Below are 128,199 nucleotides of genomic sequence, written 5' to 3'. Positions count from 1 at the left end.
CTCTCTTGTGGTCAATGGCAGCACGGAAACCACATCACAGGCACCAGTGCCACATGACTCCAAGAAACCTGGAAGCTGTAATGTTATCGAGAACCTGTACATGACCAGACCTAGTATTTGCTAATGAGCCATATCACATGCTGACAAAAGACACTTGGGTGTGCTGCTCCCAATGGCTCATGTCCTGCCAACTGGTGGAGGGCCTGGCTGTGTGTCACACCTCTAGGCTTCCTGCTGCCTGTGGTCGATGATGGCTGCCCCATGCTCCAGGTCTACCATGTCCTTATGGATCAAGAGGATGAGCTTTCATCTGCTGCTCTCTGGTGACAGCTCTGTTTGCCTCTGCACCTGTCTCAGGCTGGGCCCCTTCTGTCTCATTTACCATGTGAACTATTTCAAGACCAGACTCTTTTCTGAACATATTTTCTCCTTATAGTCACTTGATTCTCCCCTGGGACAGCCACAAGGAATTAAGAAGACTTGGAAAAATATTCCTGAGTATGCTCTTCAGGGCTGCTCCTCCCCAGGACCATCCTTCCCCTTGCCTGCAGCTCCATGCTGTGTCCTCTTGTACTACCCGAGTCTTGTGGGCTCACCATGAGGAGATCTTTCTTGGCAGTGCTGCACCTTCTGTGTGCAAAATGTCAGATGTTTTTGTAGGTGTAATAAATCTCACTAGTTACTGTTCTTTTCCATTATTTTTATAGCTGTTCATAGACTTTTCTCTGATGCATAGCTGGCTGCACTACCAACATCCTTTTTCTGTTCCCTTCTTGCTTTGCACAAGCTCAGATATGAAAGCTGTAGACTGGAGACCATCTGTGTAGGGAGCAATACTCTCATGCCAGGGCATTGCCTCTTCTTGTCTTCTTATCTAGACAGCTTACGTAAGAAAGAAATGAACAGCCACCTGGTCGGGAGTCTTCCCTGCCCAGCTGTGACTCTGCCAACTCTTGCACTGGACTCCTAATCCTTGCTGCTATGCCTAATATACTGCAGGCAGGCTGAGCTGTTGCATTAAAATGCCCTGTCCACACACAATGAGATTCACAGAGCTTTTCACAGAATCACAGAATAGTCTGAGATGGAAGAGACCCAGAAGGATCAACAAGTCCAACTCTTAAGTGAATGGCCCATAGGGGGATCAAACCTGCAGCCTGGGTGTTACTAGCACCATGCTCTGACCAACTGAGATTGCTAGTACTCCATTCAGCATTTCACATGTGGTCTCAAATTAACTTTGGAGATGGAAGATTAATTTATCCACTGCAAAGCCAGTATGAACAAATCCTTATCCTGCAGCAAAAGCTCCCACCAGCATCTCATGATGCTCTGCTGTCTCCCTGCGATGTGCTTTCCCACCCTTCCCTTTTCTGGAGGTCATTCTCTTAAGTCCCAACTTCAGTCCCTGACTAGGGTCAACTGCAGCTCTATCATGTATGGAGGTCACAAACCAGCACTTTGCTCCTTTTGACTCATTTACAGCTGACATCCCAATCCAGCTACTGCCTTCCATGATATTCCAACAGCTGCCTCCCAATCCAGCTATTTCCTTCCATGACATTCCTTCTCCTCCTCAGTGGTATGATGGCACACAGAGAAATCTTAAAATAACCTTTCACAAAAATTCTGCCATTCCTTGCAAGTTGTGCCTGCATTTGGACGTCCCTTATACTCTGTTCGGTCCCTCAAGAAGCTGCTCTGCCTGCCACCCAAACCGTGCCCGATTCCTGTCCCCACTCCAGCAGCTGTGATGCAAGACACAAAAACCAGCTGTCACAAAGCAAAGCTTCTCCTAATCACCTCACAGCATTTATGTTTTGTTCTTAACAGCCACGCACCTTTAACACCCTGCATATCAGCAGGTGGTTGTTACAAGGCTCCTTCTATTCTCCTAGCACCTGTTAAGATGTTTCCTGGCCCCAAGTACACATGGCAAAGTGAACCAGCAGAATAATGAAGGATATCATCAACATACATGGAGACCATAAAATGGATCAAAGTCTCCATCTGATGTCACAAAACTTCCTCACAATTCTTAAGATGCTCCTACAGTGGACTTCTCAAACCACCCCATGGAAACACAGCAGGTATTGCAGACTGGTCACTGAGAAAACACCACAGAACACACACTATAACTGCCAAACTTCCTGCTGAAAGCAAAAAGAGCAGACAGCTTGTCCCACCAACTACGCTGTGTGACAGACACCATTACTCCAGGTTCCCTTGACAACCACATCCTATGCCTAGCGTTGTGGGTCAGCCTCAGTGGCAGCAGGAGCCTCCAGCTGGTCCAAAACTCATCAGCTACAGCTCAACACCAGGCTGGGGTGGTGGGCTCCCAGCTGAATGTGCTTCCCTGTGCTGGGCAGAACTTGCACCAACACGCTGCATGCTGTTACTTGTACCCTTGAATCCTTTGGCCTCCAGTCCCCTCATCTTTCTCCTTGTTTCAGGGAAGCACTTGCTCAAGAGACACCCAGTTCCTATCAGTTACTGGCATCCCAAAAGAAAGTTGGGCTTCACCTGTCTGCATACCTGGAAAGTGGTGCCTGCTTGTTCCAACAGCTACAGCCCAGCAGCCTGACCTCAGCTCTGCCATGAACTTGGGAGAGAGGAGAGCATGGCCAACCACTTGTGTGCTCTGATGGCAGTCCTGCCAAGGTGCAGTCTCACACTCCTCTCTGCCTGGTACATTTCGAGACCACGAATCCAGCAGACACCCGTGAACACCGCAGAGCCCTGGGTGCAGGACAGGATGTTTCTCCACAGCAGGGACCATGCAGTGTGCCTAAAACCCCTTCAGCACTATGAAACTGGGCAATACCTTTGCCATCTAGAGGGAAGGCAAACCCCTCAACAAGCAAAGGCTTTGGAGAACCTCAGGGAGGAGCTGGCAGGGACAAGTTCCAGTTGTGGCACTTGACCCACACTGCCTGCTCTTCACCATGCTGTGAGCTCTGGGGGTCCAATGAATTCTGAGATCCCGTGGCTTCTCTTTCAAGGGCTCCCCATTCCTGGCAAGTGCCCCCTTCCCTGCACAGCTGATGCTTAGCACAATTGTCCCGTCCTCTTCCCATGTGTGTTCTTTCATACTCCTCATTCTCAGTGGAAAGTCTGTCAGACGGAAAGCTTCTCCCAGGATTAACTAAAGACAAATTCTTTTCTCCCCCTTGCTATGACAGTGGCTGGATTAAGACCTCAGCTACATGTAAAAAGAGGGCAGAATGGAGGGAAGCCCTCATCATGGCCAGAGCCTGAGCCACATAATCAGCAAAGAAGTAAATCTCTGTGAGGTGGCGGAAGAAAGTACTGTCTTAGAGCAAAATATTTAGATTCTGTGGAATATTGGCCAATTACAGTATTTTTCTTCAAATAGAACATTTATAAGAACACTGAAATAAATATCTGAGAACACTATATACCAAAGCCTTGAGTAATTCCTGATGCAAAAGTGTTCCCTCATTTTTCAGGCAGCTTTCCCATTTAGTGTTTGGAGTTGGGATGACTTCTGGTGGCAGTGAGTTGCACTGACAGCATGTCCCTGCTGCCTGGAAATGGTAAAAGCCCTCCTGGCAAGGGTCACCTCCCAGTTTGAACCGAATGGTTGGGTGTGCTGGAGAGTGAGATGTGCTGTCTTGACTTAAAAGATCCTGCTAGCAGCAGCTTGGGGAAAGGCCTGCAGGCAGCTCTTCCTGGGAAGTGGGAGGGCAGTTTATGACCTTCCTCTGTCTTTCAGTCCTGTGTGGAGGACTGCAGAGGGATGTGGACAAGAATGAGGTTCCTTAAATGGCCTTTTCTGAGATTCTGATGAACTCAGCTGCTAATTTAAGTCACACTCACTGCTGCCACATCAGGGGAGTTGTTCAGTGATGCTGGCAGTCACATCCCACTGCCATGGCTTCAGAAGCAAGGCAAACCCACCCACACAGCCCTAGCAGATTTGGTGTCATGCTCCTGAGCTGATGACCACCCTGGCCCCGAACAGCCCCAACCACATGCTTTGCCTTCTATTTTGCCCCCATTTCCCCCTGCAATATGAACAACCTAACCCAGCTCTTTCTCAGGCTCAATTTTTTCCTGATTTTGCACCCCTCTGCAGTGATTGGAGCCTTGGTGAGTGATCCTAGTCAGGCAGCACTGCTGACACTCTCACCCCTTTGTCTGGCTGTTTCTTGCTTTTTGCCCAGCCCCTGGACAGGGCTGGCCCCTCTTTGGCCTGGCAGTCACCCCTCCATTCAACCTCAGCCCAGAGCTAGACACCTCCTTGCAATTTTGCCATTAATGCTGGTATTTTCCTACATTTCAGCCACTGCCACCTGATGCAACACCAAAACTTACTTTCAACACAAGCTGGAATCTCTCTTCATTGGCTTTCACATACCCATTATCCCATATGCCAGTAGGAAACAAGCCACCACCACACTCCTTGTGAGCCTATGGATACTCTGCTCTTCCTTATGTTAGGTGGGGCAGGGTTAGAGAAAGAGTTTGGGAGAGGCACACAGTCAAAACCATTTTTACAGAACAAAGTCCTTTGTCTTTTAAAAATATTATGCAGATTATGTATTATGCCGATCACCGATGCAGGACAAAGATGCGGGGCTCAGGATGTATTGAACAAGCATGATGACATCTTCACACGTCCTCCAAATGGACGGGATTACAGGATTGATGAGGACTGGTCAAACCATCACGAGATGATCCAACTACGCTGATAAAACATTTCCGGAGTTTGTTTCTCTTAGACTTCTCTACTTCTCTTAAATAAAGTAACTAGATTTGGATGGAAAATCTGAGTGACAAGAAATAACTTCAGGGTGAAGTTGCTGAAAAAATGACACTACCTCACAGATTCTTCTTTTTTGGCCTCCCAAGAACTTCCCAGCTTCCTGATAGTTCCAGCTCAGTCTAGGGACAGTCTCTGAAGCTGTATGCTGACAGAGTGCTGACAGCTTTTTGCTACAGTACTTTTGCTCCTCACACCATCTCTTGACTGCCAGACTGACCAGCTTCCTGCAAACCATGACATTCCAGGGAAGATATTACACATCTGTGAAGTTCCCCTCATTCTCTCCCACCAAGGCAGTCAGGCCTTCATGTTGATATCAGCTTCTTATAAGGCAGAAGGGCAGCCCAGGGTTCTGGTGCACCTTGCACTTGTCTAGGGCTAAAGCTAGGGGAGATGAATGCCTTCAGGAGATGACAAAAGATGTTTGACCCGTGGTGGCATTCCCAGCACATGCTAGGGGAGCAGTTATCTAGTCACCACTGAGAGATGCTTTGATGGGAATGACTGGCACAGCCCCACTCTCTCCGTAGCACTCCCCAAGTGTTTTCTGTGCCAGATGTGGTGATATAGCTGTTCATCTCTTCATTGGTAGCACAGCTCCATCTACTTGGATGCTGCCTCCATGAGGCAGCCAAGAGATTTCCATAAGCTTTTCACTACAAGAGTATGTTTTTGGTTGCTTTCAAGTTGCCAGACTGAAATTACCTGAACCGCCCTTGTCAGGCATACATTCATCAGGCTGGGTTGAACAGACACTTTGAATTGGACCAAACTCACAAGTAACACCGTCCACATATTTCAAATAATGAGACAAGGAAAACTATTTATTCATGAAAAGAATTGTACTAGTTAGTCACCTTGTTAAGAAGCCTGCACACCTTACATTGGTTGAAGCTACTAAAAACATCATAGTTACAGTTCAGAGCAGAAAGCCTCTGGGCATGGGTCCTTTTCAGCATCCATGTGGAAAACCATCCAACCTAGACCAAACTATCAATTTCTGACAATGAGTTCACGCCATCCATAACTCTTTCAAGTTAGTGATGAAAATTCTTGTAAGATACTACCATCGCTCCTTTTCTACCATCTTCTCGTAGGCTCTTCTGCCTGTCTTTCCTGGCAAGGGACTGAGCGTTTTCTGTGGTAGGCCTGAGGTGGTGACATAATGCTGTAACAGCTGTGACATTTTTTTCATGTTGTTAGTTCATTAATCAAACCCGGGCTCAGGACAGTGGGAGCCTGAGTGGCAGTGGAGGATCCTCCCTGTTCACCATTCCGCTTACAATTCACTCAAAGATGTCTCCCTGCTCTCACCTAATCTTACCCTTTCCACTCTTCTGCAAACTCATTTACAAAGTAATTTCTGACAACCAGTGTCTCACTGAGAATGGTACCTAGACTGAAATAAGGAATTTAAATCCATGATGTGACTTTCCCTGAAAACAAAGCATCAAGAGGCTGACACTTGGCACTACAGAAAACGTCTCTGAACCATTATGCTAGTACCTTCCACACGTTTAGGCATCTTTGAACATCTTGCTCTGCATGTCTTGTAAGGACTGACACACAGACTCTTCATAAAACTACTGTTCCAGAAAAGAACCACAGGATTTAGGCCTCCCAACACAAGAGAAAAAGACACTTCCGTGAAGAGAGGTCCAACTTCACGACACTTGCATTTAGTCAGCAAATTGCTCTGCTACTTGATGCAAATGATAGAGAGGCTGGGCAGACATGGCTATGAACACAAGAAACAGGGCTGCCCCAGGTCATACAGGGAATAACTCCTTACTAGGAGAAGCCAGGAGGAAAACACTTCCTTCTAAATTCTTGACTTCAGGGTTGTGTTCTTGCATTGTATTGAATCGACATGGAGATGCAACTCACACCCAAGAAAAGGTGGAATGCTTTGATGCTTTTTGACACAGCCCTTCTCTGTGAGTGAGACTGGCATGCTCTGTCTAAAGGAGAACACCCCACATTGTTTGGAGGCAGCAGCATATTTCATGGCAGAAGTTCTCATTGTGAACAGGGAGACAATGAGAACTCATCACACAGCAGAGGCAGCATATCGCATGACACAAAAGAATGAACCAAAAAGCTGTGAGGCAACATGATTTCAAGCCCATTAAAGGAAGCTGCTTTGAAATTCTTTCTACAAACTCAGGGCAATGGAAAAGAGATCCATGCCAGTTTGGTTACTGGGGCTTGCAACTGCACCCAACCTTCTTAGGAGAAGTACCAAGGTGAACACTCAGTAGAACAGCACTGATCTAGAACTTCAGCAGCTTCTGTCATGACATAGAGGACCTTGCATCCAAAGGCAATGCCATTCTTTCCTTCCATAAAAATGAAGGATAAAGGAAAGACCAGTAAACCCCTGAGGATTACTGGTCATGTCTCAGATTTATTTTTCACTGCCTGCTTATTTCACTCTGACACTGAAAACCTCGTTTCTACAATGCAAAGGTTTACATTTCTTCATGTACATAGACACAGAATAAAACTACAAACAGTTAACTTGGGAGACCTCACAGGCATCTGGAAAAGACACTTTGCTGCACTCATGGCACTTGTCTGGAGCAGAATCTAATACTTACCACTATGATGACTCATGCATTAAGTACTGGCTTGGAAGTCTAGCTTCTTAAAAAATAGCAGAGAAGAAGAAAAATTGTTGACTCAAGACCCACACAGGTGTAGAAGAGGTTATCTTCAACTTGCAGAACAATGGCCACATAAATAAACTCTTCAGTGACCTCAGGCTATGGCCTGGATTCCAGTGGAAAGAGGCTTAACAAAATGCTACACCAGAGTAAGGACCCAGCAAGCACCACACGGGACCACATGAGAACTCACACCACAGCCTAAAAACATAGATTTTGAAGTGTGGAATCAAAAGACTAGTTTTACAAGGGCACGTGGGGATTATTTCAGAGTAAGAAACTCAGCCTTAAAGATGAGCAGTACAGTTTGCCCCAAGCTCCACACATATAGGCTGGACAAACCACCAACCCACAGGTCATTTATCAGGAACGTTATGTGCACCAGAGCAAACTGCTGCCTTCCACTGCTGCACTGGAGACTTCAAAAATGAGGGCGTACTGCCTATGACACCTGAGCAGCCAGACTTGTTTTGCCTGTTACTGTAAGATGCAGAGACCCTGGGACTGAACAGAAACTCAGGGAAATGGTGCTGGTAGCAGCAGAAAAAAAAAGGGAGGTTGCCTGTCATAACCACTATAACTGAAAGATCTAGAACTATTTAAACAAAGTTTGGGGAGAGAGTTTCCAAGAAAAAACAGCTGCCCCAGAAAAGGATAAATGTGAATTTCCAGTGGGAAGACTTTCATCTCTAAAGTACTGAGAAAATCAGCAGTTTGCAGCAGTGGTACACAGGCCAAACAAGCCTACTATGTCTCCATCCATGGACGGAGAGGTCCTCATCAAAGCATAGCTCTGCTGTGGCCAAGGCAGAGCGTGATGTAATCCAAATGCTGCTTTGCAAAAGGTGAATTCATTTCATTACACCTTGGGCCAATGTCTGGCAGCTCAGAGAGCCAGTAAACGAATGTATAAATCTTTCAAGACTTGGGCAAGAGAGACCAAAGAGCAGAAGTCTGGAACACGTCTGAAACCTACTGCAGAACAGCTATGGAAAGTGTGTAAGAATTAAATTCTCACTTCACTTTTGTCAAAGAAAATTAAAAAGATGTGGAATCGACCACCACCAAATGGCAAGATGATAATGAGCAATTTCCTGCCTGGGCTGACCAAATGAAATGGAAGTGCAATGTACTGGTCTTCTACCAAGAGCCAGATAGAAAGGACTGGCATCTAGCCAGCTCATCCTCAGAACAGGTCAGATCCCATAGGAGCAGCAGGAAGGTGTTCAACTGCTCTGTCCAGAGCACTGCAATACTCAGATGATGTTGTCAACCTCTCCAACATCAGGAAAGAAACATTGGTTCCTCCCTGAAAGTAAGATGATGAGGCAAAGTTCCTGGTAGGTACAGAGACACTCAGATTACCTAAGAGGACAAGGCTGATATGATGCCTAAGTTCAGGTTCATGTTCCTCAGGAACACGTATTTGGGTAATTACCTTGCCCTTTCGCTGATAGGATTTATATTGCTTTTTGAACATCTGCTGTTGATATTGACTACAATGTGACAAAACAAAAGCTGAGCACAACAGATGATGCTACAATCTTTAATAGACTCATTGCATGTCATAAACATAATACACCTAAACACAGTTCTCGACAGTAATTTTCCTAATTCTTTCATGCAGTTTGATGTCCTGCTGTGCACAGCTTTTCAGAGATAAAGTCTAAAAGAGCCACTGCAAACACAGGCACAGTCATTTTTTGATGCCTTCACAAGAACACACAGAGAAATCCTTGCCAGGAGGAATGATACAACTTGCTGGCCTGAACAGGCCAAACTGAGGGTAAACAGAGTTAAATGCTGTTCTGGGAAGTGAAGTTCTTAGGCCAAAGCTGCAGACTTGTTAACTCAGGCTCACACACCACTGGGAATGGGGGTCAAACAACTCAAATATGAAACTCAGGTTTTAGCCATTTACCAATCATGAGTAACAGATTTAAGTTTTCACCACATAGCTTGGATATCATAGAATCACAGAATGATGGAATGGTTTGGATTGGAAAGGATCTTAAAACTTGTCTTGTCATACCCTCTGCCACAGGCAGGACATGGACACCTTCCACTATGCCAGTGTGGGAACTGGGGGGCTCAGCCTGGAGAAAAGAAGGCTCCTTCTTGCTTCAAAAGCCCCATCCAACCTAGCTTTCCACACTTTGAGGGATGGAGCAGCCACAGCTTCTCTGAGCACCCTGTGCCAGGGCCTCCCCACTCTCACAGGAAAGCTCAGTATTCCATTAGCCCTGCCCTCTGGCAGTGCGAAGCCATTACCCCTTGTCCAAAGTCCCTCTCCAGCTCCCTTGGAGCCCCTTCAGGTACTGAAAGGCTGCAGTAAGGTCACCCTGGATGCTTCTCCAGGTTGAATAATACCAACTCCCACAGCCTTTTTTTTTTTTTCTGATGAATTAGATTTTATTGTTGGAAAATTATCAGATAAAATTGAAGTACTTCTTTTTTTTTAGCGAAACTTTACCTTTTCCCTGTGGTGCCCTATAAATAAAGTATCAAATAATGTCTACCCTTTTTAAATCTGCAATCTTACACGTTCCATTCTTGCTGGACATTCTTCAAGAACAAATATGCCACATCAGTTTCTGCATAGATTGAATTCCTTCAGATTTTGGATATTTAGTTCAGATTCCTATTAACCGAGACACAGCAGACACAGCCATGCTGTTTCAGTGTCCATTTCAGAAGTACGATTGGGGGTGCTTTTCCAGTGGACAACTCAGGTGCTCAGACAAGTATTCCTGGCCTTCAAGGTTCCCGCATTCATGCCGCATTTAGGGGGCCATGGTGTGTGCAGGACACAGGTAGGACAACCCCTGAGCTCAATCCCTTCACATTTCAAGACGAGCCAAAGGCACAGAATTGAAGCAAGAGTATTTATGATTTTATATGCCCTTTACATTAATGTTTTTTGGTGAGTGCGGGCACGTTCAGGAGCTTCTCCTCGGTGACTTCCCAGAGCCTTCATCAGCGCCGCAGGACCGGCACCCTCCGAAATCCGCGCGGAGCCTCCGTAAGAGTTCAGCGGCGGGATCCTTCCATCCAGCTGCGTCCCGGAGCCGCTCCCGACGTTCAGGACCGGTAGGCCTCACCCGCTCCAACGTGGCACCCGGCAGTTACCGCCAGCTGGTGCCCCCCACGCACGCCGCCGGCACCGCGGCGATCGGGCCCCCCCGCTCCGGCAGGGCCGGACGGGGCTCCCGCTGCCAGGCGGCCTCATCGCGCACCCCGGCCCTACCACACCCGCAAGCCCGCCCTAGGAGGCAGCGGCGGCCGCTCCCGCGGCACTGAGGCGTTCGGTTGCCGCCGGGGCGGAGACTGGGGAAAAAAGGGGGTCCCGCGAGGGGTCCCGGAACAGCCGCGCACACCGCACTCACCCTCCTCCACCGTTCCCTCCCGGCCGCGCGCGCCCGTCACGCGGCGGCGCAGAGCCTACATTGGCCGCGCCGGGGCACTTTCATCACGTGCCTCTTTTTGACCAATGGGCGGCGGCCGCGTGGCCCCGCCCCCACGGGGGCAGTTGCGGCGCTGGGTGCGGTCCTAGCGCGGCGGAGACAAAGCGGGCCTGGGCCGGCCTGGGCCCGGGCGGCGCGGCACGGCACGGCACGGCACGGCACGGCACGGCACGGCACGGCACGGCACGGCACGGCACCGCACCGCACCGCACCGCACCGCACCGCACCGGCGGGGCGGGGCGCGGCGCGGCGCGGCATAACGAAGTGCAGTGCAGCGCCGACTGTTCAACCGGCGGGGGCCGTGACCGGCAGGGGGCGGGGAGGGCTCGAGGCGCGCGCGGCCGCCGGTGCATGCGGCAGGGGCCCGGGCCTGGGCCCGATGGCGGCTACTGCCGCCATGTCCCTGGGCAATTACAGCAGCCTGAACCGGGCCCAGCTTACCTTCGAGTACCTGCACACCAACTCGTGAGTACCGGCTGGGGTGGGGCGGACCCGCGGCACCCGGCCTGCTCAGGGCCCTGGCTCAGTGCGGTGGGCCTGGCTGAAGCCACGCGGGCCGGTGGGGCTGGGCGGACCCCTGCCCCCGGCCCGGTCGCCTCGTGGTCCCTCCAGGCCCGGCTATTGTACCGTGGGCGGATCCGCGGGTCACGGAGAGCTGGTGCATGGGGACAAGAGGCTCCAGGAGGAACGGGGATGCCCCTTGGGCAACTAGACCTCCATGGCCGCACTTCCGCGGAGCAGTGTGTGCACTGCCATGACGGCCACCATCCCTCTGCAGCAACTGGCTTTGTGTGTGACTGAGTATTTTCCAGGTTTATTTTCAACAGGATTATGATACTTTTCTTCCAGTCAGATTTTTGTATGTCGTCAGTGAATCCCTCAAAATAACACCTCTTGAGACGAGGCAAAGCCATTATTTAAAATGAGTTTCTTCTGAGCACTTGTCTAGAAAATGAGAAGCACCATCAGGAAGCAGTGCTTAGCAGGATCAGGCACCTATCAAGACCTGCCTGCTGCTCCTAAGCCTTGTAATGCCATGTGTAGAGGAGATGAAAGAGCTTATTCTACCTGAACTGGAAGAACACTGTGGAAACCACTTGGCATTGCTTCATTTTGATCAGCTGGTCACCGTTGTAAGATTGTCTGCTGATGTTCTGTGGAAGAGTTGACTTACTGTTATCCGTCAATAGAAGAACAAATAAAGTGCAGGTTTATCTTTTTGTTTCCCTTTTCAACGTGTGAAGGATCACAGTGGTCTGTAGCAGTCTAAAGATGGCACAGAATCACGGGCAACTTGGTTTCAAAGTATTTTTGTCTGGCTCTGTTGATAATAAGAGACATCTGCAAGAGCAGCTAAGACTAATCTCACATATTCCAAGAGCATTACGATCCATTTATTTTCGGAATTAGGAAAGTAGTGGGCTTTGAATAGGGGGTAAACCTAGTAATGGCTCCATGTCACATTTGCATCTGCTGTCTAGCTTGGCTGAAGATTGACAATACTGAGTCATGTTGTGGTGGAGGTGTTGATTTCTGAAATTCTCATGTCCAGCTCCAGAAGACAATCTTTTTTATGGATTAGAAGACCGTGCAGATGATGGCAGTGCTCTGTCAGCAGATTGTGTTTGTCTGCAAAGCTCCAGAACTGTCCATCTTCGTAAGAAGATAAAGCCTGTGCTGTAGAAAAGACTTGAGTTGTTGCTGCTGCCCTCAAGTATATTAAAGCTGCTTCATGTTGCCACTGTGCTTATGCTGCTGGTCTGCTTGTGGTGTGCTGCATGTCTACAGTGATGCCTGCATTACCGAATTGTTGGGAAGAGCTGGAAGCTAATGCTTAGATAAGCCAAAGCTAGGGCTTCTTGTCCATCATGAACAAAGAGCCTTTTGAGGTTATGGGAATCAGTGCATAAGTCAAATGCTTCCCTAAGAATGGCAATGGGAGTAATGGAAGTCATTTTAAAAGCAAAGAAAGCCCCAAACTAACCCATGACAAACATCCCCTCCTGTTCCTCCAGTAAAAAAATGAGCGAAAAAGAACCAATCCCCAAATCAACCCAAGGCCAGCACAGGGCTTTTGATAGAGGAGACTGGTCTTTTGGACTGTTCTCTCATGCTGAGGAAGACCATCTCTCCTCAGATAAGTTCTAGTTCAGTGCTAAGGGTCTTCTCATGTTCAAGGAGGTGGAAATTCTTTAAATTGCAGTGAAAGATCAGCCATCTGGCCGTTAGGGTGCAGAAGAAAACCATGCCTTTTTTTTTTCCCTTCCTTTTTAAGACCGTCTTTAGGAAAAGTTTCCATATGTCTACCTCAGAGCACTCAGTCTGAAGTGCTTTACAGGAGATGGTTGATCAGGTCCCTGAGCTTGAGGACCTGCAGCAGATCTTTCCAATAGCTGCTTAATGCTTGCATGTCTGATGGCATGTTGAGGTGACCCTCCAGCATCTATATGAATTGATTCGTTTGCCATATTTTTTAAAAAATAAAAATACCACCGTGCTTTTCCAAGTGCTTTACTTGATGAATAGTTGAGTGGAGACATATGTTTTAGTAAGTTCTGTAGCAATAGGACAGAGGGTAATGGCTTTAACCTAAGAATGTAGATTCAGACTAGATATAAGGAAGACGTTCTTCCCTGTGAGGGTGGGCAGGCCCTGGCAGAGGTTGCCCAGAGACTGTGGCTGCCCCTGGATCCCTGAAAGTGTCCAAGGCCAGGTTGGATGGGGCTTGGAGCTACCTGGTCTAGTGGAAGGTGTCCCTGCCCATGGCTGGAGGTTGGACTAGATGATCTTTAAAGGTCTGTTTTCCACCCTTATGTTTCTATGTTAAAGTTCTTTTAGATCCTGAGAATGAAAATCAGTGTGCATAAGCACATGAAAATTACATATGCATTGTTTTATGACTTTTCAGGGTCACCTGCTTGCCTTCTCATTGATTTTCTTTAACAATTAAATGCTGCTATGGTAAGATACTTCCAAAGTTATTCATTGAGATGATGCCAAAAGCATAACAGCAACCAGCCAATTTGTATTTGCATATTTTGAATATTTATAATTAAAAATTGAAGGAGTTTGTTAGAAGTAGGGGACCTGAAATTGTCTTCTAGCCGTAGGTAGCCTTTAGCTTGTAACTTGAGTGTTGTTGTGTAACTAGAATTGTCCTGGTGAATACAGTTGGAGTGGAAGAAGGTCACTCAAATAGACTTCAAGATGACTAAATGATAGACTTGAGGAAAACTAGTCATAACAGACCAACAGTATCTCCCCATTCCCCCAAATTCCCTCTTCTTCTTGTGCTTTTTTTTTCTGTTTTGGCCTGAAACAGAGTGCATTACTTAGAGAATGGCTGTTGTTCTTGTTGCATGTGCCAAAATAAAACATTTTCCCAGGTGTGCCCTCCTTCTGAACAAAATGAATTCTTAAGTCTCTTATTAGTAATTAGGTACTTGTCTGCAGGGTCTGGAGTCCAACTAGGTTCAAGCAGGAGGTTCCTGTAGGAACGGCTCACAAAACAAGCTTTTCTTCCCTTGGGATGTTACTCCACGATTCTTTGTAGAGGTGTTTGAAGTTGGTCATGTTTTAGAGCCATCTAACTTGACCTTTTGTAACTTATGTTTCAATAAATTGTCGGCATTGGACTCCCTTGTTCTATTCCTTGTCAAGCCTGCAGTTCTGTGTGGAGCTGGCTCAGATGGAAGTTACACACTGCGGGATGGTCCAAGCTAGTCTGTGTCTACCAAGATGAGCTGTTGTTGAGACTATGGATTTTGATAATACTTTCCTCCTTTCTATATGTTGTTTCACCCATTGTATGGCAGTAATAGTTGTATTTTGAATACTCTGATGCAGGTTTTTGCCTCTGATGATGCCTATCTAAAATATACTCATGTGTTTGCAGGTTACTTGCAAACTCTGATAGACTTCATTTTGCCAACATCTTGTCTCTTTTTTTTTTTTTAAGTTATGTTGCGAGTATAATAATCTCAAACTTTTTTGGGGAGGTGTAAGAAATTGTCACTAGTTCATCATGATGGATGTGAAGTATTTCAGGCACTTTTGACTGTAAGGCAAGACCATGGGGTTTATTTAAGATTAGCTGATTGAATCAGGCCAAAGCACTTCATGTGACTTTAGTTAGGTGTTGACAAGTGTGTTCAAATTCATAAACTGAAAATAAGACCTTTTAGTGTATATTCGTTTATGTTAGCGATAAATAGCTGGAGTGAATTTCATTGGCTTGTAGCAAGGTTTCCCTTTGCTTGTGTCAGCACAACTGGTTGCAGTTTTGGGAGATGGTCAAGATCAGTACAGTGCTGGGCTATGTGGAGATGTTTTGTCTTATTATCTGTAGCTGTGTTATCAGTTGTTTTGTTCCAGCATCTTTCTTTGGAAATCCTTCTTTGTATCTTATTTGCACCTTTTCTGACTTTGAAGTATTCCTAAAATTGTGGAGTAAAAGCTGCTCATGAAGTGTAGCTACTAGTGCTAAAGCATCCATTTGCTTACAATAAGGTCATTTCCTAAATAAACTTCTGTGATGTTGACCTGTGGAGCTGAATAGACACTTGTAAACTCAAGAGAACACTTGAAATCTGTAATCATCCTATGTATCTGCTCACTCACCTTCCTAGTGGGATGGGGAGGTGGATCATACAAGGCTAAAATCCATGGGCTGAGATAAGAACAGTTCAAAAACTGGAGTAAAGAAAGATACGGTAATAATAGGAAAAAGAGAGAGAGAGGCATAAACCCCGAATGTCAGGTGATGCTCAATAGAATTGCTCAGCACCCACTGACCCAGGCCCAGCATCTCCCCCAGCAGTGATTGGCCCCTCCTGGCCAGCTTCCCTGGCTTATAGACTGAGCAGGACATTCTGTGATACAGAATATTCCTCTGGCTGATTTGGGTCAGCTGCCCTGCCCATGCTCCCCTCCAGCTTCTTGTATAGCTGACTAGCGTAGGACACTGAAAAGTCCTTGACTTAGGGTATGCATAGCTTGGCACCAGACTTTGGTGTGTTATTAACGTTATTCTCACACTAAATCTAAAATGCAACACTGTAACACCTACTGAGAAGAAAATTAACTCTATTCCTGCTGAAACCAGGACAGCAGGAAATCCTGCTCAAAGGAAGGAACACCAAGATTGTGTTTCTATGGAAGCTTTCTATTAGGTAGGTAGTCTTCCAAACACCGTTCCCATTGGTCTTGTCTGTGGGAGAGTGGAGATATGCAAATCTCTGTTCCCATGGTTTCAGTGATAACTTTGAAGGCCGATGTGTTTTCCTCTGACTGGAGCTTGAGGGGTTCAATATGATCTTCCTGAAGATGGATATGAAAGCTTATTTTGTGGTTATTAGCAGTGTGGACAGCTATATATTGTATGTGTGGGAAGTACCTATGTGTCTGTTCTTGAAAGGCTGAAAATATGACTAAATATCTTCTCTTTGGTCACCTGTTGCCCTTTTTGTGTAGTGGTGAGAACAGGCTGTATGTGAGGGTTTTGTGCAAACTGGAACATGTGCATAAAACCAGTTTCTGAGGTCTTGGTCTGCTCATTGAACAACCTAGAGGAGCAACAAATCCCAGCAACTGTTTCTCCACGTCTTTGCTGTTAACGTTATGGTGGATGTGGCTCATCTGTGTTTGAAGTAATTGTTAGATTTTGAAGTTAGGATGCCAGCTTGGGCATGAAGTGGAGATATGGCATTTATGTTGACAGACAATGTATTGTAATGATTTTTATTAGCTTCTTAAGTTTTTCTCACCATATATCTTCTTTCAATGTTGAAGGGTATAACTAATGGCTTCCAAATGGGAGCTGCTTATAAGAGATGGCAGTTAAGGGGCTGGAAACTAAACATGTCTCCTGAGATTGTGCTGAAGTGGTAGCTGGGTTCATGATTTTAGTGTTAAGTTGGAAAGGTGGTGTGGTACAGTGGTGTCAGAAGACTCTTTCTCTGGATTAGTAGCAGTTGCACCTACTAGACGTTAGCCAGGATCTAAAAGCTTTTTTCTGTCACAAATAACTTCTGCAATGAGACTGTGTGCATGGGGGAGAGAGCCTTGTTCGTAATGTTGTCCATGTCTTGTTGCACAGAGCACCTGTGGCTACCGCATCCACAGAAGTGTTCAAGGCCAGGTTGGACAGGGCTTGGAGCAAGGTGTCCCTACCCATGGCAGGGGAATTGGAATGAGATGGGCTTTAAGGTCCCTTCCAATTCAAACTGTTCTGTGATTCTATGATAATCCTCACATGGCCATATTTACTTATAGGCAGAATTTAGTTGCCATGAAAAGGCCTGTCAGTGTGGTGAATAAGGACTTCCATGAACTGTTGACTGGGTCATAGGCCGGTTCATTGGATCATCATGTTCTCTATCGTTTTTGAGTACTTGCAATATGTTTTAGACAATAGTGAGCTGCAGTTTGGGGCAGATTGGCTGCTACATGGCTACCTCTGGCAGACAGTAAATCACTTGTTCCTAGTCTGCTGTCAGCCAGACCGTAGTGTTGTACCCATTTGACTGGATTTGTTTAAAATATAGTTGAGATTCTCATTTATTTAAAGGTCTCTCTTTTTTAAAGTGTTGGTGTAACCCTGCTGATTTCTGTGTTTCGTTGCAGAACTACCCATGAGTTCTTGTTTGGTGCCCTTGCTGAACTTGTAGATAATGCCAGGTATGTACCTGAGACCGCTTAATTCCCAAGGTAACTTAGGTTAAGATTTTATTCCCCTATGTATTTAGTTGATCTTAAGCAATTTTCACTTCTAGTAGACTTTACAAGAAATACAAAATAGAAGACATTGCTGCAATTTAGTATGAATATTTCACTTGCTCCTCTTACACTGCCACATCAAACCCCTAAAAAAAATAATTATTCCTGGAAAGACAGGTTTGAATGAATCCCGAAACAACTCATATTGGAAAGGAAATTGATAGAAGATACAAGATAGATTTAAAGAAAAAACCAGTCTGCCTTTTTGTGTAAAGAAATTGGTAAAATAAATATTACAGAAGCTGTGACTCTTCTGATATCTAAGTAATCATAGTATCAAACATGACTATGTAAATCAAATCAGAAGTGGGATCCTGAAAAATAGAGCAAGAGCAGCTAAAGGAATTTTGACACTTGAGGAGGCATGGTCTTTGGAAATTGCAGGTGTTGGGCCACCCATCTCACATGTGTGTGGGGAATCCATGCTATAGCAGCCTCCCAAGCCTTGCGTGTTTTTCTCTTGAGCTGCAGGAAGTACTGTCATGAAGCATTATAGAAATATTTTGGGATTGTTTTCTCTAAATATGGTTTGTCACAGTTTGTGATGTAAGGAGCTGAAACTGGGACATTTTTGAACAGGAAAGCTTCTGTTTGGGAAATCAGCTGTGTGTGTGTATGTGTGCGCGCATGAGCTGGTGCTGTGTTCACTGTAGCTACAAGGTAATAAAAAGTAGGGTCTTTGGGGTGGTTTTCCCTTCACCTCTTGGTTCCCCTCTGGCTGTAGAGAGGTTGTCTTCTGGGAAGAAGGTAGCTGGGCTGGGCTGGAGGTACAAAACTGGAGCAAAGTGGCTGTGGCATTTGTCGAGTGGGGTTTTGTTGTAGCACTACAGCTCCACACCTCTAATCAGCAAACCAAGGTTGGTTTGAGAACAGGGCAGTAGTGCCATACATACTGTACTTTCAAATACAGAGAAGGATGCAGTGTGTGAAGGGCTTCGCTTCAGTGATCTTGTAATGACAGTTTCCTGTAACAACTGTGAATGTATTGGGATGGAGCTTTATGTGGAGTTACTAAACCTTTTGCAGGCAGCTTGACAGAAAAACTATAGGCGTTGTTTGTTTAGTACAGGAGGGAGCTCAGAAGCGTGTACTCATTTGATTCTCAGTGCTAGAATGACTTTTGTTAGAATGCCAGTGATACTTCCTGTCACCAGATCTGTTTGTGTGCCAGCAATGTCTTACGCTGGAGTTTAGGTTCAAATAAACAAAAAGTAGACAATGTTTTCTGTCAATGATGACTGTGGAGCCTCTGTGTACTTTGATCTGTGCAGCCAGTTATTTTTGAAATGATTGTATGTGCCTAGATTTTTAGCTTCATTTCTGTTTAACATTTGAATAACAGCTGTGTTTTTATTTCTTTGTAGAGATGCAGATGCCACGAGAATAGACATTTATACTGGTAAGTCACTCCTGCTGCTTCCTTGCATGTCAGCAATTAAGTCAGTAGTTAATTTGGATTTAGGTTGCAAAATGTGTGTTGTCCTTGACAGAATAGGAATGAGGGTGCTTATACCGAATCCTGGGGTCAGTACTGGGCCCCTCCAGACAAGAAAGACATTAAGGGGCTGGACCGTGTCCAGAGAAGGGCAAGGGAGCTGAAGAAGGGGCTGAAGCACAAGTCTGATGAGAAGTGGCTGAGGGAACTGGGGGGCTCAGCCTGGAGAAAAGAAGGCTCCTTCTTGCCTTCTTGCTCCTACAACTCCATGACAGGAGGGTGCAGCCAGGTGGGGGTTGAGCTCTTCTCCCCAGTAACGAGTGACAGGAACAAGAGAAAACAACCTCAAGTTGTGCCAGGAGAAGTTTAGATCGGATATTAGGGAAAATTTCTTCACTGAAAGTGTAGTCAGACACTGAAACAGGCTGCACAGGGCAGTGGGGGAGTCATTATCTACCCATATTTAAAAGATGTGTTGATCTGGTGTTTAGGGACATGGTTTAGTGAACTCAGCTGTGTTAGGTTTGTGGTAGGACTTGATGATCTTAAGGGTCTTTTCCAATATGAATAATTCTATTGTTTTACCATTTCTTCTGTGCCATAGTGCCTGTTGTCTTTCAAAAAGGAGTACTTTTACAAGTACCTTGGGGAAGCAATTAAGTCAGCCTTCACCTGGGGTCAGGTGAAGTGAGTTGCTGTTTGTACTGGATGCTTAAAAACTCCACTGTATTGTAATACAGTTTTGTAGCACATGCTTACATACAGTATGAAGTAAAGAAGTTCTTAGTCATTCTGTAACAAAAATCTGGTGCTCTTTCTTACAGCTCAGCCATATTGCAGATGTAAAAGTCCTGTTTATTGTGTTACATTTGATGTTAACACCAATCCTGTTTTATGGAACTTACAAATTTTGGTTACGGGAGCAGTGAATAACTTCTCTTGCAGAGCGACGGGAGGACCTACGAGGTGGATTCATGCTATGTTTTTTGGACGATGGAACAGGAATGGATTCAAGTAAGTGGCAGAAAGTTATACTTGCATTTGCAAGCTGAGGTTTCATGTTACGGTTTAAGTTGAATTAACAGCTTAGTTCCGTTAAAAAGGGGATGTTCCATGCCTGTATACATGTTCCTGCCTCTCCACTGGCTCTTTTCCACCATATTACATATCAAACCATTTGCCTATTCCATTGCAGAAAACTAATCTGGTCAAAACAAAATTGTTTTGCTGCATTACAGAGTTGAGTCAGCCTGGCCTAAGTTTCTCAGTACACTGAAGTTTGACTGTGAGGCTGAAGGGAGAATAGTGGAGCAAGAAGGGGAATAAGCCTTTTCCCCATCTGGCTGCCCAGTAGTCAGTGTCTCTCCGCTCTAACCAGAAGGTGTGCCGTCACAGAAGTTACAGGCTCTGCTTTGAAAACAGTTTGCCATTGTGTCATCATGGACATTGTGACTGAGATCAATGCTGGACAATATAAAATCTTAATAATATGAGAAGTATATAACAAATGTATTTCTGCCTTGTAAGTATTGATGTACATCATATTGTATCTAGCAGGAGAAAGCTAAAAGCTTTTCTGTTTGCTTTAGCATCGATGAGCAACACTGTCAACCTACCTTCTTGGAGTCTTGAGGACTGATAAATCATCCTGTGAGGAGCTCTCTACAGGGCAGAAAAATTGGGTAAAATTGGGAGGTGAATTTGGAGAAGACAAAGGAAATGGTTAAATAAGCAACAACTAACATTTTTGCACTGATTCCTCAGTACTTTAAGTTCCTCTTGTGATATTGTCACAGTTTAATCCTAGCTGGCAACTCAGCCCCACACAGCTGTTTACTCCTCCTCCACTGGGATGGTGGAGAGAATCAGAAGGGTAAAAAGTGAGGAAACTTCATGGGTTGAGATAAAGACAGTTTATAAGGGAAAGCAAAAGCTGTGCCCACAAGCACAGCAAACCAAGGAATTCATTCCCCATTTCCCATGGGCAGGCAAGTGTTCAGCCATCCTCAGGAGAGCAGGGCTCCATCAGGTGAAAGTGACTTGGGAATGCAAATGCCATAAGGCTACATGTGCCCCTCTTGCTCTTACTTCCCCAGCTTTATCTGGTGAGCATTACACCAGGTTGCACAAGGCTTGGAGCAACCTGGTCTAGTGGAAGGTGTCCCTGTCCATGGCAGGAGGTGGAACAAGATGGTCTTTAAGGTCCCTTCTAATCCAAAACATTCTGGGATTCTGTGATATTGTCTGGAATATACCTTGTGTCAGTTGGGATCAGCCATCCCAGACTTGTCCCCTCCCATGTCCTTGTGCAACCCAGCCCGCTTGCTGATGGTGCAGTTTGAGGAGCAGAAAAGGCCTTGATGCTGTATAAGCTGTGCTCAGCACTAACGAAAACATCCCTGTATTAGCAACACTCTTTTCTAGAACACAGCCCCATGCAAATTAGCATGGAGAGATTGAACTCTATCCCAGCTCAAACCAGTACAGATATGAAGCATTTCATTCAATTTATTTGTGCTTTGATACACAGATTTGTGACCTCCATAACGGAGTTTGGTTTGAACTCCACGTACCTTCTGTATATTCTTTGGAATACAATTAAGGATGCTAAACAGGTCTCCCAAGAGTAATTTTCTGCCACCAGTGGAACAGAAGGAAGCAGTAAAGCCTCATCCATGAAAAAAAGCTCTGAGATTGAAGTGTGGCCTTCTCACAATCCTTAGGATCAGGGAGAGGAAATACAACCTTCTTTACCTGTGTTGAAAACTGTGGTTTTCTCTGGAAGGTGCCAGATGTCCTAATGCTGCAGAATTTCATGGCAGCTTTTATCCTGTTATTGCTTCTGTATTGCTGTTTCTGTGACAAAATGGAATTTAAGTATTGGCTATTGTCTTGGTATGATTTAAGGGGGATGCACTGAAATGAATTATGTCCCCTTAGTTTTAACCAATCCTTTTCTACAGGAAATTAATATGAGTAAATATAAGTGAAAAAATAACAGTTTACTAGCAAGCAAAACAGCAACAGTCACAAAATAACAGTAAATAATCACTAGATACAAAATTGCTAAATCTCATGGACACCGTGGGAGCAAAGAGAAACTCAAAATGGCGGAGTGACCCTTTCCCCAAGATGATGCTTGCCACGGGCGACCACATGTGGGGAGATAAAGGGAAAATGATGGCAGGCCTCCCTCTTATCTCTCCGGTGGCAGCAGCTCCATCAGTGTATGCGACTGACACCCTCTGGCAGCTGGTACTTGGTTAAGGACTAGAACCTGTGGAAGGACTTCGCCTTCCTCTTGGGAGAGGACGGCAAGGCAGCCAGCTAAGGTGTCTCAGACTCTGCCTTCCCGCGTCAGCTGGGTGCTGCTGGCAGCTGCAGCAACTGCAGGGAGTGGGGCCTGTTCACTCCTCTCAGCCCCCCACCACAGCTGCAGACCAGTGTTGCAAAATTCGCTCTGAAACTGTGTTCGATTGTGAAATGCATCTTCTCGAGTTGCTATTGTTGCAAGCACAGAAAACCTACCTGAAACAACCCCTTCTGGAGCTCAGAGAGAAACATAGAGGAAAAAAAACCAAAGCAGAGCCTCTTCCTTGAGCAAAAGCTATGAGGGGAGAGAGGAAGCTCTGCCTGAGTGCCTCAACTTTAAAGAGCGTGACACTTGCCTGCCCCCACTCCCAGCCCTGTGGTTCTGGTTCTGGCTACACTGCCAGGTCTTAAAGAGGCTAACAATTTTGGGCACAGATGGATACGGAATACAATAATATTTGGATTACCCAGGACAGCAATAAGTGGCTTCTTTTGACTAGTCTTTCAGCTAAATGTTGAAGAATTTTATTCAGGTAGCCTGAGATGCTCAGTAAAGAAGATGGGTAGATACTGTGCATTGCAGGGGTATTTCACAGTGCTATGCATTGTATACAGCATGTAATTCGTGTCCTTTGACTGTCTTGATGCTTGACCAAGGGCAGCCAGGTGGTAGCTCCGTGTCCTGCACCATTTGCCTGTCAGCATGGACAGAAGCAGCTAAGGAGAATTTTCATTCAAATGCCCTGCATGGGGCTCTCTGGTTTCATCCCTGGCTGTAGGGATTTAAGCTTTAATTTCCTGTAATGCAGAATCTACCGGTTTTAAAGACATCCTGAAGATCTCCTATCTGACTTTAAGAGATATCAGTGAAAAACCTTTTATTGGACTTTTCTCCCTTTATATAGACCTTGCCTCAACAGAAATCATGGATCTTGGGAGTGTTTTATTTTTGTGCATGATAACTTTAATTAAGATCTGTTTTTATTGTACATAAAGCTGACATGTTAGAAAGAATAACTCCATGACTTGCTGTAGTGCTGTTGGAGCCCATGCTAACATGTGATCTTCCCAAGTCAGCTGAAAGGACAGCTTGGAAGGCTGGATGAGGCACCATCTGGGGATGAGGAGTGAATAAACCCAGGTGTGTCTGGGCACTTCTGAATGGAGGGAAGAGCTGAAGGGGTCAAGTTAACTGTTCCAGGAACACACTATGTTACTCTATCTTGTTGCTGTTCTCATGGGTCTTGTTCTGTCTGGGACAATTCTGGATTTGTCTGGAAGGCTCTGAAAACAGAAGGGTATAGTGAGGCGGTTGGTCAGATTTGAGTGCTCTGTCTGATGGCTCCTGATTAGCAAGCCAAATGACAACTCCTCATTTCTAAAAATTAGGTATGCTTGTCAAGTGATTCCTGCTACAGTTGCATTCAGTACTCACTGCATTGGCTCTCCTAATGATCACTCTGGGTTGTGTGTTCTGAAGACCAAAATACATTTGTACTCAAGCTGCAAACATCTCACACTGTAGAATCACAAGTTATCAAAAGGTCTGAGGATTCAGTGATGTCACAGGACAGCTCTTTTCAAAAGAACTATCATGTACTGCAGAGAGGTATCAGAAATATAGAATCTTCCGAGTTGGAAGGGATCCGCAAGGATCATGGAGTCTGGCGCAGGACACCCCAAAATCCCACCCTGTGCCTGAGAGTGTTGTCCAAATGCTTCTGGAGTTCTGTCAGGCCTGGGACCATGACCACTGCCCTGGGGAGCCTGTTCCACTGCCCAACCAACCTTTTGGTGAAGAACCTTTTCCTAATTTCCAATATTAGAAAATATGTTATCCAATAAATACCCTCTGCCCCCAACAGAATAATAGTACTGGCCCAAAAGTTTGGCTTTTTCATAAGGAACTAGATAGGAGTCCATTAGAAAACCAAACAATGGATCTCATGCAGCACATCAGATTTCTCATACTATCAGTGAAATCACTACTGGGAATACTGAGGCTTGAAATTTTATCTAATGCCTGGCTCTGAAATTTTAAATTCTGCATGAATTTAATGAATCAAAATACAGGTTGAATGATTCAATGAATCAACGTGTAGGTTGAGAAGGTATAACAACTAGTTTAGGAAGTGACCTGTAGTTTTAAGCAATTGAAGAAAACCAGTCTCTACCTGGCATTTTCATCATAGAAGTGCTCAGGTTGGAAACTACCTCAAAGATCATTTGTTCCAGCCTTTCATGGGAAAGGGAAGAGATGATTTAGCACCCTGTCTCTCCAGTGATGGGGGCTCTACCACATACCTGGGGAGGTTGTTCCAGTGACTGATTAAATGAATGATTGATCTCTAAAAAAATTTCTTACTTATTTTAAGAAGAAACCTCTCTCAGTGCAACTTGTATGTATTGCCTCTTTTTCATGTGATTCCTAGGGAAGGGAGAGCCTCCATCCTCTTTGTAGCCGCCCTTTAAGTACTGTAATACTATGATGAGATTCCCCCTGGGCCCTCTCTTCTTGAGGAAGGAGACCTAGTTGTCCTCAGAGGGCAGATTCTGCAGCCCTCCGATCATCTCCTTTGCACCCTGTCTAGTCTGTCTGCATCTGTCCTGAACTGAGACAGACCTGGATACAGGACTGCAGGTGGGGCCTGCCAGACATAGAGTGGGATAATCACATCTCCATCTCTTTGGCAGTGTCCCTGTGGATACAGTCCAGGATCCTGTTTGCCTCAGTTGCTGCTGTGGGACACTGCTGGATCATACTCAGCTTGTTCACCAGGACCCTTCCAGCAAGGCTGCTCCTCCCAACCTGCAGATTCCAGTCTGTGCTGGGCTCTTGGGTTATTTAATCCCGGGTTCAGGACTTTATGCTTCCCTTGAACTTCAGACATCTTGCTTGCCCACTATTCCAGCATGTCCAAGTGTCTAAGAAAGCACTCCTTATGTGCCCAATTAACCCCCATCAACAAAGCTGGTGAGTATACAAAAGCACCCTAGCATCCCGATCCTGTATGGAGATGTTGAGTAATGTGGAGCACAGCATCAATCTGGGGTCTCACTCCAGGCTGCCAGCTGGAGTGAAAGCCATTGATGATCACTTCTGAGCATGACCTATGAGCGAGTTCCCTACTTGTTTTGTATACTACCTGCCTGGTCTGTGTCTCCCCATTTTGTCCAGGAGCAGGCTGTGGTAAACTGTGTCCAACACTTTGCTGAAGTCCAGCCAAACAACACCCACTGCTCTCTCCATATGGACAGAAAGTGCTGCCTTGTAGAAGGTGACCAAATCAGTCAGGTGTGACTTGCCTTGGTAAATCTCTGCAGACTTAGCCCATTCACCTGCCTCATCTGGCTTCTAATACTTTTTAAGACAACTTGTTCCATTGCTTTTTGAGAGATTGAAACAAATATATTAGTTCTTGCTTCTTTCAGCTGTATTTTTGAAGTTTGGAAGCTCAAAACAGCTTTTGTTTTAATGGAAGCAGTTAATTAAGTAGTAGTGTCTGGGTTGCTTTATTAGATCTTGTATTTTAAAAATACTGTTTATCCGTGGCTCACAATAGTGAGGAACACTGTTTAAATGGAACTCCAACTCCTACTTCAGAGTGTGTACGCACTTGTGTGTGTGGACAGTGACTCTTGGGGGCCACTTTCAGGGGAGTGGTTACAGAATTCTCAGGAGAAAATGTCTCTTTAACCTTGTTTAGGGTTAAATCTTAATCCTAAGCATTGATATTTCCTCTAATGTTAACAGATTTTTGAAATAAATTGCAGGAACATATATCAAAGTCATTTGTCAATCACTGGCTGTTTCCAGTCATTGCTCCGTGTCGGGTTGGTGTCCTGCGTTTGTTACAGTGACGAAGGACCTCACAGCTTCTCCCTTGTTTCCATATCCCAGGGAAAGTTCAACTTGGCTTTAGGCTTATTTCCCCCGGGTAGTGAATTAAATTCTTTAGCTCTGGGATATCTTTTGAGGATGCTGTTGAGTCTACTGCAAATACTCCACCTAACATGAATAGAGCAGATGAATTTGTGGAGAAGGCAGGAAGTATAATTTTCTCTGCTCAGATTGGGACCTTCTTTATCGCATTCTCAGCTGAAGACCTTTGAGATACAAGAGGACTGCTCAACGAGCAAAGCCAGGTCTGACTTCAGAAACACTCAGAGACTGAACAGCTCCATCCAGCAGTTCCTTCATCCCAGGTGTCCAGTGTTTCTTATGAAAAATCTTTTTCTATATGCCCTTGATTTCTTGGGCTTTGAAGATCGATCAACCTGCTATCTTGACCATCTTGAGTGAATTTCTTCAGCTTGTTTTTTTCTCCTGTTTGTTTTGCATAGATCTCCCTCCCCTTTTAGGGACCAAGTCTGGAGAGCTGGCCAGAGTAAAGACACATACACCGATACGATTTGAGCATTGTTCTCCCTCTATTGTTCAACTATGCAAGCTTATATCTACTTTTGCAAAGATTCACGCCCAGTCCCTCTAGACAGCCTCTAATCAGCGGGGGAGACGACCAGTGTATATAACTTTGCCAAGGACTTTCAGGGGTGCCTGCAGCTAAGTGCTTTTCAGGCTTACCTGCAGCCAGGGGCCAGTTCAGGGGCTTTTCCTCAGCAACCCTGGGCTGTCCAATCTTTCCAGGGGTATCATATGCCCTTGTTCCACAAGGAATCCCTCTACACTCCCCCATTTTTCTTGCCAGTGAGTTTGGCTTTTTTTAATCCAGTAGCTCTGAGACACAACAAAACAAAAATAGTGTAACTAAAATAGCCTTAAGTGAAACACCTCCAGAGCCTTAAAAGAGCTGGAAAAAAATGAATTTGTATCTTGATTCTTGGGAGGATATAAGTATTAAATGTCTCCCAAAGACAGCCTAGAGAGAGATGCTCCCTCACAGTCCCCTCTGCTCAGCATTACCTTCATCCCTCTGCCCTGAAAGAAGAGTCACAATAGGGTGGTTTCAGACATCCAGTATTGAGTGATAAACCATCTGGTCACCTTTCCTGAGAGGGGAAATGCTTTGGATAATTACGCTTTACCCATTTTAGACTTCCTAAAGGTTTCTTAAAAACAGTTAGTGAAAAATGTTTGTAGAGCAAAAAGGTTCCAATAGTCCTTCTCTTTTTAGAATATCCCCTGTCTGCTTTCCTCACCAGGCTTTAAAAATAACACAGTAATAGTAGTTAGAGTAATAATAATATCATCATCAACATCCACACCCAGATCTCTAATACAAGGTATTCCAGTGTTTTCTTTTTTTGACTAGAAAATACAACAGTAGGCTGAAGGGAAGGCAGAGGTACCCTTATCCAGTCCAAAGCTGTTTCTGGAATAGCTGTGGAGCTCCATTGAGAATAGCTGCAGTTGAGGCAGTGAGGTGTTCGCTCAGTTGTTCTCCTGTATTTGTGTCTTTAAATCTGAGTATCATTTCAACTGAAAATGGCATTCTGACACCAGCTCAGTGATGTCATGTCAGACCAATAGTGTTAGTACTGAATATTTTACTGTAAAACTAGTCAATGCTGGTAGGCCTGTATGAGTCTTTTGCGTGCTGAAATACAGCTTGTCCATGGGCTTAGCCACCCTCCTCACCTGGTGGGGTGAGTGATGTCTTGTGCTCCATTATAGCTTGTGTATGCATTTGTTTTTAGCCCTCGTGGTAAGGTACTTTGCATTCCTTGTGTCTGGAATTAAACTGTATTTCTTCCAGTAAGCTCTCTGGTGAAATAATTGTTATCTCTTGGGGGAAGGGAAAGGAATCATTCTGTCCTAGGGATGATGTTAAAATCTTTATCCCTTGAACAATAGAAAGGCTGTAACTAAAAATGACAGACCCTCTCAGCTGTAAAGTTATCGTGTCCTTTCATTTTTATCCTGTGCTAATGAAATCCTCTGCTAATTGCTGTAGGACCTGCTCGTGTTGCCTTTCCCCCCACCTGTCCTGCTGCCAGGGCTCCAGCAATCTGCTGCCAAAGTTAGCTTGTGTCTTACTAGTGCTTTAATTAACCAGAGTGTTCAGTTCAGCACTGTGAAGAAACAGTAATGTTTATTCTGGATTCCTGACCTTTTTTATAATCCCGACCTCTGCTCTAGTGCCCATGCTCTGAAGTGTGTGGTGTCAGTGGGACATGGGATGCCATGCATCCCAGGGTCTTAATTTATGAGAATCAACAACTATTCTGGACACTAGACTATTTTTGTGGATGTTTTTTTTCTGAAACTTAAAACTCTTTTTGTCAGCATCATGGCACCTGTACAAAGCTTCTGGTAACATCAGTGGCCTCAGGCAGCATGTATGTCACAGGGCTCTGTGGTACAGTTTCAGGATGGAACTTCAGCTTGGGCTTCTGGCCTCTTTTCTGGCCTATTTCCAGTGGTGAAGGAGTTATCTTCCTTCTTAATCTAAAAGATGTGTGCGTGTGGGACTGTACACTGAAATAAGCCTTTTTTGTTCCCTGTCTCTTGTTGCAGATGAAGCTGCCAGTGTTATCCAGTTTGGTAAATCAGCCAAGCGATCACCTGAGTCCACTCAAATCGGGCAGTATGGGAACGGCTTGAAATCGTAGGTACAACAAGAGCCAGCCTCCTGAGGCTGGGGAGGTCATAGTCCAGGTGATCGATGTACTTTTTGCTCAGAGGTGTATAGCTTTTTTTCCAGAAAAAAAAAAGCAGATGAACTCTTAAGATCCCCTGGTTTGGTAGACAGGAGCTCTGTCAACATCTGCTGTGGTCTTCCAGGGGCCATCATCTGTACAGCTGATAACATTGGTTTGGCACTACGTTTGCATAAGGCAGAGGGTGCAGGTCAGAGCTCGGGGAAAATAATGGAAGAGCTGGAAACAAAATGGTAATCTCCCTGTGACAGTCAGGTAGTAAAATTAGAGCAAAATAGTGCTGCAGCCTTTCAACAGGAAAGTTGTCTGGTACAAGACAGATGGACTTAAACATTTTCTTTTTGTTCTTAAACCAAACAAATGCAGGGAGAAGGGGAATGATGGAAGCAATGAGAGAAGGAGTGGGATTAGGTGCAGAGGAGTGCAAGGAAGGGACTCTTAGCGGTTGGAGTGGATTTGCTAGGAAATAGGAAGAAGTTTGCTGTGTCTTTGGAAAAGTTACAGGGCTTTGTGGCTTACTCTGACTGTTCTGCTTTGTGCTCACCCATGTGGCTTGATTATATGCATCTTACTGGGCCATCAGTGGGACTCTATAACCTGGGGGAAGAAAATCCAGAATTAGGGGATCTTTACACACTGTGAGTTCAGCTACAATGCAGGACAGATCCCAGATCCTGACTGTGTGCTTCCAGGACAGATCTCTGTCCTTTCTTAACCTTGAGCAAGAGATGTACTGTATTACAGCTGAGAAATGCTGCCTGAAGACCCAGCATGCGAAAGGTAGGCTATGGTATCGCTGTGGTATGGAGTTAAGCCAGTCTGAAGAGAAATGCTGACATAATACTAATACTTCTTTCAGTGCAATGTTAATTGTTATCTGTTAAGGTGTTTTGGATGAGTTTGGTAACAGGATAACTTGGTAGACAAGACAGAGAAGATGCAAACACTGTTTGGGATAGGAGAGTGGGGAGGAAGAGGGGACTGTCCCTTTTTGTGACAACAAGCTGCTAAGCTGCCTTAACTGAAGTGTCAGTGAGGCTTTAGTTAGGTTAGGAAATGAATTTTCAGTCTCCAGACTGCTGCAGTTGATTCCAGGTACAGTGAAATGAGGAGTGCCCTTGCTTTCTCACTGACATTTCTGCTCAGGGATTTGAACGTTATTGTCACATCTCACCTCAGTTGTCTTTTAAAATTTTTTAAAAATTTTTGTTTAAGCTTTCTACATAGTATGAGTCTGGAATGCCATGCTGTATTTCTGCACCTTTTAATTGTGACTGGTGTTAAATGTTTTGAAACACTATGAAAATGCCCAGATTGATATGCTCTCTGAAAGGAATGAGATGTTTAGAGAGAGATGGTATTGCTGTTTCAACCCTTCTGTCTAACCTGGTTTTACCATCTCATAACTGAGCATAATTGGAAGAAAGCTGGGTAATGTGGTCTGCATTCTGAACAGTGTGGTACATCAGGTGTAACACACAGTCTGACCTCTGTCTACAGGGGCTCCATGCGGATTGGGAAGGATTTTATCCTGTTCACAAGGAAAGATAACACCATGACTTGTCTGCTCTTGTCACGGACGTTCCATGAAGAAGAAGGCATCGATGAGGTTTGCATGTGCTTGTTGTAATGAACTAATATAGTGAATGCTGCTTCATCTGAACCTGCCCAGCTCTCACAGAAGAGTCTGTATCAGGGCTGGTTGCTACTCTCGTCATACCAGTGTATGGTTTTCTTTTGGCAATACGCTTGTAGGGCTTCTGCAAAGTCAACAAAATTTTTTTCCTTTTGGTTTTAATTTCTAATTGAGAAGTCTCCCCAGAGCAGAGCAAGTTTGAAGGGCTTGTTTCAGTCACTTAAAGGTTTGCTTATGCTCAGTTCAGGACATGCCCAGACATCCTGTGTTTTCCTTTTCCCACAGAATTTGAGTTTGAGATGTATTTAATTTTACTGCTCTGATTTTATTTGTGATAGAGAATTAAGGTGTTTGAAGTTGCTACCCACAGGTCATTAACTGCAGGTGTGTCTCTTCTTTCAGATATTTTTGATTTTTAATAAGAAGTCAGTGTAGTTCTACCTATGAAAAACTTGGATATTTTAATAGATAACTCAGCCATTGTTGTTCCAGGCAAGGTTGATAATGAAAAGTTTTTAATTTGCACTGGGGTGGTATCTCAGAAAGCATCTTCCACCATGAGGGAGGGATTGAAGGGACTGCAGAGAAGCTGGGGAGAGGCAGTGCATGCTGGTAGCCAGCCCATGACTGAAGCAGGTTGGGAACAGTAAAGTAATTCTAATTCCCACAGCAGCTCTGGCTACTTTTTTGGCTTGACCACAGTTCTGGAATGGGATTTGTGTCTTTGATGTGCAGCTGCAGTTTATAATTCTATCTGTATTTTTGCTCTAAATGACAGAAAGCACCTTGCTAGCATCCTATAAAAACAATAAAGACTGAGATCAGGATAAATATGAGTGAAGGATATCTGAGTTCAAGAGAGAAATTAAGCCAGAGTGGTTTTTTTAGTATTATGAAAGTTGCTACATAGGAGGGGGAAAAAAGCCATTGAGTATGTGAGTAGCCAGTACCGTACATGTGACTTGGGAATGGTTCAGTCTGAGACAGGTATTGAAAGAAGGCAACTCAGAGGCTGGCAAAGAGGGTCTTTGAGTATTTGACAGACATGCAAACTACTGAAAAGTTGGAAAGGACTCTCATGGTTACTTAAGGGGCTGTCAGGAGGGGTAAGTCACTGGACCGTGACCCGCAGGAGGGGCTGACTGGAGTGGGAGAACCAGAGTCACTCTCAGTACAATGGGATTTGCAGGTCATCGTTCCCCTGCCCACCTGGAATGCACGGAGCTGTGAACCCATGACGGACAACATGGAGAAATTTGCTATTGAGACGGAGCTCATTTACAAGTATTCCCCTTTCAAATCAGAACGGGAAGTGATGGACCAGTTCAATAAGATACGTGGTGAGAAAGGTACATGTGCAGGATGGTGCAGGTCACGGGTGAGGTATTTGGGGTTTGGCTGGGATTCACCTGGTCAACTCGTTACTTGTTCAGGCACCCTGGTGATCATCTTTAACCTCAAACTAATGGATAATGGAGAGCCAGAGCTGGATGTGACTTCTGACCCTCAAGATATTCAGATGGCAGAAACACCCCGAGAGGGAACGTAAGTGTGACTGGTGTAACAGGCCCTGATCAAATTTGGTGTAGGGTTTGGCTGTATACTATGTGCATGGGGTTTTTTTTAAGCTTCTGTTTCTATAGTGAATTAGAGAATTTAGAAGATCTGTAGTTTGTTCTTTAGTTTGGGGTTCACGTGTGTGTCAGCCCATGGGTGCTGTGGCTGTGTTTGGGGTGAACGCCTGCGCTGGCTGGTCTCAGCTTAGCCAAAGCAGCAGACTTAGTGTCCTTTAGGCACCATAAAAAACGGAGCCCTGAGCTGTATGTTTCATGTTCTACACCTGTCAAACATGTTTTCATCAGCATGAGAGCTGGTTGTGAGTCAGTGCTGGTCCCAAACTGCTGTTCAGTTTTGTGATTTTGTTGCAAAACATGAGATGCTGTGCAGGTCAGCCTCTGTGGGCAGGTGGTACGGGAGGCAAATGGGGTGTATCATCACATCTGTCAGGGAGCAGGGGGCACTCCTCCCTGCAGAGGGGCAAGAAGGATGTGCTTGGAGGGCAGCTGGAGGAGCAGAGGGCCCTGTTTAGAGAGAGCTGAGTGTTTGCCGAGTTGATTATCTGTACCCTGAAAAGGAAAAACTGAGCTGAAATGAGCCAAATGCTTGATTAAATCCCAGAGCTCCATAGGCGCGCTTAGCAAGCTTTACTTTTCTGATGAGATTACATGCTTCTTCCCTTCAGTGCTTGAATTTTCCATAGAAAATTTCAGACCCTGTAAAGCAGCTCTATCTATGTATTAGAGTGATGATACTGAGCAAATTCCTTGGGGCTCTCCAAGGGATCTCAGCATCTTTAATGCCTGTTTGTAAGGCAGGCATGATTGCCACTGATCACTGCCTCTTCCTTCTGATGTTGTGGTACCATGTCTGTGTGAGTAGTGCAGGTTCTGTGGCAGTGTACTGCTGACTTACTGAAGGGTAAAAAAGCTCTGGTAGGTGGGCACACTTTTAGTGTTAAATAGTCCAGTTTATAGCTTTGACCATTATTATCCAGATGTATTCAAGCGCCCTCTTCAGGCTGCAGTAACATGTGTATCAGTGTCCTGTAGCAGTAGTTACGATGTAAGCTCAACAGAGATTCTGGAGAAGACATAAGTAGAAAAAAAATTAAAGAAAAGCCTTGCTTAATGTAGCTTCATGGTAATTAAAATTGACAGACCTTTTCTTTCACCTGTCTGTTTTGCTGAGGGTATTTTTTGGGCATCTTCTGAAGTAGACGGCTCTCTTGCAGCAAGCCGGAGCGCCGCTCCTTCCGTGCCTATGCTGCTGTGCTTTATATTGATCCCAGGATGAGGATCTTCATTAACGGACACAAAGTACAAACCAAACGACTTTCGTGCTGCCTCTACAAGCCAAGGTAAGGTTGGATCCAAGACCTGTGGATGTGGGACCAATTGGAATTAGAGAAAAGGTGAAGTGTTTTGCTCTCCAGGTGTATCCTGCATAATTCCATTCCTAACTCTAACCCTAAAGCCACAGAAGCATAACAGAATGGCATGTGGTGTTGACATCGTGGGAAAATAGATACATAGTGGAAAATCTAATGCCTTTGAAAATTGTGTGAGTCATTGGTGCAATTTGGCTCCCTTTTAGAGCAAACAAAGAAATTAAGAACCTGGTTGTATGGAATGCCATATTCATACAAAACTGTTGGGTAACTGTGTTGGTTTTTTTGAGCAGAAGAAGGAAATACATATGGTGGGTGGTAGGATTATTTCCAAAAAGAAACTAGACTGAGCGCTTTCAAACAGTTGCTTTTATATGTAGCTAGTCTAGGTTATAGAGATTGAGAAAAAGCTTTCCCTATATTCCTTTTAAATTTCCTTAAACAAAAAATGTGATGGTGAGCTGGGATGTGCTGTCAGTTGGCTGAACAGAGACTGAAAAAAGGTTACCGGGCTGGGAGGGGAAAGGGAAACTGGTATTTAAGTCTGCCTGAGGCAGACTCTCTGGGAGCACGCAGTCTGCATTCTAGATACCCTGGCATAATTTATTTGAATAAAATAGTAGTAATTTTGTAGACTATTTGTGGATTTTTTAGTATAGCATTTTGGGCTCACTCTCAACCTACCAGGCGCTGTTAGCAACCGCAGGCCAGTGGCATGCCACTGATAGTGCCTGAAGAGCCTGGCTGGTTTTTAACTTAGGCTTCCTCAGCTCCTTACATGAGACTGTGTGAAATGGTATCAGAAACCTGTCCAAAATAATGGAACATTACACCCACTGCTTCTCATGCCTGCCAGGCCAATTGTTTCCCTGCGGAAGGCAGGGAACTTGCCACTGTAAATCCTGATTTACTGGGTAGAGAATCTCTGGATTTCTAGATTTTTGACTGTGTTTTATCTACATATGAGGGCCTTGTGCTGCTTTCTCTTGTGCTGCAGTCCAGCAAAAGTACTAGGGAGAGAAACCAGAGAGGGACACAGGTTTTTATCTCATCAGAGACAAGCTTTTTGCAAGAGTCATAGACAGGATGCCATCACTGTGGGTGATGCTGCCAGCATCATGACAATATTAGGTGTTCCAGGTCACCCCAGATGTTCATCTACCTCAGTGTCTTCTTTTTCAAGTGGTCAGTAGTCTATTCTAAGGAGCCCCAAGCTGATGGATTAGTGCTGGTGGCAGGTGTATCTCACAGATCTGCTTGTGCCACATCTGAGCAGATTTCTGTAGATCTGCTTATGGTGCTAGGCCAGTAGAAATTCCCCAAAGACATTTACATTTAAAATCCCCATTCCTGCAACAGAGCAGTAAAGACTGTGCAACGCCTTCCTGTAGAGCACAGTGTAAATCTTCTCAGACTTACGGCAATTACTGTGGCCTTACTGAGCCTCTCTGGAGAATGTCTGGACTGCTCCCTTCTGGCTGGACTTCCTGATGCCAGTTTTGGGCTCCAGAAGTTGCGTGGCCATCAGGAAAAGCCATCAAAGCCTTCGCTGTGGGCTCTGAGAGCCAATACAGCTTTTGGGGTAGATGCCACACTGTGCCCTGGGCAGATTGAGGAAACTCAGTCTTTTTCCTGAGAAGAGCTCAAATCTGCCCTGGGTGGCTCTTTCCAAAGGGAAAACCAGTAAATCAGTCCATTCTGAGAATGGAGTTACTCTGCTTTTAGGTGTGGGGTTTTTTTACATTTTTCTCCCTGAACATGCTGGAAAGGGTTGCTTATGCCCTGGCTTTCCCTTTAGAGCTGGAGCCAGAGCTCACCATCCCCATTTAGCTACTAGGCTTTGAGTGCTCTGCAGGTTAATACTGGGTTAATCCCTTGCACTTGTACAGGCACTCCTTTGTGTGTGAGTGCACAGGGGAAGGTACCTCCATTATGGTGCTCCTTTGAGATCAGCTGATGCAGCAGTGATGCTCAGCTCTTTAGCACAGCTGTGTTTCTGGCCCAGTAGCCCAGGCCAGGTAAGTGTTGAACCTTCCTGGTCAAGCAAAGGGTGGGGAACAGACAGTGGAGGTGCTGCTGCCTTACAGCCTGAGTAGCTAGTGTGCTTGTGTGGGACATCTGAAGGGCTCTTTTCTTCTAAAGGGGGCTCCCTCCTCCTGTCAGTCAGGTTGCCTTCACCTCTGAAGGAAAAGCCTGTACAGTGGCTTGTCTGCAGGTTCCAGTGTTGATGTTAGTGAACAATGAATGGAAATCCACTGTGGATTTAGGATATGTAAGTGCCTTTACTGAAAAACAGGTTTTGCAGCCCTTGCAATGTTTTCCAGGGATAACAGTGTGTCTCCTGAGCAGGACACTTGTTTGCTGTTTGTCATCCACCCATGTTTCTATGGGAGAGGCTTCTCCTCACCTTTCTGGAGCTGATATCATCCTGATGGCAGGGGCGGGCTGGTTTTGTGCATATCCTTCACCAGTATTTGCGGTTCTGTTACCACATTTCCAGCTTACCCGGGAATGGCCTGTGTCTCCTGAAGGATTGCTTCCAGCCCTTCCCTTCCCCAGTACCTGTTGGAGCTTGTTTAGCCATATGGGCTGTGCAGGTAGAAATAGCGAGGCCATGTGCAAGGCATGTGCCTCCATGAGACACTCTGAGGCAGTTGGAATGAGTGTCTTGAAGCTCGTGATGGCTCACAGTGCCGTCATCTGGGATGCCCCACAGTTGCTACAGCAAAGGAGTGCTGTCCCTACGGTTCCCCCAAGTGTTACCCTGCCCCCTGAGCTGGGCATGGGGGGATAATTCAGCTTCACTCTGCTTCTCTTTTTTTTTTTTCCCCTTAGAAGTCAGGCAGATGTGGGTGAAGTAATGTGGTTCTACCAACATGTTGAAAGCAGCCTTGCTTTCAGAGTGTGCTGTCTCCTGGCCCCAATAGCTTTCATCAACCTTACATAGGTTAGAGATGGCACCACCAAAATCCTGACTCTTTAGCTCCTGACATGGTGAAATCACAGACTGTGATTTCTGGAAGTGTTAGCACCTGCCTGCTTTTACTCCAGGGAGGAAATCTTTAGAAATAGCAGAAAATGAGTTTAGCAAAATGTATTTCAGGGAACTGTGCTTGTGGTATTAATTTTGTAGATTTGGGAGCAAGGGATTCCTATTGGTGAGACTATTTCTGATGTCAGTACCAACATCCATGTGTGCTCACCTCCAGAAACAAACCTAAACAAAACTTTTCATCAGTACAAGGCTGCTTCTCATGAATCCTCACAGTTTATCTGCCATTTGGGGGGAATTTTGTCTCTCAGGATCTAAGTGTGATTCTAATCAGTTGGTCAGTCGAGTGTTACATCCCCATGTGTTTTTGCCTCTCTGTAAAAACAGCGTTTCTAGTGGCTTTTGCTTTAGCTAAATGCTGGAAAAGTTTATCCCATCCATTTGGGATGGGATTTTCCTCTTGATACATCCAAAACCTTGTGTCTTAAGGTGATCTGAGTTCCTGCAGGCTCCGCTTGTCCTAGGTGTCATCTTTCCTCATTATGTACTTGGAGGTGGTACGCACTCATGAGCTTCTACCTCACACACAATCTCTCACTCTGCAGCAGTCAGTGAATTTGGATCTGTATTTGGCATGCTAGGATACAGGGAAGGTGAAACAAGCCACTCCATCTCCAGCACTATTTACAACGTTGTGAGTCAGATATGGTAATACTGTCCCTGCCTGGCTTCGTGGGGTCCCACATGCCCCCACAGAAGCACGGGTGGGTTCAGTATTACAGTCTGTACCAAAGAGTCAAGCAGGGCATTTGCATGCGTTCCGGCAGGAGCATTTATTGCTTCTAGACTGTCGAAGGTAGCAGAGGCAAATACGAACATGATCCCGAGGTTCAGAGTTTTGTCCAGGGGCAGGGAAAAGGCAGGACTAGGGAACAGGGACCAATGGAGAAGCTCTGGGGGAGTGACGAGGGGTAGAGGCTGACAGCCAACTGGGAAATCCAAACTGGGATAGATTAACTTAACAGAACAAGCATCCTGGGAGAAGCCCCTTTGGCCACCCTAGCACAAGGTGGCTTCTGTGGTACTAGGGACCCATCTTACCGAGAACTCTCTGTCCCTTGTAATGTACGTCCACCGGCCACCACAACTCCTCCTTTCTGTATCAAACAAAAAGGCCTCCCCTAGGGATCCCAAAACCCAACGTCCCAAACAACTAAACATACACGAAACAACAATGATCAGAAGCACCCACAACCCAATGCCTCAACAAGTCCTTAAGTCTTTTAGAGGATTTTTCTCTCTGGATGCTGGAATGGATGCTCTCAAGGGCAGAGGTGAGGTTGAAGCAGCACAGTTCTCTGCCCCAAAGGGGCTGCAGCACAGTCCAAACATTCACTGTTGGTGGCACCAGGAGCATCCAGAGGGCAGCAGGGTGATAGGTGTTGGGGGCTGGGCATCATGGTGGTGAATGTGGGCACAGGCTCTGGCAGTTGATTCTGTTGGGGTTTCAAACAAAGCTTTGCAATTTCAAATGGGGGGGCCTTTCCCATCCCCCCTTCTCTTACTTCAAGGTCTGGGGGGAGGGAAATGGTATAACCAGTAGTAAATAAAGAGAGGGGTGCAAGTTAACAGAAAACGTCTCAATAAAAGTATTGGGGAGTGTGGTTGTGGGAAAGACAAGGCAGAGGGGTGGTAGTAGGGAATATTAACTGCTGGGAAAGCAACAGAAGGGGTAAGATCTGGGGAGACACCACAGGTATCTTGACTTATCCGTTTGAAGTCATGTTTGCAGTTCTGGTTATGGGACGGTGTGTCTGTTTCTATGGTGGACATGGGTGCTGTTTTGAGTCATCTCCGTTTCCAACCAGTGGTGGTCTGGTCTTTTGACTGCACCCTGTTCATCCTGGTGTGTGTTGTGTCCACAGGAACGGTGTTTGCTGGGCTGGTGCAGGGCTTGTTTTTCTCTGGCAGTTTCCAGGTATAATCTGTGGTCCTTGGTTTCTTCACTCTAGTTTTTGGTCTTTACACTCAGCATCAGAATGTGAGAAGTCACTGTTCTGTTTCTTTGACTGTTGTTCTGCATGCTCCAGCTGCACGTGCGAGCTGGTCAGGTTGACTGCTTCACTGCTTCCCTTACGATGTTTTCGCAGCTCTGGGAATAGTCTTGAGTCCTACAGCTTGGCTCCTGCTACCCCCCCTCTTGTTCTGCTTCTCATGCAGCACAGGGGTGGAATTTGCTGGCAGAGCTGGGGCTGAGGTGAAAGGCACCATGCGGGCGGGGTTTTCGCAGCTGGGGGAGCAGAGCGGCAGCTGTGGCGACTTGGCAGCCTCAGGGCATTCGCAGAGCAGCGGCGGCAGTGGACGGAAGGCGTGGCTCCACAGTGCCGTGGCAGTGAAGGAGCGGCCGGGGTGAGCTGGGGCAGAGCCTTCTCGCAGGAGCAGCCTCCAGCCCGCTGCCACAGCGGGGGGAGCTAAGTCTTCTAGGTTGAAAACGACAACAAACTGTCCTTTCAACTCTTGCGCCACGTGGGCGGCTAGGGGGAGCCGCTGCAAGCGGCTGCGCGGGGCTCGGTCCTGGGTTAGCAGCGTGGCTGGCTTGGGCGGGCCCGGTGGCAGTGGTGACGGGGGGGTGGGGGGGGGGGGGGGAAGCGGCTCGGCCCACGTCCTGTCTAAGCTGCCGCGCAGGAAGGGAAGTGGCGCCGGTCAGAAGACCGAAGGGGTCGGTCGGCAGCCTTTGGTCTGGGCTGAGCACGCAGCGCGCTGCTCACTGCCCCAGAGCTCCTTGGGGGGGACGGCGACCGCCGCCCCCTCTGCTGCGGCGCTGCCGGGGAAACCGAGGGCAGCGGAATCAGGCACCTCTAGCATTTGCCACAGCTGCCGCTGCTTTTTCAGTCTTTGTTCGGAGGGCACTAGATCCCCTCTGTTTCTAGCATTGTCAGGCTGTCTCAAGCCTTCCAGGGAGTCCCCATATAACGCAGTTCTGTGCTCGCTGCACGAGCTCTGGCGTGCCCTCGATCAGAGAGAGTCCAGCTGCATTACTTCTGTGCGTCGCAGAAGCGACCTCGGCATCAGGATAGGCGCTGGCTGGGCGCACTCGCTGGCTTCTTTGCAAAGGAGACACGGCAGGAGCCGATGATACAGGCTCACGTTAGTTCGGAGATAAAGGAAGAGAGAGTGGGTTCTTCTGGTCTGGCTTCCAACAGGTTTATTGTCAGAAGTTTAGCAACCAGAACACGGCAACGATCTTAATCCTAATAGCCCCGGGAGCCTTTTCCCTCAGTTTTATAGGGGGTTTGAAAACCGCGGGAAAAGGGGAAAACAACCAATGAGTTACAAGCAAGGGGGAGGACACAATTCAACAAGAACCAATGGGGGAAACCGAGAGGCGGGAGATACAACAAAGAACCAACGAACAACCGAGTAAGAGAGAATTTTCTGAGCCGCCCATCGACCCACCCTCTGAGTCTGTGTCTTGGGGAAACTCAATCCACGGGAGGGCCCAGGGTTGATCGGCATCTCGCTGCCCCAGCCCAGCAGTGGGCTGGGACATAACAACACCCGTATGCCGCTTTTTCAGCTTGAGGCTTCTCAAGCCAGGAACCCGCCAGGATCATGGCACTGGGGGGGCACCACGGACTCTGTGGGAGAGTCATTGCCGCTTCGTTCACGGCTTCTGCTGGGGCTACTGGGGCCCGAAGCCAGGTCGGCTGGGGCACAGAGCTGACGCTCAGGGGCAGGCTGAGCCCGGCAGGAGCGGCTGTTCCAGCACAGGGCTCGTAGCAGGCAGGCGTGAACACTTTGCAATTTCCCCTCATGAGGCAGGTACAGGCGCTACATTCGTGCAGCAGCTTTCACAGCACCTTGCGCTCTAGCACACACATATGCAGCCCTCACTATGGCTGGGCAGTGAAGGGAGGGATACCAAGGCAGCACATGCAGAGGTGCTGCTGTCCCTGAGCGTCTCGAAGTCTCCCCAGGTGCTACCACCCCCACTCTCGGTCTCAGCCGCGTGGGAGCGCGAGGTGGGTTGGTTTTCATGGGCAGGGCCATCAATGGAGGGCACAGGGACACAGGAGGGAGAAGAGGCAGGATCTGCGGCTAGGAAGGGAGTCTCGGCAGAGGGGGAAGGGCCCCATGCAACACGTATCAATGCATGGGAGGGGCCAGGGACAGAAGAGGGACCGCATGCAGGCGAAAAGCCCACCACAGCTTCCACGTACCGTTCGCCATTTTATTTGAGGGGAATGGAAGTGGGAGAATTAAAAATAAAGGTAGCAGCTGGGTTTGCGGGATTGATTCTGCTGCCACCATGATCTTGTGGCAAATGTTAAGTAGAGAAAACCAGGGAGGTGGGTACAGGGAAGAGGTTTGGGGTAGGACCCGGAGTGGCCTGGCCAGCACCACCATAGGCAGGGAACAAAGGAGATCAGGAGAGAGCAGGCAGATGATAGCGGACCTGTGCACTCTGGCAGAATCCGTTTCCCGGTTTCCCTTGAAGCAGGGCAGAGGGATCAGGGATGTAGGGAGAGGGAAGCGGTAAAGGGTTTTTTAAACTGAGGTTAACATTTCCCAACCGTTTTACAAGACAATCAATAGCTTTTGCTAGCTTGTAAAGGAAATAACCTTTTCCAGACATAAACAACCATCTCACAAAGCATTTTAAATACTCAACTAACCACTGCTTAAACAACCACTGAACAAAATGTTTTAAACCTTCCTTTGTATAACAAAAATTCTCACGAACAAGGACTCTTAGAACTGGGAGAAAGGCTTCCCACAGGAGATGAGACAACTCTGCCCCGTCTCCCTCTCTTCCCAACCCTCAAGATAAAAGGAAATTAACAAAAAAGGATACAAAAGTGACCCATATTACCTTAGAGGGTCAAATAAAAGTCTCGAGGGTGGTCCACCGACTTTAGACCAGTCTTCTCTTTCCCTAGAAGGTTGTTGGTCTCCCTTCCAAGACCCCTGATAGAACTCAGAGGTTTCTTTGGGGGAAATGGCTGCTCGAAAGGCGACTTTATTCCAGCAGCGAAGTTGTGCTGGAGACACTCTCGGGGACAGTCCGAGGCCATCCACGTTCAGGCACCATTTAATACTGTCTCTCTCCGGCTCTGTGGGGTCCCGCGTGCCCCCACAGAAGCATGGGTGGGTTCAGTATTACAGTCTGTACCAAAGAGTCAAGCAGGGCATTTGCGTGCGTTCCAGCAGGAGCATTTATTGCTTCTACACTGTCAAAGGCAGCAGAGGCAAATACAAACATGATCCTGAGGTTCACAGTTTTGTCTGGGGGTGGAGAAAAGGCAGGACTAGGGAACAGGGACCAATGGAGAAGCTCTGGGGGAGTGACGAGGGGTAGAGGCTGACAGCCAACTGGGATAGATTAACTTAACAGAACAAGCATCCTGGGAGAAGCCCCTTTGGCCACCCTAGCACAAGGTGGCTTCTGTGGTACTAGGGACCCATCTTACCGAGAACTCTCTGTCCCTTGTAATGTACGTCCACCGGCCACCACAACATGGAGCACACAGAAGTGTCGTGAAACTTGAAGTTCTGGTCAAATTGTTGCTCTGCTTTGAGCTAGCCCTGTGTGAGATGGACCTATCATACTGCACCTGTAGACAGCTGTTCACAGGAAAGGTTATTTAGCTGTGGTGGGAGTGTTTTGAGAAGCTTTCCATATATATTCACTCCTCTTTTCCACTTCTGAAGAAATTATTTCTCTAAGTCTTGAGATTTGCTCCAAGAATATGGATATACTTCATCCCCACTGGTTAATGCAGAAGAAGAGAGGATATTGTGGTTGCAGCTACTACTAAAACACCTCTGACTTAAAAAGATTTTGCCTAGCTTCATCCAAAAATGTCCAGTTCATGATACGTAAACTTCCTCCATTTACTGAATCTGTTGGGAGGAGTAGAGTAGCACATGGGGACCTTGTTCTCTCATGGAGTGATGAAATTTTACTGCTGAGTTTGCTGATTAATAAATTTTGATCATCACAGGATGTACAAATACACTTCAAACCGTTTCAAGACCCGTGCAGAGCAAGAGGTGAAGAAAGCAGAGCACATGGCAAGGATAGGTGAGTCCTCAGGGTATGCATGTGCCTTCATTCAGCTATTGCTAAGGGGAGGACCAAACCCTTGCTGGGTGTGACCTGGGATTGCTTGCCTCTAGGTTCATGGATTGCTCAGGAACTGAATTATTGCAGCAACTACAGATGACACGGACTTACTTCCATGCAATGGAAGGAATGTACATTGTTCCCAGAGATCATTTCATCTGAGTAGCAGATGTACAGGATAACCCTTGGAGTCCCAGCAGTTTGCCCTCATTCCGGCAGAAGCCTGGCTGAGCCCTGTCACCCTGCAGTTTTTCTCTCACCTTTAACATATCATGAGCTTTTGGTTGTGTTCTGTGCCTTTCCTGTTAAGGCAGCTAAAAAAATAGGTTTTTATTCTGTCACTTAATGTAAAGGGATTGGTCTGGGTGTACCAGGGAGCCCTGGTTTGTTTGGTTTTAACCCTTCCAGGCATACCTTTTGCCCATCTAATCTTCCTTTTCTGTTAAATCCTGTAATCCTTAGGGAAAAATCAGTTTGTCATTATTGGATATGCAGCGTATAGAAATCACACAAGCATATAAATATAGCATTAAACTGTATTATAACTGTATTAAATCTCCAGAAATTTAATATACAAAGCAGTGTCCCTCCCTAACCCTTGATGGAAGAATGCTGTAGTGAAGGAAGAATCTTGGAAGTTGTAAGTCATCTATATGTGACCTGTATCTTCTGGTAGGTTTCATAAATCAACTACATAAATCACTTGGAGGCATGTGTCCTCTGTCCCTGTGTCGGAGCTGCTTTAGGCACGTCTGTGTATGGCTGCAGGTCAGATGCACAAGGGATGGTGCCACATTCAGCCTGTGCAGCATCACAGACAGCAGTGTGACTTTGACCCTGCCCCAAGGCAAAGCAGCAGAGTGAAATGGTGTGAATTGCCGTGTTCCCTGTTCCTCCTTTAGGAAGTACAGCCTGGTAAGATAGACTTGATAAGATGAAGCTTAAGCAGATTTTATTGTGTGCGTCAGTCCTCATAGGTGAATTTATTTTTAGATTGAGTCCTGTAGCCGGGGCAGGTCTTGAGCACACACTCCCATTGCTTTTCAATAAGGTGCAAAGAGCAGGATTTAGAGAGGCTTCTTCCCTAAAGCAGTCTATGAGGCTTTCACGACACTTAAAAGTGGAGTTTTAGCATCTGGCACTGAAAATTGGTGTCCATTGGTGTCCCAGCGCTGAGAACAGGTCCTGTTGGCACAAAAATGTCACCCATTTCCATCACCAAACCAGCCCAGTGCCTTTGGGTGTGCAGGGATCACTGAACCTGCAGTGTTCCCAGGTGGCCGAGAAGGCCAATGGCATCCTGGCCTGTGCTAGAAATAGTGTGGCCAGTAGGACCAGGGAACTGATTCTTCCCCCTGGCCTGGTACTCAGCACTGTTGAGGCCACACCTCAAGTACTGCATTCAGTTCTGGGCCCCTCATTTCAAGAAGGACATTGAGGTGTTAGAGTGAGTTCAGAGAAGGGCAACAGAGCTGGTGGAGGATCTGGAGTGCATGTCCTGTGAGGAGAGGCTGAGGGAGCTGTGGTGGTTTAGCTTAGAAAGGAGGCTCAGGTAAAACTACCTGAAAGGAGGCTGTAGCCAGGTGGGGGTAGGTCTCTGCTCCCAGGCAACTAGTCACAGGACAAGAAGACATAGTCTGAAGGTGCACCAGGAGAGGTTTAAGTTGGACATTAGGATGAATTTCTTCACAAAAGGGGTCGTTAGATATTGGAATGGACTGCCCAGGGAGGTGGTGGAGTCACCATCCCTGGAGGTGTTTAAGGAAGGACTGGATGTGGCACTTAGTGCCATGGTCAAGTTGATGTGGTGGTGTTGGTCACAGGTTGGACTCCATGATCTCAGAGGTCTTTTCCAACCTAATTGACTCTGTGAACTGTCCCAGTGCTTCCAGTGTGCAGGGATCGTCAAACCAACCCTTCAGGGAGCGCAGGGATCACTGAACTGGCCTGGTGCCTCTGGAGGAAAGAGGGTGTTGAGCAAAGGGCTTAGGAGACTCTGGTGAAAACTCCCAGCTGACCTCAGACTGTTACTGCAGGAGTGGGTCACATGGAGCCTCCGGGACTAAAACATGTTCAGGGCATTATCCTTGGTGGCATACATCTCATCACTTTGCTTGTAGGAAAATAGATTTAACCTGTAGCACCAAGCTTTCTTGTTCTCCTGCTGGTAGAAACAATTAATTTCTCATAGTGTCCAGCTCTCCAGAGGGATCCTCACCCAGGAATGATTTGCAGTTTGCTCTTTTAAAGCCAGGAGTACATTGTGAGAAATGGTGGGTCTCAGCTGAGCAAACAGCAGTTCCAGAATGCCAGAGATGCCTGCCTGCAAGGAATGTGTTGGAATCAGTCAGACTGAGGGATTGCTGAGTCTCTGGAAGTAGCTTATGAACTTGTGGAATCAAAACAGGATAACCAAAAAATAGCTGAGAGGGGGAAGATGTATGAGCAGCAGTGACTGTTAGTGACATGGCTTTGGCATGTCTAAAAAGAGCTATGACTCAGGAGTGAAGACGTACATATATTTAAGATGAGGAACAGCCACTTTTCATTCCCCAGGAGCTAACTTCCTGCTTCATGCGATAAGCTGTCATATGTAGATCCCTAATTGAGTGGGTGAACCTAGGAAAAAAGTATCATTCCTGGGCAAGGTGGCTGTGAAAGACCATCACCTTCTTTCTCTGTTCTTCTGAACCGAGACCGAGTACTGCACTGAGGCACCTTGGCATTGCCATTGCCTGGCTTCTGGAAATCCCCTTCCAAAGTTTGGAAAGCAAACAAATGGAAGAGGTGGGGAGTCATGCAGGTGTCCAGTACTGGAAGCTAACAGCTCTGTGCTGCTCTAGGTATTATTTCAGATTATTTTGGTGTGTTCAGTGACATGCTTGGCAGTGTCATGGGTACGCCATGCCTGTTGTCCCCTGGGAGGATGTGTATACGGGTTCCAGCTGCTGCGTGCTTGCTGTCCTGCCTAGGACATGCATCTTTATGCCTTGGGGCCTCAGCCCTGTAACTGAATCGGTCCCTTTCAGCCATCTCAGTTGTCACTGCATTAGTGGAGCAGGTTTGACCTGTGCCCTTCTGGGTTACCATTGTGTTCTTTCCACTAGTCACAAACATATTTAGCCCACCAGCAACTTCCCTACAAGCTCTGATTGAAGTGGACCAAGTGCTTTAATCAGCCTCCAGCCTCCTGTTGGTTTGATTTAGCCAGACTATCTCTTGATGATGGCTAGTCACACAGCACAGTCCTTGGTAAGCAGCTGTGAACTCCAGAGCATGCTGTTGTGGGAATGAGGTGAACAAAACTCCAATGGGACACAGCATAGAAAGAAAAAGGGATTTCTGTTGTAGTGGTCTAAGTGAACTGAGTCACTGATTTCCTTCCGGCTGGCAACTGAGTGCTGCTTTTTGGAGAGATGTTGGTAATGCCTAGGAGCAAATTGCAAGCCTGTCATCTTCTTGCTTACCTCATGCTATGTAAATCTTAGGCAAGGTCGCTCCTCCACTGGTGTGTTTCCTTGTTTTGGGTGTCTTACAGCAACAGTTTATCTCCCTGTGAGGACAGTGGGGAGGGAGGTGGCTTTTGGGTGTGCTGTAATCAGGCTGCTGCGCCCCCGGGTGTGGGAGCGCAAGCCTTGTTTGTCTTGGTGTGAGCAACACCATTCCTCAGCATGCATCCATTGTATTTCCAAATTACAGAATCACAGGATAACTTGGATTGGAAGGGACCTTATAACTCATTTTGTCTTAAGTCTCCCTGGAGTCTTCTCCAGGTAAACACCCCCAGCTCTCCCAGCCTGGTTCCAGAGCAGAGGGGCTCCAGCCCTTGGAGCATCTCCGTGGCCTCCTCTGGACTGGCTCCAGCAGCTCCAGGTCCTTCCAGTGCTGGGCCCCAGGACTGGAGGCAGCTCTGCAGGTGGGGTCTCACCTGGGTGGGGTAGAGGAGCAGAACCCCCCCCTGCTGCCCATGCTGTGGGATCAGCCCAGGGTATGGGGAGTTTCTGGAGGCCAGTGCCAACAGCTGGGGCACTGCCAGCTCTCATCAAGCAGCACCCCCAAGTCATTCTACTCAGGGCTGCTCTCAGTCCATTCTCCTTGTGGAAAATGAGGTTCATTGAATAAATCTTAAGTAATACAAGGGTGGTGTGCGCCTATCCTCAGCATTCCTGTTTGTCTAGGAGAGAGGCAAAAAGGGGAGTTCCTTTTATGTGGTAAGTTTCTTGTATGCAGGGATCACGTGCAGGGTAGGTTTTCAGAATGCTGGGCCCTATTTAATGCATAGCACAGATTTGTCTTTTTTCCAGGCAAAATTTAGCAATTATCAGAGATAAAAGTGTTTCTGAGAGTAGTCCTTTCCCTTAATCTCTGCAAGAAAATTACCTTTTTGGAACTCCTTTTCAAGCCTGAACTTAGTCCTGGTTTTGTGAGAGCCTTTCTCTGAATCATGTTACCAGGCAGAGCAGGCAAAAGCCATGGGCATCCTTACACTTTCCAGTTCCTTGTTGACTTCCTCATGGATCCTTCCTTCAAACGTGCTTTTGCACAGTGTATCCCTGCTATTGTACCAGTGTTGACTGTGACCTCTGAGCATGTTTAAGATGCCATGTCAGTGGGGCCCTCTCATGTAAGGTTTGATTTTTGTACCTTTTTGTGTTCCCTTTGTACCCTTTGTACTGCACATCAGTGCAGCAAAGGCTCTGTGGAGTTGTTCTCCCTGGGTGAATTCCTGACGATGTCTGTCTGTACTAAATGACATCATCCTTGTCTCCGTATGTTTCAGCGGAAGAGAAGGCTCGTGAGGCAGAGAGCAAAGCCCGTGCCCTTGAGCTACGCCTTGGAGGGGATCTCACGCGGGAGTCCAGGGTAAGCCTTGTGCTTTTGGCAGCATATCGTGTTTTGGGCACCAAGGGATGGTTTGGAGCACTGGTGGTGGAGTGATGCTGACTGAACAGCACGCCATGGCAGCATGCTCCAGTCAGCAGTGAACTTCCAGCAGCATTTAGGCATCTGCATGGCCTCATCACCACTGGATGTGCTTCACCATCTTCACATGGTGTCCAGCCCAAGTGAGAAGTGTGCTGGCATTCCCCTGCCTACACCCCCAATATATCCTGCATGGGAAGGTGACTTCCAGACTAGAGGTGCTGTTTGCTGACAGCCTCTGTGGAAGCGGCCTGGGAAACAGGACTAGAACTAGGGGCTTTTTGGCTGTTCCCCGCAGCCTGTACAGCTGACTCTGAGGCATTTGGGCAGGGACTTTTGGGGAGGGCTCTTTGCTTCCTTCCAGTGGGACTGTGGTTTTGAGAGGGGCAAGGCTGAGCCCTGGTGCCAGGGGTTCGGAGGAGGGCTGGCAGGGACACCAGGAGGGTCAGCAAGTAACACCAATTTAAAATCTCTGGGCTTCTATTGGTATATGATGGAAACAACAGTATCCAAGTACCCTGGATGTTTCCTTGTGCTCCCTTGCCACTGGTTTCAGTTTCCTTGATCTTTTATTACATGTAGACATTTTCCTCCAAGCAGCTGTGTAGCTGCTTAAACAATCTAGCATAAGTGCTGCCCTACATATGGAGTCGCACTGGTTATCACCCTCGACCGGTTGTGAATTCTTTACATTTAAAACATTTCTCAGCTCTTCCTGAAAGAGCAGAAAACCATAAATTGAGTGAATTTTATGAATTTCCCAGCTTGACTATGCAATGCCTGTTTCCAGGTGACACTGCGTCAGGTCCAGAACTTGGCCATCACCATGCGGCAGGAGGCTGACGTCAAGAAAAGGATTAAGGATGCAAAGCAGCGGTGAGTGCAGGGGCTTCCAAACTCTGGAGTTCCTAGGCTGTTTGCTTCAAGTGCTCATATGTCTCTCCTGCTTCGCATGTATGTTCGGTTCAGCTCAAAGCTTAAATATCCATGGGCATCTTATATGCCTGGGCTGTTAAACTGAGCAGCTGGATCACTATTCTGGTTACCTTTGCTATTCTCCTTTTACCTGCTGAAGGACATGTGGGTCTCTGGGTTGGATTGTTTGCTGTAGATGTTTATGTGGTTTTCACATCACTTTTTTTCACTCTTTGCTTTTTCACCTGCAGACAAGATTAAAGCTGATGAAAAAATGTTCACAAGTTACAGTGAAACAGCTTTAGTAATTTTAGGGATGTTTTCTAAAAACGGGCTGAGTTTTGGTGCAGTCAGTGCTATGAAATCCCAAGGCATTCTTCTAGCTTAGCTCTGGTGGCAATTAACTTTGGTTTTTGATGTACTTACAGGAATATTTCACTCTTAATATACATTTGCTTTGCATTTCTCAAATAAAGTGATAACCAGAAACAAATGCTCTTAAAACAAATACTGAGTCTGAGGAAGTTGGGGATTTGAATACAGCACATCTCCATTCCCACCTATCTGTGTGCATGCTCATTTACATGGCTGCCTAGGTCAGAACTATCCCAGACATGTTGCCGGAGATAGATCTAATGCATCTTAAGATGCTAAAAAGAAATAAATAAATACAGCTTCAGTTTAAAAGTGCTAGAGCTAGGATCTGAAGGATACAGAAGCTTGTGAGAGAAGCTGTTTTCTTCACCTTCCACATTTCCATCTATACCTTGTCCTTTAATTCTTGGGTTTGGTGACATTAGTGTGCAATGAAAAATTTTGTGAATAGCTTTCTGCCCTTCCTGCCCATGGGCAAAATACTTCTTCCTCTTAATAAACTGATCAGCAAAATAAGCTCTGGGCAGGTACATGGATTTCCCTGTGTCCCTGCATTCATCGCTGGTGATCAGAAGCAGTTCAGAGGATCATGCTCTTCCACAACGTTGTACTTCATCCAGAAAACAGAAGAAAATCCTGAAAGATGTGTATAATAGGATAGCTTCTGTACTAATCAATCCCTGTTGTCTTTTGGAAAATTCTTGAGTTACAGAGAATGTCCTAAGACAGTTTTCTGCTGTTTCCCTGATGCTGGGTGCATCAACGAAAGAAGTGCTTTATGGTTTCTAAAGGCTGTGTAATATCAGGTTGGATCTGAATCCAGACAATGGGACAGGTACTACATTCCTAGTAATGAAATCCCTGGCCTTTGATACCACTTCATTTTCCATGGTTTGGATGATAATTTTACTTCCTGTGCTCTCTGATAAAAATGAGGAGATGCCCTTCTTGTTTTGTAGGTGAGTACATGCTATTACTTGAAGTGTAAGGCTCTACATTCTTTTCCAGAAGTTAGAAAAAGAAAATGAATCCCTGAGATGCATGTTTTGCCACACTTGCTCATGCTCTTGAATCACAGTTGTCTACCTCGGTGAGCTGAGACCAAAGGGTCACATTCCAGCCGAGCAGTTGGCAGTGTTCAAAACCCCTCTTGGCAAAGGTTTAGGTTTAAAATTATTGAAAGCTGCTCTTCCAGATGTTTTCTGAGGAATGTACTAGAGTCACCTCTCTTAAATGAAGATGTGTCACAGGGTACCATTGCATCTGTGTGGGGGAGGATGGCCTTAAACAAAAAATGAATATGAATTTAATATGCAATGTTTCAACGTTAAGACAGACTCAGATCTCATATTTGCAGGTGATCATTGTGTAGGGCTCATGCGTGCATGGCTCAGGTCTTCCTAATATCTGATATTAGTAGACAGTCAACAGAACATTTTTAATAATTCCACTATGTTCAACTAACCATTTAAGCATGCTGAAGTCAAATTCCTCATTAAGATAAAGCACAAAAGTGCGAAGGACTTGATGTGGGCAGATGGGGAATATAAAGGAGGTCAAAATTGAGAGGGGTGGGCAGGACTGTGGTATAGGCTCTGCCTTGCAGTAGTTACAGGTTTGGACCTCGCATTTGAGGATACCTTCATCCTGAAGCTACAGATCCTTCTTATGAAAAATCCTCAGCATGGATATCAGGGAAGATGTGGAACCTGATTAATCTAGTGTGTTGAAGAGCAGGCTTCTGTTTGTGAGACACAGGGATTTTGTTGGTTTATTGCACAAAGAGATCAAAATCTTGAGGCTTTTAGCCTTGATGGAGATAGAATTGCTGGTAACCAAAGATTCAGATTCAGAAATCCCTATGGGCTCAGAAACGTGCTTGAGGCTGACTTTTGTTGGAGTCATCTGCTGCATAGATAAGGGAAAAATCATGTGACTTGATATCCTGACATTCCAGGGAAAAAAGCTCTGCTTGGGCTGTGTGTTGTATCCTCCATCTTTCCAACTTAAGGAGCAGTCTTGTGAAACTTGCAATTAGGAGAACTTCCTAGAATCTGCATATCAAGACTTTAGTTTTGTATTGAAATTTGCATTTCCATGCTTTATCTAGATAGGGATCTGTATCTGGAAAATACAAACCAAAATTGCATGGGAAAGGACCAGTCTGGACGCAACAGCACTCTCATAAAACTAGTTCACTGAATGAAAACATCTGAAGTAAAAACCAGAATCGATTCTGAAAGAGAAAAAAAATTCAAATCAATAATTAAATTATCTGTCCAACCTATATTAGTATCTGTATTGCAAAGTTTTTGTATTTTGTTCATATTCAGCTGTAATGCCCTTTCAACAAATGTTTTGTACTTTTCAGAAGTAGCAGATTACAGGATTAATTTAATGCTCAGGGGTGCTGGATTTCCATACCCTCTCTCTAACACCAGCAAGTAATACACTTTATTTTCAGCATCTCTTGAAGTTCTGTTTTGTTCCCTACAGGGCGCTGAAAGAACCCAAAGAACTGAATTTTATCTTTGGGGTGAACATTGAGCAGCGCGAGCTGGACGGCATGTTCATTTATAACTGCAGTCGGCTGATCAAGATGTACGAGAAGGTGGGCCCACAGCTGGAGGGTGGCATGTGAGTCCTGCAGATTTTTCTGCAATCTTTTTGCTTAAGCCTGGCACATTTCTACATCTGACTTAGGCTGTGCAGTAACCATGTTCTGCCTTAGTCATTCTTCATGAGCCTGAGGCTTGCTCACTTTGTCAGCCTTCAGTTTGCATTCTGACAAATAAATTATATTTAATACTGCCTAATATTTCCCTGGTTTCTTGATAGAGAGTTCTCTACACAAGTTTTAGTCATCCCTGCAACAGTATGAGGTGCTTGGCATTTGGTGCTGTTGAGTGCTTGTAGTAATAGTGCTTCATTCTACAGACAGGCAAAATAGGTCTTGACAGGAAATACAAATATTTGAGCCTATGTTACATTTTGCATGATGGTTCAGGTTGCCAACCTGTCAGTTTAATGTTTGTGACTGTGTGTCCCTCTTCCAGGGCATGTGGAGGAGTGGTAGGCGTGGTGGATGTGCCCTATTTGGTTCTGGAGCCAACCCATAATAAACAAGACTTTGCTGATGCCAAGGAGTATCGACACTTGCTGAAGGCCATGGGAGAGCATTTGGCTCAGTATTGGAAGGATGTTGCAATAGGTAATGAGGGTTCATGATTACCAGGGTCTGGAAGGAAAAACTTGGGTGGCTGGAGGGCAGCCAAGAGTGCAGATGGTGATTTTGTGGTAATGGCTCCATATTGAGCAGAATATGGTTTGTTTTCCAGCCCAGAGAGGTATCATCAAGTTCTGGGATGAATTTGGTTATTTATCAGCAAACTGGAACCAGCCTCCGTCTAGTGAACTGCGCTACAAGCGCAGGAGAGCCATGGAGATCCCCACCACAATTCAGTGCGGTGCGTCTGATCCAGCTGCTTCTCCCTGGGGAAGGGGGGACACTTCTGGCTGCAGCTGGGGACAGCTAAATGCGTAGGAGACTTGGGATGGACTATCATTATCCCCTCCTAGGGCCTGTCTCCTCTGCAGGTTGCGTTTGTCTGCACTCAGTGGTACTCTGTGACATCCTGGCACAAGGCTCCTTTCCTGCACAGTTCACTAACTGATCTTCAGGTGCTCTGACAGAGCAGGGCAGGTATGGCCAGTAGCAGTGTTGAGAGCAGGCTTAGAAATGTTGTATGAACTGGAGCTCGCCAAAGCCACCCATCCCAGCACCAGAATAAGATCTGAAACATCCTCACAGGCAATGGGAAGTGTCCAAGTAATTTGTACCCTGATGCGCTGGCCTGCACTGTGTGTCAGCACAGAGGGAACCTTTTACAGTTGCCTTGGAATTTAATGCAAGTTCTCTTCTGTGCACCTCTAAACAGCTCTGGCTAAGCCCTTGTTAGGGTAATGGGAAGTTCAACACCATCACTTTGTCACCTGGTAGAGGGACACCAAACTCCCTTCTTTACTCCCCAGGACTTGAGGATAAGGTTGTAGGAAGGAATATAAGGCCATTCTTGTGGAATTATTTGTTAGGCTCTTCTGCCTTGATGGTTGTCTCCGTCTTTTCAAGGTTCCTCTGAAGGAGGAGGGGCTTTACTCCCCTTCTTCTTGTCTTCCCGTGTTGATATCCTTCCGGAGCCTGATTTAAGGGCGTTTGGATTTTCCTGGAAGAATTTGATTTTGTGAAGCTGTTGGTTTCCTGGTAGGCCAGCAATACTCTGGAAGACAAAGTTGTGTTCCTGGTTCATAAAGACAAAGTTGTGTTCCTGGTTCATAAAAAAATTGAATAGATTTTTTTTTTTTTTGGTGGATAAGTAAGAGACAGCCTGACTGCTGGGCTGAGCTGTGATGTCAGGACTGGCTGTTCAGTTCAGTTTGTATGTGCCATTGTTGCACCAGGAGTGTGAGGTCCTCTGGTATTGGTTGATGCCAGGCTTCATTGTGTTCTTGTTAGGGATGTCTTTGAGAGTTTCATTCAAGCATTTTGTGAGCATGAAGAAAGAATTGACTCAATACATTCCGTGACTGTCTCATTTTTTTTTGGCCACTAGTCTTACTGTTGTTGGATACACTTCGGTGTGGTCCTTGGGCGTTAAATGGGCTATGGGAAGAAAAATGATGTGTCTTGGGCTGTGTATTTCTGACTTGCAAAGCATCTCTCTGACAGATGTCTGTCTGAAGTGGCGGACTCTCCCGTTCCAACTGAGCTCAGTGGAGAAGAACTACCCTGATAGCTGGGTGTGCTCCATGAACCCTGATCCTGAACAAGACAGGTAAGAATCAGTTAATATTAAGACTTTTCTGCAGGGTGCCTTATCTGCACATGTGGAACTTTTTCCTGGTCAGTTGTTCTTTGAAAACAGTTGGAGGGATTCTGTACCTTTAAGTTGTGCTCACAGTCTGCGAAAAGGCAGCAATGGCAAGTGTATTGGGAACTGAATGCTGGGTGGGCATTTGCAATGTGCAGAGGACAGCAAGTGACAGGTGACACCAAACTGGGAGGAGCAGCTGACAAGCCAGGCAGTCACAGGTCCATCCAGAGGGTCCTGCAGGGTGGAGAAATGGGCCGGCAGAAACCTCCTGGCATTCAACCAGGAAAATGCAAAGTCCTGTCCTTGGGAGGAACAGCTCCAGCACTGGTGTGTGCTGTCCATCCCAGAGCTGAGCAGGCTCAGGGGGTTCTCATCAATGTATACAAACATCTAAAGGCAAAGAAGACAGAACCTGACTCTTCTCGATGGTGCCCAGTGGCAGGACCAGACACCATGGACATAAGCTGGACTGCTGGAGGATCCCTCTGCACATCAGAAACACTTTTTTCCCTGCAAGGGTGACCAAATCCTGGCCCAGGTTTCTCAGAGAGACTGTGCAGTCTCCATCCTTGGAGATATTCCAGGACATGGTCCTGGGCTCCTGGTGTTGGGTGGCCCTGCCTGAGCAGGGTGGAACCAGAGGGACCCCAGAGCTGTGTCTAGCCTCAAACAGTGATATGGTGAAGTTTGGATCCTTGGTGGTTGTACTAGTTTGAGAACAAACCAGTGGGAGGCACCAAGTCAGAATAACAATTTAATAGGGAAATTAAAAAAAAAAAAAAAGCAGGAAACACTGGTTTAAACTGACAGAGTCAGGATACAACCTGAGACCCTGTTAGTCAGGGTGGCAGTAGCAGTCTGATAAAATGGTGGCCACAGTCCTCCTGAAGTGGTAGATGTGGTTCTGCTGAAGTAGTGATCCTGTAGAAAGGGTCTACTCTTCCTCAGAAGGTCCAGTGGTGGCTATGTAGTTCCTGTCCTCTGGAAATCCAGTGGAAAGGTTGTCTCTGGTGTTCGGAATCTCAGATTATATCCAGGATGGAATGCTTGGTTCCTCCCTCTGGGTGGAGCATCTCACAATGGGATGAGTCATGAGGCCAGGCGTTGATTAGGTTCATTAACAGAAGAGGAGGGAGTTATCTCTGAGTCATGTGGCAGGACAATGATGGGCCATTAACAGAAAGATAGTCTGGGGGGAGGAGGCAAGGAAACACTGCCCCACCTGGTTTCAACAGCTCATGAGGAATAGAATACACTGCAACCCAGGACAGTGTTTTTTCTGCACTGGCACTGGAAATACTAATGTAGGTTTAGATTATATTAATTTTGCCATGGGCAGAATAGATGGCAATTGGAGAACTGTCATGGTGCAGGCTGGTGAGTTCAGGGGGGGCTTTACAGTTGTCTTTATTGCTTCTACAGCTCCCATCCATCAGAGACCAAACTGCAGCAACTCCACTGGGTTGGGGTGAGCCCGGGAGGGATATTTTGCATGCTTGAGGGAGCAGCACAATGACTCACTTTCCAGTGATGTTTTTTACAGTTACAAAATACAGGTAGAATCTAGTCATTTATTTGAGTGAGGAAGATTATTGCTCTAGGCTGCCACCCTGTGGAGAGCAACGCTGCTGGAAGCCAGTTCTTGTCTGTATTGTGTAAGGAAGGGAAGCTGCTTCGCTGTAACTCCAGTCTTTTGGCTCAGGGCTTAAAGACAAAGGGGATGAATCCAGGCAGTAACTTTTGATTGGAATAAAAATTTTAACATCTATGGCTGAAAATTTTACAGAATACTGATGCTATTTCGAAGTATTGATTTTCTGGTTTCTTCCTTTTGGTACCTCCCAGTGGAAAAATACCTGTGCTAACTTCCCTGTTTGCTCCATGTGTATGTAGAGCTCCTGCTGTAGAGCTCTGAGGAGTCTGGCAATGCTGAGGATGTTCTTAGACAAAATGCTGGGGCAGGGCTGAGCCTGGAACCTAAGAAGGAGCTGCCACATCCCCAGCCCTTCAGGTGGAAGTAGTAGCGAGGCTGGGAAGATGTTGCTTGTAGACACACAAAAACACAGACCATGTATGTGCACACATCCAGCCCCATAGCACAGGTGAGCATGTGCAGCACTCACACAAGACTGCACTGGGCTGTCAGGATGAAGTACCACTAGTGAAAATGGTCATACCCATACCTGGCTTCCAGATCCCATGCCTCTGCTTACTTGCACTGGATAGACAGGCCCTGAGGTCTGCAGTCCCAGGGGGTGAGGTGTACAGACCTCCTTCTGTGGGTACACTTAACATACACACACTACAGACCTCCCAGTGTCTCACACTGAGCATCTCTCTGTCTTGATTGGATCGGGATCTTTGTTCTTCCCAAGTGCTTTCTGCCTAGAGACACCCATAGCTCTGCCTATACCCCTATACCCATCTCCATCAGCTGGGCAGGACTCATCTGTCCCTCCAGCAATCAGCTCCTGTGGGTCACCCTTGGACATCCCCTCCCCTGCTCCCAAGTCACCTCCTGGTTGGCTCCTCTGGCCTGGAGTTCCTGTGGCTCATGTTCATTCACGTGTCTGTAGACACAGCAGCTGATGGTACTCAGGCACATGGGCCACTGTGACCAGTGGTCCCACTCCAGCTGCTGGCTCTTGCACCCCAGTACACAGGTCCGCACACAGAATGGAGGCCCTTGCCTAGGAAAAGGGGAGACATGGAGGTTAGTACACAGAGATGTACTGACCAGCCAATGGTTTATGTACAACTGGCCCTTGTTACAGTCTATTTTTCCCATGTTTGTTCTTCCCTGAATCATCTCAGTCCCTTCCTTTACCTGGTTTTGGTTCCTCCCATTGGTCCAAAAGATGTCTCAGAGGGCTTCCCCCATTGACGAAACACTGGGACTGAGGCGGACTTGAGGCAGGAGCCCAAAGGGGGTTTCTGTTCCTCTGAACAGATTTGCATTCCCCAGTTCCCACCAAGCCAAATTCACATTCTCCGAGCTGCCTTTGGGCCTCTGGGCTTGTGGAAATGGACCCTAGATGGGCTGCTAGCTCCTGGTATGACCGAGGGTAGCCATGGAAGGGTGTTATTCAGGTCCCCTCACCTGCCATTGTATCTGTGCACTTCTGTCTGCAGATGTAGTCTTTGTTGTATCACCTACCAGGAACTTGATTTACAGATGAAAGAATTTTAATTTTTAATTTGCAATACCTTGAAAATTGTGGATGGCTGGGGGTGGGTGGCTGCATTTCATGTGAGAACATGTAGGGGTGTTGTTTGGAGTGGGTCCCGAGTGCCTCTGCCATGCATGCTGTGCCATCCTACATCCCCCATACATGGAGCTGGGAAAGGGCAGGTAGAGCACATGGCACTGGTGATCCAAACTTCTGGTCATTTCAGCTTCAAAAGGGATCTCAGGAGTCTTACTCTGGAAAAATAAATAACTCCAGAACATTTTTTGATTAAGGAGGCTTACGTGTGCTTTCCAGCAGCAAGTACAGTTGTGTCCTTTACATGAAGCAGAAGTTGCTCCACATTCCTCTGGCTTTTGGCTGGGGCCAGTTCTGAGTGCTGCACTGTTGGGTCTTTATGTAGAGTTTGGACACCTTCACATCTGTGTCCTGACCATTCCAGGTATTTGTAGTGTCTGAAGGATGACAGGATTTGAGAAGCACATGGGTAGGGTTCTCAAGCTTGTGTACCGTGAGGGTCTGTGCAGGGTCTCATTCAGCCAAATTGGAAATGAAGCAATGTCAGAGCTGGTGTTGAGACTCTCCTGGCATCAGAGATCACATGGTGGTTTTGGCTGCCTCAGCCCAGTGTCCACTGGTGGCATCGAGCTTGTTCCCCACCCTTCTGGTTTGTCCACCTACACTTCAGTGGCTGCTCATGGCATGTTCCAGATCATGGGAGCTGAACACCCTTCTCGGTCTCTGTCATGGGAAGCAGTCACTCCTTCCAGTGCCACTGTTTGTGTTGGGGTCAGCACTAGGTGCCACCATCACTCACTTTATTACAGAGAAGGCAGTGTCCCTGTTTCACACTGTAAAATAGTGTCGGGCTCGCTTGCCTCTGTTCTCCTATCTGATATCCAGCTGGATCCTAAATGTCATTTGAATGGGTGGCTGAAGCACCAGCTGAACATGATTGTGTGTCTCAAAGCTCCTTGAGCACTACCAGAGTCTTGGTTTTAGGCCATTCTGACTACCAAGATAATCCTTTGTTCTGGTTTGCTGCCTCCAGTGATGCAACCTCTGGGTTTGGATGCCATGAATAACATGAATTTTTCTAGTCGCAGAACTCATGGTGCTTTCATTCTTTACTGTGCTGTAAGACACAGCTTGGCAATGCTTCCAGCCTTGCCATGAGCTGGAAGATGCATTTCTCTGCTGGGAAACCTGTGTATGGTGCCACTTGTTCAACTTTGTGTTTAGGAACTGCAGGTTTGGTGTCAGGCAGTCATTTTGCAGTGATGACACACACTTCGTTAGCTGTTGAGCTTTTGATGGGATACCCTTCCTTTTCGGACGAGGGTGAAAGAGCAGAGGAGGCTGCTGTCCTGCTAAGTTCTTTATTTCATGGTCTCACAGTTTTCTGAAGGTAGAGTTCGAAGGGGTTACATGATAAGGCCAAGCAGTAACAGCAGCAGCAGCAGCAGCAGGCCGACAGCAAGTAGAAAACAGCTGCTTCTTCTGTTATCTAAACTTACAAAAGTGTGGATTATTTGTTAATTGACCAATGAAATTAACACACGATTCTAGTTTTTCTTTTCTTAACCTATCCTGGTCTAATTCTAACAGTCGTAAGTCTTACACAAGTGTTACATAGGTATTACACAGATTTGCGTATATAGTTTCTATCAGCTCTTATTATTTATGTGAACACTCTATCTAAAAAATGTGAATAGTATAGTTCTATCTATGTTTTGTCTAAAGTAAAGAAATTCTGTGAAAAGGTAACACTGCTGCAGTAAAAACTGTGTTTAAGATTTCTTTGCTGCAGCTTTTCAATGTTTAAAGCGCTTAGCATATATTTCTACTAAAAGTTAAAAATCTATATTTCCATTTCACTTTGGTGTGACTTCATGCATCTCAGCTTATCCAAAGGTTTTAATTCAACCCCTGTGCTTTGGCTTCCCTCTGGGCCTGGGTCCAGGGGAGCTTTCACTCCAACACTTAGCCAAGGAAGTAACCACTCTATGAAAACACCCCAGCAGTGCTTCGGCTGGGAAGAGGTTGATGGAGGAACTGCTGCTTGTGCTCCTTCTCACTCACAAAGCTGATGAGTGTGTATCTGGTAGTCAGAGATCTTGGTAAAATCATCTCTCCTCAGCATCTTGGAGCTTTGAGTGTTCTACAGTGAGAGCAGGGTCCTCCCTTTACTAATAAGACTCACACCTGCAGGTTGCCAGCTTGTCTCCAATGTAGTGTGAGATCTGCTAGATCTCTTGTGTTGTATAAGGGCCATCTCCTGCTTTCCTGGCTCAAACCATTCTTGCATGACTTCACCCCAGCAGGGCTGATCCTGGTCTGTCTTTCCATGACTCCATTTGGTGACAGGAGATGAGCCTGGGCTCAGTCCCCTCTTCCTCCTCTGGCAGTGCTCCTGAGGGCCAGCTGCTCAGCCAGCACTTTGCAGGTGATGCCAGTCCATTTGAGAGAGTATTTCCTACCTGTTTTCTTTCTCTCTCAAGGACTCTTCCAGGATTCTGCACCTGAGAGGACCTGAGAGAGTAGGATACTCACCACTATTGTAGGCCATAGGCTGAACAGGATGGAAAAAGCAAATAGCTACAGGATATTGCAAAGGAAGCTGCGTGGCCTTGAGTGGCAAGGCAGAAGGCATCTGAGGCTGGAGGGCTTGTGGTAACAACGTCTTAGTCATGGGTTCCTGGTACTGTGCTTTCCTTTCTGAAGGAAAAGAAATCCGTAGAAAGAGGAACTGATATGAAGACATAAGCTGATGGGAAGGGAAATTGCTGAAAAAGTCGAGTACAGATGCAGTACAGAAGCTATCACAGCTATCACAGTTCCTGGGCTCTGAGTTGGTGATTCCCAGCATAAATGCCTTTTTATTAACAACTGTACTTTCAATCCTTAATTCATATTTGTTTTCCAAGATGAAAACCACTGCTTTTGCGATTGTGGCTACTGCAGAAAGGCAAGCGGCTTTCCTGCTGCATTTGGAACGGGATGTTGGGATAATCCTGCGTGAGACGGTACAGGTTCTGCTGTCCTTGCTGAGGTTGTTTTGCATTCCCTCCATGCTAGATGTGAGGCTGCAGAGCAGAAGCAGAAGGTACCACTGGGAACTCTAAAAAAAGACTTGAAATCACATGAGGAAAAGCAGAAACAACTGACAGAGAAAATCCGCCAGCAGCAGGAAAAGCTGGAAGCTCTGCAGGTGAGTCTGGAGGTCTCCAGCTAAGCAGAGCAGGTGTGATGGTGATGCCATGAAGATTTTTGCCTTTTCTTTTATACCCCTGTTATACCTTTTTACAACTTCTGTATTCCTAGTGCTTTTTGCCTACATTCTTGGACAAGCTAAGAGACTAAACATTTTAGAAGCTTCGTAGCTAGGGATCAGTGTGCCCCAGACCCCAAGGTCCTCTCCAGAACATATTCTGTAAACCAAGATAGAACCATCCAGGGGAAGGTTCCTTGGGGAGGGGGGGCTCACTTGAGCCTCTCATTGGGGAATCTTTGATAGATACGCTGATTAGTAAAACCTATAATGTTATACCCAATGTTGGGGCGGGGAGAGACACACAGACACTCAGAGACGGACTCGGCGGGGTGCATCTCGATGCATATGATCTGGACGTGTACACCTAAGGATCCTTAAAAATAAATACCAAGGTAAAATCCCTTTTCCCCTTCTAACCATGTATGCCTCTTGATTTTAAGACCAGGAAAAGGCATCAATGGACCTCCTTGTGCAAAGGGTTGCTGCTGAGACTGAAACCGCCTATGCTCCTTCATGGTGCTGGGGCTGTTCTGTTCTAATAACAGAAATTGACCATCTCAGCTTACATTTAATTTTCTGTTGGGAAAATGGGAATGACAGCTGAAGAGATGTCTCTTGAAGGACACAAAACACACTTTATAATCGTTTTAGCCTGGAAAACTGCTGCAATGGGTTCAGGCAGCCCCTGGCAGCTTATAAACATGACCTTTCTGATTTTTTTTTGGTAGAAAACCACTCCAATTCGATCTCAGGCTGACTTAAAGAAACTGCCTCTGGAAGTGACCACACAGCCTTCAAGGGAGGTAAATGGGATCCTGCTGTAGGCTTTTACTCTTCTGTGCTTCCTTAGCTGCTCTGAACAGCAGATCCCCATTCTTCTACTCTTCCTCTCTCTGTACCCCCCTTTGTTTCAGCACACCCGAAGTCAGCGCCCACGATCTCCTCCTTTGCCTGATGCAATCAAGAATGCTCCCAGCAGACCACCAGGATCTTCACCTCCTCCTAAGTCCTGCAGTCAGCTGAAAAAGAGCTCTTCAGATCATCCAAATAGCAGCTCTCCCAAGCTAGCCAGCGTGCTCTTCAAGGAGGAAGCCAGCACTTCCAGGACACAGCATCACACTGTGACAGCTGGGAAGTCTAACAGCACTTTAAAAACTCTTGCCAAACCAGGTACAAGCATGAAGTCCCTCTCTGGCCTTCAGAGCCCCAAAAGCCCACGTGAGACACCCAATCCAAAAGCTGCCAAGGTGCCAGCAGTAAAGAAATCTGCCTCTGGCAGATGTTCACAGGTAAGAATCAACGGGATGAAAACCCTCAGCTCCTCACCCACTGTCCTGCTAAGCCTGTCTGCTCTGCCTTGTGGGATGTGCACTGTGGGCCCTGCACAGGGCAAGAGAACTTTTACTTTACTTGTGGGTTAGGGTGCCATTTACACCCCTCGAGAAGACTTGTCTCATCTCTTTCCTGTTAGACCAGATTGTTTCTCCAGAAAAAAAAGGCATGTGGAGTGGTGGGGTGAGCGTTTTCATGATGATGTAGCAGCTCCTCTAAAACCTTCCGGAAAAGCACCAATACTGGATGTTGGGCTTTTTTTTTTTTTTTTTTTTACCTTGGCTGCAAGAATGTTTTGGTTGGAAGCAGGCTGGAATTAATAGCTAGAGCTTGTTTGCTTCCTCCAGGCCTCCAGCACTCGAAAGAGGGCCTTGAACATCCCAGAGGATGGGTCTGAGGAGGAAGGAGAACACAAAAAGGAGAGGACAAAACGAGGAAAATTTTTGGCAATGAAAGAAGAGAAGGATTCCAGTGAGGTGGTGGTGGAGGTGAGAGTGTGCTGGTTTCCCCAGCAGAAGGCATTTGTCAGGTGTTTATAATCTTGATGGGAGGCGACTAATATGAGCTCTCTCTGCTCCCAGCTCACAGACAGTGCTGGAGAGGAAGAGTTGTTGGAACTGAAGAAAGCACAGAAAGGTGAGAAATGAGCCCTTGGGCTCCCACCAGTATCTGACATAGAAAAGAACTCTTGCACCAGTTAAACGTGTGATTTCATTGATGAGATTTTAAAATAAGAAATAGTGTAAATTTGAATCCTAAACCCCAAGATGACTCTGACTTGCATAAAACATTTTGGCTGAGAACCCTTTGATTAGACCAGAGGCAATTGTGGTGCAGAAAGGTCTGTGATCAATGGCTGTGATCGATGGTGGGGCTGAGCTGCAGGGTGTACCTGATGGCATGTTCACCCTTCCTGAGTGGATCATGCAGCCGTGCCAGCTGAAAAATGCTCCGAACTGTATCCAGATCTGCTGCACTGCTGTGAGAGAAGAGGGGCTGGGAGACGCCAGGAAAGGTGGTACTGCACCATCTGTCAGAGCAGGGCATCTCTTCAGCATGCTTCCAGGGAGCTGTCTGGAAAGTGACCCACTAGGGACATGTGGCAAATTGTCCTAGAGCCCATCATGAGACTGTGAAGCCCATGTCAAACAGCTTGGAGTACAGGAGAAACCTTCCATCTGGAATTGCCAGTTCATTTCCATGTATCTTCATGTTTCTCAGCAGGAGCTGACCTGTGTGTCCATTGTGTTTTGATGGTGTCCATTACTGTTTGAGGGTATTGCCGGAGGTTCAGGTGTGCTCCCTGCTGAGGTGCCTGAATCTCTAGAGTTCCTGTAGAATGTGCTTTCCAGCAGCTGAATGTTTGCAAACACCTTTGCTTCCCCCTCACAGATAAGGGGCTGCACGTGGAGGTGCGTGTGAACAAGGAATGGTTCACTGGCCGTGTCACGGCTGTGGAAAGGGGCAGGCACGCAATCCGGTGGAAGGTGAAGTTTGATTATGTCCCTACAGACACCACGCCAAGGGATCGCTGGTAACTATTTTGAGCTACTGGATTTTGGAGGCTTGTTTTGTTTTTGGGAGGAAGGGCCTGTTTTATTGCCATAGATGCTGAAGAAAAATGTGCTGCTGTCATGTCAGGAAACCTGCGAGGTCAGGACTGTCCAGCGCTTCATAAGGAATGAGCATGACAGACTCTATCAGTCTGTCACTCTGATGCCTGCCCTGGAGGCAGCTGTTAGGTGTCTAGAGGTCTGAGTGACACTTGGGTACAGATTCTGATGAAACTGTTAACCATGTTTCACATACGTCCAACGTAGAAAAAGATTCCTGACATTCCCTTAATACTTTTTCTCAGGGTAGAGAAGGGCAGTGAGGATGTAAGGCTTATGAAGCCTCCCTCTCCTGAGTACCAGGCTCCAGACACACAGCAGGAAGAGGAGGTGGTTGTGGCTGAACCTTCTACCTCGGATTGCGTCAGAATCGAGCCTGACACCACCGGTCCCAGCAGCAGCCAAGAAACAGTTGACTTGCTAGTCCAGATCCTTCGGTGGGTTCACCACAGACCTTGTGAGCTCTGCAGTCTGATTGCTTCAGTCTGTTGAACTCCCAACTCTGGCTTTGTGTTTTGTTCTCCTGCACAGGAATTGTTTGCGATACTTCTTGCCTCCAAATTTTCCAATCTCCAAAAATGAGCTGAGTTCCATGAGCTCAGAAGGGTTGTTGGCATTTCCCTTGGTGAGTTCAGTACTTCTAGAAAAGTAAGTTTGTGTGTTTTCACCACACATATTCCATTCTTATGGCAAATGTGCATCCTGTTGATGCAAGAGTGCACTCTTAAAAAGATAATTTGGATCCTTGGCAGACTTAACATAGCTGAGGAAAAGAATGAGAGCTCTGAGAGATGCCTTGAATCTTATAGAAGTTGTCTGAGGATTTTTCTAATTACCATGCATCTGTGTGGGAATGCTGTTGGCTGCTACTATCATAAATTCTTAACCATTGCTGTTAAACTTCTAAAAAAGAGAGGCCAGGTTAGAGGTTTTTAGAAGCAGGAGGTAGACATATCTGTTTGTTTTGCTCCCAGCCTTATAACTTACCTGGAGACAATCTTAAAAATGATAAATAATAACAAATAACTATCACCAGATTCACAGAATATTCTGAGTTGGAAGGAGGCCACAAGGATCATCAAGTCCAACTCTTAGGTAAATGGCCCATACAGGGATTGAACCCACAATGTTAGTGTGAATTCAGTCCCTTTATAGGCCATTTACTTTGGTGTGAGAGAACATGGAAGCCAACCCCTTCCCACTTCCCCAGGAGAGCAGGTTGACTGCCAGTGAGTCAGCTGCACACCTTAAGACTTTTGACCTCTGTTTATTTGAGCACAGGACAGGTGGAACTGAGCTTCCACCAGTATCTTCCACCAGCGGGCTGGTACTGGGAGGACCAGTGCTGGCTGGAATGCAGGGCAAGGGAACTGGCCTGTCTGACTTTTTCCTTCTCCAACATACCACCAAGAGAGACCTTTCCAGGAGGCACATGTAAATTACAAAAGCCACCTGCAGATGACCACATGACCAAAGCCAGTGCTGTTTTTTACTCCCACTCTCACAGTGTGTGTATTGGCAGTCTCTCTCTTGTCTCCTTCCCTTCTGTTAACTCAGGCATCTCCTGGCATTTGCTGGAGTTACCACTCCTGCTCCTTCCACAGGACACCTTGGTTGTGTCTGGGGTTTTTGGTGAGTGTAGCTGTCCCTACCGTGCAGTGAGAGGCTGTGTTGCCTGGGTGATCTGTACCAAGGATACTCACAGTGTACAGGGGATATCAGGCCTTGCCTGCAGCATACCTGTGGGTTCAGGCTTTTTAAAGCACACTGCACCCTTAATCTAAATTCAAGCAGCTTTGGGGCAGTTCTGGTATTGGAAGAATGTGAAAACCCATGTGAGTTCCATGCTGGCTGCAGTAGGCAAATCAGATGTAAATATGAGCATGGGCAGGGCATGCAGGGGCACACTGCGGGGAGGATTTGATCAGGGGGCCAGGAGTTTGGATCTTCTACAAGCCTGTGAGTGCTCATGTTTTTGTGATGCTTGGTGCCTTCTCTTAACGTGTCATCTGTTGTGTTTTGCCTACTACAGAAAGAATATTTCAAGCAATATGAGGTGGGTCTGCAGAACCTGTGCAATTCATATCAGACACGTGCCGATGCCCGGGCCAAAGCCTGCGAGGAAAACCTCCGGAACTCAGAGAGGAAGCTGAAGGAAACAGAGGAGAAACTGCAGAAGTTGAGGACTAATATCATGGCCCTTCTGCAGAAAGTGCAGGAGGTGGGTGAGGAGGAGTGGCTAACCCTGAGCTGCCTCGGAGTAGCCACCTGGCTCATCCCCTCCAGGCATTACAAGTGTTTCAGTCCAGTGTCTCACTGGGCACCAGCTTCCTCAGTTGGGAATGGCTTGGGCTGTCACTGCCCACCCACTGCCTGAGATCCAGGCCCTGGGAGTCCTGATGTGTGTTAATTCTCACAGAATGATTTCTCACAGCGTGTATGTAGTACACAGGTTCTGTTTGTTCTCTGCCATGATGCTGCAGGAGAATTTCCCGAGGCACAGGCAGTGCTCAGCAGGGAATTTTTGCCCCATTATTGGGCAGATTCTGAACTCCACATATAGAAATGCAAACCTTTAAACAAATGATAAAAAAAAAAAATCTTGTGGTGAAATTGATATATTAGTTATACTATTAAATTAAAATAGAAAATATATATTTAATTAAAACATTTAAATAAATTAAATTTTAAAACTACTTTAATAAAGTTAGGATCAACCAATGGAAAGGCTTCTGAAAGCATCTGGAAGCAGTTGCTCCCTGTTAGGAAAATGTACTAAATCTAAAAAAACCCCAACCAAACCTACCTCGACTGAGATCAGTACAGTAAATACATCACTTGAGTGCATTGTTTGAACATCAGGTGCTGATGGGTTTCCAGTGTTGTCTTCTGGGGGCTGACAGGGAAAGCAGCTGTCAGCAGCTGGAGGGTGCTGGAGGTTGGGGCATAGAGGCTGAGCAGACCAGATGTAACAGAGGATGCTGAGTTGCTCTGGCTCCTCTTTTCTTGCACTGTTCTTCAAGATTCACTTCTCACTGGTATTTCTTGTTGCTTTGGTTTCAGGACATTGATATTAATACAGATGATGAACTGGATGCATATATTGAGGACTTGATCATGAAAGGAGACTGAGCAGCTCCAGTATGAGTGCTGGAGAAGTACAGAGGAGCTGGCTGCTGCAGTTGCAGTGGGAGATGTGGATCTCTGTGCAGGTGGACTGGGGCAGCTGATGAGGAGAGAGTTTTTTAGACAGTGCTCACGTTGGTATATAACTTGTTCCTGTGACTGTACATAAGAAACATTTGTGCTGTTGGCAGGAAAATTTCCAACTTTGTAGTTCTCTGAATCTCTTCCTTTTGTTTATAAATATTTATTTTTAAAAGAAATGGGAGCTGTGCCTGATATGATGGGTGGTTTTAGTGATGTAAGAAGTGTGAGTACCCTTTTTGCATCTTGGGTATATTCATATGCTAAACCTGGGAGCCCAGAGCACTCTGCTTAGCATGTTGTCTTCAGTAAGAACCTGGCAGCAACTAAAAAATAAGCCTTGAGCTGAAGCAGAGTGGGCCAGGACTTTGTTGTGGAGGATACTGAACCTGGGCTAGAGAAAGCCAAGCCATTAATTTGAGCCATAGAAAGGAGATGTTGCTGTATGAGTTGTGAGCAGAGGGGGTGGAACCTCGGGGGATCTGGGGAATTGGGCACTGGCACCTGCAGTGAGCTTCCTGAACAGGAGGTCGCTGCCACCGTGGTAACAACCAAGAGGCTGAGGGTCCTTCTAGAAGAGGATCACCTCCTGGACTGTTCATAGTGGGCAGCATCAGAGGGAGAATGCTGGAGTTTGTGTTCTCTGCTTGCAGTCACTTTATAACTCACTTCTGCTGTTTCTTTGAGACGTAATTACAGTGTCAGAAGAACTCCTCGACCACCTGACAATAAAGTGACTCCTGTTCTATTGTCACCCCCTCAGGTTTGTGTTGCTTTGATCAATGTGCTCTTCCAGGTGATTTTATTATTAGGGAGTGCTAATTATTAGAGAGAGGCTGTTTGGAGCCTTCGGAGCCCTACACCGCTGATTGGCATCTGGCCCTGTGCCTGCAGCAAGGAAAACACCTGTCTCTTATCCTTTAGCTGCAGCCAGCTCCTAGTAGGCCACCTGTGGCCAAGGGAACTCAGTCTGAGTTTGTCAGCTGGCCAGCAGCTTCTCAGGCCTGCTAGGACAAAGTGCCTGTGGACTCATGCTCAGAAACTGGAGTCCCCTGCAAGCCAGATGGTTGGAGAAACATGGTGTGAGCAAGAGGTACCCACCATCAGGAAGGTCAGGTGGAATGGACCCTTGGGGTTCACTTGACACCTGGATGTGTAGTAGATGTTTTGCAGAAAACCCTTCCAAATTAAATATCTGTTGCACAGATAATCTTTGGCACTAATTGTTTATAGTCCTGAAGAACTCCCAAGTTTCTACACACCACAGGAGAGGGAGAAGGCTTTTGCTCATTACCTGAATTCTGTGGTGAGACTGACTGCTTCCATCCAGAATCTGGGCCTGACATCCCACAGTAAATGAAGGTAAGGAGTATTCCCCCATCCTCATACACCTTCCTGCACAGAGGGTTCCTTAAACAGAGGAGCAGGCTGCACCAGTCTCCATTTCCTCACACATACCGGAGGTTTGTTAGTTGTGATGACACACTGCTGTTTCTGATGAAAATAATCCGGAGAAGATGCATTTTTTATTAAGGTGAAAGAAGAAATCTTTGTCCTTCCCAGGAGCCAGCAGACATTCTAGAAAAGCAGGTTTTGTTATATTGCAGTTCAGAGCTGCTGCTGCACACAGGCTTTAATTCCTGGCACCCAGAGGACACCAGTGTGGGGCTAACAGCTCTTACACAGTTCTTGAGCTTTCTGGCACAGTTTGACTCCCTACTTCTCTCATGTTAAAAAGTGCTACTGTTTTGGTTTGGTTTTTTTTTTTCCCTCTGTTCTGTGGAACTTCTCATTTCCAGTTTTAATTCTTGTTTTTTAATGCATTTAATTTTTTTGATCTTCTACCAAGGTTTTTTGCTAGGAAGAGCAAGCCAAGAACTTTTAAGTGCCAATAAATCAAGTTTTTCATTCTCAAACCCTTTCAGGAAATCCTCTGCAGCTGCTTTTCTCTTTTTCTTGATTTTGTTTTTGTAAATTTGTTAAGCATATCTGTGTGTAACATCAGGTTTTAGTAACACCTCTAAAGCCCAAAGTCTGAGAATGCTTCCAGAGGGTATGGAAACTGCTGGCTTCAAGTGGGGTGCACTCCAAAGCTGTTATCAGGTGGTTCAGGACATTTTTGTGTTGAGCTCTTAAAATCAGGGGTGGAGGTTGCCCCACAGCTCTCCCCCACACACCTCTCCCATGGGTGTTCTTCCCCAGTATCACACAGGGATGTCCCTTGTCACATCTTGACAGCCGTTACAGCTGACATCAAGAACCTGTCCCCTGCCTGTAGCCCTATCATGACACCTCCATCCTGCAGTTAAGCCTCTTGATGCTTCAGGTGTTCCCTAAGTCTTCCTCTGTGCTTTCAGCTGCTTCTTACAGCAGAAATACTAAGAAAGACACGAGTTTCATTTTGCACAACATTCCCTCCCCCTCTCTATGGCCAGCTTAATTCCTTCTTTATGCATCCCATTTTGGAAATTCCTCGTGCAGCTGTCAGCTGGGTGCTTCATGCCAGCTCACTTCTACTGGTGAGGCTGCACTTTTCCTTCAAGCTCTCTGCCACATTCCCCTTGCATCTGCTTCTGGGAGCAGCAGGAACAGCAGGTGACTGGTGTTCTTGCCTGTGGGAGGGTAAAGACAGTGAGGGTCACTCTGGGAGAAACCAAGCGGGTCTGGGAAATTCACCAATTCTTGATGATTGCCGTGGACTAAAATGCTGTGGAAACGGAGGGGATGTCCTGAGTGCACAGCTCTGCAGAGGTGTAAAGTAACACTGATCTGGTTTGGATGGAGAAATCTGAGGGGTGCGTGCATGCAGTTTTGGAGGTGTTCATTCTCCCTAAGAGCTCCTTAGTTCCCAGAGTTGCTTCTTCATGAGGAAATAAGAAGGACTGTGTGGTTCCTGTTCTTTTGGAACACTTCTTGACACACTTTTTGTCAACCAGAGTTTTCTCCTTGTTTTGGTTTGAAAGACAGGTGTCTGCCAAGGAAGGCAGTAACCTCCCTTGGAATGGAGAATATGACCCCTTTCCCCCTGAATTATTATAACTTTGAAATTAAGAGGCTTGCAGGCAACGATACAGGAAAAGGAATAACAGTTCTAGTTATAGGAATAACTAGTTCTACTAGTATATATAAGAAGGCAAACAAGCAACAACAACAGCAGTAACAACAAACAGAACCAGTAACCCAGTAGCAGCCTTCTCTCGGCTGTCAAGCACTTTCCCCTTTGGTGCAGCTCCCGTCGCAGCCGGCAGGGGCGCTGATGGCTCCGGGCTGGCCAGGGCAGCTGCGATGGTTCCCCCGTGGCTGCAGGGGGCGCTGCGGCACAAACCCGGTCGTCTCTCTCACGTGGCATGGCAGACGCAGTGGGTGGAAGGGATGGAAGAAAGGCTTGCTCCACAAACCCCCAGGGGCAGCCGATCCCGGTGCCCCAGCAGGAACCTTGGGAGCAGCAAGCTGGAACGGCAGGAACGAGCTCACACGGGGTAGCAAGCAAGAAGCAGCAGAAACCCAGAAGCTGTAGCCGGAGCCACGGGGGTGTCCCGGCAGGCAGGGGTGTGTGGGGTTACAGTGTAGCAAAAAAGCCTCGGAGCAGTAGCAGAGGCACGGCAGGGGCTGGGCAGCAGCAGCCCGGCTCCCCAACAGGGCTGGGAGAGACTCCCTTGGACAGGGAAAGGGCTCAGGGATCCCAGGGTTTCCCCTGAGGCACCCAAGCAGATGGTGAAGGGTCCTTTGTTTGGTGAGGTAGGGTGTTAACAAGGTTCCAGTGCAGTGGCCGCACTTATGAGCAAGAGCTCCACTCATGGTAGAAGAAAAGCAGCAGGAGACAGAACCCCGCAGTGGTGGTGAATTCTTCCCACAGTGACCACAGCCTCTTTCCCTTCTGAAAGCTGAGAAAGCAAGAGAGTGTCAGGAAAATTAATTCACAAACACCAGAGGTTTATGTCCAAAAAGGAGACAGAGGAGTCCTGTAACTTTATTCGAATAAAGGGAGAGGCCATGGTGTAAGAGACGGTCCGAAGATCCCTCATCTGCCTCACGATCATCACCAACGACAGAGACTGAACACAGGAGTCCTGGCCTGGCTGAGGTGGGGTGTCTGCCAAGTGTTGCCTGCAGGTGTGCCCGCTGGGAACTGGTACACATTCCTGAGGAAAATGAGTGCAGGTCACAGTGGACTGTGCCGTTCTTGCTGCCCAGGCGGGAAGGACTGCGCTGAAGCGGAAAAGAATGACCTGTCCTGTACACCTCTCCTGTACCTGTTTTCCCAAAGCAACGGGCCTCATAACAATGGCTGTAGATTTCCCCACCTCTTGGCCAGTTGCCCCTCGCTTCTGGGAAGGACTATAAAGGGACTTTCTAAAATAACTGAGACGAGATCTCCCCACAGAAAGAAGAAGAATCTACTGGCAGAAGACCACGAGGACTTTGTCTCATCCGTTGGTAGCTATTACCCCCCTTTCTTCCTCTCTACTCTTTTACTTTGTTTTCTTTCTCTCTCTCTCTTTCTCTCCTCTGTCTCATTTTACTGTGTTGTGGGCACTTAATAAAGGTGCACTCTTTTGATTAAGACTGAAATCCCTTGTGTCCTTTTGCATCTGAGATCTATAAACGAACCATCACGACCCTCGCTTGTATTAGCGGATCATGACACATGGGCATTTCCCATGGGGTCTCTCGAATTGTTGGGGTATGCAACCCCCTTTTTATCCTAATTCCCGGCCACAACACCCTCTTCCTTTCCCCATTGGCTGAGGTACTCAGAAGATACAGACTTCTTGAATCGCCTATTCTATGCCCCCCTCAATATGCACCCCCCTTTTTGTTATATAAAAGAAAAAAACCTATTCATAATTCTATTAAGTCTTTGTTCTTTTTCTCTAGGTTCAGGAATTTAACATGGCCTTGGCTGAGCAACAGTCTGTGTCAATTAGTAACATCTTCTAGAACTGAGAGTTTTCTCCTGTTGCTTCCCTATCTCTAAGCTCCTAGCCCTATCTACAAGCAGATTCGCTTGTAGATAGGGCTAGGAGTCTGTTTGTAAAGACACATTCATCTTACTCCTTTCAAAAGCTAGGAGCTGCGCCCAACCCCCTTTTCCCCAGCCCAATTCTCGTGGTATCTCTGCCCTTCCGAGAGAAACCCTCAGATAAGAGAAGTGCAGCCAGGTGCCCTCCTCCCCTGAGCTTGGCAGCTTCTTTTGTCTCTTCTAGGAACTGATCATTATGGTTATGGATTGTTATGGAGCGATAGATGGGACAAAGTTCCATGAGAGAAAGAAACAAAAAGAAAAATCCTAAACCCCGACCCCGACACTCCTCCATTACGGACGCAAGCAACTGCCACCACGCAGAACAATTCCTGTGAGTACTGAATTCCCCAAAAGACAAGACACGTTGGAGGAAGGCGCAATGAGTGGGGTTGCCTTGTGTGCTAGTCACTTGCCTTTTTCTGTCTTTCCTCTGAACCCTCCTTACCAGGTGATTCCCTGTAGAAACGCCTAATCAGACTAGTGATCAGATGCAAGGCTCTGGGTGGAAAGAAAGCTGGCCAGAGTTAGTGAAAAGAGAAAAGCAGCTTCTTGCACATGAGCAAAAGGAAACAGTCCTTTTCCAGAACTGCGTGTGGAGGGGTGGAGGAGAATGGCAGTGCTAAGGCTGCCTCTACAGTGTGCTTGGGTTATAGGTGAGAGCTGGGTCTTCTGGGTGCAGAAGAATGCTTTGTGAAAAGCTTTTCTTCAGCCATAAGAAACTTTTCTTGTCCTTCAGCATCTGATTTCTTTGCAGGCCTTAGTGAGGGAGTAACTCATCTGCAAAGGGTCCTGTTTCCTCTGCAGAAACTTTGCGTGGCCTGGCAGCAACCAACCAGTGTCGGGGTGGGGGGGGCTCCACAACCTGGACAACACCGACTTCATAAGCTTTGTCCTTGCAGCATTTTGACATACACTCTGCCACTGGCTGGTGCCACTTGCTCTCCTAGGGGCAGAGCTGGTCCTATGAGTCCTTGCTCAGTCAGCTCTGAGGGATGGAAAAACAACAGTGACTCTAGGAAGATAGGTCTCAATTTTTCTCTAGAAGCTGCCTTTGGGTGTTGCCTTCAGAAAAGGTTCAGCAGAGCATAGGGAGCATGTTGTTTGATTTCATAAACTCATGGAATCCCAGTTTGGAAGGGACCTCAAGGATCTAGGACCAACCTTTCCTGGCAAAAGCACAGTCTAGACAAGATTGGCCCAGCACCCGGTCCAGCTGAATCTCAAAAGTGTCTGATGTTGAGGAATCCGCTACTTCCCTGGGGTGATTATTCCAGTGGCTGATTGTTCTCATTGTGGAAAATTTTCCTCTGAGTCCAATTGGAACCTCCCCAGGAGTAACTTGCATGCACAAATGTGCCATGCTCAAAGTTTCAGGGAAGGTCATTCCTATCTTCCTGTGACTGATGAAGTGCATTTGAAAGGATGTTGTCATTGGGATGTCCTGCTGTTGCCGGAAAGATGCTAAAATGGAGGACATGGGCATCCTGGATCCTCAGCATTGCTTCGCACCTCGTTTCTGTAGTGCCCTGCCACTGTGCTAAATGACACAAAAAAACCCCAAACCAAACTGTGGATACAATATTGCTGCTAGCAAGAATTTTTCTTGCTTCTTTCCAGTCCCGTGAGATACTTTCTCTCTCACGGAAGATATTAGCAGAGTTCTATAAACTATGAACACCTGCGACCTTGCAGAGCTTTGTTTATGGTACAGTTTATTTCTGGTACATGGTTTATTTTAACAATGGACGTTTTAGGATTTTAGCGAATCACCCCAAGGCGTGGCTGATCCTTTGACCAATTAGACTACGAAGAAAAAAGTCTATAAAAGAGTTTGTAAAATAATTAAATAAATCAATCTTGCTGCACAATTCCTGCCCGTTGGATCTCTCCTCTCCTCCCTACAGCTGCGGGATACCGTAATACAAACCACCCCTGAAAAGCCATGTCAGGTGGCACTGTACAAAATCAATCAGAAACTTGTGTGGGATTCTATTAAAAGTTGGAATTTTATGGAGGGAAAAAAAAAAATTATTCCTTGTTTGTCAAACCCTTGAGTTTTCTGGCTGTGATTCTAGTTCTGGGATGCAATAAGCCTTGCTGCAATGATAGGTGTTCATTCTCACAAAGGCACCTCTGTGCTCTCCAGTCTGGTGTGTCGGTGCCTTTTCTGCCCAGGGGAGGTAAAGGCCAGGACCTTTCTGCCCCCACACGTTTTGTGTGGGAGCAATCCCTGGACGTGTTCAAGTTTTGGAGGTGGTATCCAAATTTGGGAGGTGGGCTCACAAAGGAGGAAGACAGTGCCTTCCCTCCCTGGGGAAGGAAAATACCCAGGGCCCAGGGTTGCTGGGGGCAGATGATGGGCTGCCTCGGGGAGGTAAAGGCCAGTGACAGCTTTCTGCAGTGCTCTACAGTCTCCCCAGTGCTCCCAGTGCCCCTTCCATTGCTCCCTGTCTCCTGCACTGCTCCCAGTGCCCCCTCCAGTGCTCCCAGTGTCCCTCATTGCTCTCCAGTTCCCCCCCATTCCAGTGTTCCCCAGTCTCTCCACCTGGATGGTGGCACCTCACTGCAGGCACCTCCCAGCAGGCACCAATGATCCCACGGGTGGTGACACCTCCCCCTCTTGGTTTCATATCACCTGTGCCAGGAAACGCATTCTGGAGATCTCCCACATGTCTGGATTCTCCTCCTGTCAGGTACCAGGGGAGGGTGGGGCGGGTTGGGGGTGGCACAGGTCCCCCATGAGGACCAGGGCTTGTGAAGGAGCCTCACCTACCTGTTCCTCCTGAAGAGCAGGTACCTGCAAACATGGCACCCACCTTGGCCTATCTGCTGCTCGGTCCCACCCTGAGCAGGAGGCAAGGGGCAAACCCACCTCCTCACCTTCCTGAAGAGCCTGTGTCCCCTCACAATGCTTCCCCTCCCCATCCCAGCACAGTCCCAGCCATTAGACAGCTTCATCACCAGGCCTAGACCACTCAGTCCAGGTGGGAACAGAGGTATTTATTTTGCATCCACAGGTGGACCTCAGCAGGTGAGCAGCCTCCCAGCCCCGTCACCAGCAGCTGCTGCTGCAGCCACTGCTCCAGCCCCAACTCCTCATGCGCTGGACCAGCACCTGGAGCTGAGGTGAGAGGGAGAGAGAGAGAGGCCTCCGATCAAGCGGGTGGGGAGAAGGCAGAGAATTTCTGCAGGATTGGCTCAGACCACCTGGGATGGGATCACATCAAGGTGTCCATGGAGATGCCTCTGGTGATTTCCCAGCCCAGGAGAAGGTCCCTGGTGCAGCTGAGGCAAAGACAGGTTGGGCTGAGACCTTGGGTATCCCATACAGGTGTCCCAGCTCAGGACAGGGTGTTGTGGGGTAGGATTCTGCCAGGGAAGGACATGCTTTCAGGTTTGGGAAGGGGACAGCCAGCCATCAAGGTCCCTCTGCCTTCAGCCAGGACCTTTCCGTCCCACGTGGGAAGCAGATGCTGGGTGTCCACGTGGCTGTCAGGGGAGTCCAGCCCAAAGGCAGCCTCCAGATCTCGCTCCTGTCCCCTGGGGCTGCCTCAGCGGAGGGACATGGGGAATTCCATCCCTTTGGAATTACCTGCAGAACTGCCTCTGCTGCTCCTGCCGCCGTCGGTTGTTCTCAGCCAGAAACATGAAGATGTTCCTCCGCATCTGATGTGGCTCCAGCCCACGGAGCACCTGGATGGCTCGTGGGGAAAGATGTCTGCAACAACAGGGAATCGTCATCCCAGAGCTGCCAGCTGCCTCTCCCCTCGTCCCACCCTGCGCTCACACAGTCCCATGTCCACCCACCTGGTCCCAGGCTGGAATCTCTCTGCCATTTTCTCTGTGGGGAGGGGGGTTCCAGTCTTCTTCCTCCTCGCAGCAACCCCCTTTCTTGGGGGCTTGGATGGACGGTGGGGAGCCCAAACACCTCCAGCGCCGAATACCTGCCAAGGAGGGGGGCACTCTCAGCAAACCAGAGGCGCCACTTCCCAGAGGACTCCTGGAAAAGTGGGAGCCAGGAGAGTTGGCACCCCATCTTGGCTGATGGCTGCTCTTACCCCCCAGAGCTCTCCCTTGGGGGATATGTAGGTAAATCCCTGCCATGCACCTGGATGACCCCCAACTGCACACCAGGGATGCCTTTTTCCTTGAGTCCCAAGAGTCCTCTTGAAGCCTCAGGACACTCACAGTCCCCAGGGCACCGTAACCCCATCTGAGACCCCTCTCTCAATCTGGGTGCCCAGGGACTCCCATCTCCTGGGGTCCTAAGAGTCCCCCTAGTTCCTAGGGACCACCCCCAAACCAGCCCAGGGACCCCCAAAAGCGCTCTGGGACACCCTAAGCCCTCCAGAAACATCCAGCCCCTCCAAGGAACCTGTCCCATGCCTCATCAGTCCTTTGTGGTCCCCCCTGACCTCCAATTCCACCCCCTGTGCCCCTCTCCCAGGGGGGTTCTATGGGCAGCCAGGGTGACCTGACACAGACGGTCTCTGCCTGTACCTGTGGCATCTGTTGGTTCTCCGCAGCAGCCCAGGCTTCCCACGCTGCCCATTCCACCTTCTGTTCTCTCCAGTGGGAATTCCCATGCTCCCATTCTGCACACAGCTGCCAGACCTCCTGGAGGTGTCAGGCACGATTAAGCTCAGATTTTGAGGGGTTTCCTTCAGGTCTGATCCATCTTGCACATACCTGCAGTGCTCTTTGGCAGTTCTCAGAAGCCAGGAGTGTGATGTCAGGCCTGGCTGAAGGAGCTAACTCCTGCCCACCTGTCTCCTTCATCTTGGGAGAACTGGCTGGGCATGAGGGGAGCACACTGCAGAAATACCAGGAGTCATCGCCATGAGCATGGGGCAGATAGGGAACCTGTTTTCCTTGGGGCCAAAACTCCCCAGGTGTTCAGGAGAAGTGGGGAGCTATCGCTGTCTCCCATGGACCTTCCTGAGTTGCTACAGTTCAAGTGTCTGAGGGGACTTTCACCCAGGGTGCAAGGATCCCTCCAATCTCTTCCCACAAGAGTTTCACCTGGAAGGTGGCTTTGGCCCTGGCTCTTGCTGCCTCTTGCCTGGCCTCTGGTTTGGCAGCATAGGGAGGGAAAACTTTCCAGGATGCTCTTGTTCCCCTGGGAAAGGAGGAAGCTCTTGGGAGCAGCCTGTGAGGTTGTGTGGTCAAAGGATGTGCGACAGAGCAGCAGGAACCCATTCCATACCTGTTCTGACCCTGTGTTTCTCTGCAACCTTTGTGTGTTGGGTGGAAAAAGCCTCGGACACAGCGAGCTGAAACCTGGAATCAAAGAATGACAACATCCTGAAGTGGAAGGGACCCACAATAATCAGTGAGGCCAACTGCAGAAGCAAATGATGCCACAGGCTTGAGGAATGGCAGATCCCACACTCTGCACGCAATGAAGGAACCAGAAAATCACCAAGGAAATGCACGCACCTGGGGAACATGTGGGCCTGTGCAGCCTGCATCCCCTGAGCAGTGGTAACTCCATTGTTGACACCAGAACCTGGGACCCACAGCCTCTGCAGAGTGACAGGGAGCTGTCAGGAGGTTTCCATGATGGAAGCAGACCTGTCTCCTGCTCCTATAGGAGCCACTTCTCCAAACCCCTCTTCCCAAACCTAATTTGTGAACATCATGGGATCAAAGAACCAATAAGGTTGGAAGAACCCTTGAGACCAACAGGTGCAACCAAGGCCACATCTACACGTCTCTTAAATCCCTCCAGGGATGATGAGTCCACCACTGCCCTGGGCAGCCTGTGTCAGGGGTGGACAACCTCTTACATGAAGAAATTTTCCCTAAAATTCCACCTAAACCTCTCCTGGTGCAATTTGTCTTTTGTTATCTGGGAGAAGAGACTGACCCCCCACCTGGCTTCCCCCTCCTTTCATGTAGATGCAGAGAGCAAGAAGGTCCCCCCTGAGGCTCCTTTTCTTGAGGCTCAGCCCCCACAGCTGCTCCTCATGAGCCTTGTGCTTCAGACCCTTTCCCAGCCACTCTGCCCTTCTCTGGGCATGCTCCAGCACCCCAATGTCCCCAGATTCCAGCTCACCGTGAGCAGCAGAGCCACCCAGATGTCCTGACTCGCCAGTCCTGCAATGCAGCTGCAGTGGAATTGCATGCATAGGACATTGTCCTGGCAGGACAGGATGCCAATATTCTCAAAGGTGAAGGCAGGGCGCTGCCTGGTTCTCAGCTTGAAGGAGTACAAGAGAATGGTCTCTTCCACACAGCCCCTCACCATGTCAGGTGGGAGGGAGTTGGTCTGAGACAGCCAGCAGTAATCCAGTGGCATGATCTTGATGTCACCTGTGAGGAGGAGAGCATTCTCATTGCCACAGCTGAGCAAATTTTCACATGAGATTCATGGCAAAATGCCAGAAGGACAGGTTTGGTCTGGGGGCAACTCAAGCTGTCCTCCATCTTTGGAATCAATTCCCCCTCCCCCAAAGAGCAGAGGGAACACAGTCCCCCCAAATGTGGAGCTGGATCCCTTCTCACCAGGGATCATCACTGTTGGGAACACCAGCTCCCGTAAACAGGACATATCCATGTCCAGCTGGAACACGGGTCTTCGGACCACATACACCTCTTCTGTGCCATTGATTTGCTCATGGACCACAGCGAAGGTCCCAAGACCTGGGACAAGAACACCCTGCCCAGGAAGAAGACAATAGTTGAGATAGGTGTTACATCCCAGACCCTTGAATTCAGAGGTTAAACTCAAGGTTCCTTTACTCTAGCTGGTGCAAAGCAGAAATCCCCACCAGCTATTTGCAAGAGTTGAAAAATCACACAAAAGGCAAAACTATAGAAAATTAAGGAAACTTTTGCAAAGGAGTAAATAAACCAACAAATTCAACATATAACCACTTATCATACCATTACTTAGCATTTTAGTTAGCATTTCCCCAAAAAGTTCCATGAAAAGAGGATTAGAAGGAGAGACAGAGACAGAAAAGCTACAGCAAAAGACACTTATAGCTACCAACTCCTGAGTTCCCCCACAGAGCCCCAGAGAAGGCAAGGTCCAGATACTGGCTACCTCCTGGTCAGCGTTTTTTAAGCCCTTGGGCCTTTGTGGGCCCGCCCCCCAGGTGGGACTGCTAGTCACTCAGCCAATTAGAGGACAGATTAGCCCCGCCCCCTAGGTGCTATGATTGACAGCCCAGCTCAACGGGCTGGGAGCAGGGCAGGGTACTGCTTCACCTACACAAACCGTGGCCTGCCCTTCCCACCAGACACTGGCATTACAAGTGCAAGATGTCTCGAGACGTTGATCTAATCCAGTCTCTGACAATAGGAAATATGAAAACTGTGGGAAAACCCCACATTCTCCATTTTTTTACTTTCCCTCTTCAAAATATTCACAAAAATTCCTCAGCTAAAGAAGATCCCAAGCCATTCTAACCTAGGGAAAGATTCCCAGGGATGATCCTCGGCATGGACCTAGCATGATCCTGTATCTCTCTGCTAGGTCTCTCCACCCTTGACAGCTCAGAGCACACTAAGAGGAGCTCTCTTGGGATGGTGCCATGATGCTCAGGGAGGGGGACCACAGGGGACCAAGACACCAGCCCGCACCTTGTCCAGCTTCATCTGTCTTAGGACATAGGCAGACACGACATCCCAGATGGCCACCACCTCTGGAAAGTACCAGAAAGAGGCATCAGGTTGCACTCATGGCATTTTGGGAAGCTCTGTGGAGTGATAGATGGGGCTGATAAAGAGCCTGGACTGGACCGTGCCCCTGGTTCTGCCTCCTTCTACTCCCCAAGCAGTGCTGGGGCAGAACTGGGGGTGTGGAAAGGGCTCAGAACCAGGGCTGTGGTCATCCAACCCCCAAAAACAGACAGCACCCCAAAATCCAGCTGGCTCTTGAGAGCCCAGTAGGAACTGTCAGACCTCCCATAAGAGCCAGAACCTCGAAAGGTCACAGCTCCCACAGCTTGAAAGTTGGCCCTGGTAGAGGGGACATGCTGCGCCCATAGGACCCTCAGGGCAGCCCTAGCTCTGTCCAACCCTCCTTCTGGCCCTTGGGGGGCTCCCCAAACCCTCACCTTTGGTAGAGAGCCGCAGGAGTGTGGGGAACAAGCAACTCTGCTTCTTGCTGATGCTGATGGTGCAGCACCCCTCCATCCTGCTCCCCAAATTCCTCTCTGATCAGCCCCTGCCCTGTCCGTCCCTGAGGGCCCTCCCATAAAAGCCCCCACACCCACCAGAACAACCCCCTGACCCTGCTCCAGGCAGTGCCCAGCAGCCCCCAGTCATCACCACAGCGTGCATGCAGTGATGGGGGTGCCACCTTGTGACGTCACTAGCAGCCTGGGGAGGTGTATTGTGATGTCAGCAGAAAGATGCCACCTTGGAGGTGGGGGAGGGGGATTGCAGAAGTAAGAGCCTGTCCGGGACCACCTCAGGTGTCACCACGTTTCAAGAGGTGTCACTGCTGCTGAGCCGGGATGACTTCCTAGAGATAGTCTTAGTTAACAACCAAAGTAAATATATATTTTAAAAAAAATATAAAAATAAAAATACATTAATCATTTTAAAAATGATGAAGAATCAGTGTTCCGGGCCTTTTTTTGCTATGAAATGTGATGGATTGAGGGTTTTATCCTGGCTCCCACTTTTCCAGGAGTCCTCTGGGAAGTGGCGCCTCTGGTTTGCTGAGAGTGCCCCCCTCCTTGGCAGGTATTCGGCGCTGGAGGTGTTTGGGCTCCCCACCGTCCATCCAAGCCCCCAAGAAAGGGGGTTGCTGCGAGGAGGAAGAAGACTGGAACCCCCCTCCCCACAGAGAAAATGGCAGAGAGATTCCAGCCTGGGACCAGGTGGGTGGACATGGGACTGTGTGAGCGCAGGGTGGGACGAGGGGAGAGGCAGCTGGCAGCTCTGGGATGACGATTCCCTGTTGTTGCAGACATCTTTCCCCACGAGCCATCCAGGTGCTCCGTGGGCTGGAGCCACATCAGATGCGGAGGAACATCTTCATGTTTCTGGCTGAGAACAACCGACGGCGGCAGGAGCAGCAGAGGCAGTTCTGCAGGTAATTCCAAAGGGATGGAATTCCCCATGTCCCTCCGCTGAGGCAGCCCCAGGGGACAGGAGCGAGATCTGGAGGCTGCCTTTGGGCTGGACTCCCCTGACAGCCACGTGGACACCCAGCATCTGCTTCCCACGTGGGACGGAAAGGTCCTGGCTGAAGGCAGAGGGACCTTGATGGCTGGCTGTCCCCTTCCCAAACCTGAAAGCATGTCCTTCCCTGGCAGAATCCTACCCCACAACACCCTGTCCTGAGCTGGGACACCTGTATGGGATACCCAAGGTCTCAGCCCAACCTGTCTTTGCCTCAGCTGCACCAGGGACCTTCTCCTGGGCTGGGAAATCACCAGAGGCATCTCCATGGACACCTTGATGTGATCCCATCCCAGGTGGTCTGAGCCAATCCTGCAGAAATTCTCTGCCTTCTCCCCACCCGCTTGATCGGAGGCCTCTCTCTCTCTCCCTCTCACCTCAGCTCCAGGTGCTGGTCCAGCGCATGAGGAGTTGGGGCTGGAGCAGTGGCTGCAGCAGCAGCTGCTGGTGACGGGGCTGGGAGGCTGCTCACCTGCTGAGGTCCACCTGTGGATGCAAAATAAATACCTCTGTTCCCACCTGGACTGAGTGGTCTAGGCCTGGTGATGAAGCTGTCTAATGGCTGGGACTGTGCTGGGATGGGGAGGGGAAGCATTGTGAGGGGACACAGGCTCTTCAGGAAGGTGAGGAGGTGGGTTTGCCCCTTGCCTCCTGCTCAGGGTGGGACCGAGCAGCAGATAGGCCAAGGTGGGTGCCATGTTTGCAGGTACCTGCTCTTCAGGAGGAACAGGTAGGTGAGGCTCCTTCACAAGCCCTGGTCCTCATGGGGGACCTGTGCCACCCCCAACCCGCCCCACCCTCCCCTGGTACCTGACAGGAGGAGAATCCAGACATGTGGGAGATCTCCAGAATGCGTTTCCTGGCACAGGTGATATGAAACCAAGAGGGGGAGGTGTCACCACCCGTGGGATCATTGGTGCCTGCTGGGAGGTGCCTGCAGTGAGGTGCCACCATCCAGGTGGAGAGACTGGGGAACACTGGAATGGGGGGGAACTGGAGAGCAATGAGGGACACTGGGAGCACTGGAGGGGGCACTGGGAGCAGTGCAGGAGACAGGGAGCAATGGAAGGGGCACTGGGAGCACTGGGGAGACTGTAGAGCACTGCAGAAAGCTGTCACTGGCCTTTACCTCCCCGGGGCAGCCCATCATCTGCCCCCAGCAACCCTGGGCCCTGGGTATTTTCCTTCCCCAGGGAGGGAAGGCACTGTCTTCCTCCTTTGTGAGCCCACCTCCCAAATTTGGATACCACCTCCAAAACTTGAACACGTCCAGGGATTGCTCCCACACAAAACGTGTGGGGGCAGAAAGGTCCTGGCCTTTACCTCCCCTGGGCAGAAAAGGCACCGACACACCAGACTGGAGAGCACAGAGGTGCCTTTGTGAGAATGAACACCTATCATTGCAGCAAGGCTTATTGCATCCCAGAACTAGAATCACAGCCAGAAAACTCAAGGGTTTGACAAACAAGGAATAATTTTTTTTTTTCCCTCCATAAAATTCCAACTTTTAATAGAATCCCACACAAGTTTCTGATTGATTTTGTACAGTGCCACCTGACATGGCTTTTCAGGGGTGGTTTGTATTACGGTATCCCGCAGCTGTAGGGAGGAGAGGAGAGATCCAACGGGCAGGAATTGTGCAGCAAGATTGATTTATTTAATTATTTTACAAACTCTTTTATAGACTTTTTTCTTCGTAGTCTAATTGGTCAAAGGATCAGCCACGCCTTGGGGTGATTCGCTAAAATCCTAAAACGTCCATTGTTAAAATAAACCATGTACCAGAAATAAACTGTACCATAAACAAAGCTCTGCAAGGTCGCAGGTGTTCATAGTTTATAGAACTCTGCTAATATCTTCCGTGAGAGAGAAAGTATCTCACGGGACTGGAAAGAAGCAAGAAAAATTCTTGCTAGCAGCAATATTGTATCCACAGTTTGGTTTGGGGTTTTTTTGTGTCATTTAGCACAGTGGCAGGGCACTACAGAAACGAGGTGCGAAGCAATGCTGAGGATCCAGGATGCCCATGTCCTCCATTTTAGCATCTTTCCGGCAACAGCAGGACATCCCAATGACAACATCCTTTCAAATGCACTTCATCAGTCACAGGAAGATAGGAATGACCTTCCCTGAAACTTTGAGCATGGCACATTTGTGCATGCAAGTTACTCCTGGGGAGGTTCCAATTGGACTCAGAGGAAAATTTTCCACAATGAGAACAATCAGCCACTGGAATAATCACCCCAGGGAAGTAGCGGATTCCTCAACATCAGACACTTTTGAGATTCAGCTGGACCGGGTGCTGGGCCAATCTTGTCTAGACTGTGCTTTTGCCAGGAAAGGTTGGTCCTAGATCCTTGAGGTCCCTTCCAAACTGGGATTCCATGAGTTTATGAAATCAAACAACATGCTCCCTATGCTCTGCTGAACCTTTTCTGAAGGCAACACCCAAAGGCAGCTTCTAGAGAAAAATTGAGACCTATCTTCCTAGAGTCACTGTTGTTTTTCCATCCCTCAGAGCTGACTGAGCAAGGACTCATAGGACCAGCTCTGCCCCTAGGAGAGCAAGTGGCACCAGCCAGTGGCAGAGTGTATGTCAAAATGCTGCAGGACAAAGCTTATGAAGTCGGTGTTGTCCAGGTTGTGGAGCCCCCCCCACCCCGACACTGGTTGGTTGCTGCCAGGCCACGCAAAGTTTCTGCAGAGGAAACAGGACCCTTTGCAGATGAGTTACTCCCTCACTAAGGCCTGCAAAGAAATCAGATGCTGAAGGACAAGAAAAGTTTCTTATGGCTGAAGAAAAGCTTTTCACAAAGCATTCTTCTGCACCCAGAAGACCCAGCTCTCACCTATAACCCAAGCACACTGTAGAGGCAGCCTTAGCACTGCCATTCTCCTCCACCCCTCCACACGCAGTTCTGGAAAAGGACTGTTTCCTTTTGCTCATGTGCAAGAAGCTGCTTTTCTCTTTTCACTAACTCTGGCCAGCTTTCTTTCCACCCAGAGCCTTGCATCTGATCACTAGTCTGATTAGGCGTTTCTACAGGGAATCACCTGGTAAGGAGGGTTCAGAGGAAAGACAGAAAAAGGCAAGTGACTAGCACACAAGGCAACCCCACTCATTGCGCCTTCCTCCAACGTGTCTTGTCTTTTGGGGAATTCAGTACTCACAGGAATTGTTCTGCGTGGTGGCAGCTGCTTGCGTCTGTAATGGAGGAGTGTCGGGGTCGGGGTTTAGGATTTTTCTTTTTGTTTCTTTCTCTCATGGAACTTTGTCCCATCTATCGCTCCATAACAATCCATAACCATAATGATCAGTTCCTAGAAGAGACAAAAGAAGCTGCCAAGCTCAGGGGAGGAGGGCACCTGGCTGCACTTCTCTTATCTGAGGGTTTCTCTCGGAAGGGCAGAGATACCACGAGAATTGGGCTGGGGAAAAGGGGGTTGGGCGCAGCTCCTAGCTTTTGAAAGGAGTAAGATGAATGTGTCTTTACAAACAGACTCCTAGCCCTATCTACAAGCGAATCTGCTTGTAGATAGGGCTAGGAGCTTAGAGATAGGGAAGCAACAGGAGAAAACTCTCAGTTCTAGAAGATGTTACTAATTGACACAGACTGTTGCTCAGCCAAGGCCATGTTAAATTCCTGAACCTAGAGAAAAAGAACAAAGACTTAATAGAATTATGAATAGGTTTTTTTCTTTTATATAACAAAAAGGGGGGTGCATATTGAGGGGGGCATAGAATAGGCGATTCAAGAAGTCTGTATCTTCTGAGTACCTCAGCCAATGGGGAAAGGAAGAGGGTGTTGTGGCCGGGAATTAGGATAAAAAGGGGGTTGCATACCCCAACAATTCGAGAGACCCCATGGGAAATGCCCATGTGTCATGATCCGCTAATACAAGCGAGGGTCGTGATGGTTCGTTTATAGATCTCAGATGCAAAAGGACACAAGGGATTTCAGTCTTAATCAAAAGAGTGCACCTTTATTAAGTGCCCACAACACAGTAAAATGAGACAGAGGAGAGAAAGAGAGAGAGAGAAAGAAAACAAAGTAAAAGAGTAGAGAGGAAGAAAGGGGGGTAATAGCTACCAACGGATGAGACAAAGTCCTCGTGGTCTTCTGCCAGTAGATTCTTCTTCTTTCTGTGGGGAGATCTCGTCTCAGTTATTTTAGAAAGTCCCTTTATAGTCCTTCCCAGAAGCGAGGGGCAACTGGCCAAGAGGTGGGGAAATCTACAGCCATTGTTATGAGGCCCGTTGCTTTGGGAAAACAGGTACAGGAGAGGTGTACAGGACAGGTCATTCTTTTCCGCTTCAGCGCAGTCCTTCCCGCCTGGGCAGCAAGAACGGCACAGTCCACTGTGACCTGCACTCATTTTCCTCAGGAATGTGTACCAGTTCCCAGCGGGCACACCTGCAGGCAACACTTGGCAGACACCCCACCTCAGCCAGGCCAGGACTCCTGTGTTCAGTCTCTGTCGTTGGTGATGATCGTGAGGCAGATGAGGGATCTTCGGACCGTCTCTTACACCATGGCCTCTCCCTTTATTCGAATAAAGTTACAGGACTCCTCTGTCTCCTTTTTGGACATAAACCTCTGGTGTTTGTGAATTAATTTTCCTGACACTCTCTTGCTTTCTCAGCTTTCAGAAGGGAAAGAGGCTGTGGTCACTGTGGGAAGAATTCACCACCACTGCGGGGTTCTGTCTCCTGCTGCTTTTCTTCTACCATGAGTGGAGCTCTTGCTCATAAGTGCGGCCACTGCACTGGAACCTTGTTAACACCCTACCTCACCAAACAAAGGACCCTTCACCATCTGCTTGGGTGCCTCAGGGGAAACCCTGGGATCCCTGAGCCCTTTCCCTGTCCAAGGGAGTCTCTCCCAGCCCTGTTGGGGAGCCGGGCTGCTGCTGCCCAGCCCCTGCCGTGCCTCTGCTACTGCTCCGAGGCTTTTTTGCTACACTGTAACCCCACACACCCCTGCCTGCCGGGACACCCCCGTGGCTCCGGCTACAGCTTCTGGGTTTCTGCTGCTTCTTGCTTGCTACCCCGTGTGAGCTCGTTCCTGCCGTTCCAGCTTGCTGCTCCCAAGGTTCCTGCTGGGGCACCGGGATCGGCTGCCCCTGGGGGTTTGTGGAGCAAGCCTTTCTTCCATCCCTTCCACCCACTGCGTCTGCCATGCCACGTGAGAGAGACGACCGGGTTTGTGCCGCAGCGCCCCCTGCAGCCACGGGGGAACCATCGCAGCTGCCCTGGCCAGCCCGGAGCCATCAGCGCCCCTGCCGGCTGCGACGGGAGCTGCACCAAAGGGGAAAGTGCTTGACAGCCGAGAGAAGGCTGCTACTGGGTTACTGGTTCTGTTTGTTGTTACTGCTGTTGTTGTTGCTTGTTTGCCTTCTTATATATACTAGTAGAACTAGTTATTCCTATAACTAGAACTGTTATTCCTTTTCCTGTATCGTTGCCTGCAAGCCTCTTAATTTCAAAGTTATAATAATTCAGGGGGAAAGGGGTCATATTCTCCATTCCAAGGGAGGTTACTGCCTTCCTTGGCAGACACCTGTCTTTCAAACCAAAACAAGGAGAAAACTCTGGTTGACAAAAAGTGTGTCAAGAAGTGTTCCAAAAGAACAGGAACCACACAGTCCTTCTTATTTCCTCATGAAGAAGCAACTCTGGGAACTAAGGAGCTCTTAGGGAGAATGAACACCTCCAAAACTGCATGCACGCACCCCTCAGATTTCTCCATCCAAACCAGATCAGTGTTACTTTACACCTCTGCAGAGCTGTGCACTCAGGACATCCCCTCCGTTTCCACAGCATTTTAGTCCACGGCAATCATCAAGAATTGGTGAATTTCCCAGACCCGCTTGGTTTCTCCCAGAGTGACCCTCACTGTCTTTACCCTCCCACAGGCAAGAACACCAGTCACCTGCTGTTCCTGCTGCTCCCAGAAGCAGATGCAAGGGGAATGTGGCAGAGAGCTTGAAGGAAAAGTGCAGCCTCACCAGTAGAAGTGAGCTGGCATGAAGCACCCAGCTGACAGCTGCACGAGGAATTTCCAAAATGGGATGCATAAAGAAGGAATTAAGCTGGCCATAGAGAGGGGGAGGGAATGTTGTGCAAAATGAAACTCGTGTCTTTCTTAGTATTTCTGCTGTAAGAAGCAGCTGAAAGCACAGAGGAAGACTTAGGGAACACCTGAAGCATCAAGAGGCTTAACTGCAGGATGGAGGTGTCATGATAGGGCTACAGGCAGGGGACAGGTTCTTGATGTCAGCTGTAACGGCTGTCAAGATGTGACAAGGGACATCCCTGTGTGATACTGGGGAAGAACACCCATGGGAGAGGTGTGTGGGGGAGAGCTGTGGGGCAACCTCCACCCCTGATTTTAAGAGCTCAACACAAAAATGTCCTGAACCACCTGATAACAGCTTTGGAGTGCACCCCACTTGAAGCCAGCAGTTTCCATACCCTCTGGAAGCATTCTCAGACTTTGGGCTTTAGAGGTGTTACTAAAACCTGATGTTACACACAGATATGCTTAACAAATTTACAAAAACAAAATCAAGAAAAAGAGAAAAGCAGCTGCAGAGGATTTCCTGAAAGGGTTTGAGAATGAAAAACTTGATTTATTGGCACTTAAAAGTTCTTGGCTTGCTCTTCCTAGCAAAAAACCTTGGTAGAAGATCAAAAAAATTAAATGCATTAAAAAACAAGAATTAAAACTGGAAATGAGAAGTTCCACAGAACAGAGGGAAAAAAAAAAAACCAAACCAAAACAGTAGCACTTTTTAACATGAGAGAAGTAGGGAGTCAAACTGTGCCAGAAAGCTCAAGAACTGTGTAAGAGCTGTTAGCCCCACACTGGTGTCCTCTGGGTGCCAGGAATTAAAGCCTGTGTGCAGCAGCAGCTCTGAACTGCAATATAACAAAACCTGCTTTTCTAGAATGTCTGCTGGCTCCTGGGAAGGACAAAGATTTCTTCTTTCACCTTAATAAAAAATGCATCTTCTCCGGATTATTTTCATCAGAAACAGCAGTGTATCATCACAACTAACAAACCTCCGGTATGTGTGAGGAAATGGAGACTGGTGCAGCCTGCTCCTCTGTTTAAGGAACCCTCTGTGCAGGAAGGTGTATGAGGATGGGGGAATACTCCTTACCTTCATTTACTGTGGGATGTCAGGCCCAGATTCTGGATGGAAGCAGTCAGTCTCACCACAGAATTCAGGTAATGAGCAAAAGCCTTCTCCCTCTCCTGTGGTGTGTAGAAACTTGGGAGTTCTTCAGGACTATAAACAATTAGTGCCAAAGATTATCTGTGCAACAGATATTTAATTTGGAAGGGTTTTCTGCAAAACATCTACTACACATCCAGGTGTCAAGTGAACCCCAAGGGTCCATTCCACCTGACCTTCCTGATGGTGGGTACCTCTTGCTCACACCATGTTTCTCCAACCATCTGGCTTGCAGGGGACTCCAGTTTCTGAGCATGAGTCCACAGGCACTTTGTCCTAGCAGGCCTGAGAAGCTGCTGGCCAGCTGACAAACTCAGACTGAGTTCCCTTGGCCACAGGTGGCCTACTAGGAGCTGGCTGCAGCTAAAGGATAAGAGACAGGTGTTTTCCTTGCTGCAGGCACAGGGCCAGATGCCAATCAGCGGTGTAGGGCTCCGAAGGCTCCAAACAGCCTCTCTCTAATAATTAGCACTCCCTAATAATAAAATCACCTGGAAGAGCACATTGATCAAAGCAACACAAACCTGAGGGGGTGACAATAGAACAGGAGTCACTTTATTGTCAGGTGGTCGAGGAGTTCTTCTGACACTGTAATTACGTCTCAAAGAAACAGCAGAAGTGAGTTATAAAGTGACTGCAAGCAGAGAACACAAACTCCAGCATTCTCCCTCTGATGCTGCCCACTATGAACAGTCCAGGAGGTGATCCTCTTCTAGAAGGACCCTCAGCCTCTTGGTTGTTACCACGGTGGCAGCGACCTCCTGTTCAGGAAGCTCACTGCAGGTGCCAGTGCCCAATTCCCCAGATCCCCCGAGGTTCCACCCCCTCTGCTCACAACTCATACAGCAACATCTCCTTTCTATGGCTCAAATTAATGGCTTGGCTTTCTCTAGCCCAGGTTCAGTATCCTCCACAACAAAGTCCTGGCCCACTCTGCTTCAGCTCAAGGCTTATTTTTTAGTTGCTGCCAGGTTCTTACTGAAGACAACATGCTAAGCAGAGTGCTCTGGGCTCCCAGGTTTAGCATATGAATATACCCAAGATGCAAAAAGGGTACTCACACTTCTTACATCACTAAAACCACCCATCATATCAGGCACAGCTCCCATTTCTTTTAAAAATAAATATTTATAAACAAAAGGAAGAGATTCAGAGAACTACAAAGTTGGAAATTTTCCTGCCAACAGCACAAATGTTTCTTATGTACAGTCACAGGAACAAGTTATATACCAACGTGAGCACTGTCTAAAAAACTCTCTCCTCATCAGCTGCCCCAGTCCACCTGCACAGAGATCCACATCTCCCACTGCAACTGCAGCAGCCAGCTCCTCTGTACTTCTCCAGCACTCATACTGGAGCTGCTCAGTCTCCTTTCATGATCAAGTCCTCAATATATGCATCCAGTTCATCATCTGTATTAATATCAATGTCCTGAAACCAAAGCAACAAGAAATACCAGTGAGAAGTGAATCTTGAAGAACAGTGCAAGAAAAGAGGAGCCAGAGCAACTCAGCATCCTCTGTTACATCTGGTCTGCTCAGCCTCTATGCCCCAACCTCCAGCACCCTCCAGCTGCTGACAGCTGCTTTCCCTGTCAGCCCCCAGAAGACAACACTGGAAACCCATCAGCACCTGATGTTCAAACAATGCACTCAAGTGATGTATTTACTGTACTGATCTCAGTCGAGGTAGGTTTGGTTGGGGTTTTTTTAGATTTAGTACATTTTCCTAACAGGGAGCAACTGCTTCCAGATGCTTTCAGAAGCCTTTCCATTGGCTGATCCTAACTTTATTAAAGTAGTTTTAAAATTTAAAGTTAATTTATTTAAATGTTTTAATTAAATATATATTTTCTATTTTAATTTAATAGTATAACTAATATATCAATTTCACCACAAGATTTTTTTTTTTTATCATTTGTTTAAAGGTTTGCATTTCTATATGTGGAGTTCAGAATCTGCCCAATAATGGGGCAAAAATTCCCTGCTGAGCACTGCCTGTGCCTCGGGAAATTCTCCTGCAGCATCATGGCAGAGAACAAACAGAACCTGTGTACTACATACACGCTGTGAGAAATCATTCTGTGAGAATTAACACACATCAGGACTCCCAGGGCCTGGATCTCAGGCAGTGGGTGGGCAGTGACAGCCCAAGCCATTCCCAACTGAGGAAGCTGGTGCCCAGTGAGACACTGGACTGAAACACTTGTAATGCCTGGAGGGGATGAGCCAGGTGGCTACTCCGAGGCAGCTCAGGGTTAGCCACTCCTCCTCACCCACCTCCTGCACTTTCTGCAGAAGGGCCATGATATTAGTCCTCAACTTCTGCAGTTTCTCCTCTGTTTCCTTCAGCTTCCTCTCTGAGTTCCGGAGGTTTTCCTCGCAGGCTTTGGCCCGGGCATCGGCACGTGTCTGATATGAATTGCACAGGTTCTGCAGACCCACCTCATATTGCTTGAAATATTCTTTCTGTAGTAGGCAAAACACAACAGATGACACGTTAAGAGAAGGCACCAAGCATCACAAAAACATGAGCACTCACAGGCTTGTAGAAGATCCAAACTCCTGGCCCCCTGATCAAATCCTCCCCGCAGTGTGCCCCTGCATGCCCTGCCCATGCTCATATTTACATCTGATTTGCCTACTGCAGCCAGCATGGAACTCACATGGGTTTTCACATTCTTCCAATACCAGAACTGCCCCAAAGCTGCTTGAATTTAGATTAAGGGTGCAGTGTGCTTTAAAAAGCCTGAACCCACAGGTATGCTGCAGGCAAGGCCTGATATCCCCTGTACACTGTGAGTATCCTTGGTACAGATCACCCAGGCAACACAGCCTCTCACTGCACGGTAGGGACAGCTACACTCACCAAAAACCCCAGACACAACCAAGGTGTCCTGTGGAAGGAGCAGGAGTGGTAACTCCAGCAAATGCCAGGAGATGCCTGAGTTAACAGAAGGGAAGGAGACAAGAGAGAGACTGCCAATACACACACTGTGAGAGTGGGAGTAAAAAACAGCACTGGCTTTGGTCATGTGGTCATCTGCAGGTGGCTTTTGTAATTTACATGTGCCTCCTGGAAAGGTCTCTCTTGGTGGTATGTTGGAGAAGGAAAAAGTCAGACAGGCCAGTTCCCTTGCCCTGCATTCCAGCCAGCACTGGTCCTCCCAGTACCAGCCCGCTGGTGGAAGATACTGGTGGAAGCTCAGTTCCACCTGTCCTGTGCTCAAATAAACAGAGGTCAAAAGTCTTAAGGTGTGCAGCTGACTCACTGGCAGTCAACCTGCTCTCCTGGGGAAGTGGGAAGGGGTTGGCTTCCATGTTCTCTCACACCAAAGTAAATGGCCTATAAAGGGACTGAATTCACACTAACATTGTGGGTTCAATCCCTGTATGGGCCATTTACCTAAGAGTTGGACTTGATGATCCTTGTGGCCTCCTTCCAACTCAGAATATTCTGTGAATCTGGTGATAGTTATTTGTTATTATTTATCATTTTTAAGATTGTCTCCAGGTAAGTTATAAGGCTGGGAGCAAAACAAACAGATATGTCTACCTCCTGCTTCTAAAAACCTCTAACCTGGCCTCTCTTTTTTAGAAGTTTAACAGCAATGGTTAAGAATTTATGATAGTAGCAGCCAACAGCATTCCCACACAGATGCATGGTAATTAGAAAAATCCTCAGACAACTTCTATAAGATTCAAGGCATCTCTCAGAGCTCTCATTCTTTTCCTCAGCTATGTTAAGTCTGCCAAGGATCCAAATTATCTTTTTAAGAGTGCACTCTTGCATCAACAGGATGCACATTTGCCATAAGAATGGAATATGTGTGGTGAAAACACACAAACTTACTTTTCTAGAAGTACTGAACTCACCAAGGGAAATGCCAACAACCCTTCTGAGCTCATGGAACTCAGCTCATTTTTGGAGATTGGAAAATTTGGAGGCAAGAAGTATCGCAAACAATTCCTGTGCAGGAGAACAAAACACAAAGCCAGAGTTGGGAGTTCAACAGACTGAAGCAATCAGACTGCAGAGCTCACAAGGTCTGTGGTGAACCCACCGAAGGATCTGGACTAGCAAGTCAACTGTTTCTTGGCTGCTGCTGGGACCGGTGGTGTCAGGCTCGATTCTGACGCAATCCGAGGTAGAAGGTTCAGCCACAACCACCTCCTCTTCCTGCTGTGTGTCTGGAGCCTGGTACTCAGGAGAGGGAGGCTTCATAAGCCTTACATCCTCACTGCCCTTCTCTACCCTGAGAAAAAGTATTAAGGGAATGTCAGGAATCTTTTTCTACGTTGGACGTATGTGAAACATGGTTAACAGTTTCATCAGAATCTGTACCCAAGTGTCACTCAGACCTCTAGACACCTAACAGCTGCCTCCAGGGCAGGCATCAGAGTGACAGACTGATAGAGTCTGTCATGCTCATTCCTTATGAAGCGCTGGACAGTCCTGACCTCGCAGGTTTCCTGACATGACAGCAGCACATTTTTCTTCAGCATCTATGGCAATAAAACAGGCCCTTCCTCCCAAAAACAAAACAAGCCTCCAAAATCCAGTAGCTCAAAATAGTTACCAGCGATCCCTTGGCGTGGTGTCTGTAGGGACATAATCAAACTTCACCTTCCACCGGATTGCGTGCCTGCCCCTTTCCACAGCCGTGACACGGCCAGTGAACCATTCCTTGTTCACACGCACCTCCACGTGCAGCCCCTTATCTGTGAGGGGGAAGCAAAGGTGTTTGCAAACATTCAGCTGCTGGAAAGCACATTCTACAGGAACTCTAGAGATTCAGGCACCTCAGCAGGGAGCACACCTGAACCTCCGGCAATACCCTCAAACAGTAATGGACACCATCAAAACACAATGGACACACAGGTCAGCTCCTGCTGAGAAACATGAAGATACATGGAAATGAACTGGCAATTCCAGATGGAAGGTTTCTCCTGTACTCCAAGCTGTTTGACATGGGCTTCACAGTCTCATGATGGGCTCTAGGACAATTTGCCACATGTCCCTAGTGGGTCACTTTCCAGACAGCTCCCTGGAAGCATGCTGAAGAGATGCCCTGCTCTGACAGATGGTGCAGTACCACCTTTCCTGGCGTCTCCCAGCCCCTCTTCTCTCACAGCAGTGCAGCAGATCTGGATACAGTTCGGAGCATTTTTCAGCTGGCACGGCTGCATGATCCACTCAGGAAGGGTGAACATGCCATCAGGTACACCCTGCAGCTCAGCCCCACCATCGATCACAGCCATTGATCACAGACCTTTCTGCACCACAATTGCCTCTGGTCTAATCAAAGGGTTCTCAGCCAAAATGTTTTATGCAAGTCAGAGTCATCTTGGGGTTTAGGATTCAAATTTACACTATTTCTTATTTTAAAATCTCATCAATGAAATCACACGTTTAACTGGTGCAAGAGTTCTTTTCTATGTCAGATACTGGTGGGAGCCCAAGGGCTCATTTCTCACCTTTCTGTGCTTTCTTCAGTTCCAACAACTCTTCCTCTCCAGCACTGTCTGTGAGCTGGGAGCAGAGAGAGCTCATATTAGTCGCCTCCCATCAAGATTATAAACACCTGACAAATGCCTTCTGCTGGGGAAACCAGCACACTCTCACCTCCACCACCACCTCACTGGAATCCTTCTCTTCTTTCATTGCCAAAAATTTTCCTCGTTTTGTCCTCTCCTTTTTGTGTTCTCCTTCCTCCTCAGACCCATCCTCTGGGATGTTCAAGGCCCTCTTTCGAGTGCTGGAGGCCTGGAGGAAGCAAACAAGCTCTAGCTATTAATTCCAGCCTGCTTCCAACCAAAACATTCTTGCAGCCAAGGTAAAAAAAAAAAAAAAAAAAGCCCAACATCCAGTATTGGTGCTTTTCCGGAAGGTTTTAGAGGAGCTGCTACATCATCATGAAAACGCTCACCCCACCACTCCACATGCCTTTTTTTTCTGGAGAAACAATCTGGTCTAACAGGAAAGAGATGAGACAAGTCTTCTCGAGGGGTGTAAATGGCACCCTAACCCACAAGTAAAGTAAAAGTTCTCTTGCCCTGTGCAGGGCCCACAGTGCACATCCCACAAGGCAGAGCAGACAGGCTTAGCAGGACAGTGGGTGAGGAGCTGAGGGTTTTCATCCCGTTGATTCTTACCTGTGAACATCTGCCAGAGGCAGATTTCTTTACTGCTGGCACCTTGGCAGCTTTTGGATTGGGTGTCTCACGTGGGCTTTTGGGGCTCTGAAGGCCAGAGAGGGACTTCATGCTTGTACCTGGTTTGGCAAGAGTTTTTAAAGTGCTGTTAGACTTCCCAGCTGTCACAGTGTGATGCTGTGTCCTGGAAGTGCTGGCTTCCTCCTTGAAGAGCACGCTGGCTAGCTTGGGAGAGCTGCTATTTGGATGATCTGAAGAGCTCTTTTTCAGCTGACTGCAGGACTTAGGAGGAGGTGAAGATCCTGGTGGTCTGCTGGGAGCATTCTTGATTGCATCAGGCAAAGGAGGAGATCGTGGGCGCTGACTTCGGGTGTGCTGAAACAAAGGGGGGTACAGAGAGAGGAAGAGTAGAAGAATGGGGATCTGCTGTTCAGAGCAGCTAAGGAAGCACAGAAGAGTAAAAGCCTACAGCAGGATCCCATTTACCTCCCTTGAAGGCTGTGTGGTCACTTCCAGAGGCAGTTTCTTTAAGTCAGCCTGAGATCGAATTGGAGTGGTTTTCTACCAAAAAAAAATCAGAAAGGTCATGTTTATAAGCTGCCAGGGGCTGCCTGAACCCATTGCAGCAGTTTTCCAGGCTAAAACGATTATAAAGTGTGTTTTGTGTCCTTCAAGAGACATCTCTTCAGCTGTCATTCCCATTTTCCCAACAGAAAATTAAATGTAAGCTGAGATGGTCAATTTCTGTTATTAGAACAGAACAGCCCCAGCACCATGAAGGAGCATAGGCGGTTTCAGTCTCAGCAGCAACCCTTTGCACAAGGAGGTCCATTGATGCCTTTTCCTGGTCTTAAAATCAAGAGGCATACATGGTTAGAAGGGGAAAAGGGATTTTACCTTGGTATTTATTTTTAAGGATCCTTAGGTGTACACGTCCAGATCATATGCATCGAGATGCACCCCGCCGAGTCCGTCTCTGAGTGTCTGTGTGTCTCTCCCCGCCCCAACATTGGGTATAACATTATAGGTTTTACTAATCAGCGTATCTATCAAAGATTCCCCAATGAGAGGCTCAAGTGAGCCCCCCCTCCCCAAGGAACCTTCCCCTGGATGGTTCTATCTTGGTTTACAGAATATGTTCTGGAGAGGACCTTGGGGTCTGGGGCACACTGATCCCTAGCTACGAAGCTTCTAAAATGTTTAGTCTCTTAGCTTGTCCAAGAATGTAGGCAAAAAGCACTAGGAATACAGAAGTTGTAAAAAGGTATAACAGGGGTATAAAAGAAAAGGCAAAAATCTTCATGGCATCACCATCACACCTGCTCTGCTTAGCTGGAGACCTCCAGACTCACCTGCAGAGCTTCCAGCTTTTCCTGCTGCTGGCGGATTTTCTCTGTCAGTTGTTTCTGCTTTTCCTCATGTGATTTCAAGTCTTTTTTTAGAGTTCCCAGTGGTACCTTCTGCTTCTGCTCTGCAGCCTCACATCTAGCATGGAGGGAATGCAAAACAACCTCAGCAAGGACAGCAGAACCTGTACCGTCTCACGCAGGATTATCCCAACATCCCGTTCCAAATGCAGCAGGAAAGCCGCTTGCCTTTCTGCAGTAGCCACAATCGCAAAAGCAGTGGTTTTCATCTTGGAAAACAAATATGAATTAAGGATTGAAAGTACAGTTGTTAATAAAAAGGCATTTATGCTGGGAATCACCAACTCAGAGCCCAGGAACTGTGATAGCTGTGATAGCTTCTGTACTGCATCTGTACTCGACTTTTTCAGCAATTTCCCTTCCCATCAGCTTATGTCTTCATATCAGTTCCTCTTTCTACGGATTTCTTTTCCTTCAGAAAGGAAAGCACAGTACCAGGAACCCATGACTAAGACGTTGTTACCACAAGCCCTCCAGCCTCAGATGCCTTCTGCCTTGCCACTCAAGGCCACGCAGCTTCCTTTGCAATATCCTGTAGCTATTTGCTTTTTCCATCCTGTTCAGCCTATGGCCTACAATAGTGGTGAGTATCCTACTCTCTCAGGTCCTCTCAGGTGCAGAATCCTGGAAGAGTCCTTGAGAGAGAAAGAAAACAGGTAGGAAATACTCTCTCAAATGGACTGGCATCACCTGCAAAGTGCTGGCTGAGCAGCTGGCCCTCAGGAGCACTGCCAGAGGAGGAAGAGGGGACTGAGCCCAGGCTCATCTCCTGTCACCAAATGGAGTCATGGAAAGACAGACCAGGATCAGCCCTGCTGGGGTGAAGTCATGCAAGAATGGTTTGAGCCAGGAAAGCAGGAGATGGCCCTTATACAACACAAGAGATCTAGCAGATCTCACACTACATTGGAGACAAGCTGGCAACCTGCAGGTGTGAGTCTTATTAGTAAAGGGAGGACCCTGCTCTCACTGTAGAACACTCAAAGCTCCAAGATGCTGAGGAGAGATGATTTTACCAAGATCTCTGACTACCAGATACACACTCATCAGCTTTGTGAGTGAGAAGGAGCACAAGCAGCAGTTCCTCCATCAACCTCTTCCCAGCCGAAGCACTGCTGGGGTGTTTTCATAGAGTGGTTACTTCCTTGGCTAAGTGTTGGAGTGAAAGCTCCCCTGGACCCAGGCCCAGAGGGAAGCCAAAGCACAGGGGTTGAATTAAAACCTTTGGATAAGCTGAGATGCATGAAGTCACACCAAAGTGAAATGGAAATATAGATTTTTAACTTTTAGTAGAAATATATGCTAAGCGCTTTAAACATTGAAAAGCTGCAGCAAAGAAATCTTAAACACAGTTTTTACTGCAGCAGTGTTACCTTTTCACAGAATTTCTTTACTTTAGACAAAACATAGATAGAACTATACTATTCACATTTTTTAGATAGAGTGTTCACATAAATAATAAGAGCTGATAGAAACTATATACGCAAATCTGTGTAATACCTATGTAACACTTGTGTAAGACTTACGACTGTTAGAATTAGACCAGGATAGGTTAAGAAAAGAAAAACTAGAATCGTGTGTTAATTTCATTGGTCAATTAACAAATAATCCACACTTTTGTAAGTTTAGATAACAGAAGAAGCAGCTGTTTTCTACTTGCTGTCGGCCTGCTGCTGCTGCTGCTGCTGTTACTGCTTGGCCTTATCATGTAACCCCTTCGAACTCTACCTTCAGAAAACTGTGAGACCATGAAATAAAGAACTTAGCAGGACAGCAGCCTCCTCTGCTCTTTCACCCTCGTCCGAAAAGGAAGGGTATCCCATCAAAAGCTCAACAGCTAACGAAGTGTGTGTCATCACTGCAAAATGACTGCCTGACACCAAACCTGCAGTTCCTAAACACAAAGTTGAACAAGTGGCACCATACACAGGTTTCCCAGCAGAGAAATGCATCTTCCAGCTCATGGCAAGGCTGGAAGCATTGCCAAGCTGTGTCTTACAGCACAGTAAAGAATGAAAGCACCATGAGTTCTGCGACTAGAAAAATTCATGTTATTCATGGCATCCAAACCCAGAGGTTGCATCACTGGAGGCAGCAAACCAGAACAAAGGATTATCTTGGTAGTCAGAATGGCCTAAAACCAAGACTCTGGTAGTGCTCAAGGAGCTTTGAGACACACAATCATGTTCAGCTGGTGCTTCAGCCACCCATTCAAATGACATTTAGGATCCAGCTGGATATCAGATAGGAGAACAGAGGCAAGCGAGCCCGACACTATTTTACAGTGTGAAACAGGGACACTGCCTTCTCTGTAATAAAGTGAGTGATGGTGGCACCTAGTGCTGACCCCAACACAAACAGTGGCACTGGAAGGAGTGACTGCTTCCCATGACAGAGACCGAGAAGGGTGTTCAGCTCCCATGATCTGGAACATGCCATGAGCAGCCACTGAAGTGTAGGTGGACAAACCAGAAGGGTGGGGAACAAGCTCGATGCCACCAGTGGACACTGGGCTGAGGCAGCCAAAACCACCATGTGATCTCTGATGCCAGGAGAGTCTCAACACCAGCTCTGACATTGCTTCATTTCCAATTTGGCTGAATGAGACCCTGCACAGACCCTCACGGTACACAAGCTTGAGAACCCTACCCATGTGCTTCTCAAATCCTGTCATCCTTCAGACACTACAAATACCTGGAATGGTCAGGACACAGATGTGAAGGTGTCCAAACTCTACATAAAGACCCAACAGTGCAGCACTCAGAACTGGCCCCAGCCAAAAGCCAGAGGAATGTGGAGCAACTTCTGCTTCATGTAAAGGACACAACTGTACTTGCTGCTGGAAAGCACACGTAAGCCTCCTTAATCAAAAAATGTTCTGGAGTTATTTATTTTTCCAGAGTAAGACTCCTGAGATCCCTTTTGAAGCTGAAATGACCAGAAGTTTGGATCACCAGTGCCATGTGCTCTACCTGCCCTTTCCCAGCTCCATGTATGGACATGAGAGCAAACAGCAAATCCACTGCAGATAAAGCTGCAACGGAACCAGAGAGTGTAAAATGAGGGACACTAAATGGCTTATTTTTATGTGTTTTCAGAACAATGTTTCCAGTATTGCAACATGGCTATGTGTGCCTGGGTTAGTCAACCAGCACAGCCTCTAACAATCATAAAGGCAAGTGTGCCTTTGAGTGCCCAAGGGGTCAGCAAGCAAGAAGGGAAAGAGAGCAATGTCCTTTTCCCTAAAGACCACTCTAACACAACACAAATAGAACAAATACTACCTGACCCTTGGAAGAAAAAGTCACACTTAAAACTAAGGCAAGCTGTGACATAAAAAATAGCAGTAACTGTTTGATTTGGTCTCAATTTCCCAGTCATTCTGATGAAAGTATTCAGACAATGGGACTTCCAACACCAGGTGTATTCTCCAATGCTCTTCCTCTAACTGGAGTGATGCTCCTTTTGGAGGGAAAAGCAGCCCCCCCCCCCCCCCCCCCCCCCATAGTCAATGTCCTGGGTAATTCAAAATGTTACTGTATTCCATATATATCTGTGATATGCCCAGAATTGTTACTGTGTCTTTAAGACCTGGCAGCCAGATTTGGAACCACAAGGGTGGGGGGTGCCAGGCCCTTTTAAGGTTGGAGTCGCATAGGAAGAAGCTCTCTTGCTCTTTCCCTTTTTTACTTGCTGGGAGAGCTGAGGAAACGCAAGGCAGAACCTCCCCTTTGTTTTCTTTTGGTTTTCCCCAGGGGGGTTGCTTCAGGCAGATTTCCAGCAAGCTGCATTTCGAAATCCTAAAACTGCTTCCAGGCAAATCCCACAAATACCTGTCGACACCATGCCAAAAAAAACCCAGAAAAGCCCCACTCTGAACGTTACCCCAGCTGGCTGCCTGCCACTTTGGCCGAGGAGAAGGCAAAGTCCCTCCACGAGTTCCAGCTGCTGGAGAGAAGCAGCTCATTGCTTTGTGCTGAGGCCTGGCTAATGCTTAGCACATACTTCTCCAATACCATACAGCTTCACCTACAGCCGGAGGGGAAGGCGAACAAATCTGCAAACACCATGGTCACTCAGGCTGCAGTTAAACCAGAAAGGCAGCCAAAGCCAATAGCAGCTGCTCCTGTCCAAAGGAGAAAATACAAGACCAAATCTGTTTGCGTGGTGGATGACGATGGGGTGTCAGGACCCTCACAGCCAGCTGCAAAATCAGAAGAATAAATACTCACGGAATCCTTCTTAGAAAATCTCCACAATCTGAGGAAAGACCTTACCTGATGAACAGCCGAGTCCAGGTTGAGCTGGTTGATCTGAGTCTGGGACACTGAAGGTGCAATTTTGAGTGGTACTGAAGTGAGATCTCTGTTGTATGATGTGGGTGTTGACCAGGGGATCGCAAGGAAGCCAGAACCTCTCTGGGTGAGACTCTTAACTGGGAAGGAGAGACATTTTTGCCAACAAGAGCTGCAGCTGCAGCAAGGCCCTTGGAAAACCATGGAGCAAGAATCCAATGCTTGAGAGAACTGGCTGTGATACAGGGGGTTCAGGCTTTAATTGCTGATTGTGGGAATTGCTGGTATTGCTAAATTTTGCAGCTGCTTGCTAAACAATGTATATCGCTTGCTTAATAGTTATTATGTGGGCCAGGTGTTCCGGTTTGGCCAAATTTAGAAATATATCCTCTGAGAGAAGGCAGGTTACAACCATCCCTCCTCCACCAGGTTCGGGAAAAAATAAATTTTCCTCGAAGGAAAGGGAAAGAGATTGTCATAGGTTAGCATAGCTCTGGAAGTGATTTTCTTGCAAAGAGGTGCTTACAGCTTCCTCTATGACCTAACAGAACCTATCAACTGGCTAGTTTGAATATTGACAATTTTTTAAGCCACTTAAAAATTTTTAATGCCTCTGTGGTCCACATTTAAGAATAGACAAACCCCAGGGAAGCTCTCTGTTGCTTCTGGTCTTGGGACAGGTAACTGGGCTGGGCTCATATGGGGCTCAGTGGGCCCGGGCCGGGCCCTGCTGGGCCTGGGCTGGGGCGGGGACCTGCTGGGCCCAGGCCAGGCCGGGACACAGCCATCCTGGAGCCATGCGGCCCTGTTCCACCCGCGGCCCCCCCACAGCCCTGTTACGTGCAGACGGTGTGGCCCAGCTCCACACCCCTCACCTCTCCAGTGCGGCCGAAGATTCAGCTGAAGCTGCCCTGATGTCCAGCAAAAGGTCATGTGACCAACAGCAATAAGCAAACTCCATCTGCGGGGCCAGGTGAGATTAACCCTTTTAGTGCTGTAAGTTTCCTCCAGAACAGATGAAGCCTGCAGACATTTAAGTAAAGAAAGAAGAGCTGAAAACCTGAGGGAGGAGGAAGAGGAGATGCTTCGAAGCTGAAAATCTGTTGTAAAGCTATGGTGGTGATAGACTGTGATATATCAGAATACCTGTTATGACACTGAACCGTGCCATAAATCAAGTCCCTCTGGATGGGAGAGAATTTTCTAAAAGTCCTTGCAAGGAGTTTCGAAGATAAACCGAGACTTTTCCTTGATTTTCAATGCTTCCAGATAGTTGTTTATTAAGTCTTATCAGAGGAACAGAGCCACTAGCGTGACCCAGGTACAGCATAGAGCACAGAAAGCGGGAGTGAATTCTCTCCTTATCAAGATTTACACAGCCTTTTAAAGCTGATTTAACCATTAGTTACTAAAAACATACATTATTTTCACTTTCCTACCAATTATTCAGTAACACGGCCAGGAACTGTGGAATTCTTTATCCAGTCATTCCAAGCTACTTTTACTGCAGAACATGGAGTAGTAGAAGAAGGAGAAGAAGGTTCAGAGAACAACAACAATCCTCCATTTTGATATTTTTTACTCTTATCTATTTACTACAAAGAGAAGCCCAAATCCTCTAAATTTTCACCCTGTGACAATCTTACATAGTAGTCTATCACCTAATTCACACCACTGTATTTTTTAGTTCTTGTCTGACTGTTGGTAATTTTTTTCCAAGGTTGGAGGCTAAAACAGTGTTGTTCAGGGGGGTAAGAACCCTTAAAAACAGGCAGAGAAATATTCTTGGCACTCTGGGTTCCTACACCGTTGTAATTTCATGACAGCATGGGGGCTGGAGTGTTCAAACTGCACTTGTGAGCAAAAGCACCTGTGCTGGAATAAGCAGATGCTGAAGCAGCTGTAATTTGATGAGAAGTTTGAACAGGGAGAGATGGAAGTGATGAGAACCCTTTTGCTCCAAGTCGGAAGGAGAAAGACCTCTGTTCCTAGAGATGCCCCCAGAGATAGTCCTAGGGATGATGAGGACCCTTTTTCTCCCAGGGAAGGGGTGTGGGAGACAGAGGAGTAGAAACTCCTGCAATTAAAGGAGGCTTTGATTTACAGCCCTGGAAGAGACTAGGTCTGGCTTAATTGACAGAGATTTATAGACTTTAATCAAAAGGATTACAAACTTGTATTCCTATAATTATAAGTAAAATTGTACACTGGGTGTTTTGGTGTCCCCCTTCTGTATTTATTAAAAAGGCATTCCCAGCAGCCTTTCTGCAGCAACGTAGGAGGCAAGAGAACATAAGTAACACAGTAATAATTACAATGAATACCCACAAAGATCCCTTAATCAAAGATGCAATCCATCCCATTATTCCCCATCGTCCAAAAAGGTCATTGACCCAGTCTAGGCTCTTATCTACTTTTAGGTCATCGAGGCAGCGGTGAGGACAGCATCAACGTAGATACATTTCATCTTTGGGCAGGGATGGGGCTTCTGAGAGGGAATATAAGCGAGATCTGTTAGCTTTGTGGTGAGAAGGGAAGTTTTGGGGTTTAGGGAGGTTTGACAAGGGTTGAGAGAAGGGGATATTTTGGGTAACAAGGGGTGATAACATATAAACTAAGGATCAGTTTTTCAGGCTGTGTCTGGCCTACAGCTTGACTTTTGCTGTAGCTTCTTGTTCAGCTTTCTGTTTCATCTGCTGCCGTGTGGTGGGACGATCTTTTTCCTGGTTGGTGGGCATCCGGCGATGTTTTTGTCTCCATGCAGAGCTGGTCTGGTTTTGGGGAGGTCCTGTATTTGTCTCAGGAGAGTTCTTGTTGGTGTTTGTGGAAGCAGTGTTTGTAGGGCCTAAGTATGGTTTTATACTTTTTCCTGGGAACCATTTCGGGCCAGATGGTAGCTGGACACAGGCGTAGCCTCTCCCCCAGGTAATCAATTTGAAAAGCCCAGAGACCTGGTGTGATTCAGGGTCCTTCACCAGCACTGGTGGCTTCTCCGTGAGCTTAGCTTGGGTTGAATTTGAGAAGTGGCGGAGTACTGGGGGGTCAGGCTCTGATGAGGTACCATTTAGGAAGTTAATGACATAGAGAGCCTTACAGAGTCTTTCAACAGGAGACAAGATTTCTGTTTCTCTCCGTTGCTGATTGAGGACTCTTTTGAGGGTTTGGTGGGTCCTTTCTACGATAGATTGTCCTGTGGGATTGCTAGGTATGCCTGTCTTGTGTTTTATTCCCCATTGGTTGAAGAAATCTTTTAACTTACGAGAGGTGTAGGCAGGCCCATTATCTGTTTTGATTTCTTCAGGGACTCCCAGGGTGGCGAAGGCAAGGAGAAAATGCTTGATGACGTGGACGGCGTTTTCTCCTGCATGGGCTGACACAAACACTGCCCCAAAAAATGTGTCAACTGACACATGCACATATTTGGATCTCCCAAAGGATGGGAAGTGGGTTACATCGGTTTGCCACAATTGGCAGCTGTTCAGACCACGGGGGTTGACTCTGGTACCCATAGATGGTATTTGGTAGTTCTGGCAGTTTGGGCACGTTGCAATGATAGCTTTTGCTTGATCTTTTGAAAGCTTGAACATTCTGACGAGGGCAGGAATGTTTTGGTGAAAAAATGCATGTGACAACTTCGCCTGGGCAAAGATGTCAGGGATGTTTGCAGTCTCTGCTGGCATGGCCAGTGCATCTGCTCTCCTGTTCCCTTCGGCAATGGGACCAGGGAGGTCAGTGTGTGCCCTCACATGCATAATGTAGTAAGGCTGTTTTCTGTGGGAGATTAAATGAATTAATGTAGAAACCAATTGGTATAATTTTTTGGTTGGAGACCTCTTTTAGAAAAGCATGTTCAGCCCTCATAGCTATGCCAGTGACATAAGCTGAATCTGTGACCAAATTAAAAGGTTCATCTTTAAACTTCTCAAAGGCTCTGACAACAGCTGCTAACTCAGCAATCTGTGGAGATCCCTTTACTATTTGGATATCAGATTCCCATTTTTGGGTATTGGGTTGCCTCCATGTCATGACAGATCGATGGGATGAACCAGACCCATCGGTAAAGATGGTCAGAGCTTTAAGAGGTTTTCTACTTTGGATTAATTTTGGAATCAATTTAAAAGCTGCATCACGGTAGAAAAATCTATGTTTTGGCATGTGAATGGAAATTTGGCCTGTGTAGCTATCTAGGGCTAACTGGAGGCTCTTATTGGTCTGGAGCAACTGCTTCAGATCTTCAGTGGTCAATGGCAAGTATATGCATGTGAACTCACACCCTGCAAGAGAGTGGAGACGAGTTCTGGCCTTTTTTATTAAATGTGCCATTACTTCTTGGAAGGTGGTTAATGTCTTTGTAGGTTGATGGCTTGTGAAGACCCATTCAAGTATCAGCAAAGGGTCTCTGAGTTTAGGGTCCCATTGGAAGATCAGTCCATGTAAATGGGGAGCTTTACCCAAAACTGCAAACTGGAGAGGCAGGCTGGGTACAATGCGATGGGCTTGGCGTGAAGACAGGGCTTCCTGGACTTTGGTGATGGTATCTCGGGCTTCAGGTGTGAGGGCGCATGGAGAGTCCAAGTCTCCGCTGCCACAGAGGAGGTTGAAGAGGGGAGTGAGGTCTTCTCTTGTGACTCCCAGTAGGGGGCGTATCCAATTTATGGATCCGCACAAGCTGTGTAAGTCCTTTAAGGTTTTGGGATCCTCTTTGATGGCGAGTTGCTGGGGTACAATGGTTCTCTCATGGATCTGGAGGCCGAGGTAAGTCCATGGACTGGAGTGCTGCACTTTGTCCTCACGAATCTCAAACCCTGCTTCTTCTATGGCTTCAATTGTCTTTTTAAGAGTTCTGTCCAAGTAAGTTTTTTCTGATGCACAAATTAGTATGTCATCCATATAGTGGTAAATGATTGCTTCTGGGAATAGGCTCCTGATGGGGGACAGAATGTGGGCGACGTACCACTGGCAGATGGTCGGGCTGTTCTTCATGCCTTGTGGGAGGACGAGCCAATGGTATCTTCTGAGTGGGGTTTGTTCATTAAGAGAGGGGATGGAGAAGGCGAACTGTGGTGCGTCCTGAGGATGGAGCGGGATGTTAAAGAAACAGTCTTTTGTGTCGATGATGGCAAGCAGCCAGTCTCGGGGCAGCATCGATGGTGATGGCAGGCCAGGTTGGAGGGGGCCATGTCTTCAATGACCTCATTGATCTTTCGTAGGTCCTGGAGTAGTCTCCATTTGTCCTTGCCAGGCTTTTTCAGTACAAAGACAGGGGAATTCCAAGGGCTTGTGGTCTCGGTGATATGACCTTTGGCAAGTTGCTCTTCCATCAGGGCTTCCAGCGCGCTGAGTTTTTCTTTTTCAAGGGGCCACTGCCTTGTCCATTTTGGGTTGTCAGTCTTCCAGGTGAGCAGGGGAGTAGATGGCAGCATGCATTTCTCAGTGGCCCCAGCCAGAAATCCTGGCTGGGAATGGTAAGGGTGGCACCCCACTGGGATAGAAGGTCTCTGCCCCATCGGGTGATGGGGGCTCTTACCACAAATGGTCGGGTGGTCACTATCTTGCCTTCAGGTCCTTCAATGACAACATTTCGTTTGCTTCTCATGGATACTGCAACTCCACCAATCCTGGAGATCATACCTGCCACTGGCTCCAGTTCCCAATACCCTGGGCACTTGGAGCGGGCGATGATGGTCACGTCTGCTCCAGTGTCCAGCATCCCTGGGCGGTAGACCCTTTCTCCTTTACAGAACAAGCTGCACTCGATGGTCGGTTTGTTTGAGCCCACAATCTCTATCCACATTGCTGTAGGATTGAGAGGAAGCTGTTCTGGGCGGTTCTGTGTAAGTAAAAAAGCTTGAGCAACCAGTGTTCCCTGTGGGAGAAAGAAAGGTGTGTCCATGCAGCAAAGCTGGACAAGAATCTCTTGTCCAGGGTGCACTGTTTTTATCTCAGGTAATACAAAGAGTTGTTCTGGACCATGGAGGGTATCGCTTAGGATAAGAATGTCCCATGGGCCATTCTGCGATCCATACTTTCCTGTGGGGATACAATAGAAACGCTTGTCAACAAAGTTAAATGGCAGTGATGTTACCAGTTGACGTCTGGTTCTGATCGGTAGCGCTCTGTGTGTTGGATCCTTCTCATGTGTTCTGGGATCGCCTGGGATGATGGTGCTGGGTGAGGTCCAGTTGTCTGCTCTCAGTGGTCCGATGTGGAGTTCACAGCCGGAGCGGGGTAGTATGGCCTTTGATTTATTGTCTGAGCGCGGGGCATTGACACTGCCCTCCGATGGAAGTTTTTTGGACGCTGCTGGTGCTGTTGCTGTCTCTGGTGCCTTTGGTAGGCGGTACAACGGTCCTGGGTGGGTGACCTTTGTGGGCAGTCCCTTATAAAGTGTCCAAGTTCGCCACAATAGAAACAGAGGGCATTCTCCTTAGAGACTGCTGCAGCAAATGCACCGGAAACTCCCTCTGTGATGCCTTTTACAACTGCTTGGGTCATTGTGTTCTCTGTGGATGTGTGTCTAGTACAGCTCTCTATTTGTTCTATTGTGGGTTCTGTGTCCATGGGTAGGGCCCTCAAGATATTCTTACATTGTTCGTTAGCATTTACCATGGCAAGTTTACCCAAAAGCTCTTTTCGTCCATCCGGACTCTCTATCTGTTTCTCTAAAGCTAGCTTTTAAACGATCAACAAACTGAATGAAGCTTTCATTTGCTGACTGCTTGATGTTAGAGAAATATTGTGTAGGTACAGAATCATCAGGAGTAAGGAGCAGCAATGTCTTAGCTGCAATAGCTATGTCTTGTAATGCTACTTCAGGTAAGGTTGTAGCTTGATCTAAGGGTTTTTGGAGGTCACCTTCTCCAGCCAGTTGTTCTATTGTCCAATCTGTCTGATTTGCATCTTTAGCATAAGTGTCAGACAGTGTTTTTAAATGCCTTTTCCAATGCCTTTCCTATAACATATATTTGTCAGGGGAAAGGATGCAATTAATAATGTTTTTAATATCATGTGGTACTAATGTATAGGCAGAGAAAGTGGCTTCCAATAAATTTCTAAAGAAATGTGACCCTCTTCCATGTTCTTTTGCTGCCTTGCAAAGCTCTTTGACTTCTTTGTATGGGATAGGTTCCCATGGTTTTGTAGATGATGGACCACCCCTCCTCCCTTTCCCTATAATGACTGGAAAGGCTGATATTTTCTGGGCTAACTCCCAATCTCCCTCCCGGTTCACTTCCCTGCATGTCTGTGCCCATCAGTCCTCAGATTCAGAGTCAGAGTTGCTGCTACTGTCATCTGAAAAGGAGGGATAAGCTGTGGCAGGGCGGGGCCGGGATACAGGGGGCGTAGCACGGCATTTTTGAAGTGCCGGCTTTCCTTTATCCAGGGCAGGGATAGCGGGGGGTCGGGGGTGGTTTGAGGGGTGGGAAGGGGGTCTGTTGTGGCAGCATGGGGGTGGAGAGGTTGTACAGCAGCAGGTCATTTGGGGGGAGGTTGGGTTGCAGGTAGTGCTGGTTTCGCAATTCCGTGTGGAGTCGGGATGGGCTGTAGGAGGGTGTGGGGGGGCGGTGGGCTTTAGGGCAGGAGCGGAGGAGATGGGGATTGCGCAAGAACCCGGGGGGGGGGGGGGATGTGTGTGCAGGGAGAGGGGGAGCATCAGCAGGAATTGCGCAAGATGCAGCTGCGGGGGGAGAGAGAGGGTATGCCGGCGCCTGCCAGGGTGGCAGGGCCATTTGCGGTGGGGGAGGGGGGAGGGAGATTGCATTCTATGGGTGATAGCCTGAGGCGGTGCTGCGGATAGCTGCGTCCCGCCAGCGGCAATGGGGGAAGATGCTTGTTCCTTGCCCCACAGTGCATGCGCAGGGCTCTGTGGGACTGGTCCTGTGTTGTACCATGCTTGTTCCGTGGGTGCGGGGAGGGGCAGCGGCGGCGGGGCGGCTTGCTGGGACGGGGCCGCCATGCTGGGGTGGGGGGGGGCGGGGCCACGTGGAGCAGGGATGCGGCAGGAAGCTGGGATGCGGTGGGGTGGGGGGGGGTCAGAGGCGAGAGGGGGAAGGGTGGTGTCGTGCGCGAAGGGTTGCGAAATACCAGGGGCACAGGGAGATGGGGCTGGGGGCGGCTCAGAGGCATCCATCCTGGGGAGGGGGGATGGGTCTGGGATGGATCCCACGTGCGCTGCCTGGTGGGTGGCAGCGGAACTGAGGGGGCGAGCAGGGGGGGTTGGGTATGGGAGGACTGCCAGGAATAGGGGATCAGGGTAGGTGTCTTGGTTTTGAAAGACAGGTGTCTGCTAAGGTAGGCAGATGTAACCCCTTTTCCTCCGAGTTATTATAATTTTGAAAATCAAGGGCCTTTAGGCAAAAATGTGGGAAATAGGAATAACAGTTCTTTACTATATATGTATATATATATAACCAGTCAAACAAAACAACAACTATGGCAGTAACAGCAAACACAAACCCAGTCCCAGCCTTCTTGGCTGTCAGGCCCTTTCCCCTCGGGTGCAGTTCCGCTCGCAGCCGGCAGGGGCGCTGGCGGCTCCCGGTGAGCAGGGCAGGTGCGATGGTTCCCCCGCGGCTGCAGGGGGCGCTCCGGAGCGAGCTCGGGGAGCACGCGGCACCGGTGCCCTGGGATCCCAGGGAAGGATGGAACAAAGGCTTCACAAACCGCTGGGCAGCCGATCCCAGACTCTCGGGAACAGCAGGCTGGAACGGCAGGCTGGAACGGCAGGCTGGAGCAGCAGGCTGGAGCAGCAGGCACAAACACAAATCCCGGGTGGCAGACGAGATGTATCCAAAAGGGGAACCCCCCGGAAGTCCAGGCAGGCAGGGCGAGCACGGCTGCAGCACAGCGAAAACTCGAAGCAGCAGCGGGGCAGGCCGGCCACAGCCCGGCCTCCAGCAGGGCAGGGAAAGCGGCTTTTGGGGTCCTGGCATTGTTTCCAGCAGAAAGAAAAACGGCCGAAAAAAGGAACCAGCAGCTCCTTTCTTTGCAGCTTCTCTCTCCGGACGCTGAGAGCGAACTGACCCCACACCCAGGTGAAACAAAAAAGGTGGCCAGTCCCTTTTGTCTTCTCTTAAGTACCCAGCGATTTATTGTCTTAGTAACAGAATGGAGGAAAATTCCTTTAACAGAAAAAAACCTAGATCTCTTAAAACCCCATTATCCACCCTGAATTTTTTCCCATACTAACATGCTACATGAAATATAACCATATAAACAATTATATACATATATACATACTGATACAAGTACAGAGCCATGGGTAGTGGCAGTTCACCCTAAAACAAGGTCCCCTTGAGGTATGCATCGGGTCTCTCCATCCCTTTGCATCACCCACCAGGTGCAACCTGGTCCCTGAGCAAAAACAACCCCATGGATGGGTTTGTCTTTGCTCAAGGCAGACTTTATCCAAACAGTTTTTCCAAGCATACCTCTCATGTGCACCACTGGAACCTTATCCCCGTCTGTTGTTTGTAGGGGTTCGGATTGGGCAGGGCCTGCTCGGCTGGTGGAGCCTCAAGTGTTAACTAACCAGGTGGCTCTTGCTAAATGCATCTCCCAGTTTTTGAAAGTCCCCCCACCCAGTGCCTTCAAGGTGGTTTTAAGCAGTCCATTACACCGCTCAACCTTCCCAGCTGCTGGTGCATGGTAAGGGATGTGGTACACCCACTCTATGCCATGTTCTCTAGCCCAGGTGTTTATAAGGCTGTTCTTGAAATGAGTCCCATTGTCAGACTCAATTCTCTCAGGGGTGCCATGCCTCCAAAGGACTTGCTTTTCCAGGCCTAGGATGGTGTTCCGGGCTGTAGTGTGAGGCACAGGGTAGGTCTCCAGCCATCCTGTGGTGGCTTCTACCATTGTGAGCACATAGCGCTTGCCTTGGCGGGTTTGAGGCAGTGTGACGTAATCAATCTGCCAGGCCTCCCCATACTTGTATTTGGACCATTGCCCACCATACCACAGGGGCTTCACCCGCTTGGCCTGCTTGATCGCAGCGCATATCTCACAATCGTGGATAACCTGGGAGATACTGTCCATGGTTAGATCCACCCCTCAGTCTTGTGCCCACTTATAGGTGGCATCTCTGCCCTGATGACCTGAGGCATCATGGGCCCATCGAGCTAGGAACAGCTCTCCTTTATGTTGCCAATCCAAGTCTATCTGGGACACCTCTATTTTCGCAGCCTGATGTACCTCTTTGTTGTTACAATGTTCTTCATTGGCCCGGCTCTTGGGGATGTGAGCATCTACATGACGGACCTTCACGAATAGCTTCTCTACCCGAGTGGCAATGTCTTTCCACTCCTCAGCAGCCCAGATTGGTTTTCCTCTGTGCTGCCAGTTTGCCTTATTCCACCTTTCCAGCCAACCCCACAGAGCATTGGCTACCATCCATGAATCAGTGTAGAGGTAGAGCTTTGGCCACTTCTCTCTTTCAGCTATGTCCAGAGCTAATTGGACAGCTTTGAGCTCAGCAAATTGGCTCGATCCACCTTCTCCTTCAGTAGCCTGTGCAACTTGTCATGTGGGGCTCCATACAGTGGCTTTCCATTTCCGGCTAGCACCTACAATTCGGCAGGAACCATCAGTGAAGAGGGCATATTGTCTTTCACTCTCTGGTAGCTCGTTATATGGTGGCACGTGTCTTCGGCACGTGTCACCTGCTCCTCTTCTTCTTCAGAAGATAACCCAAAAGTCTCACCTTCCGGCCAGTTCGTAATTATTTCCAAGATCCCAGGGCGACTTGGGTTTCCAATTCGGGCGCGCTGCGTGATGAGGGTGATCCATTTGCTCCAAGTAGTGTCGGTGGCGTGATGCATGGAGGGAACCTTTCCTTTGAACGTCCACCCCAGCACCGGTAGTCAGGGTGCCAGGAGGAGTTGTGCCTCTGTGCCAATTACTTCTGAGGCAGCCTGGACTCCTTCATAAGCTGCCAAGATTTCTTTCTCTGTGGGAGTGTAGTTGGCTTCAGATCCTCTGTAGCTTCGGCTCCAGAATCCCAGTGGTCGGCCCCGAGTCTCACAAGGCACCTTCTGCCACAGGCTCCAGGACAGACCATTGTTCCCGGCTGCAGAGTAGAGCACGTTCTTCACCCCTGGTCCTGTCCTGACTGGGCCAAGGGCTGTGGCGTGAGCAATTTCCTGCTTGATCTGGGCGAAGGCTTGCTGCTGTTCAGGGCCCCAGTGGAAATCATTCTTCTTGCGGGTAACCAGGTAGAGAGGGCTCACGATCGGGAATGTGCATCCTCCAGAAACCTATGGCGCCTAGGAAAGCTTGTGTTTCCTTCTTGTTGGTCGGTGGAGACATCGCAGTGATCTTATTGATGACCTCAGTGGGAATCTGATGTCGTCCATCTTGCCACTTTACTCCCAGGAACTGGATCTCTCGGGCAGGTCCCTTGACTTTACTCTTCTTGATGGCGAAACCAGCTTCCAGGAGAATTTGGATTATTCTCTCTCCTTTCTCAAACACTTCTGTTGCAGTGTTCCCCCACACAATGATGCCATCAATGTACTGCAGGTGTTCTGGGGCCTCACCCTTTTCCAGTGCAGCCTGGATCAGTCCATGGCAGATGGTGGGACTGTGCTTCCACCCCTGGGGCAGTCGGTTCCAGGTGTACTGCACACCCCTCCAGGTGAAAGCAAACTGGGGCCTGCACTCTGCTGCCAGAGGAATGGAGAAAAATGCATTGGCAATGTCAATAGTGGCGTACCACTTTGCTGCTTTGGTCTCCAGCTCATACTGGAGCTCCAACATGTCCGGCATGGCAGCGCTCAGTGGTGGAGTCACTTCATTCAGGGCACGATAGTCCACAGTCAATCTCCATTCCCCGTCAGACTTGCGCACAGGCCAGATGGGGCTGTTGAAGGGTGAGTGGGTCTTGCTGACCACCCCTTGACTCTCCAGCTCGAGGATCATCTTGTGGATGGGGATCACAGCATCTCGATTTGTCCGATACTGCCAGCGGTGCACTGTCGAGGTGGCAATTGGCACTCGTTGCTCTTCCACTTTCAGGAGCCCAACTGCAGAAGGATTCTCAGATAGTCCAGGCAGGGTGTTCAATTGCCTAATCCCCTCTGCCTCCACAGCAGCAATCCCAAATGCCCACCTGAGTCCTTTTGGGTCTTTGTAATAGCCATTCCGGAGGAAGTCTATGCCCAGAATACACGGGGCCTCTGGGCCGGTCACAATCGGATGCTTTTGCCACTCCTTCTCAGTCAGGCTCACCTCAGCTTCCAAAAGGGTCAACTGCTGTGATCCCCCGGTCACCCCAGCGATGGATACAGGTTCTGCCCCCGCATGTCCCGATGGCATTAAAGTACACTGTGCCCCAGTATCAACCAACGCATCATATTTTTGTGGCTCTGATGTGCCAGGCCATCGAATCCACACCGTCCAGAAAACCCGGTTCTCCTGTGCCTCTTCCTGGCTAGAGGCAGGGCCCCTCTAGCCCTGGTTATCATTCTTTCCCTGGGCGTACATGCTCGAGGTACCTTCAAGGGGATCCGACATATCATCCTCCCTTCTGTAATACCTGGCAGCTCGGTCACGGGAGGCTGAGGCTACTTTCACCTTAGCGGAACCCCCTCGGTTAGCGCCTCCCTCCTTGAGTTCACGCACCCGCGCTGCCAGGACAGAGGTGGGTTTCCCATCCCACCTTCTCATGTCTTCCCCATGCTCACACAGGAAAAACCACAGCTCAGCTCGTGGGGTGTACCCTCTCTCTCTAGCAGGGGGACGACGGGCTCTGACTTGGGGGCCTGTGACTCGCACTGGTGCCACACTGACCTTCCTCATCTTCTCCCTCATCTCCTCCCTCATCTCCTCCCTCATTTCCTTCATCTCCTCTTTGAGGTCCTGGACCACAGCAGAGACATGAGCTTTCAGCGGGCCGTTGACCATACTGTCATAATTCCTGAGCTTGTTGGCAACAGAGCCCACTGTTTCTCGGGTATTGTCAGCATCAATCGTTGCAATGAAGGTGGTGTATTGCAATGGCCCTAGCTTTGCCAGGTTCCACATCATCTGTCCTGTGCACCTGACCTTATCGGGGTCATTGTCATGCTGTCCATCCCTCCCAAAGAGTACCTCTAATATTGCCACCTCTCTTAGCTGTTGGATCCCTTCCTCGAGTGTCTTCCACTGCATTCTATGATGGTACTCCTGCATTCTTTCTTTGTGAATGAACCTTTCTCTCACACTCATTAAGAGCCGCTCCCAGAGAGAAGGGGCCCTGGCTCCCTCACAAATATCTGGTCCACACCTGGGTCCTGGGTCAACGATCCCAGATACCTTGCCTCACCACTATCCAGTTGCACACCTGTGCCCATAAGATCCCAAACCCAAAGCAGCCAAGTTGTATAAGGCTCACGCCCCCTTCGCACAATGTCATTTCGCATAGCACGGAGACTTTTGTACGACAGGGACTCAGTGATGATTTCTGGCTCTGGCTCTCCTGCTGGTTGTGGGGGCCCTGGTTCCCCATCATCATTAACTGGTCGTACTGATTTGGTCTTACACTTCCTCCTTTGCACAGGGGCGACTGCTGCTGGCTGTGGTTGTCCTTGTGGTTCAGCTGAAACCTGGACGGTTGTAACATCCGTGGGTTCCACTGCTGCACCATCGGACTCACCCTCTTTGGGGCAGGGAGAGGGTTTTTCACTACCTGAGGAGGTGTATTCCCTTAGCAAATGGCATATCTCCTGGCGCACCTGGCCCATCTCCTGGCACATCTCCTTGCGCACCTGGCCCATCTCCTGGCATAACTCCTGGTGCACCTGGCCCATCTCCTGGCACATCTCCTGCATCCCTTTTGCCAGTACCCCCACCCAGTTTGGGTAGTCCATTTCTGAGGTGGACTGTTGGGCGGTATCAGGCTGTGGGGCAGGGTCTCTAGTGTCTGGGGCTGTGTCAGGCTCTGGGGCAGGATCAGGCTCTGGGGTAGGAACTCTACTCTCTGGGGCCATGTCAGGTCCTGGGGCAGGATCAGGCTCTGGAGTAGGAGCTCTAGTCTCTGGGGCTGGTGTCTGGGTAGTTATCCAAGCCAATCTCAACTTATCCTTGAGTGCTAAATAGAGTAGGCCTACCAGCAGCAGATGGTTAGTATTCAGAGGGAATCTAAACCCTTCGAAAATTGATGGGGTGGGCCCAAAGAACTGGTTGAGGGGTTGGGGGAAAACTTCCCCTGGTGTCATTTCCTCACAGAAGGTACCATTGTTAACATAACCCCAAAAACATGTGCTCAGTGTGTGATAGCCGTTTATCCATGTGCCCACATTCCGGAGGAAGTTAAAAACCCATAAATTCCTCACCTTCTCGACCCATAGTACAAGCTGGATGACAGCAATGGTAGCCTTAGTCGGAGGACCCATATTCAAGTAAGGAGCTGCAAAGGGGAAGAATATAGACACGGCCACATGCCACCCGAACCAGGGTAAACTAGACCACATAGTGCTGCCTAACAAGGTTCCTATATCCAGCACACAAAATTAAGTTATCCAGGAACTGTTATTCCTTTTTCACCGCTCTCTCTTAATGCCCTCAGGCCCCACGTTGGGCGGGGGGATGGGTATGGGAGGACTGCCAGGAATAGGGGATCAGGGTAGGGAAGTGGGGTGGCCGGCGCCCCAGCCGGGCCTGGGCCAGAGCGGCTGGCAGGGTCCGCACTCTGGCTGGCCATTGCCGGAGGCGGAGAGGGGGAGTGGGAGGGGGGAAGGGCAGGGAAGGGGTTTGGCTGAGGGGGGGTTGTCGCACGACACATTTTAACCAATAAATGAAATAAAGGAATGAATTTGGAAACAGAGAGGTTTCCCGAGGCTTGAGAGGAATACAGTTTGTTCCCCACTCTGTCCCAGAACGGATCAGAAAGGACAGAGTCTGTGGTAGCATCAGGAAAATTTTGAGATATCCAATTACTGAAAGATTTAAGATTTTTCTTAGAAATAATACCTTTAGAGAAATTAAAGTCAGATTTTAAGAGAAGGGTTAGAAGAAAGGGGTATAGGCCTCTCTCAGATTGGGAAAGGCTGGTTTTAGCTTGCCTATGTCCCATCTTAGTTTCTCCCTCAGCAGAAAAAAGAGAAAAAACCCCAAAATTACTTTAAGTTGCACACAAGAGGAGGAGAGCCCCAAACTTAAACTTACAAATCCCGTTTTCTGGTGGGGCTGGCTCCTAGAAAGGTCTGCTGGGGGGATGGTCTGGCAGTTCGATCCTCAGGGACTTCAGTCCTGGGTGGGAGGCGAGGGTCTCGAACTGTTCCCGTCCAAAAGGCCTGCTAAAACGGAGGTCTATCTTCAGAGGATCAGCACACGAACAGCTGGTTCTGTCTTGGTGAGTCAAGACGCAGCTCAGGCCAGGTCCGGGGTCCAGGGTCCATCCCTGTTCGGGCGCCAGTTATTACAGCTGGTGATGGGGTCAGCGGCTCTGACCCAGGAAGAGGTGACCGGTCTGGGGACATGGTCCCAAAAGGAATCTCCTTCCCGAGGCCCGGTGTCTTCCCTCAGCTGCTGGCAGGAGGGCCCTTGCAGAGGCTGTCAGCTCTTTAGTGATTATCAGCTCGTGATTTCAGCTCAGCTCTGCAGGGCAGCCTCCAGGCCAAGCCAGACCAGAGAGAGACGCGAGAGGCTCATGCGGCTGGTTCTGCACGAAGGTAGCTTTATTGTTGGTCCCCTCCGGCGAAGGGGAAAGCCAGGGACAAGAACCCTCTGAGAGCCACAGGGGCCAGAGGGCTTGCTTTTATAGGGATACAGGGGATCAGTAAAGGACCAATGGGTTACAGAGGATCCGAGATGGGTAAAGACCAATGGATCACGAAGGATCTGCATAGCTTCTCCTAAAGGATTGTGGGTCTGTCTTTTCTCGCCATGACTAAAGAAGTGGTTGCCTTTCCAGGGAGTCCTGCTGGGTGATTGCGAAATCTCTTATCTCAGCAGAGATCCCTCCAGGGCAGGGGCTGGGCATACCCCACATTGGTGGACGGTTTTAAAATATAATAGTGTGATTTTATATAGTTTAAGTTAAGAATGTAGATGGTATAAGAGAGACATCTGTGTGTATGTGACATTGGTCAAGACATAGCTGCATTGCAGTGAGAAGTGCCACAGGCGACAGGTCATAAATCCAAAACAAAGTGTTGTTTTAAGTATCTATTGGATTAGAAAGTTATAAATTACGATGTAACCCTCAATCTTGTGACTAGTTGCCATTACCCAGAGGTGTTGTAAAATCTCATGCCTAGACTGATGCGTTTGTTATTTTAAACAATAAATTCGTGTAATTACATAGTCCCATCCCTTAAAGTTATTTTCCTCCGACACGTGAAAGCGAGAAATGGACAAAGGGGGAGGGCCACTATTCTTAGAGATGAAAATGCTCGCAGAGATGGGTGAAGAGAACTTTTGGTTTTGAACAGCTCAACCTTAAAATGGTACCCCATTAGCTCCAGATTGGACCCTTGAAAGCAGGTGTAGGAAAAGCTGTAAGTTGGGGGAAGGGACTCTCACATGCGAGCAGAGAACCAACGTGGGCAGCTGTCTCGTGATACTAAAGCCATGAGAGAATTTCTTGTGGAGATGTCTCCATAACATGAGCGAGAGAGACTCCTCTCCCTAAGTGAACTGAACAAGGTTATGTAGTGGTTTGGTCCAAAATATTCCTTACTCTTTATCTTCTGTGAGATAAGAATTAGGAGAAACAAAGCAGGCACCAAACTTGAAAGAATATAAAGGAGTTTATTAACAGACCTAAAAGAAGAAAAAAAAAAATTACACCACACCTTCAGAACTCTTCTCGTCCCCCCACCTTTCTCTCTTCTCCAAGTGACAATGTAAAAAGACAACCCTTGAGATGTTCAGTCTGTTTACCACTTACATAATAACTTTGTTCAGTCCATTTAGGAAGAGGAGTCTCTCTGTTCGCATGTGAGTCCCTTCCCCCCAACTTGCAGCTTTTCCCACAACTGCTTTCGAGGGTTCACTCTTGAAGTTTTTGGGGTACAATTTTAAGGTTGAGCCATTCAGAAACAAAGGTTCTCTTCACCCATCTCTGGGAGCATTTCATCTCTAAGAAATCTCTGGGAGCATCTCTAGGAACTGAGGTTTTCTCCTTTCCCATTTGGAGCAAAAGTCCTCATCGCTTCCATCTCTCCCTGTTCAAACTTCTCATGAAATTACAGCTGCATCAGCATCTGCCTATCTCAGCGCAGGTGCTTTTGCTTACAAGTTGAACACTCCACCCTCCATGCCTTCATGAAATTACAACGGGTACTCTGACATATCATAGCTTCACAACAGAATTTCAGCTTTAAGCATCTCCTCTTTCTCTTCCCTCAGGTTTTCAGTTCTTCATAGCACTAAAAGGGTTAATCTCACCCAGGCCTTGCAGCTGGAATGTGGCTTATCGCTGTGGTCACATGACCTCTGCTGGACAGTGGCGCATCTTTAGCTGAAATCTTGGCCTTGGCCGCAGTGGAGGGGGAGGGGGGAGCTGAGCCACTCCGGCTGCCCACAGCAGGGCTGTGGGAGGGTTCCACGGGTGGAACAGGGCGCATTGGCTCCAGGATGGCCGTGGCCCGGCCCGGCCTGGCCCGAGCAGGGTTGGGCGGGGCCAGCTGGCCCCCCCCCATGGGGCCTGCAGCCACCTGTCCCAGCACTGGAAACGAGATAGAGAGGCTCTGCCTCAGAGTTTCCTATTCTTAAGTGTGCATCACAGAGGCGGTCACAACTTTAAGTGGCTTAAAGAATTGTCCATATTCAAACTGGCCAGCTGATAGGTTCTGTCAGGTCATAGAGGAAGCGGTAAGCACCCCTTTGCAAGGACATCACTCCCGGGACTATGCTAGCTAACCCATGACAGGTTATTGTGGAAGTGGTAAACTGACTGAAAATCTCAGGGGTTGTCTTTTTATATTGTCAGTGGGAGAAGGGAGAAAGGTGGGGGGAGGAGAAGTGTTCTGAAGGTGTGGGGTTTTTTTTTCTTTTTCCCTTTTTCTTCCTTTCTTTTAGGTCTGTTAATAAATTTCTTTCTATTCTTTTAAGTTTTGTGCCTGCTTTGCTTTCTCCTAATTCTTATCTCACAGAAGGTAAATAAGTAATGAATATTTTGGGCCAAACCACTACAGAGATAAAAACTATTTATTTAACAAACACACAGGAAAAGGATGATGCTAAATAATAAAACCTCTTGCTCTGCTGAGAGAAACCTGGGAAAATTTCAGAGTCCTTCCGTAGATCTCTCTCTCCCCCTCCTTGGAGCTGGGACAGTGTGGTGGGCCCATCTCCAGGCCCAAGGCCTCGGTGGAAATTCCTCCTGATGTATTCTGATGTTGAAACAGTCCAGCAGAGAAAAAAAAAGGAACAAAGTCCCAGGAAAACAAAAGTTCAACTCTCCGTCTCTCTCTGGAGAAAGAAAAAGGAGCTGAAAAACTGGCTGAAAGCAAGCTGGGTGCTTTCCCCACTCTCGCTCTGCTGCCACAGCTGAAAAAAAAGTTTCTATCTCTGTGTCCTTGAAAACATGAAAGCAAACTGCATAGAAAGTTTCCTTGGTTTTGTCTCTCCCCCCTCTCAGGCTCAGTTTGAAGGCACAGAAAGGCAAAAAATTATTTTCTGGGCATGGGGCAGTGATAGGGGATACACATCAAAAAGTCACCCCAAGAAACCAGCTAAAAGGGAGAGATGCAGGAGAGAATAAGGGTAGGATGCCAGACCATTGATAAGAGGTAGAAACCGTGACCAAAGATCCTGCTTTCGGACCCTGGAACTGGCTTGAACCAGCTTTGAGGTTTGGACTTGGACCAGGACCTCAGAGAACATGCGCAAGGAAGCAAGGTGAAAAGTTCAAATCTGAGGTAGACTGCTTACTTCATCAGAGGATGACTTTACTTCATCCCAGAGACCCCGGCCCACGACCACCAGGCAGCATTGCGCAGGCGTAATAGAATGCTGAGCTAATTATAATACGAAGTGGAGACAGGCGATGAATATGTATAAGCGTATTGTGTAACCTAATGCATATGTAATTTGTAATCAGATATATTCCAAGCTGAGTACCACGGTGGGCACACATGGTTTTCTGGGGGCTATCCCCCATGTGTCCAGCGCTGCAATAAGCATATCTACTTTACAACTTTTGAGTTGCAGAGTCCTTTCCATGTATCATTTTGGTGAGCCAGCCAGGAGCTCATCTATCCAGCTGCGGGATCGGCTGACGGGGTGGACATCCTAGCCGCGGCCCGGGAGATTTTCCTGGTGGAACTCTGCTTCTCAGCTCGCTCACTGCAGGGGCAGACAACAACATGTTGGGACTGCGGACAAACGGTATGTTAAAAGTTTAGGGGCCTGTCAGTCATACGCTTAGTTAGGGAAATAGACAAGGGGGCTGATAAGACGCACAGAGACGTCTGGCGCACAGCATACCCCAGTAAGGGAAGAGGGAGCCTGCAGGCTGAAGGTAGCAGAATTCACTGACCAATAACGTGGCTGCAAGTGATCCTGGGGTGGATCAGGCGAATCCAAAGGGTTGTGGAGCCAGCAAAGGTGTTTTGCTGATAGAAATGATCTGGAGTGGATCGGGCGGACCCAGGGGTCCTGTTGCTAAGTCTGCAAGGAGCCAGCTAAAGGCGGAGGGATTCACCAACTGATGGAGTTAAGTGTGATTAGTTCTGGTTTGTTGGTATGTGTGAATGTGGTGGTTAGTGGGCTTTTTTTGGCCTTTTTTGTGGGGTTTTTTTGTGTGGTGTTTAGTGATAAAAGTAGCTTTGCTGGCGTTGCCTGGACTCCACGCCAGCTCATTGTGTTTTGCACAGGGTTAAGGCAGCACAAGCAAGGCTTTGTAATTAATGTATTAAGCCCCTAAGAGAGAAGGCATTCCTCAGTGGTTATATAAGAGAAGCATAGCACTGGACCTTTTAAACTTGTTTCATGCTGCCTTAACTTTACGTTTCACAAGAGGAATTCCTTGCTTTGTTTATGGAAATATTACGGTTTCAGATTCGTGGCACCCTGTGTGGATTTTAGGGCAGTGTAGCATTTGCACAACTCAGTGGTACTGTTTTCCCACTCGTTTACAAAGCAAGGAGTGCTCAGAGTGTGGTATCCCGGGGCTTAGTATTGTGGGATTTGCATGTGGGAAAAGTCATTTTGGTAGACCCAGGGGCAACATATTTAGTTTAAATCAAGCTTTAATGTAGGGGAGAGATAATTACGTTATGGTAAACAAGAGCAACTGGCCAATCTGAAAAAGCATACTTTTGTAAACCCTTGAAGTATAAACTAGGAAAACAATGGGGCATTTACAAGTTTTTATACATGCCCAGCTCCCCAAAAGCACTTTTGGGTAGAGATTTGCTGGAACAGCTAAAAGCAACCATCATGTTTAAAAATGGGGAAATTACTCTGGAGGGAAATGATCACCAATATGTGGAGATTTTAAGTTTAACATTAACTACCTCAGAGGCTAAAGAGGACATGAGGGAAGAAATCATAAACCAAGTATTTCCTGGTGTATGGGCTACAGATGTACCTGGAAGGGCCAAAAGTGCACCCCCAACACAGGTTGGGCTTAAGGAGGGAAGATAACCAGTCGGGGTTAAACAATACCCCATTAGGAAGGAGGACAGGGAAGGAATTAGCCCAGTGATCGAGGGCTTTTTGCAACTAGGACTACTGAGGGAGTGCCAGTCTGATTTTAACACCCCTATTTTGTTGGTTCACAAGCCTGATGGGTCGTACCGGGTGGTACAAGATTTATGGGCAGTTAACAAAATAACCGAGGACCTTTATCCTGGGGTGGCAAACCCCTAAACTTTGCTAACATGTTTAACAACCAAACTAACTTGGTTTACTATTTTAGATTTAAAAGATGCCTTCTTTTGCCTCCCTCTCCAGGAAGCCAGTCAGAAAATTTTTGCATTTAAATGGGAAAGCCCTAAGAGTGGGTGCAAAACTCAGCTCATATGGACGGTGTTGCCTCAAGGATTTAAGAACAGTCCCACCCTGTTTGGAAAACAACTTGCAAAAGACTTAAAAGTCTTGGGAGGCCCCACCAGAAGAAGGGAAGCTATTACAGTATGTGGACGATCTCCTAATAGCTACCCGGACGGAGGGAGCTTGCATAGCTTAAATGGTAAGCCTCTTAATTTTTTGGGGCTCCAAGGGTACACGGTATTTAAGAAAAAGGCTCAGATGGTGAAGCAGAAAGCGATCTACCTGGGCTATGAAGTCGGTGCTGGACAGCAAACTTTGGGACAAGATCGCAAAGAAGCGATATGCCAAACCCCAAAAGCCCCAGACAGTGAAAAAGTTATGGACTTTCCTGGGGATGACTGGATGGTGTAGATTATAGATCTACAGTTACGGGTTGCTTGTGAAACGTTTATACGAGCTCATTACAAAAGAAAGCAGAGACCTCCAAAGAGGTCATGTGGGCCTTTAATCAGCCAAAGAATGCTCTCATGTCAGCTCCAGCTCTCGGACTTCTGGAAATGAGTAAACCATTCTTTTGTTCTCTCATTAAAATCAGGGGATTGCTTTGGGGATACTGGCGCAGAATTTGGGCCCATACCGACGGGCAGTGGCCTATTTCTCTAAGCAACTGGACCCAGCAGCTAAAGGATGGTCTGAGTGCCTCAGAGCTGTCGCTGCAGTCATGCTAAATATTCAAGAAGCACGCAAGCTCACTTTAGGCCAGAAAATTACTCTGCTGGTGTCCCATACAGTATCCGCAGTGCTGAAAGTGAAAGGCAGGCGTTGGCTCCCCCCACAAAGGTTTTTGATGTAGAAATAGTGGTAACTAACCCAGCCTCTTTTCTCAGTGGAAACCAAGGGAAACAGGTACACAACGATTGCCTAGAGACAGTCAAAGCCACTTACTTCAGCCTCCAGATCTGAAAGATACCCTTTGGACGATGCAGAGACCTGGTTCACTGATGGGAGCAGCTATGTCATCAGTGGAAAGCAGCATATTGGGTATGCAGTTACCACCTGCCGGGCGATAATAGAATCTGGACCATTACCGACAAACACCTCTGCACAGAAAGCTGAGATAATTGCCCTAACTCGAGCGTTGGAAATGGCAACAGGAAAGAGAATAGACATTTACTCGAGGTATTAATTTGGGGTTGTACATGCACACAGAGTTATTAGAAAAGTAAGAGGGTTGTTGAACACACAAGGGAAGATTATCAAGCATGCACAAAAAATAATGCGACTGTTAGACAATGTCCAGTTACCTGAGAAAATAGCAATTATGCACATTAAGGCGCACCAAAAAGGTGAGCTCAGAATTGGAAGAAGGAAATGAGCTGGCAGATTGAGAGGCAAAAGAAGCTGCAAAAGGTGAGAACAACTGAGGGAGCTTTGATCCCAGATAGGCAGATCTCTCTAGAAAGTAAGCCAATATAGCTAATTAAAAGTCAGAAGGGAACATATAATCAAGACGGGTGAGCTGTTACTGAGGAAAGAAGTCAGTCATTCCTTCCTATTTGTTATGGTCAGTAAAAACACATTAGGGAATAGATGCCCTATATAATTACTTAATAGAAAGGACCATTGTACAGGTAACCCAGCAGTGTGATCTTTGCCTCCAGACTAAACCCAAGAATATCCCAAGCCAAAACTCGGGCAAATCGGAAAAGGCCATGGGCCTGGGCAGCAGCGGCAAATCGATTTTTTGGAACTTCCAAGAAAAGAGGAGTATCGATATTATCGATATTATCCATATTTGTTGGTATTAACAGATACTTTTTCAGGATGGCCAGAAGCCTTCCCCACCAAAACCGCCAAAGCCCGAGAAATAACTGAAGTGCTGCTACAATAAATAATACCACGCTTTGGAGTCCCAGCCACAATATCCTCAGACAAAGGGCCACACTTCATTTCAAAGGTGGTGCAGCAAATTAGCTGTTATTTTGGCATAGATTGGAAAGTCCACACTCCGTACCACCCACAATCAAGTGGCCAGGTAGACAAAATGAACCATTTGATGGAACAACAAATTGTGAGACTAGGGCATGAAGCCAACTTGCCCTGGCCCCAATCTCTTCCACTTGCCTTGCTACAAATTCGGACTAAGCCCAGAACTAAAGAGAAATTAAGCCCCTTCAAAATGCTTTGTGGGAGACCATATGGAGTAAAGAAAGGAATATCTATCCAAATTGGAGAAGAAACGCTAGCCACCTATATGGTGGCTTTGAGCAAACAGCTTAGAAAAATTAAAAAGCATGTGGCTGGGACCCCAAGTTCAGGTCTGGATGGTCCCGCACACGACATACAGCCTGGTGATTATGTATATGTTAAGTCTTTGCAGAAAAGGTTTTGGAACCACAGTGGGAAGGACCATTCCAGGTGCTTCTCACTACCTTTATGGCAATCAAGGAGCAGAGTCTTGGATCCATTACACCCGAGTGAAGAAAGCACCGCAAGCTTGGAAAGTCTTTTATCAAGACCAAACAACTTCCAAACTGGCTCTGAAACATGTCTAGACTGTCAAGTTACTCATACTGTGTTTTGATCATAATATCAATTTTGGGATTGGGAATGCTTCAGGTATCTAAAAAGAAAGATTGGCAAGTAATTGACCTCCCAAAACCAGAACAAAAGGAAAATCTGGTGATAGGCCTCATAAGAGCATTTGCCAATTTGCAGAATGTTACTGAAATTACAGCCTGTTTACCTTTACCTGAGGCAGCAGGGGAGCCTATGCCGTGGGGAATATTAACAATGAATTTGACTAGTGTTGAGGAAAAGAATGATACCAAGCAGATTAAATGTCACCCAGACCCTAGAGTTGAGTGGCAGGAAGTGATAGCTACTGTCCGTAAGAGATGGACCACCCCAGGACCCAAATCCCAATGTGACAAATTAGAAGACCCATATTATGAGAAAATAAAGAACCCAATATTCGGACCTGGGCTATTTAATTTGGGATGGTGTACCTATAATGAAAGGGTAAAGAAGAATGTATCTGTAACAATCATGAACTGGAAATGAGAAGATGCCTGTAGGAACCCAGAGTGCAGAGAATATTTCTCTGCCTGTTTTGAAGGGTTCTATCCCCCTGGAGAACACTGTTTTTGACCTTCGTCCTTGGAGAAAACTGCCCACTATCTGGGAAGAATTAGAATCTACACTGGTGTAAACTAGATGATAGAATACTATGTAAGATTGTCACAGGGTGAAAAATTTAGAACTTTTGGGTTTGTTAATGTAGTAAATGGCTGCTGCTTCTTCTTCTTCTTCTTCTTCTTCTTCTTCTTCTTCTTCTTCTTCTTCTTCTTCTTCTTCTTCTTCTCCTCCTCCTCCTCCTCCTCCTCCTCCTCCTCCTCCTCCTCCTCCTCCTCCTCCTCTCCTCCTCCTCCTCCTCCTCCTCCTCCTCCTCCTCCTCCTCCTCTTCCTCCTCCGGTGGTTTGGGATGATTGGACAAATAATTCTGCAGTTCCTGGTTGTGTTACTAGATAATGGTAGAAATGTAAAAATAATGTACATTTTTAGTAACCATTGGTTAATTTACCTTCAAAAAGGCTGTGTAATCTTGATAATTCGGCTTTCTTCTGCATTCTCTGCTTTGTGCTATGTCTGGGTCACACTAGTGGCTCTATTTCTCTGATAAGATTTAATAAACAACTATCTGGAAGCAGTGAAGACTGAGAGTCCTGTTTGTCTCCTGAACTCCTGGCAAGGACTTTAAAAACTCTCTCCCATCAGGAGAGGCATAATTACGGCACAGTCAGTGTCAATGCCGAATCCCTCCAGGCAGGACAGACAGAGGAAAAATGGGAGTCAGTTTGGTCTTTGTCAATTTCGTCACATTTTCGATACATGGCAGTAGCCCCTTGGTGCATTATATGGGAAGGAAATTTGAAAACTAATGGAACAGAGGTACCATTAGGTGAAAAATGGACCTCCTCCCGTGAAAAGCCAGCAATGCCCTTTGGCATGCTTAACAATCTATAATTGTAGCTCAATTGATGAAGAAATAGAACTAATTCCTCCTCTAGCAGCAGCCCTGAAATATGGATGTGAATACAGGGGGTGGAATAGTAGTGTTAAATTGAAAAACGTGGAAACCCAAAAAGGGAACTGTAGCGGGGGGGGAGGTCCCAGCAGCAGGAGAATCCAGCCAGAGTCACGATACGAACACCAATACGATTTGAGCATTGTGCTCCCCTTTTATTGTTCAGTTACACCAAGTTATACTTTTCCCAAAGTTCATGCCCCTTTCCCATGAGAAAGCCTCTAAGCAGCGGGGGAGCTGACCAGTGTATACCTTTTCCCAAGGCTGTTCAAGGCTGCCAGCTAGCAGGTGCCTTGCAAGCCTATCTTCAGCCTGAGGCCCCGTCAAGGGTACTTCTGCAACAGCCCTGGGATGCCCAAGCTCTCCTGGGGTATCCTATATTCCACAAGGAATCCCTCTACAGGGAACCACACTAAATTGCAGAAAAAAACAGCATTCCAAGTCCAGGACATCTTATTTGGGCCTTAAGCGATGGATCCTGGACAGCACGTTTACCCTTGGATGGAAAGGTAAAACAAATTACTCTTGGGACAGTTACTTTATGCCCAATTTGGAAAAATTCTCCCTTTAAAGGAAACCTGAAGAGACTTAGAATTAGACGAGTAAAAAGAGAAGATAGGGATTTTAATGCTGACTGAAATGAACCAAATATGGGGTTAAGGTTAGTTGGGCACCACAATCTCTATTGGCTCCTTTAGCTACTTATAGAAACAGCATGGCTGTACCAGTTGACGGGGCAGGTCGAAAAATTGGCAAATATAACAAAAAAGGGACTCAAGGATCTCAACCTGCAGGTACAGGCAAACTAAGATGACCTTACAAAACAGAATGGCACTGGATATGATGTTGTATAAGGAACATAGAATGTGTGGATACCTGAAGGATGACTTAGGCCATTGCTATATACATATCCAAATGTGATTCAGGATGTGGAAAATGATCTGAGATTGTTAGACCATATTCAAAGGCACACACAAGGAACAAGAAGATATGAAGGAAAGCTCAGTGGACAAAATTTTTCACAGATTGGGATGGAATTTGTCGAGTTGGGTGAAAACTTTAATTGGTACACTGTTTTTGCTGTTTGTAATTTTATTAATGATAATGCTGATTTATTACTTTTTTAAAAAGCAAACGGATCCAATCCATCAGAGGGCCTTACGAAATCATATGATTTTGTGGGGAATGACACTGCCTCTGCGTCCTTTTTGGAGCAGTTCCCACTTTGCCCGGTCAGCTCTGGACACAGCAGGCTGCGGGGACCAGCCTCCGGAATCCGGGAGACCAGAGGTCTGGCTCGTGGGTCCTTCCACAGGACCGCGGCAATAGAGGCAGGTGGTGGAAGAAGGAGGCAGGCTCAATTGTGGATGAAATCCGGAAGGTTTATTGTGTCTCCGAACAGGGGACCTCGCCCCCCAGGGGTGTCCAGCAATGAGCAACCCCGAACACGCCTCCCAGGGGTTTTATGGGGGGGTGGCGACAGGGGAGGGATGACAATGGCATCGAATCAGGGAAGGAGGAGGATGGGTCTGCAGGATGAGGGACACACAAGGGAACCTATCTCGGGAAAGGAAGGGAGGGATCCTCCCCCCAAGACCAATCACTCGACGCCCCTGCCAGAACTTTCTAGAAGCTTGGGAGGGGTGTCAGAGCAATTGGCAGGGGTCTGGGAGGAGACAAATAGAGAAAGCAGGGTTATGAACACGAAACCAGGAGGGTATAAACTGGGATGGTACAGTAACACGAAACCCAAAGGGGAGACCCAGACTGAACCAAACAACACACACTCCCACATGACACGACAACTGGTATAGGAGAAAGTTTCACGAAGGATGTCTGGACTTCAGGCGGCTCTCTTGAAAGCTGTTTATTGCATAGGCAAAGTTACAGCATTTCAGGGAGTGGCTATCCAGAGCCAGCCCTACAGCTGCCAGCTCCAGCTGTAGGCATACCTGAAGCCACCCGCTGTTCAAGTTACAAAGCATTATATACTTTTCTTTGCAGAGTGTCTTAACACATAACAACCAATAAGCACCATACACAATACCTTTACATTTGCCTATAGCCTATCATAACTACTATCATTACCATATTATAGTCATTCTTATCGAATCACAAGAGCAAGCAAGTTACAATTTAAGCTTACAATGGAAAATTCTCAGACCTCTCTTTTTCTTCCTACATCGACATTTCTTGTTTGCCTGCCATATCTGTCTTTTTGGTAAAGACATGTTTTCTATTTACTTATGCTCTTCTTGAGACTTATTTACTTGGTGAAAAACATGTCTTTGTTTGTAGTCACATACCTTTGTCCAATTCATAAAAATCTCCTTCCAACTCATCTCCAACCTTTGCCTTCTCAGTTACTCAGGGCTCAGTGTTTCAGCAAAACATCTTTTACTCTATATCAAAACTTGCTTTCATTTCTATCTCATCCCCAGTTTCTACATTCAGAGATCTTTCTGCCAAGCCTACATAGCTGTGAAACTTTCTTACCGAACTTTCATCCTCCCCAACAAACTGGAGCCTCCGCCATGTACAGAGAATGGGCCAAAAGAGTGAAAGCATTGAAGAAAAGTGCCCAAAGAATCCATATATTAGTAAAGGAATTTACTAATTTTATAGAAAAGGGGAGACTGATACAGGGGGCTCAGGATTTAAGAGTTAATTGCTGATTGTGGGAATTGCTGGTATTGCTAAATTTTTCAGCTGCTTGCTAAACAATGTATATTACTTGTTTAATACTTATTACGTGGGCCAGGTAAAAGGGAGGGATGCAGGAGAGAATAAGGGTAGGATGCCAGACCATTGATAAGAGGTAGAAACCGTGACCAAAGATCCTGCTTTCGGACCCTGGAACTGGCTTGAACCAGCTTTGAGGTTTGGACTTGGACCAGGACCTCAGAGAACATGCGCAAGGAAGCAAGGTGAAAAGTTCAAATCTGAGGTAGACTGCTTACTTCATCAGAAGACGACTTTACTTCATCCCAGAGACCCCGGCCCACGACCACCAGGTGGCACTGCGCAGACGTAATAGAATGCTGAGCTAATTATAATACGAAGTGGAGACAGGCGATGAATATGTATAGGCGTATTGTGTAACCTAATGCATATGTAATTTGTAATCAGATATATTCCAAGCTGAGTACCACGGTGGGCACACATGGTTTTCTGGGGGCTATCCCCCATGTGTCCAGCGCTGCAATAAGCATATCTACTTTACAACTTTTGAGTTGTAGAGTCCTTTCTGTGTATCAGCTGTGCTAGAGGTCATTTTCTCAAATAATGACCAACCCACTAAAAGTCCAGACCTTGTAAAATGTATAGTACTCATGTGGTTAAAACTCATAGGACTTGGGCCACAAGTGTACTCCCACTTCTAGCAACCCTGGAATGGGATGTGGAAAATGAAGCAATGGGTGCTGTGACAAGAAACC

The 128,199-nt window shown here is 47.5% G+C and overlaps 3 protein-coding genes and 1 long non-coding RNA gene across 12 annotated transcripts; 2 read left to right on the top strand and 2 right to left on the bottom strand.

Moving 5' to 3' along the window:
- The first annotated feature begins 11,127 nt into the window (after nt 1–11,127).
- MORC2 (MORC family CW-type zinc finger 2) lies at nt 11,128–67,229 on the top strand. Of its 9 annotated transcripts, none has more exons than XR_004243614.1 (26): nt 11,129–11,387; nt 17,547–17,600; nt 19,064–19,098; nt 20,080–20,148; nt 28,925–29,015; nt 30,568–30,676; nt 31,893–32,052; nt 32,137–32,248; nt 33,495–33,620; nt 42,648–42,727; nt 47,550–47,632; nt 48,483–48,568; nt 51,479–51,619; nt 52,039–52,193; nt 52,321–52,449; nt 53,709–53,814; nt 60,120–60,252; nt 61,044–61,118; nt 61,230–61,604; nt 61,995–62,135; nt 62,229–62,283; nt 63,040–63,181; nt 63,506–63,697; nt 63,792–63,908; nt 65,293–65,481; nt 66,324–67,229. XR_004243614.1 is itself a non-coding variant. In XM_032127616.1 (26 exons), the coding sequence occupies exons 1-26, from the start codon at nt 11,302–11,304 to the stop codon at nt 66,390–66,392; spliced, it is 3,087 nt and encodes a 1,028-aa protein (XP_031983507.1). In that variant the 5' UTR covers nt 11,131–11,301; the 3' UTR covers nt 66,393–67,229. The 9 variants fall into 9 exon arrangements, 8 of the variants coding, with proteins under 8 accessions (XP_031983514.1, XP_031983508.1, XP_031983507.1 ...); XM_032127616.1 differs by having other exon boundaries at nt 11,131–11,387; nt 63,792–63,885; XM_032127624.1 differs by lacking the exon at nt 11,129–11,387 and adding an exon at nt 16,032–16,093 and having other exon boundaries at nt 63,792–63,885.
- A 7,243-nt stretch (nt 67,230–74,472) lies between these two features.
- On the bottom strand, nt 74,473–79,638 carry CCDC81 (coiled-coil domain containing 81). Its single transcript, XM_032128328.1, has 10 exons — nt 79,560–79,638; nt 79,084–79,145; nt 78,001–78,154; nt 77,552–77,808; nt 76,933–77,018; nt 76,700–76,773; nt 75,994–76,612; nt 75,301–75,437; nt 75,086–75,211; nt 74,473–74,778 (listed from the first exon to the last, which is right to left on the bottom strand). Exons 1-7 carry the CDS (start codon nt 79,636–79,638, stop codon nt 76,512–76,514), a joined length of 813 nt encoding a protein of 270 aa, XP_031984219.1. The 3' UTR covers nt 74,473–74,778; nt 75,086–75,211; nt 75,301–75,437; nt 75,994–76,511.
- Nucleotides 79,639–80,195: 557 nt separating this feature from the next.
- Nucleotides 80,196–81,158, top strand: LOC116453160. Its single transcript, XR_004243698.1, has 3 exons — nt 80,196–80,330; nt 80,420–80,545; nt 80,853–81,158. It is a non-coding gene; the product is annotated as an uncharacterized LOC116453160 (long non-coding RNA).
- A 7,243-nt stretch (nt 81,159–88,401) lies between these two features.
- Nucleotides 88,402–95,562, bottom strand: LOC116453075 (ATPase MORC2-like). Its single transcript, XM_032128131.1, has 10 exons — nt 95,384–95,562; nt 94,518–94,592; nt 94,032–94,406; nt 93,502–93,642; nt 93,354–93,408; nt 92,456–92,597; nt 91,940–92,131; nt 91,752–91,845; nt 90,156–90,344; nt 88,402–89,307 (listed from the first exon to the last, which is right to left on the bottom strand). The coding sequence occupies exons 3-10, from the start codon at nt 94,140–94,142 to the stop codon at nt 89,239–89,241; spliced, it is 993 nt and encodes a 330-aa protein (XP_031984022.1). The 5' UTR covers nt 94,143–94,406; nt 94,518–94,592; nt 95,384–95,562; the 3' UTR covers nt 88,402–89,238.
- Between the last annotated feature and the right edge of the window lie 32,637 nt (nt 95,563–128,199).

The sequence above is a fragment of the Corvus moneduloides genome, chromosome 18, assembly GCF_009650955.1.
Source record: "Corvus moneduloides isolate bCorMon1 chromosome 18, bCorMon1.pri, whole genome shotgun sequence".
Classification (NCBI taxonomy): Eukaryota; Metazoa; Chordata; class Aves; order Passeriformes; family Corvidae; genus Corvus; species Corvus moneduloides.
The sequence above is the reverse complement of the archived record's forward strand: the minus strand, read 5'-3'. Positions and strand labels throughout refer to the sequence as shown.

Excerpts from the sequence above, each read along its gene's own strand:
- CCDC81 (XM_032128328.1), bottom strand. The coding sequence starts at position 79,638 with ATGGAGGGGTGCTGCACCATCAGCATCAGCAAGAAGCAGAGTTGCTTG. Across the intron at positions 77,809-78,000 it reads CCCAACAGTGATGATCCCTG|GTGACATCAAGATCATGCCA; the intron begins GTGAGAAGGGAT and ends TCCTCCTCACAG. Across the intron at positions 77,019-77,551 it reads GGGTGGCTCTGCTGCTCACG|AGGCTGTGGGTCCCAGGTTC; the intron begins GTGAGCTGGAAT and ends GTCACTCTGCAG.
- MORC2 (XM_032127616.1), top strand. The coding sequence starts at position 11,302 with ATGGCGGCTACTGCCGCCATGTCCCTGGGCAATTACAGCAGCCTGAAC. Across the intron at positions 51,620-52,038 it reads CCACAGCTGGAGGGTGGCAT|GGCATGTGGAGGAGTGGTAG; the intron begins GTGAGTCCTGCA and ends TCCCTCTTCCAG. Across the intron at positions 53,815-60,119 it reads CCTGATCCTGAACAAGACAG|ATGTGAGGCTGCAGAGCAGA; the intron begins GTAAGAATCAGT and ends CCTCCATGCTAG.
- LOC116453075 (XM_032128131.1), bottom strand. The coding sequence starts at position 94,142 with ATGAAGTCCCTCTCTGGCCTTCAGAGCCCCAAAAGCCCACGTGAGACA. Across the intron at positions 93,409-93,501 it reads CCAGTGAGGTGGTGGTGGAG|CTCACAGACAGTGCTGGAGA; the intron begins GTGAGAGTGTGC and ends CTCTGCTCCCAG. Across the intron at positions 91,846-91,939 it reads TTGCTAGTCCAGATCCTTCG|GAATTGTTTGCGATACTTCT; the intron begins GTGGGTTCACCA and ends TCTCCTGCACAG.